General features: G+C 46.5%; 2 protein-coding genes across 8 annotated transcripts in view; both read right to left on the bottom strand.

Annotated features, from left to right (window-relative positions):
* The window catches only part of FA2H (fatty acid 2-hydroxylase), a 48,869-nt gene extending 42,217 nt beyond the window's left edge, over window positions 1-6,652 (bottom strand). Inside the window, exon 1 of the mRNA XM_084755253.1 lies at window positions 6,302-6,652. Coding sequence (XP_084611379.1) covers window positions 6,302-6,571 — 270 coding nt within the window. The 5' untranslated portion in view covers window positions 6,572-6,652. The remainder of the gene's footprint in view (window positions 1-6,301) is intronic.
* A 58,203-nt stretch (window positions 6,653-64,855) lies between these two features.
* WDR59 (WD repeat domain 59) lies at window positions 64,856-137,674 on the bottom strand. Of its 7 annotated transcripts, XR_014774442.1 has the most exons (28): window positions 137,446-137,674; window positions 125,256-125,305; window positions 121,232-121,367; window positions 118,903-118,988; window positions 117,105-117,185; window positions 115,586-115,623; window positions 113,672-113,760; window positions 110,982-111,098; window positions 109,070-109,147; window positions 105,565-105,721; window positions 102,568-102,647; window positions 101,074-101,227; window positions 100,855-100,979; window positions 98,919-99,083; window positions 96,934-97,029; window positions 96,627-96,783; window positions 95,663-95,732; window positions 91,992-92,145; window positions 88,255-88,311; window positions 82,289-82,422; window positions 81,264-81,345; window positions 77,375-77,487; window positions 76,057-76,207; window positions 75,874-75,946; window positions 74,683-74,809; window positions 74,369-74,511; window positions 66,469-69,889; window positions 65,856-65,990 (listed from the first exon to the last, which is right to left on the bottom strand). XR_014774442.1 is itself a non-coding variant. In XM_084756649.1 (27 exons), the coding sequence occupies exons 1-27, from the start codon at window positions 137,497-137,499 to the stop codon at window positions 65,755-65,757; spliced, it is 2,982 nt and encodes a 993-aa protein (XP_084612775.1). In that variant the 5' UTR covers window positions 137,500-137,668; the 3' UTR covers window positions 64,856-65,754. The 7 variants fall into 7 exon arrangements, 6 of the variants coding, with proteins under 6 accessions (XP_084612775.1, XP_084612774.1, XP_084612778.1 ...); XM_084756649.1 differs by lacking the exon at window positions 66,469-69,889 and having other exon boundaries at window positions 64,856-65,990; window positions 101,095-101,227; window positions 137,446-137,668; XM_084756648.1 differs by lacking the exon at window positions 66,469-69,889 and having other exon boundaries at window positions 64,856-65,990; window positions 137,446-137,662.
* Window positions 137,675-141,032: the final 3,358 nt, after the last annotated feature.

Raw genomic sequence — 141,032 nt, 5'->3', positions numbered from 1 at the left:
AAGGTGGTATCCCTTGCCTTGAACTTGTGGCAAGCTCTGCCTCTCTGCCTCTCAAGCTCAATTGATTATTGTTGTTGTTCTTCCTTTGAGCTAGGGCCAATCTAAACATCCAATGCTGACCTTGAACTCCCGGGTTAGTTTTCCAAGCACCAAGATTGCAGGTGTGTACCCACTGGCTCTACCACTATTTCCTATGGTCAACTTCACTTTTATTCCTTGCAAAAAGTCAGAGGAGAAGTGAACATCAGTGCCCAGGCCTCAGAGAGTTTGCAGTTCCGTGGAGAAGACAAGAGACAAGATAAGGACCGGTGTGACACCCCCAGGCGGGATAAGGGGTGAAGGAAGCCATCCTGCAGAGAGCATGATTCCTTTTAGGGGAAGCTGGGGGGCAGGAAAGGAAGCATGTTGTAGTGACAGAGGTTAGGACAGAGAGGCCTCTGGGGGCGCTGCTGGCTGGGAGGAGGCAGCAGCTCCTTGCAGGGTTGGGGAGAGTCCTATGCCTTCCTCTGAGTCTTAGCAATACAAGGGTTTGTCTGGGCACTTGCAGGAAGTGCCTTGAAGGAAGGCACTTGGGGTCCCCTGCCTGTTGTAAACTCCTGGAACGTGGAGGTCCGAGCTGAAACCTTGAGAGCTCCTAACCTGCCTCCACTCCGCCTGCCAGGAGTGGAGGTGAGAAGTCGGCTCCCTGAGATCCACTGGGTTGAAGACCTGGGCTGCCTTACGCCTTTTCCATTTCCCTGGCAGAGGGTAAGCAGGAGAACGCAGCGACAGAGACTGAGAGGTGGTGACCAAGAGCGCAGACGGCACGGTAGGCAGCATGATGCCCTCTCCTCCCGGCCGGTCCGTGTTGCTTCACTTGTCAAAAGGACTGAGCTGGTGTGAGTTAAGGACTTGAGTTGGGAGGGTTACCAGGATTATACAGCTGTAAGTGGTAGATTGTGACAGAAGAGTCAGAGCTGGGGCAGTGATGATGGGAGCTGACGCTAGAGAGGTGAGACATGGGCTGGTGGCCACTCAGAGAACACAGGCTGCCCCTGGAAGGCTGAAAAGGCAAGACAGGAAGCTTAGAGCCAATGCTGCACTGTCTCTCATGTGCCACCTCTGACCTCCAGAATGGTAAGAGGTTACACCTGTGTTGCTTTAAATCTCAGCCTGTGGCATTTTGTTACAGTAGCAATAGAAGATGAATTCAGACAGAAAACCAAAAAGTATCCAAGTGAGGGAAAACAGTAGTCAAGCGACAGCAGGGGGCGACCTCGAGACTGCTGCCAGGCCAGGAAAGAGCAGGCGAGAGCCAAGTACTGGATTTGGGGAAGGGGGAAGGCTCAGAAGACCCTGGCAAAGGCAGCTTCAGTAGCAAGGTAGGTTTTCAAGACAGGGGTGTACATGTTAATTGTCTAAAGAAACAAAAACTACACGTGGAGTGACAATGTGTGTCATACTGGGGAAGCCACCAAACAGCAAGGCTAGCAAGGATGGCAGGTGCCACTTAGGCATGGGTTTAAGGTATTTCCAAAGAAAATAGCTCTCATGTGCTTCTGGGATTCTCAAGACCCCTATTTCTAGCTGGGTGGTGGCGGTGCATGCCTTTAATCCCAGCACTTGGGAGGCAGAGGCAGGCAGATCGTTGTGAATTCGAGGCCAACCTGGTCTACAAAGCAAGTCCAGGACAGCCAAGGCTACACAGAGAAACCCTCCACATAAAACTTACTGGCGTTACAGCAGGCCAGAACAGTTAGAAAGGATGATGACCTTCAATGGGCCAGACAGGCCCTCCTGGGAAGCCTGGACAGTGGGTTTCAGGGAGTCACTCTGCAGTGGAGGTGGAGTCAGGTCACCCCCTCTCCAAGGTTTCAGCTCAGATCTGCAAGTAGAGCTGTACTGGAGATGTTCCAAGGCTCTCCAGAAGGGTGGGGACCACACGGCTCCCTTCATTTGATTCCCTCCCCATTTAGTCACTCAAGCCTTGGAGCTCTGAACCTCTATCGGAAAGCCTGACGAAACCACAGGTGGCAGGAGCTGTGGACTTCTTAGCCACTCAAAGACACATCCTATGTGACTAGGGTAGGGGCCCCAGGTCCATCAGACATATGCTGACTCAGGGCTACAGTCTGGAGGGTTGAACTTTATACCCTACCTAGAGTATTCTCAGGTACATGTTTCATATCTCCCCAGCCCCCAAACAAGGATCCCCCAAGTCTGTGATACATGTGTGAAAAACACAGGTCTCTTTCTGACAGTTATTATCTCCTTGGTAGCAGACTTGGGGGTCACAGAGGACCTAGTTTGGGATGTGATGAAAGCTATAACTCTCACTAGGGGAAAAAAACCACATTTTTCCATATACAATTCCATCTCTTTCTTTAGTCCCAGAAGATGACGCACAGAACACTAGATTTTAGCAGTCTTGCTTCAATGTTTCCCATAATATGGTCCACATTGTACCCATGGTGGTTTTTAAGAGATACAAGAGGAAATTTTTCTCATTTTAAGTTTGGGGCTGGGAATGTAATTCAGTTAGTGGACTGCTTGCCTAGCACGCACAGGGCTAGTTTGGTCCCCAGCACCACCTGAACTGAGCATGGTGGCGTATGCCTATAATTTCAGCACTTGGATGGTAGAGGCAGGAAGATTAATCAAAAGTTCAAGGTCATCCTCTGATAAAAATGAATTTGAGGCCAGTCTGGGCCACATGATATGTGTCTCCCTGCCCCCCAAATTTATATTCATTTAAAAGTATATATAAGTCTCGGTATGGTGGAGTACACCTTTAATCCAAGAACCTGGGAGGCAGAAGCAAGCGACTTCTGTGAATTTGATGCTGGACTGGTCTACACAGTGAGTTCCAAGACAGCCAGGACTACATAAAAAGACCTATTATTAAAAGAAACAAACAAGCATCCATGCTAAAATAAAAAGTAAGTCTATATAGAGGTGAATATCAAACATAACTCAAGTGGTGTGCCAATTTGTGACTCATGGACGACCAAAGTCTAGGGAACATAAAATCTATGGCCTTGGAAGGAGGTTTAGACTAAAAGTACCTTCCTTGCTCTTCTTGCCTTAGTTTCTGATTTATTTTGTTGTGTGCATGTGCAGAGTTCACAGTGGGTGGGTCAGAGGACAAGTGGCAGGGGTCAGTTTTTTCCTTCCACTGTATGGCTTCTAGGGATCCAACTCAGGTCATTATGCTTGGTGGCAAGCACCCTACCCACTGAGCCATCTCACCAGCTCTGCTGCTTCTCCTCCTCCTCCCTCCTCCTCCCTCCTCCTCCTCCTCCTTCTTCTTCCTCTCCTCCCCCTCCCTCTCCTCCTCATTTTCTTCTTTTTAAGTGGCAGTCACATAGGGCTTCATGTCCACAGGTTGGAGAGCACTGCTATCTGTGCTTAGAGTAAGGAGCTGGGTTCCCGCTGGCCTCTGGCAGCCAGGGATAGTGACACAGCTCCCCAGAACAGCCTTGGCTCTTTTTGCTTTCAAGGTGAGCAGCTCATATCCCCCTACCCCACAGTATGTCAGCCCAAACAAGTCTGACTCGTTCTCTTTGTGTGCTTTTGTGTAAGTGTGAAAGTGTGTGTGCATGTGTATACATAGGGGGGTGCGGCAAAGTGGGGCACAGGGCAAAAAGGTGTGCCTTCTCCACAGAAGAAGAAGATATAGTGCTCCCACTTAACTAGGTCAGAGGGGGGCCCTGGAGGGGGCGACAACAGAGCTAGTTCATAGCATTTCCTTCCTGCTCCTCACACGACAGGAGAGGGCTCTTACTTCCAGAGGTATCAGCAGCCCTGATCCAGCAGGAGAGCAGTGAGGTAGAGAAAGCACTGTGGGGGTTATGAGAAGGACTTACCTAGTCATCTCTTTTATATTTTTGGTTGTGAGCCTAGCCTTTAAGGGCTGAGCCATCTCTTCAGGCCCCTAGTCATCTCTTTTAATGTACACCTCCACCCACCCACTTTCTCCTTTGACTACCTGTCTCCTTTAATTTAAAGAGAACCTTGTCTGGTATAGTAATACATGCCTGTAATCCCACTGCTTGTGAGACCCAGGCAGAGGGATCCAAAGTGTGAGACCAGACTGACCTATATAGCAAAATACCTCATAAAACAAAACAAAAAACAAAACAAAAACCCTCAAAAAAAAAACCATAAGCTAAAATAAGGAGAATTTTATACTAGTTTCTACATTAGAATTCTGCCAACAAAGTGACAGGGAACTGTAGCTGCTGCTCAAATCTGATCTGTGGGCTTGAATGTGTACTGTTAGACTCTCGTTCTCAGAAAGCTGGATGTTCACAATGTGGCCACGCTGGGACTCTTAGGATAACAGGAGTAGGAAGCAAAGGTAAACTGGGTTTTGTCTCTGAGTTCTCTCTAGGGGTCAGGCAGAGAAGGCAAAGCAAAACCAAACTCTAATGTTGAGTGGTTGGCAAAGCAGGGAGGCGGGGCCGTCCAGAGCAGGGGAGGGGGGAAGGGCGTGGCATGCAGAATGACACTGAGTGGAGGCCACACCCTCCGGCTCCTTCTGCAGGACACAGTCACAGTACAGGGCAGGCCAGGCAGTCTCCAGTGTTCTGATCCCAAGCCCTTGCCAATTTCTGTGCTCAACTTTTCTTGTATTTGCAACTAAGCTTTCTGTTCCCTCGGCAAGACCGGACACTAACCACGAGCTTCCTGTACCATACTGGGATCCCGCTGTGGAATGCCAAGTCTGGACACTTTATGAGATTGCTCAAATCTGCTGCCCACTGCTCTCCTTGCTTCCACCAGAGTTCCCTCCTCTCCTTCTTGTCACTGGAGCAAGGATACTCATCCAAAGATGCAAATCTTTCCATGCCACTCCCCTGCTTAAGTCCCCTGGCTTTCATAGCTCCACAAGTCAAGCCACCAACCACAGGTTTGAGGCCCATGTGATCAAGCCTCAGTGATCTGGCCCCTACCGCTTCCCTTTGCATGCCAGCCCGTGCTCACCTTGGTCCTATTGCTGTCTCTTTACTGTGCCTTACTTTTTTTTTTTTCCATACATGCTGTCCCTCTGTCTGGGATGTCCTTCCTACCATTTTGTCTGGTTAAAGCTCTTGGTGAAAAAATGTCGCTTTCCCAAGATAGCTCTTCCTGGAACCTGTACCCAGAAATCTTCATCCAGACTCAATGTGCAAATATTCTAAATATTAATAAAAAATGTAATTAAACATGTCAGCAGTATGGTCCCTCCCCTCCCTTTTAGTATGTTGACTCCGTGAAGACGGGACCATGTTGGGGTTGTCTGTTGGTGCCTAGCACACTGTCACCCCATTTAAGAACCACCTAAGTGACTAGATAAAAGATAAAGATTAGGCAAGATGGCCAAGAGGAGTCTCCTGGAACAGAGAATGGCACGTCCTTTCACCCAAAGATCTAAAAGCACTTGAACACAAGTGAGCAACAGGGGCAACCATTGCTTCACACGTAGTCTCGATGGCCTCACCGTGACCAGTTCTACTGCCAAGCCTGGGAGCAAGGAGTTAGCCTGGCTCCCACACGAGTCTATCAAGAGCTCTGTAGATAAGGACTGTGTCCTCAGCCCTACGACCCTTGGGATGGAGGTGACTTTGAGTCTGGAATAAAACAAACAAACAAACAAACAAACAAACAAACTACCTAGTTGTTTGACTTCAGACATTTATAGAACCTCACCAAAGCTCTGTTTTCACATCCTAAAATGAGGATAACAAAACCCAGGGTGGTTTCACTCTTTCACACTCACAGCACAGTCTAGGATGGAAATAAAACGAGGAGCTGGAGGGTATAATCTACAGAACGCTGTCCAGGTCCTCCACCCACCCACAGAAGCCCTGGGAGCTAGCCTAACAGAGCTTTCGGATTTGTGCTTCCTTGAACCAGAAGATCGGTAGGCTGGGGACCTGAGGTCAGGTGAGCCTGGCAACCTATTACTGAAACAAGAAAGGAGACCAGAAAGACTAATAAGAAAAAGGGGGTAAGCAGTGACTGGGGCCAGAAACTGGAAAGGAAGCGGTCAGGAGGCAGAGGCTGCTGATGGGATATGTAGAAAGGAGGACGCAGCCAGGTCAGGGCGGGGTGGGGTGGGGTGGGGGTACCGCTGGAAAAAGGAAGGGCAGGCTCCTGGCGTTAGGAACAGGGGCATTGACCTGTTACCTGGAGAGAAACTGGGAAAGCGGAGGGAAGGGAAGGCGGCGGCTGTCACCTTGCGTTCTCCTAGAGGCCAGGTGATCGGGGCTGTCTGGGGTGGCGGGCTGGGGGAGGGATGGGAGGCAGAGAGCGGGGTATGCCCCGGGTCGCCTGGTACCTGCGGGTCCCCTCGCAGTTCGCCCACGTAGTACTGCTCCAGCCAGCGGCGGGCGTTGTCCGAGTGTCTGTGAGGTGGCCCATCCAGGTCGGCACTGATGTCCTGGCCAGCCCGCGCCAGCAGCAGCTGTTCGCCCCCCGGATGTTGCCGCACGAAGCCGGTGAGGTCGTAGAGGCTGGCCCCTCGGCGGACCCAGCAGGCGCCGGCCGCCAGGCGCCGCTGGACCTCGGCAGGCGAGAAGGAGGCGGCGGGGGGCGGAGCGGGGGCCATGGCGGGACAGCGGAGCTCGGATCTCGGAGCCCGGCAGTCTGCTCAGCGGCCGCCCAGCGCGCCTCTAACATCTCGGGAGCCGGGGCCGCCGCAACGGGCCGGCCGCCACCGCACCTGCTCATTTGCATGCCGCGCTCTCATTGGCCACTCGGTGGGATGCGACTGATGCTCGGAGCCGCCTCCCCCATTGGCCCGCTGGGACCGGAGCCCCGAGCGCTGAGCGCTGAGCGCGGCCCGCCAGGTGTCCTCCGGCGCTTAGAGGGCGTGGCGCCAGGTGTGTCGAGCCGCAGGTGGATGCGAGCGGACTGAAGGGATGACATCCTAGGTGGGGGTAAAACTTGTACTTCTTCTTCAAGGGAGAAACTTATCGTATCGAATTCCACAGTTTCAAGAGGCGCCAAAGGCAAGAAGCACCAGGGCAGAGGTCTGGTCTAATGCCGGAGGCGAAAAATGTAGTCACCCTAAACTCAGCCACAATATACAATACTGTAATATTTAAGAACTTATATCGTTAGGGCTGGAGAGATGGCTCAGCAGTAAAGAGCACTGGCTGCTCTTCAAGAGGAGCCGGGTTCACTTCCCAGCACCCACATGGCCGCTCACAAACGTCCGTAACTCAAGTTCCATGGGATCCTACACCCTCACACAGACACACATATAGGCAAAACACCAAAGCACATAAGATAAAAATAAATCATTAAAAAATTATATCGTTGTATTACGTGGATGCGCATCTAGATGCTGAATGTTTATCGTTGAAATGTTATAAATTTATGTTATACACATTTTACTACAATTTTAAATAAAAATGAAAAAAAAACCCACTTTGCTGGGTGGACTGGGTGAATGGACAGCTTTAAAAAGGATTTATTTTACTTTATGTGTGAGTGTGTGCATGTATATGCACCGTGTGCATACAATGCCTGTGTAAACCAGAAAAGGGTGGTGAGCTCCTGGACCTGTTTGTGAGCAGCCATCTGGCAACTGAACCCTGGCCCTCTGCAAGAGCTACCCATACTCTTAGCCACTCAGCGAGCTTCACGGTTGTTTTTGTAAATTATGTTTTATCAAAATAAAAGTCATTATTACCAAGACAGCATTGGGAAGGTGCACAGCCAGATTATTTAAAGGTTTTCTATTTTGTTCATTATGGGCATTTTGCATTAGTTCTGACTTGTCAAAGACTATTAAAGTATCTTGGGAATTACTGTTTGCCTTATTGACTTCTGAATTTATTATATATCTATCCATCAGCGTATCTCTGTCACCTCTCAATCTTGTACTAAAGACATAGCTGATACAATGCCCTTCCAAGCTTCCTCCTGACTTTCCTCTTGTTTGGGAAGGAAAGGGCCTTTGGAGACCTCCTGAGGGATAGGTGGGCTGCTGGCCTGCCTGGCAATTGATGGGTTTGTGCCCACTTCATCTCTTTCATGAGATCTTTTATTCTAACTGATAATTTTATTCTTGATTTCTGAATAAGCTTCCATCTGGTGCATGGAGAATAAAATTTGAAATATTTTCAAGAAGGAAAAATTATTTATGCTGAGTTTGGAGAGATAGTTGATAAGACCAGAGTTCCCAGCAGGCAGCTTGCACCACCTATAACTAACTCCAACTCCAAGGCATCCTGTACCCTCTCTGGCCTCTGTGAGAACACACACATTTCCCCTCCCCCTCCCCTTCCCCCTCTTCCCTCTACCTCCCCCCACCCCCCTCCCAAGATAGAGTCTCACTATATAGCTCCAGCTGATATACAGCTCACTTTGCACACCAGGCTGGCCTTAAATTCATAGATTTGCCTGCCTCTTCCTTCTGTGTACTAAAATCAAAGGTGTGCACCACCACACCCAGCAACATACATACTTTTTTAAAAGTTCAAAAAAAATTTAAAACATGTATCTTGAGATTTGAAGTTATCTTGAATTTTTTGGCAGGCTTTTAATTTTTGTCCCCTCATAACTCCTGGAAGAGAACTCTGGAGGGGGAACAGGGAATTGTGCTTGTTTTGTTTTGTTTTTTGTTTTGTTTTGTTTTGCTTTTTGATACAGGGTTTCCCTATGTAGCCTTGGCTGTCTCGACTTGCTTTGTAAACCAGGCTGGCCTTGAACTCACAGCAATCTGCCTGCCTCTGCCTCTCAAGTGCTGGGATTAAAGGTGAGCGCTACCACTTCTGGCAGTGCCTCTTTTATATAAGGAAAAATTGGGGCCTTATAGGCAAAGCCTATGGGCTGGGTGTGTTATCAGAACTGTGCTAATAACAAGGAAAGCAACACACAGTTTCTGCCTGCTTAGCCATGGGCCCTGATTTATAATCATCCGGTTCTGAGGCTGCCCCATCCAGCTGGCTTTTGTCCTGTGTGTGTGTGTGTGTGTGTGTGTGTGTGTGTGTGTTCATGTGAATATGTGCATATGTATGCAGGTGCCCACAAAGGTCACACACACACACACCACCAAAAAGGTTTTCCAGGTTGTCTCTGCTTGTTGGCCAGACAAGGATAGCATTGTGTGGTAAGCCTGTCTCTGATGCCTCAGGGCCACCACAACTTGGAAGTCAGGCTAGCTGGTCTCACCCTCCAGGGTTAGGTAAGAGTTCTACTGTGACTTTGTGTCTGTTAAGGGACAGCTAGCCATCAGGCCTGGGCAACAAGACCTGAATGGTCACCCTAAGCCTATTTCACACCTCCTGGGTTCCAAGTGTGTAGCATGACAAAAGCAGACAAGCACAGGCATCTAAGTATGCTGGCTGATATCATGTGTTTACTATTACTGTTTCTCGCTACTGCCTTAAACACTCATCATCTGAAGCTGAAAAAAAAATCAGCCATCTATTCAGAATCATGGCACTCACATTTTTGCCCTAGTAATTCCATGTCTAGAAATGTGATCTTGAAGATATACTATATCAAGATGTATAATTAATTATTAATAGCAGTAATTACAACACTGATTATAGAGTAGAAACAGCACAAATATCCATCACGAGGGAAGAACGACAGCAAAATACCATGTAGCCAACTACAAAGAATTAGGTAGGTGCATGTCTGATAGATGGAATAATCTCCAGGACGATGTAGTGGGAAACGAGAACATGCTAACAGCTGGTATTCTCTGTCTGTCGGTTTGCTTGCTTTGCTTTGAGATGGTATCTCACATGTCATTCTGGCTGGCCCTGAACTCACTCTCTAGACCAGGCTGGCTTCAGACTCACAGAGATCAACCTGATTCTGCCACCATGCCTTGGCCTTGTTATTTTTACTTATTTGGTTTGAAAATATTTTATATAGCACATGCCCATAATCCCAGCACTCAGGAGGGAGAGGAAGGTGGATCACCGTGAGTTCGAGGCCAGCCTGGTCTACAGAGTGCGTTTAGGACAGCCAAGGCTACACAGAGAAACCCTATCTCAAAAAAACCAACAAAAATTTTTTAATACAAACAGAGGGATATGTGTAAATTTTAAACAGACAGTATAATTTAGACAGAAACGTGAACATACTTTTTTATTCCAAACTGTCTAAATTCTGTCTGCTGGTTATCAATTGATAGTCCCTAATCATGGCTTCTGCTTTGTTTGTTTGTTTGTTTGTTTGTTTGTTTGTTTTTTCTGTGCTGGGAGTTGATCTCAGGTACATGCCAATAAGCTATACTCTCAGCCTATTGTCACCTTTTATCTTTTTTTTTTTAGATTTAGTGTGTGTGTGTGTGTGTGTGTGTGTGTGCTTCATGTGTGCAAGCATGCATTCTTTCATGTGAATATATGCATATGTATGAGGGTGCCCACAAAGGCCAGAAAAGGGCACTGGATTTCTGGGATTGAGTTATAGGTGGTTGTGAGCCACCTAGTGGGGTGCTGGGAAACAAACTCGGGTCCTCTGGAAGAGCAGCAGGCACTCTTAACTGCTGAGCCCATCTCTCCAGCATCAGTTTTTAAAAATTAAATTAATCTCTGCATCTCATCTCATCATAGAAATGCTGGGACTGTAGAATCAGACCGTGTCGCCTCATCTAGCTTTGCACACTTGTAGATATTCAAACTCACGTCCCCACGCTTGCACGACAAGCAATTCTACCTTCTGCACCACCTCCCAGCCTCTTTATCTTTTATGTTAACCATCTGTGTGTTCCTACAAGATATATGGCTTGAATTAAATTGGTTTTGTGTTCTGTGAAAAGAACATGCTATTTACTTGTCATTGTGTAGCTTTTAAGTATTTCGGTTGATAATGTTTTACGTTTCATCCGTGTTGCCGAGCATCACCGCAGTCTACCACTTGGCGTGTGCTAGGACACGGTATAAACGTATCCATTTTTCTTCCCCTTTACACAGGAAGCAATGCCCGCCCTCTCTCTCCTCCCTCATCTCTGTCTCGCTCATTACAGGGGTTTCACTCTGTAGCCCTGGCTGACCTGGAACTTGCTTTGTAGACCAGGCTGTTCTGGAGCTCACAGAGAGCTGATGGCTCCTGATCCTGAGTGCTGAGATTAAAGGTGTGCTCCACCTTACTCGGCTATTTTTTTCCTATTATAAGCATCCTTGTGCACTCGGGTAGGAATTTCTATAGCTTATATGTCTAGAGATGTAAATTACTGTATCCTAGGGTATACAAGTGTTAAATTTACAAGATAATATAAATTAGCTTCTAAGTAACTATACTGTTTTACATTCCCATGAGTACTGCATAAAAATCCCCACCTCCTGGATAGTAGAATATCTACATGAACTACACAGTATTTTTTCCATATATCAGATTTACATATTCTCTTTCATATGCTTTCGCATTCAACATTCATTTTATACTTCGAGTAATAATACAATTCTAATATAGAGCTCAACATTATTCTAACCCCCCCAAACCAGATTAAAACATTAATAAAGCTATAGACCTCTGCCACTCACCAACATCACTAGAAAGTTTATTTAGAGTTTGTGTATTTGTGTGTAAGTGAATGAGGGCCACAGGTACCATCTCACACATGTGGAGGTCAGAGGGCGAGCTCAGATGTCAGTCCTTGCCCTCCACTTGGTTTGAGGCCGGTCTCTTGTTCACTGTTGCATATGCCAGGCTGGTTGGCTCACAAGCTTCCAGAGAATCTCCTGTCTTTGAGCTCTATGTTGCCATGGTGTAATGTCACTACAGATGCACGCTACCGCATCTGGCTTTACACGGCTTCAGGAGATCTGAACTCAGGTAGTGCTTTTTACACTGAGTCATCTCCCTAGCCCCACACGAGTTCCTGACAAAACTTTAGCCATACAACAATATATAAAACAGGGTCTATTTCAAGTAGTGAAGTTTAGTTTAACAATTGGGGCTAAGTACCATTTGCTACATAAACTAAAAAAGTCAAAGCCATGGGATCATCAAATGAATGCCAAACAAACAAACAAACAAAGAAAAACCCGATTTGTCATAATCTAGTCAAACATCATCTCTCTGCCATCCACGTCTCCTCTCATCCCAGTGGGGCAGAAAGCACATCTTCAACTTGATCAAGATTATCTACAAAAACCCAGCAACAATTACCAAACTTGGTGGCTAAACACAGTATTTTCCCATTTATATCAGGGAGAGTGTAAAGATTCCATTCTTACCATGTTTATTTAGCATGATATTAAAGTTTTTTTAAAAAAAAAGATTTATTTATTTACACAGTATTTTGCCTGCATGTGAGCAGGCAGGCCAGAAGAGGGCACCAGGTCACATTATAGATGGTTGTGAGCCACCATGTGGTTGCTGGGCATTGAACTCAGGACCATTGGAAGAACAGCCAGTGCTCTTGACCTCTTGACCTCTGAGCCCCTAAAAGATTTTTTTTTTTTTGAGACAGGGTTTCTCTGCGTAGCCTTGGCTATCCTAGAATTGCTTTGTAGACCAGGCTGGCCTTGAACTCACAGCTATACGCCTGTCTCTGCCTCCTGAATGCTGGGATTAAAAGCGTGGGCCACTAAACCCAGCAAAGATTTTTTTTTTTTAAAGGCAGGGTCTCTCTCTATAGCCCTGGTTGTCCTGGAACTACTATTTAGATGTGGCTGGCCTCAAACTCACAAAACCCACCTGCTTCTGCCTCCTGAGTGCTGGGATAAAGGTGTGAGCCACCATACTTGACTTTTGTTTTGTTTTGTTTTGGGGGTCAGGATCTCAAGTGTCTGCCTCATGTTCCTGAGGACTGCCTTGAACTCCTGATCTTTCTGCTTCCACTCCCACAGACTGGGATTACAGGTATGGGATGTTGTAGTGAAGGCATGACCTTGTAATAAATGAGGCCAGCAAGCATATAGATTAAAGGTCAATTTCCATAAATCAATTATATGAGGTGAGAGAGGACAATGGATGGCAGAAATATGTCTTACTAGGTTGTGAAATTTTTGTGTGTGTGTGACATTCATTTGATGATCACATGGCTGTGAATTTTTTAGTTTGTTTATGTGGTGAACTGTACTTAGCTCCTAATGCTAAACTAAACTTCACTACCTGAAATAGACCCTGTTTGTTTATTTATTTATTGACCCTGTTTATTCATGACATATCATTACTATTTTGCTGTTTTAGATTGTTGTATCACTAAAGTTTTGTTAAATCCATATACTAGAAACAAATGTTGTTGAAAGTTTCAAGAACCCATTTAATATACCATTAAAAATGTGAAATAGAGGGGCCGCGTAGATGGCTTAGTGGGTAAAGTGCTGGGTATACACGCATGAAAACTAGGGTTAAGATTCCCCATCATACACATGAAGTTGTACCTGGTAGGCTTGGTAGCTGCTTGTTATCCCAGCCCTCAGGGGGCAGAGGTAGGAGCCCCAAAGCAGGCTGGATAACTTGGCTAGCTAAATTGGTGACGAGAGACCCTGCCTCAATGTACAAGGTAGAGATGGATTGAGGAAGATGTCATGTGCATGTGCATGCACACCTGCCACCCACCATGTCGAAAAAAGAAAAAAAATATGAAGTGGGAATATAGCTGGGGAAAAAAAGGAATATAGCTGGAAAAAGTCACTGAGCAATTATATATTCATAACACAAGACATCGCTGAGAAATTTAGGAAGAGTTCTTAGTACTGATACGTACTCTGTTCAAGGTCATCCTTGACTACATAATGAGATTGAGGCTACCCTGGGCTACATGAGAGCTTGCTTTAAAAAAAAAATAATAAACTGGAATACTTAATAGTGTTAAGACATCAGTTCTCCCTAATCTGTTTTTTTTTTTAGATTTAAGGCAGTTATGTTCTGAGAGTTCCATGGCTCTCACGATACACAGGCACACACAGACCTCAATTCACTCTCAGCTCCTTTGTATCTGCTCAGTTCTTTCACTCTCTCCTCCTTTGGAAATACTGTGGGTAAATACTGAGTGGAGCAATGAGTCCTGGCACAAACCCCAGGCCACGAACTTGCTGAGGGAGTATATTGGCCACAAGTGAGGTTGTGAGCCATCTGCCCACAGCCTGGCTACTCCTACTCGCTTACACACTCATGTCTTGCTACCCAGAAAATCTGCCCCACGTGCAAGTAATGAATGTATCTTGTGGCTTCCTGGCTGAAACCCAAGAATGGGTCTCTTCAGATCTACCAAGAGTAAAGCAAGTCTTCCACAGCGCCCATCTATGGTAGAGCCTTCCAGGGAATGACACACGCCTGTTCCTTGTACTCAGGAGAAGAGATAGGAGGGTTAGTGCACCAGGCCTGCCTGCTCGACATAATGAGTTCCAGACCAGCCAGAGCCACAGAGGGAGACTCTGTCTTAATAAAGACAAAAATTTTAAATTGAAAGAAAGAAGAAGAAGAAAAAAAAGGTCCTAGAATAATCCAGAACCCTTAATTCAGGACTTATGCAGCTCTTACTTTTCAGAGTGTTGAGTGCTGAGGGGCCCAGAGCCTTGCCTCCCTCAGTGTCCCCCAAGGGTGGAATGCTCTGACAGTAGTGGGACTGCATGCCATGCAGTAAGAAAGCTATTTATTTTGCTCTGCACCCTCATCCCCAGTCTTCCTGATTATGCCAAAGAGAAAGCCTTTGTTTGATGCTGCTCTCTCAGTCTTTGCTTAAGATTAGAGCTTTTGCTATTCAGCCAAAGCCTAGTGAGAATTCATTAGCAATTAGCAATAATGTAATAGTGTCTTCTTTGTTCTATTTATCCTTATAGCTACCTTAGACATGTGGCAAATTGTTTTGATACGTTTTGATTCATTTGTATCAAATAATAACGATTTGTTTTGATACATGTCTCACTATGTTGCCCTAGCCAGCCTTGAATTTGAGGTTCCCCCAAACCTCAGCTTCCAGAACAACTAGGATTACAGGTCGGAGCCACAGTGACACCCAGCTTGCTTTTCTTTTAATGTATTTATTTGGTCTTTAAAAAGTGAGTCACAGGGCCGGGCGTGGAGGCACATGCCTGTAATCCCAGCACTCGGGAGGCAGGGGCAGGCTGATCGCTGTGAGTGCGAAGCCAGCCTGGTCTACAAAGTGAGTCCAGGACAGCCAAGGCTACACAGAGAAACCCTGGCTCAAAACACCAAAAAAAAAAAAAAAAAAAAAAAAAAAAAAAAAAAAAGTGAGTCACAGAAAGAAAACGACAGATAATTCAGCAGGTAAAGGTGCTGGGCACGGCTGGGCGTGGTGTCACAGGCCTTTTAATCCCAGCACTCAGGAGGCAGAGGCAGGTGGATCGCTGTGAGTCTAGGACAGCCAGGGCATCACAGAGAAACCCTGTTTCAAAAAACAAAAAAGAAAGAAAGATAGAAAAAGAAAAGTGCTGGGCATATAATCAATCCTGAGGGCCTGAGTTTGATCCCTTGAAATCCACCTACAAAAAAAATGGGATAAGTTGGGTGGTGTGGAAAATCAGTAGGAAGTTTGCATCCACATAGCAGCACCAGAAATAAGAGAGACTTTGCCTAAAAAAAAAAAAAAGGTAGAAGGAGAGACGTAACTCCCTAAAAGTTGTCCTCTGACCTCCACATGTGTGTCATCACACACATAATTAATGATTAATTTTAAAAATCTTTAAAGAAAACTATAACAAATTTAAAAGCATTGGGATGGCAGGATTCAAGAGGCTGTGCTTAGTAATCAAAAAGGACTGTATGTCTGGGATAGTACCATGCTGACTGGGTCATGCCTTTGGCAGCCCATAGGCCAGTACCTGGAGAATATGCAAACTAGGAGTCCTGCCAGGAAGAGAGGCTAAAAACATCTGCCCCAGTCTGGGATTCGGGTTCAGACAGTCAAGTGAAATCAGGCAGAGACTGTGGTGTTAAGAGCCACACCCTACCATCTGGGCTTTGCTGGGGACCCATGACACTGAGCTGATTCTCCACTAGGTGGTGGAGTTATGCTTGCTCCCAGAGGAAACAGTGCAGTGCCCATGCACAGCAAGGTTCCTCATTGTGAGGCTCTTACCAAACAAGTCTGGGGCTCTCCTCACCCTCTACAGAGAGCCCATAAAACAGGGAGGAGCCAGGCTCACTATGTCAAACTCAGCCCCCTCCAATCCAAATCCCAGGGACACCAGAGCCACAAGGAAATGAAATAACTGTCACTGTGCATTCTGTTCTGTAGGTTCATGTGCAGATGTGTATGTGCACGTGGGTCTAGAGGCCCCAGGTCAACATTAGGCGTTGTGGTGGTTTGAATGAAAATGGCACCAATAAACTCATAGAGAGTGGCACTATTGGGAGGCGTGGCCTTGTTGGAGTAGGTGTGGCCTTGTTGGGGGAAGAACATCATTGGGGGTTAATTTTGGGGATTTTAGAAGCCCAAGCCAAGCCCAGTGGCTCACTCACTCTTCCTGCTGCCTGCCCATTCAGATGTAGCTACCTCTCCAGCACCATGTCTGCCTGTGCAGTGCCCTGCTTCCCGCCATGACAATGGTGGACTAAACCTCAGAACTGTAAGCCAGCCCCATTAAATGTTTTCCTTTATGGGAGTTGCCATGATTATGGTGTCTCTTCGCAGCAATAAAACACTAAGACAGGTGTCTTCTTCAGTCATTCTCCAAGTTATTGTTATTGTATGTTGTTATTATCAGTGTGTGCATGTATGTGTGTGTGTGTGTGTGTACACATCTGAGAGCATGTGCCTTTATGTGTGTGATAAACAGAGGTTGATTTATGGGGTTTTCCTCCACTGCTCTCTACTTAAATATTAAATTTTTTGAGACAAGGTCTCTCACTGAGCCTGTATCTCATCCACTGACTGAATTAGCTTCTACATGGGCGCTTGAGTGTTCAGATTTAGATCCTTTGATTTTCCTAACAAGCGCTTTACCAATTGACCCAGCTCCTCTGACTTTTTTTTTTTAAGAAAGGATCTCTCACTGAACATAAAGCTCATCAATTTGTTTAGAGCTCCATGAAGTCTGCCCCCTACACACACACACACACACACACACACACACACACACACACACACACACCTAAATGTAATCTAAAAATTATTTTAAAATCAGGCTTCGGGGCTGGAGCAATGGCTCAGAGGTTAAGAGCACTGGCTGCTCTTCCAGAGGTCCTGAGTTCAATTCCCAGGAACCACATGGTGGCTCACAACCATCTATAATGAGATCTAATGCCCTCTTCTGTACATGCAGACAGAGCACTCATATACATAAAATAAATAAATAAATATATATATATATCTATATATATAGATATATATATTTAAATCGGGCATGGAAGATTCACTAGACAAACACAGAGGGAGAAACAGTGCGGGGACTAAGATTATGAAGCAACAGGTCACGTGGCAGAATGTAGATTAGTATAAATGGGACAATTTAAGATGACAACCAGTTGGGGACAAACCTAAGCTAAAGCAAAACTTTCATAATAAAAGGCCTGTGCATCATCACTTGGGAAGCGGGTTGTCCAGAGAAAGTCTGGTTATATTTGGCACCCAACAGCTAAGGTGTCGTGCAGGATGATTAACCGTTCATTTTGCAGGCGTTACTCTCAGCTTCTCTTGACTTAGATTAGAACCAGTGGTGCCGCCATCCATACCCACTTTCCCGGGTTGAGTCTAAGGGCCAAGTGGGAGGTAAGGGACACCTCTCCCAAGCAGTTGAGGGAAGTCTTCAGAGTCTCACCAAGATGTTCAAGAGAGAAAGAATATACTGTGGGGAGTTCTGGGGAAAGAGCTGCTAGAGGGAACAGCACGGACGCATCCAACAGCTCCTTACCACGCGCTCAGTGAGCAGCAGATCGTCAGAGCAACACGGAGCCTGGAGAGACAGCTGGAAACCAAACAGCAGCCCGCCTCCTACCAGGACTTTGGTTTATCTGCATGTGAAATGGGTTTTGAGCAAGGAACACTCTCATTTAGGTTTTAACCAAGGGACCCACACACTCTGACAAGCAGGAACTAACACTCTTGCTGTTGTTACAATGAAGTGTCATTACAACTCCTGTGTGCTCCAAGAGAGTGGCAACTTACAGTCTCTTAACAACATCACTTGCCTGCTGAGAACAGATTGAGGAGGGCAAAACTTAGGAAAAAGGAAGTGACCCCAGACAGGTGGCTGCCAACAACCCAGACAGGAACCAGCGGTGGCCTTGGCCAGTGTTTGTTCCAGTGCCAAGGACTGAAGGTATTGGATTGAATACATGTGTCCGGCAAGCACTGCAGCACTAAGCTACAGTCTCGGGCTCAGAATTCAGGGTTTTTTTTTTGATATGTTTGAGATGTCTATTAGACTTGTAATGAACCACTGGCCAGGAGACGCTATCCCATGACAAGCTCTAGTCCCTCTTCCCTTTCCCTTCTGCCCAACACTGAGTGGGTCACACAGACTTGCTGAGGAGACATTAGATAAAGAAGACAAATGGGGCTACAATGGGGAGTGGTGGGTCCAGCCTGGTCAGACAGTCTCATCTCTAATAGGAACCAGAGCCAAGGAAGTGTACACTTCTAGCCTCTTCATAGCCTAGTCAGCTGCTCAGGGTTTAACTGTTCTATTTCTTTTCTTTTCCTTTTTTTTGTTTTGTTTTGTTTGGTTTGGTTTTTCAAGATCGTTTCTCTGTGTAGCCTTGGCTGTCCTGGACTAGCTCTGTGGACCAGGCTGGCCTCAAACTCACAGCGATCCGCCTACCTCTGCCTCCCGATTGCTGGGATTAAAGGCGTGCGCCACCACGCCCAGCTAGCTGTTTTATTTCATTGAAGTGGGGGTGGGGCCAAAGCTTTAGAAGGGAGAGTACACCTGACCTACATTTTGAGTTCCAGGTCAGCCGGGGCTACGTGAACACCCCAGTTCTGTTCCCAGCACCTACATTGGGTTGCTCACAACTGCATGTAACGCTTGCTTCAGGGGCTCTGACATCCTCTTCTGGCCTCCACTTTCATGCCTGTGGTGCACATACATACATACATGCAAGGAGAGAGAGAGAGAGAGAGAGAGAGAGAGAGAGAGAGAGAGACAGAGACAGAGACAGAGACAGAGAGACAGAGACAGAGAGACAGAGACAGAGACAGAGAGACAGAGAGACAGAGACAGAGACAGAGACAGAGAGACAGGGAGTGTGTGGAGTACACAGGTGAGGTGTGTTCAGGGTGGGCTCAACTCGTACAGAGCAGAGATGGCTACAGACACGCGGCCGGCTGGAGAGGCAGAAGCAGGAGGCTGCTAGTTTTCTAAACTAGCCGAGGGAATGGAGTTAATTGTCTAGAACTTAGAATTTTTTTCTTGTTTCCCCGATTAGTTTTTGCTTGAGATTTCTAAAGATTTGACTGGAGTTGAAATGAAAGAACAGGGTGTGGCGGCACACACCTTTACTCTCAGCACTTGGGGATTAAGTCACGAGTCCAACCTGGTCTTCACAGGGCAGGAGCTCCTGCTGATGAGCTAAGTTACTTGCAGAGATGTAAGTTCCTTTTCTTTTTTCTTTTCTCTCTTTCTTTTCCGAGACAAGGTTTCTCTGTGCTATCTTCGCTGTCCTGGACTCACTTTGTAGACCAGGCTGGCCTCAAACTCACAGTGATCCACCTGCCTCTGCCTCCTGAGTGCTGGGATTAAAGGCGTGCGCCACCACGCCTGGCACAAGTTCCTTTTTCTTCGGAGCTGTGGCAAGCTCACCTAAATTTAAAAGGTTAAAATGTGCTCATGTTTCCGTGGGATGGTGGAGTCAGCACACTCTACCATAAAAACCTAATACACAAAAAGTAAAGAAGGGGGAGCTGTATCCCCAATCATCTAAAAATGCTTTAATACTCAAGTCATCCTTCGCTAGAGTGACATGGAAGGATCCTTTAACTGGACAGTGGAACGGACCCAACCCTGTATCAATATGGGGTCGAGGCTCTGTTTGTGTTTTCTCACGGGAACATGATGCTGCACGCTGGCTGCCCGAGAGGTTTGTGTGTGAGGTGGATGCTGGCATGGATGAGTCCGCTGATGATCCCAAAGTCGGAGGTGAAGCTTCCCTGGACACACATTCCTGATCCTCCTTTTCTTCAACCTGTTTCTTGGGATAACGTATGTCAACCACACTCAATGGCTTGGTTTGCCTGTGTATGAAGGGAGAGGAGAATTCAAGTGTTCCAGCACCCATGAGACATCCTTCTTGAGGACCTCCAGAGTGTGCTGACCTGACTGAACTTGGGAAACTTTGCAGAGACTCCTCCGGAATATTTTCCTTCCAGAAGCTCAGATTTTAACCTTTACAAGTACTTTTCCACCCTAATTGTTAGGGTCAGTTTTATCTGCAGGACTGTGGAGAACTGAAAAGGGATTTGTGGCATACTTGTTGAGTGGTAAAATCTCTGTTATTATTCTTGTATCTACTATTGTTTTTGCTATTGCTTTACTAATATTTTTCATGCCTCAACTAAGAGGTTAGCGACTTGAGATGACTGAGCAAGTTCCAATGTCATGCTAGACTTCCCTAGACTCCTTATGAGTAGGATGCAACTAGATTTGCATTCGATATAATCTCTTTAGAATTAACAGTATTCCACAGCATGGATATTCCTTGGCGGGGATGGCAGGGCTCCAAATTATAGCCTGTGCCTTCCTTCCTTGCCTAACACAGATCATGTCTCAGCAATTGCAACCAATACAAGCACAAGTGCATGGTACATAGCTGAAGCACTCCCTTAACCCTGTGCGACATGAAGGCAGCCAGTGATGGGTAAGAGTGATTCTAAATCCCTATCAACCTAAGACAGAGGTCTGTGAAAATTATATCCAGGACCTTGATGACTGGTAAGAAGGGTTTTTAGTTCACCAACCTAAGACAGTTGCTTCATAAATTTATAAAGAAGGGTGAGATGAGGGGAGCCATGCTAGAAAATCAGCCGTGCTAGAAATCCTGTGCTTAAGGTGCATGCTGTGACCTTCGAGTTGTTGACCTTTGCTGAAGCTGGTCTTGTGTTTAGGCTACCTTTGGCTTGTTTACCTTTGAAAGGCATAAGGAAGTTCTTACAGGGAACTACTCGGAGGATTATATTCTTGCCTGGGAGGTAGGGGGAGGTGAGATTGTAATAGAGCTTGTGGCCCACCCTTGCTATATAAACCATACTCACTTTTAATAAAGTGGGCCTTGACTGGAATCCGTCTTGGCCTCATATCCCATGTGTCTCTGTCTCTTGCAATTCGCACCCACTTTTTCAGGTCAACCCTGGTTTGATATGTCTCGCAGACTGGGAGGGGAGGGAGAGAGAGGGAGAGAGAAAGAGAGAGAGAGAGAGAGAGAGAGAGAGAGAGAGAGAGAGAGACAGACAGACAGACAGACAGACAGACAGACAGACAGGGGCTGGAGAGATGCCTCAGTCGTTGTTGCATGTGCTGTACTTGCTGCAGACATGTGTTTGGTTCCCAGCACCCACACTGGGTAGTTTACAACTGCTGATAAGTCTCGTTCCAGGTGGTCATCTGGTCCAAGGGGTGCTTTCTCCTCCAGGATAGTTGCAACATTATTTTTGTTTTGTTTTGTTTTGTTTTTCAAGACAGGGTTTCTCTCTGTAGCCCAGGCTGTCCTGAAACTCATGCTGTAGATCAGGCTGTCCTTAAACTCAGAGATCTGCCTGCCCCTGCTTCCCAAGGGTTGTTGTTCCTTAATTCCCACATCACCTGAACCAGGTCTCCAAGATTGAGCAGTGCAGGATGCAGCACGGGTGGGGATGTAAAAATCAATATAGAAACTATTTTTGAGACTTATTAGAATGACTTACAGGCTGTGGTTTAGCTAATCCAACAATGGCTGTCTACCATTGGAAGGTCCAAGAATCTAGTAGCTCTTCAGCCCACAAGGTTGGATGTCTTGGCAGATCTTTTAGTATGTGATGAAATCCCAAAGACGTTGGCTCTACTGGCAGTGAGGAATGGGCTTGCTAGTGAGGTGAAAGCAAACAGGCAAAGAAGAAAAAGTTCTTTTAAGTCCTAGGATTCCAGCAGAAGCTGTAACTCGGGTTAGAGGTGGTCCTCCCACCACAAAAGATCTGGATTAAGGGTGTATCTTCTCACCTCAAAGATCAAGATTAGAAGTGGATTTCAGCTGGGTGGTAGTAGTGCATGCCTATAATCTCAGGGCTCAGGAGGCAGAGACAGGAGGCCAGCCTGGTCTACAGGTCAAGTTCCAGGACATAGCGAAACCCTTCTCAAAAATGAAGGAGAAAGAGAAGGAAGAGGAAGAGGAGATAGAGGAGGAGGAGGAAGAGGATCTTCCCACTTCAAACTAAGCAATAGTCCCTCAGAGGTATGCCCATTCATTTAGGTTTTAGTTAATTCCAGATGTAGGAAGTTGACAACCAAAAAGAACCATCACATATCCACCCCTTGTCAACTTGACACACAGTCATATCTCTTTATGCCATGGTTAACACCCACATGAAACCAATAACCAGGTCATAATTATGCCTGAACATGATATGACTACCCCAGACACAATCACAAACACATTATAAATTTAGAATAGCCTTTAGAATTGCCTCTGCCAAGGAAAATAGTGAATAAAAAACAGTACTGCACCCCTGGAGGAACTTGGGAAAGGAGCGCCACCATCAGGGACTTGAAAGGTGCGGGGGTGGGGGGTGGGGGGTTCCCATCACATCTCCTTTATCTCTCCTATCTGTCCGGTGAAGATGACAGAGGGATCGTGGAGAACAACAGCTGACTATCGAAAACGCAATCAAGTAGAGGTTCCACTGCAGCTGCTGTACCAGATGTGCTGTCCTGACTTGAGCAGATTAACACATCTCCTTGCTTTGTTCGTGTGTGTCCTAACTGACCATGATAGTCCCCCCACCCCCACCAAATTTACTCCTGGGTCAGGACTTTGCACTTTATGGGGACTGATGTTCCCCATAGAGGACCTATGTTCCTTCAGATGCACCTGTGTGTGCCTCAAACGGTCCTCAAATCTGTAAAGCAGTCAGAAGTTAGCATGACGTCATCTATAGAGAAGACCCTTGTCATGGTGTGGGTAGCTTTATGGGCCCCCACCTGTCCCCTCAGCCACTCTGTACAGTTGCCTTCGCTGTCCGCAGCCTTGGCTGGGACTCCTCAATAGCTGTCTGCAGGGTATATCCTAGTAAGGCATTCACTCCCAGAATGTTCTTTCATACAAGAGATGTACACGTCATACTCCTGGGGAAGGGAGGGGTGCCATTATCCACCTTCAGAATTTTAGTCCGCTTCGCTTGTATAGTTTTGTCCCCAGATCCATACACCACCACCCACTGGCCCTGTTGCTTTTGGGTGTTACCTCACATCAATATGTACATTCCATCCCAGTATTCACTAGGGCCCAGTATTCTGCACTATTGGTGAGTTTCTAGTAACTTCTCAGTTCAATAGGAGGCCTCTGCTCACGCTGAATGGCCTTCACCTGTAGGCAACCTTGGCTGCCCCTTCAGGTGATTGGCTAAGGAGGCTCTCGTCCTGAGAGATTTCCTCTGTAGCAGAGCAGTGGGAATCACCTGTAACTCCTGGCTGCCCATTTCCCCTTATTCCTGTGGGGTGAACTGCTGGTCTGGCCCTGAGGGCCCTCCAAAAGCTCCAAAAAACCAGTGTTTGTTTGCCCATCAATTTTGTCCCTAGGGACTCCAGGTTTGTGCAGGTCCAACCACATGTGTGTTCTTGCCTAGCTCACTCCTCCCCCTCGTCCCTGCTGGCTTTAGCACCTTTCCTGGTTTAGGATCCAAATCCTTCAGGGCATCCAAAGCCTCTCCTGCTTTATTCAGGTCCCTCCCTACCGTGGGGCTCAGCACTGCCACCAATGCTCCACACCAGTCTTGTTGGCCTTCCTGAGTCAGCTTCTTTCTTGGGTCTCCCAAAGCACAAGCCTGTCTGGGCCTGTGAGGTAGGCATCCAATACCGCTTCTGCATCCCCAATTCCCTCATTAGGGCCTACCCATCTTCTGTCGTTTTCTGGTTCCGAATATTCACGGGAACCTCAGCTGGAGTTAACCACATGTTCTTAGTGGCTCCTGTGAGCCAATCTATCAGGGCCTGATTATTTAGATCATAGAAGACTGATTACTTAGATCACAGAAGACAGCATTGGACTGTTAAGGCTTTTTTCTCAAGGGCTGATGGGTGGCTGCCTTGCTCAGCTTGTCTGCGTTGGCAGCACTCAGGCTGATCTGTCTCTGCCCTGTGTCCCACAACCTCACCAGCCTCATGCTGAGGGGCTCCTTCATTGCTTGTTTGAAAGTCTTCCCTGGTTCCTATGACTCTGGTGCTAAACATTCTCCGATTGCCATAGTCTCTGGCGTTGGGCCATTGTTAAGGCTTTCCCATCAATGTTCTGGACCGCAGAGTTCCTCTTTCTTTGTATTAAAGATTGAACCTAAGGGTCTTCTGTAACAGCTACATTGTCCCTTCATTGCCACCCAACTCCTTTCATGGTTCCATGTTTGGGGGTGGGGGGGTCCCAAGACAGGCTCTGTGTTAGCAATCTAACCTAACCTGGACTTTCTTCCTCTTTTGGCTCCTAGCCATAAAAACTGACGTGCCAAGATCTCTATGTCTTCCTCTTTTGTATAATTTATTAAGTCAGAGACCAAGACCAAAGCCTCATATCTATTTCTCTGCACTTTCACCCTTAATACCAGCGACCTCCCTCCAAGCTGCGCCCCTCAGCTTCAAATAGATCTTTTCTTACCCATAGCAGTGGCCAGGCTGCCTCTGCAGCTGCTTGCTGATACCTCCGCCCATGACCTGATAGTCCCAGGGCTTGTCTGCTTTAAACCTTCAGCTGTTCTCAAAGCATCTCCACACTTCCAGAGGGGACCCCACCCATCAAACAGGCGTACCATTGCACACCACCTAGAAGTCTGCCATCCTGGGATTCATGCACAGACATTCCCCACCCAAGTGACCTCACCTTAGTTACCCGCCTTGCCGTTATCCCCATAAGCCCTATGGGGACAAACCACTGTGTGACTAGTTCCCCTGCAACCCCACATAGCTTGGAGTCAATTGTTTGCCTCCTCCCTCATGTCAGAGACAACATTGTCCCCACCCCTCCGCCAACTCATCAACACTTTTGCTGTTGAATTCTTCCAATATGCCAAGTGTTGATAGAATTTCTCCCAACAGCAAACCACGGTACAATGCCACCGAAGTTCACCCTGGGGCACCAGTAAGTTTACCGGGCTCACTTACAGAGCAGAGGTGAGGGGTTACAAGATACAAGAGTATGGGTGGTCATCCCAGAAAAGGACACACTATTAAGTCTTTACTCATGATGCACAGACAGGAGCCACCTCTATTCTTTCCCTGCCTATATACGCTAGCTCAGTGCTGCTCAGCCTTCCTAAGGCGATGACCCCTTCACACAGTTTTTCACGATGTGGTGACTTCCCAGCCATAAAATTATTTTTGTTGCCACTTCATAACTGTGGTTTTGCTACTGTTATGAATCGTAATGTAAATTTCTGATATGCAGATGGTCTTAGGCAAAGGGACCACAACTGAAAGGATAAAGAACTGCAGCTCCAGCCCTGCCCTGAGACCACATGCCCAGGTGAGGGTTCCATGACTCTTCCCGCCCTTCCTTCCATGAGCAGATGGCAACCCCTGTAAGGCAGCTGGCTTGATCTTTTTGCAGGGGCCACAACTGAACTCAGGAGGCTTGGGGACTGTTTGGCCCAGAGGACAGCCCTGTACAACAAGCAGCCACTAGCCTCAACTCCCCACACTGCTCTAGTGGTCTACATTGGGTGCTTTGTGTTCATACGACATCAGGTGATACACTTTATTTGATTGCCGCACTTGCTTCTCTCAACAGCCCTGTGGATATGGCACCATTATTATGCTAACTCTCCCCACGAGGCAACCGAGGATTAGAAATCTCAGGAAACTAGCCAACAGTCGCACAACTGCTAAGCGAAGGGGCCAATCCAGGGAGCCTTAGATGGAAGCTGCTTTTCCAAACAGCCTCCCACAGCCACAGCCACAGCCACAGCCACCTCCCTTGTTGCAAAAGAGGTTCTCTTTTAAAAGTTCTAATATATTTATTATTTATTACGGGAGAACTTCTTACACACATACAAAACATTTTGATCCTACCCGTCCTTCTCCCAGACCTACCCCCCACTTTACAACTTTGGCATATATATATGTAAAATTATAAGCTGCTGAGTTAAATTTGTGCTGTGGGGTCATCCACTGGTCTACCTTCCAGGGACCACACACCTAAAGAACACGGACTCTTCTTCTCTTAGCCTTTATTGGCTGGCTTGATCTTGTGCGGACAGCCACAGGCACTCTGAGCTCATCCATCCTTCTATATCCAGAAGACACTGTCTCACCCCTGTCTTCCTCAGCATCACGGTCTTAATAATATTTCTAGTCCCTCTTCCACAATGCTCTCTGCATCTTGAGGGGAGGGGGTAAGCTATAGATGTCCCCTTTATGGCTGAACAGTCCACAAACACTTAACCCCTGCACTGTGCCCAGTTGTGACATGCTGCATTAACTGCTGCCCACTACACAAAGAGGCTTCTCTGACAAGCCTGAGAGCATTGTGTTCTCTGGGCATTGTGCTGGTTTGGATGAGAGAGTCCCAAAAGGCTTGTGTATTACAACAGTTGATCCTCAGTTTGTAGACTGTTTGGGAAAGTTCAGGAATGCAGTCTTACTACAAGCATGCCACTTGGGGGTGGGCTTTGAGAGCGTAAAGCCTTTTCCCCACTTTCAGTTTACATTTTCAGTTTTCTGTTTGTGGTTGAAGATGTGGTCTCTCAGCTTCCTGCTCCAGCTACCTTCCTCTATACCTCACCTGCCATAACAGACTCTCCTTCTGAAACTGTAAGCCCAAGGAAACTCTTCCATAAGTTGGTTTTGGTCACGGTGTTCCATCAGCGCAACAGAAACGTTACTACTGCAGGTGGAGTAAGATGATTTGGTCAGTGGGTAAAAGCGCTTGCTGTCCAAACCTGACAACCCGAGTTCAATCCCAGAACTTGCATAAAAAGCTAGACGCATAAATATATATGTAAAAAATAAAAAATGTTTAATTAATAAAACAAACAAACAAACAAAACCCAAAAAGCTAGATGCTGAGGTTTGTATCTTTAATATTTGCATTCCTACCCAGAGACACAAGATGGAGGCAGGAGAATCAGCCAGAAGGATGCGGGCCGGCTAGTCCTGAAGTATGTTGTGAAGAAACAAAAACAACAACAGACCCTGCCCCAACCAGATAGAAAGCAAGAACTGACCTCCACACATGCGCACACACTTTTCCCTCCAGAGACAGGGTTTCTCTGTGTAACAGCTCTGGCTGTCCTGGAACTCGATCTGTAGTCCAGGCTGGCCTCGAACTCACGGAGACCCGCCTGCCTCTGCCTCCTGAGTGCTGGGATTAAAGGAGTGCGCCACCACTGCTGGGCCACACACACACTTTAAAATGATAAAAATGTTTAAGAACAGGCAGAAAAAGAAGTCTGTCTGTACATGCTAATGTTTCATGCTTAATGTGTGCTCACTGAGGCCATTTGAATTCTCACTACCATAACACCACTGACTGCTTCAAAGGTTGTTACTTTCAAGGTCTGATCACCTATTTATTAGTCTTTTTGTTTTTCCAAGACAGGGTTTCTCTGTGTAGCCTTGGCTGTCCTGGACTTGCTTTGTAGATCAGGCTGGCCTCGAACTCGAACTCACAGAGATCCTCCTGCCTCTGCCTCCTGAGTGCTGGGATTAAAAGGCCTGTGCCACCACACCCGGCCTTTATTTTTTTTATTCTTAAAGACTTTTTTTTTAAAAACTGGACTCAGACCTAAAAGTAGAGGCTCTAAATGAAGACAGCCTACATCTCTTGGTGGTCTGTTTCTAGCATTTTGCTTTTACTTCCTTTGTTCTTTTCACAGTCTGCAGCCTCCTTGTTTTTATTTAGTGCATTATTCCTTCAGAGCAATGTGTCAGCATTTGTACTACAGGACAGGTGATGTAACAGTATATTTAATCTTGGGAACTTTGGTCCTGGGCTTCTTACCTTCTTTGTTTAAGGACTTTCTAAGAACGTCTTGACAGATTTTTTTTTTAACTTCTCATTGATTCTTTATGAATTTCACATTATGCACCCCAGTCCCACTCATCTCACTGTCCCTCCATATCTGACCTCTGCCCTTGCAAACCACCCTGCCCAAAGAAAATATCTTGCTGTGGAAGCTCCGGTGTCACAGTGTGTCACACAGTATACCCCTTTGTCCACATATTTTTACTTGCAATGTATCATTGGTCTGGTTCAAGGCCTCTGGCTTCTGCTACACCATCAATACTGGGTCCTCCCCAGGACTCCTCTTGGATGTCCTGTTGTTGCCCTGTGTCGTGGAGATCCTGCAGCTTTGGTTCTATAGGACCAGTCCCTTCAAGTGTTTCAGCAGTTCATAGCTGAGGTAAATGTTGGGGTGGGCCAACCCAAAGCCCTGGGTCTGGGGCTAGGTGGTAGCTGAGTTGGTCAGCCTGCCAGCTCCCGTGTGCCTGAGTCACCAAGGTCAGATCTCCTGCTTTTTCCAGGCAAGAGGTAGGGCCAGATCTCCTGCCTGCAGCTGCTGGTAAGGGGGAGGGACCAGCTCTCCTGATCTCATACCACCAGGGCCAACTCTACTGTGTTGCCGAGGCAAGGTGTGGGCACACTCTCCTGAGTGCTGCAGTTAGAGAGGGGTGGGGCCATCTCTCCTGTACCTATACCCTCAGGGTCAGCTCTACCATGCTGCCTGGGTGAAGGGGAGGAACAGCTCTCCCTCTCTCATGCCCTCAAGGCAGGCTCACCTACATCACGCAACCAGGGCCAGGTTAGGTGCAGCCCACTCTTCCAAGTGCTGAAGCTAGCAAGGGCCAGCCAGGGTCAGTGCTCTCATCTCATGCCCTCAGGTCCATCTCTCCCATGCCACCCCATTGAGGAGTAGGGACAGCTCTTCCATAACCATAACACCAAAGCCAGCTCTACTGCGCTTCCCAGGCAAGGGGTGGGGCTGGCTCTGGGCAACATTAAAATGGCCCCAGTTGGCATCCCAGAACAGGGATTCCGTATGACCATTGGTGATAACATGGGTCATGGACAGTGACATAGACGCCCCTCCCTACTGCTGCAGGGCCATGGTCCCAGGCATGACCCTTGGCGGAAGCCTGAGCCTGGACATCACCACGGCCTCAAGTGGCAGCACAGGCCACTCACATCAGGCTGTTCCTCATCGCCCTTGAGTCTCAGTTCCACCTCAGTTCCACAAACATTTCTGCTTTCCCCGCCCCGCTCTCTCCCACCTCTCCACCACATACTTGCTCACTGTAGTGGCAGCACCCCGCTCTGTGTGGTGGCTGGTGGCACTCTGGGGCTGTTCCGTTCTACCTACCCATGTGGCCCTCTGGCTGGATATCATCTTTAGGGTAATGAAAAAGCTTGTAGATTCTGCTAGCTCTTTGGGGGCACCACCTGCCAAGACACAGTAGTATTTGTCAGTCCAGGAATACCCTTCTGTGTTGTTGAAAAACAAATAAACAACCAAGTTGAGAACACTCAAGCTGATATCCATAATGCTTCGCTGAACATACTGTGTTCTCTCTGGCCTATAACAAGAAGGCCCCTTACTCAGTATCAGGTGCACCCTGCCATGTGCATCTCACAGAATGTACAAAGCTTGCCTTCACTGTCCCCATCAATGAGTTTTAGACAGCAGTGCCTGGGAACCAGATCTTCAGCTTCACTTTAACTCAAGCAGTCACCTACGAGGTGCCACATAAAAACAGCTGCTTTGAATATCAAGCGACAGGGTGGTAGCGCGCCTCCATCCATTACTCTAACGTTGCTCAGAAGTAAGAGGCCATAACTTACTTCATCATTGACTGTTACTTATGATTTCTGGTTATGCAGGTTATTAATTTCCAGGCAGAGATCAAGCAGGACAAGAAATGGCTGTTGTGACTTCTATCCACATTTTTGCAATCTGATTTAAATAGTTCACCCAAAGGCTAATATCTGCCACAGCACATTACCCTGGCCTTTTAGCCTTCTCCGGTAGCATGTAGGGCTATAGGCTGCAAGTACCATTCAGAAGTGTGTTCAGGAAGTCAAGGACCTCAATTTCTACACTTTGCCTCAGGGTGTGGGGGAGGGAGTGGTTGGAAGAACTGCTATCATGCTTGATTACATGCACATAAAAGCTCAAGTTTCACAGAAATCCCATTGGTTTGGCTGCCCAGTAAGGTTGATTTTAAAAATGGGATGGACGGAGGCCGGAGAGATGGCTCAGCAGTTAAGAGCATTGACTGCTCTTCTGGAGGTCTTGAATTCAGTTCCCAGCACCAACATGGTGGCTCACAACCATCTATAATGTGATCTGATGCCCTCTCCTGGTCTGCAGGTGTACATGCAGACAGATCATTGTATGCATAATAATAAACCAATCTTTTAAAAAATATTTTTAAAATGGGATGGGCAAGAAATCATTTTGCAGTTCTTCAGATCTGGGTAAGAATTGCCTATGACACTTATAAAAGTATAATTTTATTCTAGTTCTTTGAGACGATGCCTTAGAACTACTGGGGTAAGTCCCAGAAATCTATAGGAACTAAACAACAACAACAAAACACACACACACACAAAGAAAGAAAGAAAGAAAGAAAGAAAGAAAGAAAGAAAGAAAGAAAAATAAATAAAAGAAAGAAAGAAAAAGAAAAAAATTAAAAATAAGCTGGGTGTGGTGGTGCATGCATTAATCCTAGCACTTTGGAGAGAGAGAGAGGCAGGTGGATCTCTATGAGTCTGAGGACAGCCTGATTTACATTGTGAGCTCGAGGACAGCCAGATCTACATAGTGAGACTCAATTTCAGAAACGAAACATACAAAGAAAAACCACACAAAAAACCAAAGCAAAAACAAACAAACAAACAAAAAAAAAACACCCTCAAAATCATCAGAATAATTTTTCCCCCAGAATTCTAGAAATTAACCAGTTGATACAATCCAGGAAGCATTTATTCAAGAAAAGTCACCACATCTTGGTAACAAAAACTACCATCATGGTTTTCCCCTAAGGTTTATTTTTATTTTTAAGTGTGTGTGTGCACGTACGTGTTACCTAAGGAGGCCAGAAGAGGACATCATATTCCCTGGAGCTGGAGCTACAGGCATTTGTGAGCTGCCCTTATGAGAACACAATTTCAATCTCTGCAAAATCAGTATGCACTCAAAACTTTGAGCCATCTCTCCAGTCCTGGCATCCTGATGTTTTAAATTTGCTCTAGACACCAAACACCCCACCACCTCCAGCTCTTAGTATGCTTAAAAGCCAACAGGCAATATTGACAGGAAATCTGGTTATCTGGCAGCCACCAGAAAAGGGATAGATAGTGCAGGCGCTCTTGTAAAGTCTACCACCCCGAGAATTCTCATCTCTTGACCTGTCTGGTGATTCCTTGAAAACCCACTTGCAAGCTTGTCTCAGCTTACCTGATGTGGGGCCCTGTGAAACCTTTCCCAGGAGCATTTGTCAAAACCACTGGCAGGTGATTATTTGATGCCACAGATACCTGAGATGGTGAATAATCGCTGAGGCAAGAACTAGATTTTAAAAAAGAAAAGGCTTAAAATGAAAAGCTGGGCAATAGGACTGTCCTAGAGTTCTGACAAGCTCTGACACGTTCTAGAAATCTGGATGACTACTTGCATGTGGAACTGCACATATGCTGAAGAGCAGTGAAAAGGCCTCAGGGTTTCTCCTCTGCTTAACTTCTGGGCTCTGAACAAGCAAAAACTGTAAGCAAGGTCAAGTTCTTGACTGTCTTGCTGAATGCTAAAGGCATGCCTCAATACGTGCATGGGACCCTTTGACAAATAGTTACTGGTCCTAGTCATTTAATCTCCAGTTGGAAACTCCACAAACCAGACCAATACAACCCAAAAATACAGATGTTAGCAGAATTACTCCATAAGGTTCACTAAGCCAGCAGTGATCATAAACAGCAGCAGCAACAGAATCTGGTGGGAGGATGGACAAGGATCTTCTTTGTAAGTGCCATATTACTTAAAATGCCCAGTTATACGACTGGGGGTAAAACTCCATGGTCAAACATTTACCTAACATTAATTAGTTAGGCAGCACAGTAGAGTTCACCCTGATGGTAGGAGCAAGGGTGAGCAGACCCTGAGGGTGTGAGCCTTGGACAGCTGGCTCCACCACTTGTCTGCCCTGAGCTGACATGGGTGAGGAAGAAATGCCCCCCCTTGCCCCAGATGGCATGCAGGAGAGCTGGTCCCAAGGTCATCAAAGCAGGAGAGCTGTCCCTTCCCCTCACCTACTGTGGCACTTGGGAGAATCTCACTTATCTGGGAATCACAGTAGCGACAGTCCTGATGACATTTGTGTGGCTAAGCCAGCCCAAAGGGCATGAGAGCAGGAAGGCTGGCTCTGCTTCTTGTTGGTTGTGGCATTGAATGAGCCAGGTGGGGCAGGGCAGGACAGCTTGCCCAAGTGGTGTGGATGCAGGAGAGTTGCAGGGTCACCAGTTCAGATACCTCTCGTTGGCTCACTCCAACATCTACCCCATTGATAAACTACTGGAGTGTGTGAAGGGGCCAAAACTACAGGATCTCCATGACACAGGGCAACAATATGATAGCCAAGAGGAGGCTCAGTGAGGTTCTAGTATTGATAGTATAACAGAAGACAGAGGCCTTGAACCAGACCAATGAGTCATTGCAATGAGTATTTGTAAGCAAAGGAGTGTGGACAAAAGGGTATATTATGGGACGCACTACAAGTTTCACAGCAAGATTTTATTTCTCTGTTGGGGGAGGTTGCAAGGGTGGAGGGCAAGCACGAGAGGAGGAGGAGGAGATGAATGGGACTCAGGTGCATGGTGTGAAATTCACAAAGAACCAACAAAAAGTTCTAAAAGAATCAGGTGCGGTACCTCCCCAGCACTCGGGGAGGCAGAGGCAGGCAGATCTCCGTGAGTTCAAGGACAGCCTGGTCTACAAAGTGAGCCCAAGGCTACAGAGGGAAACTCTGTCTCAAGACAATTTATGAGCTGAGACTGGGGAGATGGTCCAGTGCATACAGGCACTTGCAGCTGAGTCTGTTGTCTGGAGGTTAATATTCCAGAGCCCACATGACAGAGACGAGAGAAGTAACTCCTGCAGGCCGTCTTCTGACCTTCACTCGTAAGCTGTGGCACCCATATGTGTGGTGTGTGAATGTGTGAGTGGGCACATACATATCCACACATACATACAGATACACGTGATGAATAAATGAATGTAGCAATCACACATGGGGTAACATGAACAGAAGCCATCTTTGAGGAGGCTGAGATGTTTCTCTTGAGGCAGGACATTCATGAGGCTGAGGCTGGCTTCAACTTCACTAAGTAGCTGAGGCTGACCTTAAACTCCTGGTGATCCTCCTGTCTCCACCTCTCTAGTCCTGGGATCCAAATCCAGTACCACCATATTGAGCTTAAGAGATAGAATTGCTTGAAACAGAAGTACGAACTTTGGGATTCAAAAGCCCAATTAATGATAAATGAAAATTTTTAATTTACTAGAAGGACTCAACAGATTTGACCACACAGGAAAAATTCAAAGAACTTAAAAACATATTAACTGAGATTTCCTAGTCTGAGGAAAAGAAAGAAAAATGAGCAGATAAAAATAAACCTAGCCAGCCAGGCGTGATGGTGCATGCTTTTAATCCCTGCCCAGCCAGGCAGATCTCTGTGAGTTCGAGGCCAGCCTGGTCTACAAAGTAAGTCCAAGATGGCCATGATAAAATAGAGAAACCCTGACTTGAAAAACAAAACAAAAAGTAAATAAGTAAATAAAAATAAAAATAATAAAACCTAGCCTAAGGAATATCAAGTGGCTGAGAAATACTTAAAGAAATGCTCAACATCCTTAGTAATCAGAGAAATGCAAATCAAAACCACACTGAGATACCATCTTAGACACTCAGAATAGCTAAGATCAAAAACTCAAGAGACAGCATCTGTTGTCAAGGATGTGGAGAAAGGGGAACACTCCTACATTGTTTGTGGGAGTGCGAACTTGTACAACCACTTTGGAAATCAATCTGGCCCTTTCTCAGAAAATTGGGAATAGTTCTACCTCAAGACCCAGCTACACCACTCCTGGGCATATACCCAAAAGATGCTCACCATACGACAAGGACATTTGTTCAACTATGTTCATAGCAGCCTGATTCATAATAGCCAGAATCTGGGAAAAAACCTAGATGTCCCTCAATCAAAGAATGGATAAAGAAACGGTGGTACATTTACACAATAGAATACTACGCAGCTATTAAAAAAAAAAGGAAACCTTGAAATTTTCAGGCAAATGGATGGAATTTGAAATGATTATCCTGAGTAAGGTAACCCAGACCCAGAAAGACACGCGTGTTATATAGTCACTTATAGGTGGATATAGATGTCCTCTGAGAGTCTCCACTCAGCATGGGATCGGGACAGATGCTGGGACTCGCTGCTGGACTCCAGGTGAGAGTGGTATGAAAGAATGGGGGGATAGAAGGACCCAGAGGGTTCAGGAGCCCCACAAGAAGCCCACCAAGGCTGGTGGCTCTGGAACCCTGGGGGGTGGGCTGCACAAACTGATACACCGACCAAGAACAATGCATGCAGTAAACCTAGACCCCCTGTTCAGATCTAGCTAATGGACAGCTCATTCTACATGGTTGGGGAGAGTGGGGACTGTCCGTGACATGAACTCTGGTGCCCCCAATTTGATCGCTGGTGATGAGGCCTAGTGCCACACAGAGGAAAAGGAAGCAGGCTGTCCGGATGAGACCTGATAGGCTGTGGTCTATGCTGGGGGAGGAGGTCCCCTTCTTCAGAGGTCTAGGGGAGGGGCATAGGACAAAAGAGGGACAGGGAGGGGACAGGAGATACACAAATGAGGGGACAACAATCGGGATGTAATCTGAATAAATTATAATAAAAATTATACAATAAAATAAACCTAGCCTTAGAGATCTTCAGGACACCACCAAATAAGCTGACATATACATCATGGATGTTTCAGAAGAGAGGGAGAAAGAAAGGACAGAAAACACACTTGAAAGATAGCTGAAAGCTCCTCAAATTTATTTTTAATTGATTAATTTACACACTCAAGAATGCCAAGAAGGGGCCAGCTATGGTGGTACATGCCTTTAATCTCATAATCTGAGGATTTGGGAAGCAGAGATAAGTGGATCTCTGTTGAGGTTAGCCTGGTCTACACTGGGAGTTCAAGGACAGGCAGGGTTACAAACAAACAAGGCCAACAGGGCTGGGAGGTTGACTCTGTGGGAAAACATTTGCTGCATAAGCTAGATGACCCAAGACCCAAAATTCTCTCTCTGTCTCTCTCTGTCTCTGTCTCTGTCTCTGTCTCTGTCTCTGTCTCTCTCCCTCCCTCCCTCCCTTTCTCCCTCCCTCCCTCCCTGTGTGTGTGTGTGTTTGTGTGTGTATGTGTGTGTGTGTGTGTGTGTGTGTATGTGTGTGTGTGTGTGTGTGTGTGTGTGTGTGTGTGTGTGTGTAGGGCAGAAACTGGCTCTCCCCTTTCACCACATAGATTCTAGGGAAAGAATAGAATTTAGGTCATATGGTTTAGCAGCAAGTGCCACAAGAATGTTACTTTGCTTTTAGGAAAATGTTGCAATAAATACTGGAAAAGAAAATTAGGCTAGGCAGGAGGCTGGGGAAGAAGGATCCTACGTTCCAGGCCAGCCTGGGCTGTGTGACAAGTACTATTTCAGCTCAAGATGCATAGCAGAACACCGGTTCAGAATAAGGAAATGAGAGAGAAGAGGAAAGGAAAGAAGGGGAAGAGAGGGGAAGAAGAGAGGAGAAGAGAGGGAAAGCGAGGGGAGGGGAGGAAAGGCGAGGGAAAGACGACCAAGAATATGTTGAGAGGTGGAGTGTTTGCTCAGCATGGGCGGTGCCCTAGCTTCATTCCTAGGTTCAAAAAGAAGAGAAAAAGGAGAGAAGAAAAAGAAATTTGATGTTCTCAGAGAAACAAAACTTGAGCACTATAGCAAGCAAGCTGACGGTGACAAGAACTACAGACAGTGCTTCAGCCTAAAATGAAAATACATTGTAACCTGAGTCTTCATGAAGAGATAAAGAGCATTTATAAAAAGTAAGCATACAGGTTATCATAAAAGACAGGCCTGATGGTTATTTTGTAACTCTCTTCTATGTCTCATATGATTTAAAAGACAAGTGCATGGTGATGAATCAATGCTAATGTGTCAGGGACATATACAGATACAATCTATGAACGATAGCAGAAAGGGAGGGCGGAGTTATATAGGAGAAAGTTCCTGCACAATCCTGACACTGGGCTACAGTCATCATCAGATCTAAATCTTATAAGACATGTATATTCTTGTGACAACCTATAAAACAACTAAAAGTTACAGTCAAGATGACAAAAGGATTAAAAGAACACTTAGAAAATATTTACCTAACAGATAGGAAGTCATCAATGGAGGGAGGTGTGTCTGAAAAAAATTAAAAAAATAAGCTGAGGTGAGCTTGAGGCAAACGGTGGTGTAATCTGAAAAGACGAAGTGGGAGACGATGGGTGGAACCCTAATGCTTACACAAAGCCCGGGAGCTATCGTAGGGAGTTCAAAATCTAGTTCAAAGGTACAAAAGGTCCTCCCTCCGTCTCTCCCTCTCTCTCATGGCCCAAAGAAGACTGGATGTCACCTAAGGCTCTCACATCACCCACAAGAGCTGTGGTTGTAAAGTGTACTCCTACTGTGTTTACCCTTAACCATGTTTAGAGTTGAATGTCCACCTGGAAAGCTATTATAGTTGCGTGTTGTAGAGCTAAATCTACGAGGCTTAACTTTATAAAATGCTTCTTGCTGACAGCCCTGGACCAAGTCGGACACTTGTTCTGATGTCACAAAAGATGGAGCCACTTAAATCCTTGGCTCCCAGCAAAGCTTCTACTGCAGGGCAAGTCCCTATAAGCACATTGCCTTGCAAGCTGGATAATTGGAGGCCTGGGGGGCAGCAGGGTTACCATCCTTGTTGGTTGGGAAGAGATCCCCTAGAGGAGATGGAAGTAAGCTCCAAAAATGTCTCCAAAGAAGCTCAGAAGCTCCCATGTCCTGGGAACATGGACACGCACCACCACACCTGGGGTCTTTCTTCCCTGCTCTCAGGTCATCAAGCTCAGTGGCCAGCACCTTTACCTCTGAGCCATCTAACTGGCCAAATCTTTCTCTGTAGAAGTGACTTTCTAGAGGTGTACATTTGTTGCACATAGTCTTGGTTTCACAAGAACGTTTTCGTACATGTATATAATAAACGCTGACCGCATTCCCTACTCCACCCCGACCCCCGTCCTTTCCCTACCTTCATCACTCGACTTATTTATTTCTTCCTTCAGATGAGGTTGAGCGGGAACTGGCTCCTGTAGGCTGTCCTCTGGCCTCCACTCATGTGCCCCAGTGTAGTGACAATTTGGGGATTTTGGTTTCTTTAAAAACACAGAAATATTATAAGAATGCGTTTTCATTTGGGGCTACGGAGCCGCTTTGGACGACAGCTGACTAGGATTTACCTTGTGCACTAGCAGAGGCTTCCTCTCGCCAGCTGCAGAGAGTTTCTGTGATTGTGTGATGTTTGGAATTCTGGGAACTTTTGAGAGGGTCGGTAGTTGTTGACCATTTAGGGAGGTTCGTTGTGGTTTGCTTGTAGCCATGGTCAAAGAAAAAAACAAAACAAAACAAAACAAAAGGGAAAAAATAGATTCAGGGATTTTTCCTAATTCCCTCTCCCTTTCTTCTCTGCTATCTAGTGCTAAGGGGTCAAATGGTGGGGGGGGGGGGGGAGGGGGGCAGGGATAAAAGGTGGGAAAAAGAAGAGCACGGAAAGTAGTAAAGACTGCTCCACCCTGTGCAGCAGCCTTGGGCTGCAAATTCTATATTTTAACTGGAAACAATAAAGTTAAAGTTGGAGGTCAATTTATATGCCGGAAAATACGGAACTAAAAAAAATTAAAACAAGAATACATCTAAACAGGTACAGCCTAACAAAGTGGTTAATTTGAATTATCCCCATGAAGCCTTTTGTTTCCACATTGAGAATGGTGACATGGTTTGTTCTTAGTTACACAGGATTATATATTCTCACTTATGTTTTTTTTTTTTTTTTTTTTTTTTTTTTTTTTTTTTTTTTTGTCTTTTGAGACAGGGTTTCTCTGCGTAGCCTTGGCTGTCCTGGACTCGCTTTGTAGACCAGGCTGGCCTCGAACTCACAGCGATCCGCCTGCCTCTGCCTCCCGAGTGCTGGGACTAAAGGCGTGCGCCACCACGCCCGGCCCCTCACTTATGTTTTATACAGTAGACTGACTTGATTTTTTTTGTACTTAGATCAACTGTTGACTTCAAAAAGCATTTGAGGGTACCATAGAGAAAACCAGAAAGAGCTGGCAAGATGGTTCAGTGGGTAAAGGTGCTTGCTGCCAAGTCTGGGCACCTAAAGGTGATCCCAGGACACACATGGTGAAAGGAGAAAACAAATTCCTCCAAGTTCTAACCTCCACACATTACTCTTCCCACAGTGAAAGGAGGGAGGGAGGGAGGGAGGGAAGGAGAGAGGAAGGGTGGGGGGAGAGGATTGCCAAGGCCTTACTTGACCCACAAGAAAGGACACCTTGTGTGACATTGCCACTGTTTCCCTCGGGACACTCACCTTCCATAGTGACACCCACTTTGCCAATACCCAGAATCTGCCGGGAGTGTCCGTTAATGATGGTGCACTTGCCTAGCGTGCCCAAGGCCCTGGGTCTGATGCCCAGCACCGAGAAAACAAAAGAGACCCTATGTGCTCAGTGATTCTGGGTAAGGCTGAGTCCCTGGCTCTGTGGGACCATAGCCTGCGGTCAGATGAAGCAGAGTCGGTGCTCTTGTCTTTGGGAGACACACTGCTACATCCTTGCAATCCCAGTCCTGGGGTGGTGGGGGCAAAGAGGATCTAGGGTTCAAGGTCTCCCTCTGTTTCATACAAAGCTTGAGGCTAACCTGGGGTCTGAAAACAAATAAGACAGGGCTGCAAAGACCAATCAGCAGTTAAGAGCGTTTGCTGCTCTTCTAAGGACCCAGGTTCAGTTCTCGTCAGGTGGTTTATGACTTCCCTGCAACTCCAGTTCCCGGGGATCTAGGGTTCTCTCCTGACCTCCGTAAACACCCACACACATGACACGCGTACACACAAACACAAATAAAATCAACCCTTATAATGATGTCAGTACTTGTTTGTTTTGCCTGACTTAAGTGTATTAACTCACACTTCTGTAAGTTAGCAATCCAAAAATGAGTATTTTGGACTAGAAGCAGGAGGGCTGGAGGAAGAGCTGTGTTTCCGCTGGAGGCTCCAGAGGAAATTCTAGCTTCTAGAAATTTCCCACAATTCTTGCCTTATGGCCCCTTTGTCCATCTTTTTTTTTTCCCTCTGTCCATCTCTTTTCTGCTTTAGACCTCCCTGTTTCTCTCATTTTCGGAAGGGGCCGGGCATTGTTATATGCAGCTCAGTCTGGCCTTGACTTGAACATAGCTGGATCCTTCTCCTACGGCCACCTAAGTATTAGCACGCCAAGCCCAGCTTCTGTTTCACTCCCAAAAGGATTTCCAGGCAGGCTACCTGCTTCATCTTCAACACCGGCCCCCGGACAGGGTCTCATTATGTAGCTTTGGCCATCCTGGAACGCACTACCTATGTAGAGCAGGCTGGCCTCAGACTCACAGAGATCCACCAACCTCTGCCTCTCGAGTGCTGGGATTAAAGTCTTGCACCACTAAGCCCAGCTCAGCTACCTTCTTAACTCAATCACACCTGCAGCGTCTGTCTATCCTTTCGTATAAGGTAACACAAGCGCTGAGTTACGGAATTCAAATGTGCTCATCTTTGGGGAGTGAAGAGTATGTGACGGTTCTGTGGGTGGCCTGGACAGACCTTAGGTCGAGAGGAACTGAACTGAACAGCCCGGGTTCTGTTCTTGTACCTTTTGGAAGCTCCAGGGTGTAAAGCCAAGGATCAGCTGCTCTTCAAGGCCTCAGCTGTGGTGCAAAGGGAGTACGTGCAGGCAAGATTCCACCTGTCCTAGGCAGCCTGCCTGAGCCCTGAGGCTTTGGCGGGCCTTGAACTTCTGTTCTCACTTCCCGCTGATCTGTAAGCAATAAAGTTGCTTCACCCAACTTGTAGACCAACCATCTCCTTTCAATTGGTTTGTGCAAGCAGTAGAGATTGCAGCATGGGACGCAGTGGTAACCAGAGCCTACTGGGTTTGCTTCATGAGGAATATTACTATGTCCATTACATCAACATTTGATAGTCTAAGCCACTTGAAATGATACTTCTAATAGTGGGTAGAAAACAGAATTTCAAGCCAGATGTGGTGGTGTGTGTTTGTAATCCCAGGAGTGGGGAACGGAAGATCAGGAGTTCAAGGCCAGCCTCTGTTACATGAGGTCTTGCTTCAAAAAACAAAACAAAGCATTTTTTAAAAAAATCCCTTTCTCCCAACATTCAAGGATCATTGCTGGAAGGGGAGCAGAAAGAGTGTAAGAGCCGGGGGGGGGGGGTGACCACAAGGAAAAAGCATCTTCCGGATACAGCGGGCAGCTGTGCGGAGGAACTGAACTCACGCGCACAAAACCTGTGCAGGCTCAAGCCAGATCCCATCACAGAGAAAGAGGTGAACATGAAATCTCACTCCTAGCCAAGGAGTTATTGGCAATTGTTAGCAATGGGGGGGGGGGGGGGGAGAATGAGAGAGAGGGAGAGAGAGAGAGAGAGAGAGAGAGAGAGAGAGAGAGAGAGAGAGAGAGAGAGAGAGAAGCAGCATTGTTCTCTAAGGCTGTAGCCCCTGATAAGACCATCACACTCCAGTGGAAGGCCATATATCTAAAAATATTTGAGCAGCACAAATTGGGCTCTATGGGTTTAAAAACAACAACAACAACAACAACACAAAATTGGGATGGGGGTGGCCCTGGGAGGACTTGGGAGAAGGGGTGCATGTGATCAAAACATCGTGTGAAAGTATCAAAGATCTAAATGAGCTGCACAAACACCATTCAAATTGCCTGGAGATGCTCATGATTCCTGATCAATGCCGGCCAAGGACAGCAGGTTTTACTTGGTGGGGACAGGTCTGATTGCAAAGTGCTTTACAGACCCAACAGTACAGCAAGTAACGAAAGCCTTTATTTTATTTTTTTTTCAAGACAGGGTCTCACTGTGTAGCTCTGGCTGTCCTGGAACTTGCTCTGTAAACCAGGCTGGCCTTGAATTCACAGAGATCTACCTCCCTCTGCCTCCCAAGTTCTGGGGCTAAAGGTGCCACCACCACCCTGCTAAAAGCCATTTTTAAATAAATACCCATCTGAAAATATTAACTAAATATATGTCCTAAGCTAGAACATTACTGTGTAGACTCAACCATGCGGTTTTGGTTTTGTTTTGTTTTGGTTTTTTTGGGTTTTTTTTTTTTTTTTGCGTTTTGTTTTTAAACTGTATTTTAAAACTCTTACACTATTGTATAAGTTGTGTCTAGACTACTCTATGGAATTGGGCAAGTTTTAATTGGAGGTGTAGAAATCTCACAAGGCTGAACTAACAACAGAAATGGGCTAAATAAAACAAGAGCCATTAGTAATGGAAGTGAGTTGCTTAGTTCCAATGTGGACAGGTCAGGTATCCTTAAACAGTATCTTTGCCTAAACCCTCAAGACCTCCTCTAATACCTCAGTGGCCGTCAGCATCTCACCGAGTGTGAAGACCTGAGAATGACCTTGTTACATCACAGCACCTTTGTAAATGAGCTCACTGTTGTCCCAATGGTCTCTTACCTATACATATGAAGAAATGGAGACAGCAGAGAGATAAGGAGTGGATGAGGCTACTAAAAGGAAAGCACATTCGCAGTGAAGCAGCCAAGTCACACTCTGCCTACTGTTGACCTACTAAGATGGTGATAATCCGAGACATTGCTTTCATTTTTGTTGGCTATTTCTTTATCTTACAAATATCCATAAAGATGAGACAGCTGGACTAATGAAACGGCTCAGCAGGCAAAGGCAATTGCCTTCAAGCTGTAGAACCTACATGGTAGAAGAACAGAACCAACTCCCACAGGTTTTCCTCTGGCATCCGCATGCACACCCTACCCACCATAATAAAGTAAAATAGGTATAGATGTTTTAAATGTTCAAGATGAAGAACTTAAACTAGAAGACACAGGTCTCATTTTGCTGGCCAATTAATCAATTACTTGGAGACAGGGGGTCTCGAGTAGCCCAGGATGCCCTTAAGCTTACCAATGCCAAAGATGACATTGAACTTCGTCCTCTTCTATATCCCAAGGAGTAGGGTGGCAAGCACATGCCACAGTTCCTGGTTTATGTGGTGCTAGAGATCAAACCAAGGCAGCATTCATGCTGGGCAAACATTCTATTGGCTCGTGTATATGCCAAGACTGGCATTTTTCTAGCTCTAAGTTAGAATAGTCGCAATCAGCCACAGAACGGGGCTCAGCGCTATCCTAAACATAGAGAGAATGTATACACACATCTGGGAGCAAAGTCTTAGTAGGAACAGGCAACTCTGGGTTGCTTGTTCCAGTGAAGGGGCCAGTCCCCCACCTCTTGGCTGACCCTCATGGCTGTACCACCCAGTTCCATATCTCTCCAGATACGTAGGTCACAGCAGTCAGGGTGAGTCAGGATGCAGAAGGTGAAAGCTCCCTGGCAGAGTGGTACGGGGTGAAAGGGTCCTTCAGTTAATCCACGCCGTGACACTGAGAGTCTCAGCATGAATTAACTTTATTCCATACAAGACCCACTCCCTCCACCCCAATTCTGTCTGTGTAGCATCTTAAAAAGAAATGAAAAGTCAAATATGGCTAGGATTCAGCCATGTGGTGGTGTTGGCTTTGTCTCTACTCTTAGCAGCTGGGAGCCTAAACAGGAGGATGGTGAGTTCAAGGCCAGTCTGGACTACTCGGCAATGACTTGACAAAAGAAAAGAAGGGAAAAGAATAACATCAAAGAATACGAAATTCAGTGAGTCACTCATAGGAATCGGGAAGGCTGGCTGAATTTAAAGTAGGTGCAGAGAGAGTCGCTGGGTTCTACCTATGGAAATCAGAACGTAGATTTTGGTGGAGATAACATTTGAAAGATGAGACCATGTAAGTCCGTGGATTGAGAAGTTAATTCTTGTACGAAGCTGTGGCTTTGAGAGTCAAACGCCGAGCGCAGCCTGTGCTGGTTCACCTACAGTTTGACAGACTCAAGTTCCCGTGGGCTGGCTGCCTTGGGCTGGCTGCCTGAATTACACACGAGGTGCCAAGTCTGAGACAGTCATCTGGCTTAGAAGGGCATGGAGAACAGGTAGGTGAGGTGAAGAAAGAGCATTTTGAAAGAGTGCGTGCTGTGGAATCTCCCTGTTCCTTCCTGTTCAGTGTGTGCGTCTTTCTGCTGTTCAGGACACCCAACAGCCCCAGAATTGCGCAGGAAGATCTATTTATTCAAGTGTGCCATCAATGGCTCTACTGAGGATGGACGCAGCCCCTTTTAAGACTTGGTTTCACTGGGAAGGAAGAAAGGTTCCACTTTAGAACCAGGGTGATGGATAAGTGGAAAGGGCCCTTCAGAGGAACTCAGGAGCACGATGGGAAAGACCAAGCTGAACTTAGGCATGAGCTTTGGAGGCTGCTGCAAGGGTCTGGCCCTAGCACATAGTGGGTCTAACAAAATATGTTACTAAGCACATGATGAAGGAGAAGAAGAAGAAGAAGAAGAAGAAGAAGAAGAAGAAGAAGAAGAAGAAGAAGAAGAAGAAGAAGAAGAAGATAACCAATTCTCTGATTGGTTCTGGAAGTTCTGATTTTCTCAATGTCTAAGTTTGGTTTTAACACACAGAAATGCTTGAACCTCTGATGCCATTCGGTCATGATGCACACAATGGCACTTCTGGTCAACAATGGACATTTGACCCTAGTCCCGTGAGATTCTAATCAAGTTAAAGAATGGCAATTGCTGGTGACGTCATAGTCACCAGAACATCACAGGGCCAATGAAATGGCTCAGTGGGTAAAGAGGCTTACTGTCAAGCCTGACAGCCTGACTCCCATCCCTGGAACCCACACGGTGAAAGGAGAGAACCAACTCCTGAGAGTGTCCTCTGGCCTCCACGGGCTCACTGTGGCACACACATGAATAAGCAAACCAGTAAATGTGATAAAGTAGACAAGTAAATATGGCAATTAAAAAAAAGAACATCACAGTACAGCATAATACATATGTAGTACATACAGCATCGTACATGCAGGTCTGTGACAATGTTGATACAAACAGACCCAGGCTAATGTGTGGGCTTGAATCCTGGTTTTTAACAAATGTTTAAAAAGACTGGGGAGACGGCTCAGTGCGTAAGAACACTTGCCAGGAAAGAAAGAGGACCCAAGTTCAAGTCCTCAGCAACCACATTAAAAAGAAAAGCATGGCTGCACACACATCTGCAACCCCAGTGCTGCACAGGGCAGAGACAAGGGGATCGATGGGGCTCGCTGGCTGCCGGCCTCGCTCCAGGTTCTGTGAGAGGCCCTGTCTCAAGAGAATAAGGTGGAATGTGACAGAGCAGAATGCCTGATGGCCTCTCTGGCCTTTCTATACACACTTGGACACATGTACCTGCACATACACCACACACACCCACACACACAAAATAAAGACAGATTTTTTTAAAGTAAAAAAAATTAAACACCAAAGAAATAAATTTTTAAAAGATTATAGAACAAAGACATACAGAAAACATATTGTATAGCTGTGTAGTGTGTTTTAGGTGAAGAGCTTTCACCAAGAGTCTGAGTTTTTTTTTTTTAAGGTGTATAAAGTAAAAAGGTTATAGTAAGCTAAGTTTGGTTTGTCATCAAAAAATAAATTTAAGTTATACTCATGCTAAGTACCTTTTAAGGTTTATATTTTTTTAAGAAGTGTGTGTGTGAGCTGGGGTTACAGACAGTTATGAGCTGCTCTGTGGGTGTTGGGACCTGAACTCTGGTCTTCTTGCAAGAGCCGACAGTGCCCTTAGCCAAGAAGCCATCTCTTTAACCCCAGGTAAATCTTTCTCATCTGTTATTACTGTGTCTTGCCACACTCGCTGGGTTAAAACATTTGCATGCAAACCTTTGTTTTAATTTTCATTTGGGGCTTTTGTTTTTGTGTGTTTGTTTACATGGCCCTGGCTGTCCTGGAACTCACAGAGATCACCTGCCTCGGCCTCCTGAATGCTAGGCTCAGCTTCATTACTTTTAATTTTTAAAACGATTATGTGTATTGATGTGTGGCTTTGTACACACGAGTGCAGGTGCTCTCTGAGGCCAAGACAGACCATGTGGAGCTGGAGGTCCAGGCTCAAGCTGCCTGATGTGACTGACGGCAATTGACCTTGAGACCTTGCTCCCAACCGCTCAACCATCTTTCCATCCCCAAATGTGTAATTTCACAAATAGATTTTTAATGTCGTTGTTGTCTTGGAGACAGGGTTCTATGTGTCCTGGCTGAGCTTGAACTCCCTACGTAGCTGAGGATGACTGTGAACTCCTGACCCCCTTACCTCTGCTTCCCAAGTGCTGGGATTAGAAGAGCGTGCCACCATCCCCAGCCGGGAGTGACATTTGTAAACAAATACATAGCAGAAAACATATGTTCACTCGAAGGCATGAACTTTTGCATGCAGGATTGCTTTTTACAACATTTCTGACTCTCTAGCTGTCGATGGACAGACATTATTTAAGTTGTCTTGTTCTTAGACTAATGATGCTCATTTTCTATTGCCAGGCAGTGCAGGCTTTGTCGATTACTACATAAACACTTACGCCCCCCTGGGTGTCACATTTGAAGCCAGACTAACCCTGAACATCACTCAAGGCAAAAACACTACTAACCATTCTCCAAGCCGATATGAGTGGCTGCTGCTGCTGCTTTGCCAACCTCACTTGGAGCTGTGCTTCCTAAGATCTCTGGGTTGTCCTTGCTTCCAACAACAGTGGACTTGGGCACTGACTAGTTACAGAACTGCCAAAGTGTTTTCTAAGGGACTGGCTTTCCACCACTACATTATACATGCCAGCATATCCAATATGCACCCATGTTTTCCCCTGTCTCCTTTCTGGCATATGAACTTATAAACTAAATAACCTCCTCAACGTTTTTTGAGATAGGCTCTCATGATGTAGCCTAGGCTGGCCTCAAATTCACTATGTAGCTTAGGTTGGCTTTGAACCCAGGGCCTCACACCAGTTAGGGAGGCATTATCACTAAGCTGCATGCTAGCCCTACTCAAGTCCTTAATCGCATATGTAAATGTGTTGTCTCTTTGTCACCATTCATGGGCCAAAACAGCTACACTGTGATGACCTAAGGCCATTTTTTTTTTTTAATTCGGACAACGTTTAGTTGTCAAACCTCTTCTGATTTTTCGAACGCAGCAGTTTTGCAGCTCTCTCTTGGTTCTGCTGACTGGTTTGCTTGCTTTGGTTTCTAGAGACACAGTCTTGCTCTGTAGCCCAGACTGCCCTCGAACTCACAATCCATCGCTCAGCCTCATCTCCAGACAGCAAAACCATAGTCTGTGTTTTTGTAGACCTGACAGTTTTACCCAAGGATTTTATAGAGTGTCCCTTACTTGGGATTTTTCTGATTATTTATCTAGTGACAATCTGGGGTCCTATGTTTAGGGGAGGCTGTGCTGAGAGGGTCAAATGCTCTCTTCACATCACATCAATGTCCCTATCTCACAGGCCCTACTTTATGCTAACCTTTATACTAATGATTCTCTCTCATGATTGACATGAGCCACTGTTGGTGTTAATCTTTATATCAACTGTCTATCTCGTGGCTGACAAGAGTCGCTGTTGATGTTAACCTGATGACCTGAGTGAATTACATTTACAAAATTCTTGACATAAACAAGAACACAGGCAGTAGCAGAGTCTCAGTGGACCCCCCCCCCAAGGAAATTGAGGTAATAAGACTGAGCATTGGGGGTTCAGGGAGACCCTGCTAAGACAGCATAAAGAACTCAAAGCCAGACCACAAAGAACTTGGAAACATATTGGCGACTTGGAACATTTTTGGTCTCCACTGAGATCAGTAGCCATATCCATACTCCACAGTGGAAGAAACCCAGGTACAGAGCCCAAGACGCAGACAGGAAGACTGAGGCGCAAGTGCAGGTGGAGCCCCATAGTCTTACTAATGGTGCACACTGCTTCCCCAAGACCTTAGTCCCAACACCTGAGAAGCAGAAGCAGGAGCATACAGAGTACAAGGACAGCGTGTGCCACATTGTCTCAAGAAACAACCAACAGAAAGATGCTATATCGGGCTGGAGAGATGGCTCAGTGGTTAAGAGCACTGACTGCTCCTCCAGAGGTCCTGAGTTCGATTCCCAGCAACCACATGGTGGCTCACAACCATCCATAATGAGATCTGATGCCTTCTTCCGGTATTCAGGTGTGCATGCAGGCAGAGCACTGTATACATAATAATAAATTAATTATTTTTTTTATGCTGTATCAAGATGTTATTGATTATGCACAGTGCCTCTTTGGTGTTCTTTTGTCCTCATTTCCCTGGTGTCTTTCTTAGGGTTACTATTGCTGTGATAAAACACCGTGAACAAGCAAGCTGGAGAGGAAAGGGTTTATTTGGCTTACACTTTCGTATCACTGTCCATCATTGAAGGAACCCAGGGCAGAAAATCAAACAGGGCAGAAACATAGAGGCAGCAGCTGGTGCAGAGGCCATGGAGGGGTACTGCTTATCAGCTTGCTCCCCATGGCTTGCTCAGCCTGCTTCTTATAGAACCCAGGACCACAAGCCCAGGCACGTTACCACCCATGATGGGCTGGGCTCTCCATCATCAATCAATAACTAAGAAAATGCTCTACAGCTTAATCCCGTGTAAGCATTTTCTCAAATGAAGTTCCCTTCCTTCAGATGACTCTAGCTTGTGACAAGTTGACATAAAGCCAGCACACCTGGTCCTAGTAAGATAAGCATCTTTCCTTAGATAAATTAGCTACTGGATCGCTTTCCCTTAAAAAAAAAATGTTTACATGTAATATTAGGGGAGAGGCATGTATCATGATGAGTGTGCAGAGGTCCAAAAGAGGTTTTCTCCTTCTACAAGGGAACCCAGACATCAAACCCAGGTGCTTTTGACCCCCGAGCCACCTAGCCAGCCCTGGGCTTCTTTGCAAGACCTCAGTTTTGACAGATGATACAAACCAGCCACAGAGAACACTCTCAGGTTTTCAGAGTCAGAGTTGGCCCACGGCTGGCAAGGTGGCATCTACGCTCAGAGAGACTGGACCAACACCCACCGGAGTTGGGCTATAGAGCCGGGTTGTCTGTGGGTTGCTGTTCTATTGACTCCATTACCCAAAGTCATCCTGGGTTAGCAATTTCCAGAAACAAAGCATCAGTTTTTTACTTTGGATTTGGAATGACTCCTAAAGGCTCCTGTGTTGAAAGTTTGATCCCGGCGCAGCAGGGTTCAGAGGTCAGGCTTTTGTAAGATGACTGAATCACGGGGCTCTGACCTCATCAATGGATTAGCTCATCAGAGGAGTCATAACTCAATGACATTATTGGGAAATGGTAGAGACTGTGGGGGCTAAGTCCTACTTGGAGGAGGCAGACCACCAGGAGAATGTCCTAGGAGGGTGCATCTTGTCCCAATGGACCCTCTTTCCATTTGTCACTCCCCTCACCCCCCTCCAAATGCCCTCTGAGCAGTTTCGGTCCTCCTTATGTTCCCTGCCACAGTGTTCTGCTTTGTTTCAGGCTGAAAGCAATGGGAGCCAATAGACCATGGGATGAACACTCTGAGAACGTGAGCCAAGATAATGCATTCCTCCTTTAAGGCACGTACCAAGTGTTTTGTCATGGAGACGGAGAACTCACACAAATGTAAACAGTGTGCCCTTCTGAGTAGCACTAGTCTCCTGCTGTCCTGCTCCATCTTGCTTGGACTAGGGTCACCCCTGGTACAGTGTATCCACACTTGATAACTATCTCAGCTATCAGACGTCTGCCATGGTATAATCCTTACTTTATTTAAGGCCCCCAAAGCACAAAAGTGCTGTTGTTGGTCATTTGAATATGCTGGAGAAATGCCATAACAATGCCTTAGTGAAAGATAATGTTATTTTACTTATTTATGCTTGTGTGTTATGTATGTGCATGTGGGGGCCAGAAGAGGGCGCTGTCCACCCTCCTCAATCACTCTCCATTAATTCCTTTGAGGCGGGGTCTCTCCCTCAACCTAGGCCTTGAGCCTTTTCAGTTGAGCCGGAAGTCAGAAACTCCAGGCAGTCCTCTTGTGTCCTTCCCTTCCTCCCGCCCCAGAGCTGGGGTTACAGGCATTTACAGGGAGGCCTGATTTGCCATGTGGGGTCTGAACTCCAGGTCCACACGACTGTGAAGCAAGGTCCCCACTATCTGATCCATTTCTCCACCCCTATACATTCTTGGCAATACGGAAAGAAAAAAAATTACACATACTAACATATTGAAGGTGATAGGATCTATGTAAAAACAAAGCCTCTACTTGTGAAACTATGAAGGTACAGAAATTCATGCCAGTCCCTTTCTTTAATCTTTTGGGAAAAAAGGCTTTCTGTGTGGTCCAGGGTGATCTCGAACTCATTTTGATTCTTCTGCCTCAGCTTCCCAAGTGCTAACGTTACAAACACACAGCGCCACACTTGGTGTCGTGCCAGCTTTCTACAGCGCCTCGGTATTCACCTGTCTGTGCAGGGTGTCGCTCCCTTGCCAGCCATGCTTGGCCTCGGTTCAAAATTAGCACCTACACTTGCTAATTTCTCTTGCTGACTCCTTCACCCTGTCCTGACCTCTAGCCCTCTCCACTCTCTTCAAACAGCAGACAGCAAGGTCGTTGTGGGTGGCATACTTTTCTAAGGGTTGGTGGTAAAGGGTAGAAAGAGGGGGGAAGGGAGCGGGGAGCATTTCACATTTAATGTGAAGGACCGCTCTTTAAGAAAGCAGTCAGGCCAGGCATGGTGGCGCAGGCCTTTTAATCCTAGCACTCAGGGAGGCAGAGGCAGGGGGATCACTGTGTGTTCCAGGCCAGCCTGGTCTACAAAGCAGGTCCAGGACAACCAAGGCTACACAAAGAAACCCTGTTTCAAAAAAAAAAATGTAGTCAGGCACTGGTAAATTTCTCCTCATTGTGTCCCTCTAAGGGACTAGGTCTTCCCATGCCCTTCACATTTTTTTTTTATTTTATTTTTGAGGTTATAATATCATCACAACATTTCTCCCTTCCCCTTCCTCCAACCCCTCCAAATCCTTATGGCTACCTTCCTGCCTCCTTCAAATTCATGGCTTCCCCCCCACACACACACACTAGTTGTTACTGCATGCATAATTGGATATATACATATATATATATATATATATACATATTTCCTAAATACAACCTGCTCCATTCATATGATATCCACATTTCTTTTTATCTCTTTTTTCCTATAGATTCCCCACTAAACATGAAAACTCTCATCGTCTTAGTAGTCAGGGGAACAAAACAGAGCTTTTGTTTCGTACTTTCTGCCTTCTGCGTACATAGCAGCTCTGTGCATAACACAGGCTGGCTCGGGTTTTTCCCTAGACAGACACTCCAAGGCAGTGCCCACTCCTGTAGTGTGTGTCTCTCCCTGCCACCAGCTGCTACCCTTTAACTGAGCTGAAATCAGGGTCCTTGTAACTTGGATTCATTACTCCTATTTTTCATTGTAAAAAATATAGAATAAATTAATTTACTGTTAGTCATTGAAAGTCAGGGGGTTTTTGTTTTTTCATCTTGTGTCTAAATCTACTCTTTACCAAATCAAAGATATCCTAATTTTTGCTATAATTCTTTTTTTTCCCCCTCTGAGACAGGTTCTCATGTAGCCCAGGCTAGCTTTGACCTAGAAGTGTGACTGAGGATAACCCTAAACAGATCTTTCTGCTCTACTTCCCAAGTGCTGGGATTGTAGGCTTGTACCACAACATCTAGATGCATCAACCACTGGTTTTGTTGTTTTGAAACAAGTTCTCTCTATGTAACCTGGCTTTCTTGGAACTCTCTATGTGTGGCCTTGGTTGTCCTGGACTTGCTTTGTAGACTAGGCTAGCCTGGAACACACAGCGATCCTCCTGCCTATGCCTCCCGAGTGCTAGGATTAAAGATGTCTGCCACCACTGCCAGGCCAAAATTTTTATAAATGTAAAATGCAGCTAAAAATGTCCAGTGATTTAATTTAAACACTAATGTGAGGGGCATGCTCATTCCTAACGAAGGGGCAGGATTTCACTCGGCTTTTCCTTGCTGGGGGCCAGATTTGTTCAGTCACTGAATTGATTGGACGGCTTATAGAAAACATTTCAAAATCTGATTTACTGGATAGGAGGATAGGATGAAGGATCAACAAAAAGACAAGGCCCTGGTCTGTGGTTGAGAGGGGGGGGCACAGAAGACAGACAGACAGACAGACAGACAGACAGACAGACAGACAGACAGACTAGCTGAGCACTGCAGGCCAGCATCCCTGTGTCTCCTGCCTCAGGCACACTGAGTCCAGCAGCCTAAAGCTTCTCTACCCCGGCTCTCTCGCTGTGGCGGACTCTACCCGCCAACAAACCCTTCCCTGTTTGGAGAATTTTGTCACAGCAAGGAGGAAAGTGACTGGAACACAAAGCTTTTATTTTACAGCCAGAGAAACAGGTATAGGCTTTTGGATTAATTTTGCACTTCCATCCTTAGTTCAGCTGGAACTGCTCAAATTTGTGAGAACTCTGCTGCCCCCTGGTGTTAAATATCAGCTTGAAAGACATAAACGTTCCCTGCCTGGAGCGAAGGCTAGGTTACTCTTACAGAGGACCAACTTCGGTTCCATTCCTAGCATCCACATAGCCGTAACTTCAGTCCCAAGGGATCCAACACCCTCTTCTGGCCTCCAAGGCACCAGGCACATATGTGGTGCATGTATATACACGCAGGCAAAACACACACACATGAATGTTCAGAAGGCCTAGACCTGAAAGCCCTATGTTGTTACCTGCTCCCAGGATCTCGAGTGTGGCAGCTTATCCTGTGATCCCAGCCAGCATTGGGGGAGGGCTTCCATGGAGGGATCTGAGCCCAGATATCATCTTAGAAACAATTTTTTTTCAAAAGCTTTAAAGTAGGAAACGGGTGGGTGCCATTTAAATGTCATCACAGATCGCAAGGCAAACGCCTTGTTTCAGGTGTTTTGGAACTTTCCCAGAGGCGGGGTGGGGGTGGGGGAGTCGAATTTCTTCAATATGATTGTGCTATGCCCCCTACAGGAGCCAAAAAGAATGTTAGCTGTTGAGGTATCTTCCTGATAAGAAAGAAGTCTCCTTATTCTGGCCACCGCTACAGGTCTTTTCATGTGTCCTTCTGCTTCGGATCTCCATTAGTGAAACACGGGAGGGTATGCAGATGGCCTTGGGTTCTAGCCATCAACAGTTCTCTCTAAATTAAGAAGGTGCCATTGGCCAGGCCCTGGGCCTTTAACCTAGTGATGTTCCCAGTGTGGGTTCAAAGGCCGCTTGCAGCTCAGAGCAGTTCTTGCTGGGAGGGGCTGGCGTGGGAAGCAGTGTTCCTGAATGAACGCTGCTGCCAAAGCAGACAAACCAAACCAAACCAAAAATCCGAGCAAAGATCTGTCATTTCCACACCACTGATTTCTTGTGCTCTCTATCCGGTCTTAGTTAATCACAGCAGAGTGAAGGCAGGAGGAACCGGAGGAACCGGAGGCCGCTGCTGCTGTAGGAGGAAGATGTAAACGCTGGCTTGGCCCTGCGGTCTGGTGCACGTGGAGATGTGATGCTGGGTGCCTTTTTTTGTTTGTTTGTTTTGTTTTGTTTTCCGAGACAGGGTCTCTCTGTGTAGCCTTGACTGTCCTGGACTCACTTTGTAGACAGGTTAGTCTCGAACTCACAGTGATCCGCTTGCCTCTGCCTCCCGAGTGCTGGGATTAAAGGTGCGTGCCACCACGCCCGACTTGCTGGGTGCCTTTTTCTGTTGCTCTCCACCTTGTTACTTTAAGACAGGGATTGTCTTTGAGCCGGGAGTGCTAATTTGTCGGGTTTGGCAGCAATCTCCTTAACCCACTGAGCCAGTGTTCCTTATATAGGTTTTGGTTAGCTCGGTGTGACGAGAGCTTATTCTCCACAGGCCTTCTGGGGGAAGGAATGGTCAGTCCCTATCCTGGATCCCGAGTAGGACTGCAATACCTCAGAGGGCATCCTTGCTAGGGATCAATTTGTGACTTACCTCCTGGCTGGCCTCCGAAAGGCCACCCTTAAAGCAATTAGGAAAAAAAAAAATCCAAAGTCAGGCCATTCAGGACAAACTTGAAAACCTATCTCAAATAGGTAGGCCCTCCTACAACAAACCTATCTGGATCCCAAGACCCCAGACGGAAACCACCTCCTTATGACCTACTTCTTCTCCCAGAGCTTTCTTGACATTAGGGCCAAACTTAAACATCTAGAGAAAGGACCCCTGACTCTACAGGCGGAAGTCTTAGCCATGGCCTTCAAGGTGTACCATGGGAGAAATGGGAAAAGCCTGAAAACAAAAGTACCTGGTGTTGCCAAGGCCTTTCGACTGGCCATAGCAGCTGCCGGGCTCCCTGCCCTCCTGAAGCCTGAGAACCTCTGGCTCCCCGCTTCAAATGCAGTCGGGAGGGCCACTGGGCCTGGGTCTGTCTGAACCCCTGCAAACTGTCATTTCCATCCCACTCCCCAACCCATAGCTGTGTGATCACCCACAATCATGACCTGAGAGGGAAGCTGATGGAGGAACAGCCAGGGGATGGAGATTGCAGATGGCAGCGAATGCCATTCTCTCCAGAAGCAGGCTTCTGTGAGACAGCTCATTTAATGGGGGGGGGAGGGGGAAGAGGGGATCAAAGGCTATTTAAACCTTTGGGGAGTGGGTAGAGGCTTTTGGGGGGAGCCAAGGTGTTTGGAATGCCTTATTTGCATGAGGAAGAATTCCAGATGCTTATTGGTCATGACCTTATAAGGAGAGAGAAAGTTTAACCTGTACAGGTGATGTGACCACCTCCAAGATGGCAGAAGTGGGGGCCGTGAGGCTATGTACACTGAGACACACAGGCCCAGAGCAGGGAGGGAGCAGCTCTATTCCTGCCAATTTCAGGATGAGACTTCTGGGGTTTGGACACGTCTCAACCCCACTCTTGCCCCCAAACAGGCTCCCCGGATCCCACAGTAAACCATTCCAACCATGCCCACAGCGCCACATTAGGCTGCTGACTGTCGTGATCCCTGTGACATGGAGGGCATCAAGCCCAGCTCACCCTCTAGCCAACCTCTTAGGTCGGCCATGGACAACTGAGGGGGCCCAGGCTCTCTTGACATGGCCACAGCCATCTCTGACAGAGAGCCTTGGGTAGTCATTAAAGTATCAGGACAGCCCATCTCCAGAAGGAAGGTCCTGACGGAGTTCTAGGGACCCACATGTCCTTCTCATTCCTCTGTTGTTGGAGTGGGGAGACAGCCTTACCAGCCTCACCCAACCCTACCACTTGGCTGTATCTTTAGGGGTGTAGTAGTATGAGTAGGAATGGCCCCACAGACTCGTGCCTTTGAATGCTTGGCCCACAGGGTGTGGTACTATTAGGAGGCGTGACCTTGCTAGACTAGGTGTGGCTTTGTTGGAGGAAGTGTGTCACTAGTGGGGGGTGGGCTCTGAGGCCTCAGAAGCGCAAGCCCAGACTCAGTGGCTCACTGTCTTTTCCTGCTGCCTGCAGATCAAGATGTAGAACTCTTTGCTTCTTTACCAAATACGTCACCCAGACTCAATGCTCACTTTCTCTCCAAAGCCGCGGGGGGGGGGGGGGGGGGGGCCGGGAACTGAAGCCTCTCATCTTTGACCTTTGAAGAAAAGAAATCTTCCACACCCCATGTCTTTCCCCAACCCCCATCTCTTCCCCCCATTTAACATTCTCGCACTCTCAGTTAAAAACAAACAAACAAACAAACAAACAAACAAACAAACCAATGGACCCTACCATTCAGTTGAGGATCTTCAACTTAGCAACTCAGTAGTGGCTCCTCTTCACCCTGTAGGACCCAAGCCCTGTACTCTCCTCTCCACCGCCTCCTCAGGGACCTCCTATTTCTTTGTCCTAGACCTCGAGGCTGCCTCCTTTCCCATTGCTCTCAATCTCCAGTTGCAAAACCTCTTTGCCTTTACTTGGGATGACCCAGATACTCATCTTTCTAGCCAGCTCACTTGGACCATCCTAGCCCAGGGTTCCCGGAACAGCTCGCATCTATTTGGCCAGGCTCTAGCCTCTGGTGTGCTCTCTTTGCCTCTTCCAAAAACCCAGGCTCATATAATACGGAGTCAATCTTCCCCTTTGTAATCTGTCCCTGTAAATTGGCCAGAATAGACGGTCTCACCCTCCAAGGTGCAGCTGTCCACCCCTCAGGTTACTTACCTGAGATTCCACTCACGAGGCCATTACCCTAGACAGAAAACACTTGATTCAGCCACTCACGGTCCCCACCACCAAGGGGGAAATTCAATCCTTCCTAGAGAGGTCTGGTTTCTCACACTCTTGGACTCCGCTCTCTTTTTTTTTTCTGCCTGCCCCTTACATGAGGCAGCTCTGGGCACCGCATGCAAACCCCTCCTTGTACCCAAGCCCTTTCCTAAGCTTCAACAGCCCCTCCTCCAGAGCTGGCCCTACATCTTGTGAACTGAGCTCGCCCCTTCTCTTTCCATGTTACAGAAAAGGAGGTATATGCCCTCAGAGTCCTGGGTCACCAGCTGGGACCTTCCTTTATGCCTGTTGCATACTTATTGAAAAAAAATTGGACCACACTGTCCAAGGATGGGCACCTGGCCTGCACGCTCTGGTGGCAGCTGAGCTTCTTACATGCAAATCAAGGAAGCTGCCCTTCGGGCCCTCCATTACTGTCTTGTCTCCTCACCGCCTGCCCACCGTCTAACATGCAGAGGGCTCCAAACACGACTCCCTTTCCCAAGTCTCTTTCAAGTGGTTTGGTAGAAGGTGCCACAATCATCGTTCACCCGTGCCCATGTGCCACCATTTCCAACGGACTCGGGCCGTTGATCTGACTCTCATAAGGGGTGTACAGGTCATTTGTTTCTGCTGGCTTCTGCCACCCATCGTATTTGGTTCCAAATTCCAGAGTCCACCTCTTCAGCTGCTTCCTCCCTCTAACCGTCCTCTCCTCACCTCCTCAGTAAGTGTCTTCTCTCTGGCTCCTGGAGGGCTGAACCCAAGGGCAACTCTCCAGCTATTAAGACACTTGTTTCTCTCCTTCTGTTGGAGTCCTTCCTGTTTCTGTGCCTCCTCCCCTTAGAAGCTGCCTGCTAGGTCCCTTAGCTTCCTTTAGCCCTTCTGGGCCTCTGCAACCTCGTCTCTCCTGTCTCTCAGCTCTATCCTGGGAATCTCACTTGCCTCTATGTCCTCCTGGGCTTCTCTCTTGCCTCTCAGCTCCCACCTGGAGCTTGTAGAAACTCCCTCCGTCAGTTCATTTTTCAACTCTTCCTCTCTTCCTCCACGGACTCAGATTTTATAAAAGCCTCACTCTGCTACCACAAACAGCTTGGCTACAAGACAGTCCAACGGTGGCAACTTCTGTCACTGCACAAACAAATGATCCAAAAATGATTCAAAAAGTCTTTTATATCAGACTGGAGAGATGGCTCAGAGGTTAAGAGCACTGGTTGCTCTTCCAGAGGGCCCAAGTTCAATTCCCAGCAACCACATGGTGGCTCACAATCATCTATAATGAGATCTGGTGCCCTCTTCTGGTATGCAGATGTACATGCAAGCAAAACACTGTATACATAATAAATAAATCTTTTTAAAAATATTTTTTCTAGGGCTGGAGGGATGGCTCAGTGGTTAAGAGCACTGGCTGTTCTTCCAGAAGTCCTGAGTTCAATTCCCAGCAACCACATGGTGGCTCACAACCATCTGTAATATGACCTGACTGGCCTCTTCTGGCATACAGGGGTACATGCAAATGGAGCACTCATATACAATAAATAAAGTAAAATCTTTTTTTTTTTGAGACAGAGTTTCTCTGTGTAGCTTTGGCTGTCCTAGACTCGCTTTGTAGACCAGGCTGGCCTCGAACTCACAGCGATCCACCTACCTCTGCCTCCCAAGTACTGGGATTAAAGGTGTGCGCCACCACACCTGGCTGTGGTGTGGACTCTTAACCACCGAGCCATCTCTCCAGCCCACAGTTTTGTTTTTGAATAGGAGATTAGCAAAGCAGTCCACACAGCTCTAGTGGATATCCCTATGTAGCAAAGCAACAAAACAAAGGGACTTGCTCTGGATGGAAAAAGTCAATCTTAAAAAGTTACACTACCATTCAGGGGAATTTCATTCCTTCCCACTCCCCCCCCTCCAACTCTCAGCAGGGCCTCCTACAACCAGACTGGCTTTAAATATATCTCCAAGGATGAACTTGAGCTCCTGGCCCTCTTTTACCTCCCAATCCTGGGTTTTAAAGAGTGTGTTACCATGCTCGAGCCATTTTAGAACATTCCTGAAATAACATTATCATTGCTCTATTAAAGAAATTACTGTCCAGGAAGTGGTGGTGCAGGCCTTCAATCCCAGCACTTGGGAGGCAGAGGCAGGCGGATTGCTCTGAGTTTGAGGCCAGCCTGGTTTACAGAGTGAGTTCCAGGATAGCCAAGGCCACACAGAGAAACTCTGTCTCAGTGGAAAGCAAAAAGCAGAAAGCAAAAGAGGAAGATAACCAGGGTTGGCTTCTGGCTCCCACTCATGAAGGTGCAGGCAAGCACACATGCAAACACACATGCATTACACACAATTTTTTAAAAACTAAGTCTGTGGCTCAAAACCAGCCTTGAGTATGAGTGGAAATACTTTTTCCTTCCATGGTTATTTAAATTAGCTGTGTACATTTGGTCTCTGCTCTGGTTCCTGACATAGGACTCCTAAAGTCGCAGTAGGGCTACCACGAGACTATTTTCAGTATTTGGTCCCGGCTGGCGTTGCTGACATTGAGCTCCTGTGACCTCTGTCATTTCCTGAAATGACAGCAGTATCTTTTATTCTAATCCTATGACTCTTAAGGCACCTCGAGATATGGACTGGCTGCCAAGGAAACTGGCTGTACCCTGAGAGGCCTTACCCTTGACCTTGGGAGGAGAAGGGCTTACAGTAGAATGTTTAACCAGGGGCTGACAATTTTATCAACCATATGAGTCATACCTACTTAAACCTCCCCCCGCCCCCCCCCACACACAAAAATGGGTTTGGGGACCGTCTGGGTTGCTGAAGATGTGGAGGTGTCTGAAGGGCGGTGTCCAGGTGAGCGCTGGGAAATTCCTTGTCCCTCCCCGTGTACTGTGCCTTAAGCATCCCTTCATCTAGACAGTTGTAACTTTTATACCATCCTTATAATAAATGCCACGTGTAAGGAAAGCACTTCCCTGAGACCTGTGTGTGTGTGCATACATGTATCTGGGTGTGCATACAAGTTGTCTGTGTGTGCATATGTGTACACGAGCAGATGGAGGAGGCTTGTGGTCAATGCCAGCTGTCTTCCTTTATTGATTTCCTCCTCGTAATTTTGAGACAGGATTTCTCCCTAATCCCAGAGCTCACAGGTTGGCTATACAGGCAGGCCAATGAGCTCTGGGGACCCACTTTGTCTCCACATACATGTGCCTCCAGAGTTGGGTTATAGACACATCTCACCACACCCCGAGTTTTTAGTGCGGGTCCTGTGAATCCAAACTCAGGTCCTTGTGTTTGTGAAGGAGGCTCTTGACCAACCGAACCATCTTCCCAGGTCCCTGGCTCCCACGTCCTGCAACTAGGTTTCATGTAGCCAAGCCTGACCTCAAACTCTCTGTTGACAAGGATGACCTTAAGATCCTGATCCTCTTGCCTCAGTTCCCTAAGTGTTGGGATTATAGGTGTGTATTGCTGTTTTAAGTGACGCTGGGACATCAAAGCCAAGGCCTCATGCATATGAGGTAAACATGCTGCCGACTGAACTACATCCCCAGTGCCTGTTTCTCTGGCCTCGGAATGCCTTATTCTATCCAAGGAGGCAGTCAGTGGCCAGAAGAGCATCACACCTGGAGTGGAGTGGTCCTGTATCTTTAACATCTAAAGTGAACCAAATGATGCTGTTAGGGAGTCCAAATGGGCATTAGCTAGCTGCTCGTCCTGGGCAAGTAAAGGATGAAGCAACGGCGAGGGCTGGATGCTGACACCACTCCGCATAGGCAGGGTGGGCAGGAGAGTCCCATACACGAAGCTCAAAGTGGGGGCTATGGGGGAGACATCCAGTGGCAGGTTCTGAGTCCAGCAAAGACGGAGACTCCGGGCTACAGATAAAGCCCAGACTCCCTGGCGCAGCATTACGTCTCTACCTCTCCCCGGCCCTGCTTAACAGCTTCCGTCTGTGTTCCAATGATAAGCAACTGCACGTGCCTTCAATGCTGACCGTTCTCTGGGTCCTTGGCAAAGCCCTTCGTGTGCCCTTCCACTCTTTCTTACTGAAAACACTCAGCCATGTTGTCGTTCTCCACCCCTGCCCCGCCCCACCGGGATGTCCTCAAGTCTTAGTTATTCCTTTTTTCCCCCCTTGGAGGCCAGAGCACAAGCTATAGACACATAAACACACTGCCCACTAGACTCCCCTCTGGCAGAGTCCACAGTGTGCCACTCACCTCTTTTGCAGTGCCCACCTCACACTAAATGCTTGATAAATAAAACGAGACCTTTTGAAAAGAAAACTAACAACTCAGTAATGGGCCAACACAAACTTGCCAATATATAGGGTATCAATAGGTTTACTTCTTTTCTTTTTCCAAGACAGGGTCTCTGTGTAGCCTTGGCTGTCCTACACTCACTCTGTAGACCAGGCTGGCCTCGAACTCACAATGATCCACCGGCCTCTGCCTCCTGAGTGCTGGGATTAAAGGCGTGCGCCACCACGCCCTGCCTTAGGTTTACTTCTGATTCTAACAGGAACACTGGATCCTAAGAATGAGGAAAACTGTGTGTTTTATACCCCTTTACCCTTTGAGTGTGTGTTTAACACCTGCTGCTTCTGGCCTTGAGGATGGAATGAAAACATAGTGGGCACGTGGTTTGTAGGCCCATGCCTTAAACTATTGCTCCAGCTAATGAAACTGAGTCTAAATTTATTCTGTTGCTTAGGTGACTTCCCGAGCCCCTCACCCATGGGTGTCCACCACATCTATTTTCCTGACAATGAGAGGCCATTGTCTCCTTAGCTGCCGCTGCATTAAACCTCCAAAAAAACCTGAATTTCTCCCCTCGATCCTGCCAGCCCCTCAGGAGGCACTGGGAAGAGCTGGCACACTCACTGTCGATCCAGAAGATGCAGACTGTGTGTGCCCATATAGTAAACACTTTTAAAAACTAAACACAACTGATTCCATGTGGCATTCTCGAGGAAAGCGTTACAGCCTTGTGTTCTGGATGGCTTGAGGTGGGGCGCACACACAAAATCAAGCTGACAGTCACCTATAAAACATGGCCTGTTCTGGTCACCTACAAAACATGGCTAAAAAACCTGTGGTACACTAGATATTGCTTTCCTTGGCAAATGTTTCATTTGGTTTTTCTGTTTTGTTTGTTTGTTTGTTTGTTTGTTTTTGAGACAGGGTTTCTCTGTGTAGCCTTGGCTATCCTAGACTCGCTTTGTAGGCCAGGCTGGCCTCAGACTTAAAAAGATCTGCCTGCCTCTGCCTCCCAAGTGCTGGGATTAAAGGTGTGGCCACCAACGCCCGGCTTTCCTTTGGTTTTGGTTTTGTTTTTTGGTAAAGATTTATTTATTATTATTTATACAGTAGTCTACCTGAACACCAGAAGAGGACCCAGATTACATTATAGACGGTTGTGAGCCACCATGTGATTGCTGGGAATTGAACTCAGGACCTTAGGAAGAACAGACTGCGATCTTAACCTCTGAGCCATCTTTCCAGCCCCCTTTGGTATTTCAAGACAGGGTTTCTATGTGTAACAGCTCTGGCTGCCCTGGAACTCACTGTGTAGACCAGGCTGGCCTCAAAGTTCAGAAATTCTCCTGCCTCTGCTTCCCAAATGCTGGGAGTAAAGATTTGCATATAATATTTTAAATATTAAAAAACAAAACCCAGATGTGGTGTTCGCCTGGAATCCTAGCACTCTGGAGGTAAGAGGTCTCAAATTTAAGGCTAGGCGGGTGATAAAATGAAACCCAATAACAACAAAAAAGCATAAATAAACAATAAACAAACACAATAAACAAAACAAGGACTTAGCTACTTATAACAAGCCATTGTAAGGTAGAGAGGATATTATCCCAGCCAGCATCCAGACCAACATGTTTTTAAACACAGATTCTTTACAAAATATGAAAATTTTGTTCTGGTAACTTGAAAATGCAAAAAGAACTGACATATTGAAAGATGTTATATAATGTTCTATATTTGTTTTATGCATAATGAATGTTTTGTCTGCATAAATGTCTACACACCATGTGCATGCCTGGTGCTGGTAGAGGCCAGGAAAAGGCATCAGATCCCCCAGAATGAGAGTTACAGATGGTTATGGACTTGCATATGAGTGCTGGGAACTGAGCTGCAAGAGCAGCCAGTGCTCTTAATCGCTGAGCCATCTCTCAGCCCCCTATATAACATCCTAAACCTGAAATGACATCATAGTCACTAAGAAGGCTTTTTTGTTTTGGAAGTCAGTGCTTCTATGAAAAATAATGCACACAAGAAAACCATCTTAAGCCAGACACGGTGGCGCAGGCTAATCCCTGCACTCAGGGAGACCGAGGCAGGCAGACTGCTGTGAGTTCAAGGCTAGCCTGGTCTACAAAGCAAGTCTAGGACAGCCAAGACTACAACAGAGAAACCCTATCTTGACAAAACAAACAAAAGACTAAGAATCTCACTCAGCCTTTTGGGAAGAAAACCATCTCATTCTCAACAGGGGCAGGTTTTCCATCAGCTTCACAGTGGGGCAGAGGAAGAGACCGTTCTCTGCAAATGGTGTGAATTCACCAAGGACCCAAGAAACCTGTATGTGTGCACATCAGTCCTCCTGTATCTGTGCACATCAGTCCTCCTGTATGTATGTACATCAGTCCTCCTGTATGTATGTACATCAGTCCTCCTGTATCTGTGCACATCAGTCCTCCTGTATGTGTGCACATCAGTCCTCCTGTATGTGTGCACATCAGTCCTCCTGTATGTGTGTACATCAGTCCTCCTGTATGTGTGTACATCAGTCCTCCTGTATGTGTGTACATCAGTCCTCCTGTATGTGTGTACATCAGTCCTCCTGTATCTGTGTACATCAGTCCTCCTGTATCTGTGTACATCAGTCCTCCTGTATCTGTGTACATCAGTCCTCCTGTATCTGTGCACATCAGTCCTCCTGTATCTGTGCACATCAGTCCTCCTGTATGTGTGTACATCAGTCCTCCTGTATGTGTGTACATCAGTCCTCCTGTATCTGTGCACATCAGTCCTCCTCCTGTATGTGTGCACATCAGTCCTCCTCCTGTATCTGTGCACATCAGTCCTCCTGTATGTGTGTATATCAGTCCTCCTGTATGTGTGTACATCAGTCCTCCTGTATGTGTGTACATCAGTCCTCCTGTATGTGTGTACATCAGTCCTCCTGTATGTGTGCACATCAGTCCTCCTGTATCTGTGCACATCAGTCCTCCTGTATGTGTGTATATCAGTCCTCCTGTATGTGTGCACATCAGTCCTCCTGTATGTGTGCACATCAGTCCTCCTGTATGTGTGCACATCAGTCCTCCTGTATCTGTGTACATCAGTCCTCCTGTATCTGTGCACATCAGTCCTCCTGTATGTGTGTATATCAGTCCTCCTGTATGTGTGTACATCAGTCCTCCTGTATGTGTGCACATCAGTCCTCCTGTATGTGTGCACATCAGTCCTCCTGTATGTGTGTACATCAGTCCTCCTGTATGTGTGTACATCAGTCCTCCTGTATGTGTGTACATCAGTCCTCCTGTATGTGTGTACATCAGTCCTCCTGTATGTGTGTACATCAGTCCTCCTGTATGTGTGCACATCAGTCCTCCTGTTCTGGGACCACCATCATGGCAGCATCAGCACACACAAGGCCGGAAGAGTAAAGCACTAATAAGCCTAGATGTCCTGGCCCTTCCTCCCTCATCCTAAGCACACCTGTCCACACATGCCGTTGAGACATAGTTCAAGATAAAGCTTAGGTCATGGAGTCTCTTGGCCAATCAGTAATGCAGGGGACAGGTGAACCCCAACTTTCATCATATGACTGCAAATGAGTGTGTACATACTGGTAAACAAATTACGCAAAACTGAATGCGTGTGTGTTAATACATGATCATTTCTCTCCCACATTATTTCACTTCCTTCAAATGACAATTTGAGAGCTGGAGAGCTGGCTCAACAGCTAGGAGTCTTTGCTCTGCAATCATGAAGAGCCACGTTAGGATCCCTGAACACACGTCTAACAATCAAGCTGTCCTACAGACACCTGTACTTCCAGCACCAAGGGACCAGGTGCCCTCTTCTGCCCCACACAGCATACACTCGCACAACACACAGAGATACACACACACACACACACACACACACACACACACACACACGTAAATCCTTAGAAATGTAAAAGCCAGCTCTTATTTACAAGACTGCTCTCCTAATCCATATCTTAAATCATAGTTCCAGTGTGATACACAACACTCTTATTGTGAGACATGTAGAGGTTTTGGGGTGTGTGTGTGTGTGTGTGTGTGTGTGTGTGTGTGTGTGTGTGTGTGTGACTGAGGATGGAACTTAGGCCTTTTATGCTAGGCACGCATTCAATCACGAAGCTGCATGGCCAGATCCTGTTTTTATTGTGTTTGTTTGTAAGAAAGTGTATAAATCATACAATATTTATATAAATTAGGCTGACCTTCAGCTCACTATGTAGGCCAGGGTGGTCTCAAGCTTGCAACCCTCTCAGCTTAGCCTCATGAATGAAGGGATTAGACATGTGCAACCATACTCCCATGATACAAATTACTTATCTCTCTCAGGTTCATCAATTTGGAATCATAAAAATGTTACATTTTGGGGGGGGGTCCATTCACACACCACAGCACACAAGCGGAAGTCAGGGGACTACTTTGTGAGCGAGTTCTCCCTTCTATCACCTGGGTCCGGGGAACAAGCTTAGGTTATTAAGGTTGGCAGCAGGCACCTTTCCCCGCTGAGCCACATCGCTGGCCCAAGTAATTTAAATTTCCAAGAGACGGGAATTTCAGTATAGTGTTATTTTGTGTTTAGTTCTCTTCCCTGGTGTAAAAACAGTGAAAATCCTGAAGGAGAGGATACAGATGGACTTTTCAAGGGAGTTGGAGTAGAAGGCCCAGGCAGCCTGTCCAGACGCAGAGAGACCTCAGCGTCAATGCTGAAATGCCATCTCATTTCCCTTTTGCTAGAAGAAAATAATTATGAGACTCTTGCGGCTAGAAAGAATCTTACTGTCAGATCCTATTTCCTCCTGTCAGATGATCAAAGTCAAACGGCATTTCCTTTAGAAATCAGGGGACTAATTCTAGTCCTGTCCAAAACGGTTAACTTCAATCCAAAGGACAATGCAAAATCAATCACCGAGACAGTTGGGTTCCTGTTTGTCTCTCTCAAACAAGTATAAAGTTTTATTGGTCAAGCAAAAGCAGATGGAGGAGAAACTTAAAAATATATACATCTTAAGAATTCCTTTTTTTTTTTTTTTTTTTTGGTTTTCCAAGACAGGGTTTCTCTGTGTAGCCCCAGCAGTCCTGGACTTGCTTTACAGACCTGCCTGCCTCCGCCTCACACAGTGCTGGGATTACAGGCGTATGTGCTGGGATTACAGGCATGTGCCACCACTGCCAGGCTTCACCCTAAGAACTCTTAAGGGGTTGGGAATGTAAGCCAGTGGTATGGCTGCTCATTAACGTGTGCCACATCGTGAGTTCAAGTCCTGCACCAGGAAAAAGGATGCTGAATATCTGTACAGCATATATTACACTTTAGTATTGTATTTTTATAAGGCCATCATCAAAGGTACCGACTTCCAGAGTCCCAGGTACCATAGGCTCACTTACAGACGAGAGTACTAGCCAGTGTCTTTTGACTCAGGAGACTGTCTTTTGCAGCTGGCATATCTTTGAACTGGCATCTGGAGAGAGAGTCCAGGGCTCACGAACATCTTGAAGGCTGACCCTGGCTCTGAAAACAGGTGCTTTTCCTCATGAAAATATTCACTGTGTACTCAGCAGACAGGGCAGGAGGACCAGTTCTGTGCATCTTCCTCCCTTCTTCCAGCACCATCCAAACAGCCAAAGAGAAGGGACAGCCAAGGCTCTTGAGAAGCAGATGCTATGACAGTCTGTGAGGGGCTATCCTCTGCTCCTCAATCACTGGGGATAACTCAGGTTCTGGACCTTTCCACCACCACCAGCAGCAGCAGCAGCAGAGCCTTCTCCAGCGTTTACAGAGTCCCATGGGATTTCTGACAGAACCACCACCCCCTTGAGTTCAGAAGGTGCTCTCCAGCAGGCAGTGGCAGCCACACCCAGTGGGACACACCTCCTGGGTCCGGAACCATTCCATCATGTGGCTTGTGTGGCCACCATGCCCACAGGTCAGGCAGAAGTTGGATGACCCCCGCACAGCCACATGGCAGATGGCACACTGGAACGTGAAGCCTTTGCAGATGGCACACTGCGTGCCTCGCACCTCACTCCGACAGTGGCTGCAGTACACGCCGAATTCTGGAAATGAGTGGAGACAGGCAAAGCAAGAGGCAGCATTAGTTTGGTTCTAATAAGAGAACCTGGGTATTGTTGGGTAAAAGACCATTCCTTCCTCTCGGGATTCTGTCAGGGTCTAGCAGACCGGTGGTTTGTCTTTTCTTTTGAGGTGGGGTCTTGTGTGGCCCAGGCTGACCTTGAGCTCACTGTGTAGCTGAGGAGGATCTTGAGTTCTTGATCCTCTTGCCTCTATCTCACGAGTGCTGGGATTGCAAGCATAAAGCACCACGCCCAGTTTTATGTGGTGCCAGGGATCAGGCCTGGCGCTTAGTGCACAATAGCCAAACACTCCACCAACCGAGTGACCACCCAGCTGTGTGTGCGTGAGTGTGAATATATGGGTGTGAGTGCAGGAGATGTGCACTTGTATATGTTGAGGGCAGATGTCAACGTCGGGTGTCTGTCTTTCTTTACTGTTTGTCTCTATTTCTTAACTTACCGGCTAGACTGGCCAGCTAGCGAGCAGAGATCTCTGTCTCCCGTGGCCCAGCACTAGGATTGCAGATGTGTGTCATCACACTGGATTTTTACTTTGGTGTTCCGGATGCCAACTTGTTTATGTGGCAGGCATTTCACTGACTGCAACATCTCTTCATCCTCGCTTTCTTTCCTTTCTTCCTTTTTCTGCCTAATAGCCCTGACTAGCCTGGACTCACTTTGTAGACCAGGCTGGCCTCGAACTCACATTGATCCACTTCCATCTGACTCCCAAGTGCTGGGATTAAAGGCATGCGCCACCATGCCTGGCTCAGTGTCTACTTGGTATGCTAGCCTACATGTTCCCAGCTCTCACTCTTGCTGCTCTGGGGCCGTGCAGACTGCCAACCTGTCTGTGTGCCCTGTCTATTCTTCTCAGAACCATGCCCTCGCCACCTGACTCTACCCAAATCCTGGCTGTCTATGTTGGCCTCAAATGAAAGGCCATTCTTAAGTTCCATGGCAACAGGAAAAATGGGTATCATGTCCCATTACTGCTTTCAGACTATGATGCACTGAGGCTGAGGCCATTTGGTTTCACCAATCTTTTCCCCTTTTCTCTTCTGTCATCTCTCAACTTTCTACAGACACGCATGTGCGCGTGCCACACACACACACACACACACACACACACACACACACACACACACACACACACGAAAGACCGGTAGTCTTGGTCATCAGCTTCTCTCTACTCTATTTTTTTAAAGATTATTTATTTCTTTATTTACTTATCATGTATACCGTGTTCAGCCTGCATGTACACCTGCAGGCCAGAAGAGGGCACCAGATCTCATTATAGGTGGTTGTGAGCCACCATGTGGTTGCTGGGAATTGAACTCAGGACTTCTAGATCAGCCAGCCAGCCAGTGCTCTTACCCTCTGAGCCATCTCTCCAGCCCCTCCACTCCATTTCTCAACAGGATTCTTGGTGTCTCTGAAATCCGCCTCTTTGCCTGCCACACAACTGTCCTTTCAGCTTCCTCGTGTCCTTTGCCCTCCTTAGTCCACGGCTCTGCCTCTTCTGTCTGTCTGCCCTTTTGGGCTGCACTTTCCTCTTCAGCCAGCCTGGAGCACCTGGACTAATTTCATAACCCTGTTATTGCAAGTATCTTCAGCTCCTTTTCCCTTGGGGGTACCACCTGCCAAATTGCAACCCTGAATTAGCCACATCGCCTGCCCACGGCACATCAGCCCTTGGGAGCCAAGCCATGCTGAAGGCTCAGCATCAAAAAGTGTGTGTGACTTTACACTCAGTGGCAGAGAAGGGCTCAGGCACGGAGTAACTCTGCTCTTCCTCCTTCCTTATGCCACAACCTTGGATCTCTGCCACATTCTGCAAACTTCTCCCATGTGCCTTTGCTGCTGCCTCTGGCCTGCTGTCCTCTCTTCTCATTTCCCTGAGAAAATGGAAACCTTTAAATGGGGACTGGGAGACGCCTTCATCTTCAGTACCACCTCGCACAGCTCTGGAGATGGCAGCTGCTCTCCTTCCTTCTGACAGCAGGAGAGATGGATCCACGGTGACGAGCCCTTGCTGTTTTCCTAAGGACCTGGGTTTGGTCCCCAGCACCCACATCATGGCTAAAACTGCATATACACATGTAGGCAAAACACTCATGCACATAAAAGGAAATAAATATTTATAAAATTAAAACTATAAAAAAGAGACTCTTATTTCCTTTCTCCATCTCTTTCCTTCATCTTTTTGTTTTGTTTTGTTTTTGTTTTTTGAGACAGGGTTTCTCTGTATAGCCTTGGCTGTCCTGGACTCACTTTGTAGACCAGGCTGGCCTCGAACTCACAGCGATCTGCCTGCCTCTGCCTCCCAAGTGCTGGTATTAAAGGCGTGCGCCACCACGCCTAGTTCTATCCTTCATCTTAAGTTATACTCATATAAATTGAAATAAAACATCCTTTAATGTTATCTTATTACAGTTAGCCCTCCAGAACTCAAGAAGAAAAAATATCCAATAATAGCTCTTAGTATAGAGTATAAGATGCACATTACAGGGATAGGAAATCATACACAGAGAGGCCTCATCTATAAGCTGCCCCAGATGATGCTCACATGCCATGCAAACTGCCTTTTACTGTCTTAAAATAGCTATGGTTTCCCTATTACATGTATTCTATTGGGGCATGTGTGCATGGGTGCACAGCACGTGCAGGAAGGTCAGAGGACAACTTGTGGTTTGGTTCGCTTTCCACCGTGTAGGTCCAGGGAGGGAACTGAACTCAGGTTGTCAAGCTTGATGGCATGTACCTTGCTTGACTCACTAAGCCATCGTGCCTTTTCTTTTAATGAAAAAGTATGTATTTAGGGGGGTGCTGGAAAGATGGTTCAGTGGCTAAGAGTACATGGTGCTCTTCCGGAGGACCTGAGTTTGGCTCTCAGCATCCACATGGAGGCTCACAACCATCTATAACTCCAGTTTTAGGGGATCCAATGCTGTCTTCTGGCCTTCATGGGCCCCTGCATGTGGGGTACATAAACTCAAGAAGCATATTCACGTAATTTTTTAATCTTAAAAAAGAACCATAATTTTTAAATATAATTAAAATTTATTTCTTTTAAATTAAAGAAACATATGTGGGCAGATCTGAATCTTTAGGGAGGAACTGTCCCTAAGGAAACAAGCTCGTCTTAGATCCTGAACACCTCCCTCCTTTCCTGTCCTATTGGCTTCTGAAACTGACCCTGGACCTGTTACAGCGCACAGGCTGCCTCAGACTCCTCATGGTCCCAGACGCCAAGGTGCTACAATTACAGGTGTATGCAACCACACTTGGCTGAGTTATTGGATTTTTTTTAATGTCTGTAGATCTGGTGATTAATATTAAAGACAAAATAGAGAAGAAACTGTTGCTTTCCACCACAGGAGGCCTAGAGGGTATTTTTCTCCCAGCATTTGCTGCACCCTGTACTTGGGCAGCTAGCCTCCAAATTCAGATGGACAATCCCTCTTTTAAGGTTTTACAGTCAGGTAACTATGCAGCCGAGGCCGGCCTTGAGCTCCTCATCCTTCTGCCTCTATCTCCCAAGTTCTAGGATTACAGATGTGCATTCCCATACCTAGCAATAATAATTTGTGACTATCGTTTATCAGGCTGTCTGAATTACACACACACACACACACACACACACACACACACACACACACACACACCACGCCCCACATATATTTCTTTGTGTCGCCTGTAGAGTCCTGCACGGGGCTTTAGAGCAGGAGATGTCAACAAGGGTTTGGCTGACTAACAGGCCATACGTCAGTCCTGTATCTCCATGCTTCATATGTTTTCCTAAAAACTAATTTTAAAAGACAAATTGTTCCAGGCAATCATTAATCTCTTCCTGGTACACTCTCTTGTACTTAGATGCTCTAAAAAAAAATTAATGCAGTATCAAAATAGAATAGTGTATCTTTGTATTTCTTCACACATGCATACCTAGGTACAACTTATTAAAACAAGCTTGTTGCCGGGTGTGGTGGCACACACCTTTAATCCCAGCACTCAGGAGGCAGAGGCAGGCGGATCGCTGTGAGTTCGAGGCCAGCCTGGACTACAAAGTGAGTCCAGGGCAGTCAAGGCTACACAGAGAAACCCTGTCTCGAAAAACCAACCAACCAACCAACCAAACAAACAAATAAATAATAAAAAAAATAAAACAAGCTTGTTATTTGTTGTTGACTCTTGTAAATGTTGCTCTATTTTGTCTGTCCAAATAGAAACTAGAGACACATATGACATACGGAGCCAAACAATTGTATGCTTCTTACCAAAACCTAGCACTTCCTGCCGTCGATAGTGGAACTCTTACCTGCTCATTGCCCTGTTCCCTTTCACCGTCTCATCTCTACAGACTAGTTTACCTCACACCCCCATATTCACTCCACGAGGTCATGTAAACACAGAATGCTCTTCTGAGCTTATTCTACCCCATACCCCATCCCTCTCCCTCATCCCTAAGGTAGTTTCATGTCTACTATCATGGCATGGTATTATGCATATTAAAATCTAGAATTCACAAGTCAGACAGCATGTGATACTTGTTTTTTGAGATGGAATTAGTTCACCTAACAGGATAATCTCCAGGTGCATCAATTTTCTTTATTCACTCCTCTGTTGATGGACACATAGGTTGGTTCCATAACGTAGCTATTGTAAATCATGCTGCAGTAATCATTGATGTGCAAGTACCTCCATGATATACTGACTGAAAACAGGAAATGTAGCCAGGTATGGTGGTACATGCCTTAATCTGAGCACTCAGAAAGCAGAGACAGGTAGATCTCTGCGAGTCTGAGGCCAGCCTGGTCTGCATTGGACAGCCAGGCTCTGTACAGAAACACTGCCTTACTCCGTCCAATCACCCCCAAATGGAATGACCACACACACACACACACACACACACACACACACACACACACACACACAGAAAACAGTAAATGCTTGATGAACTCATGTCTTCCTTGGGCAGGGGCCATGTTAAACCTTACCTATAGATCTTCCAATTTTATTGTATATGTGTTTCCACACAAAGCACAAAGCTTTTTTTTTTAAAAAACAGAATCTCCCTATGTAGCTCTGGCTGACTTGTAGTCCCACTTGCCTCTGCATCCCAAGTGCTAGGAGTAAAGATTTGTACCAGACACAAAGCAAATTCTTTTTGTTTGTTTGTGTGTTTGTTGAGACAAGATTTCTCTGTGTAGCCTTGGCTGTCCTGGAGTTGCTTTGTAGACCAGGCTGGCCTCAAACACAGAGATCTGCCTGCCTCTGCTTCCTGAGTGCTGGGATCACAAGCATGCACCACAATGCCCAGCATCTTTTTTTTTTTTTTAATGTATATACTGATCTGTCTGCATATACACCTGCAGGCCAGAAGAGGGCACCAGATCATATTATAGATGACTGTGAGCCACCCTATGGTTGCTGGGAATTGAACTCACAACTTTTGGAAGAGAAGCCAGTGCTTTTAACCTGTGAGCCATCTCTCCAGCCCCGACAAAATGAATTTTATTTATTTATTTTGGTTTTTTGAGACAGGGTCTCTCGGTGTAACCTTGGCTGTCATGGAACTCGCTCTGTAGACCAGGCTGGCCTCAAACTCAGGGAGATCCGCCTGCCCCTGCCTCCCAAGTGCTGAGATTAAAGATGTGCACCACCACCCGGCTACAAAACAAATTCTTAAGTACCATATCGAAGCATTGTCTACTGGCTCCCCAGAGGGAAGGACTTCCCAGGCTTCTCTCTTCCAGCCTTCGCCACCATACCCAGCGCCTGGCTGTCTCCCCAGCGCTGCCCTGGCTGGACCACATTTGTCTCATACATTATTTACCTGAGCAAACATTATTCAAGTCATGTTCTATGACACTTTTCCTTTCTTGCACATTTTGTTTTTCCCAGAATTAGTAAATACCTCATTCTTTCATTTGCTTAGTTTGCTATGTACTTATCAATAATTCATTGCCAAACTCTCCCTTAAGTGTCTGTCTTCTATAAATATGCCCAGCAGTGGAAAACATTCGATTATTTTTTCAGCTTCTCTCCCTGGAGCCAGTCTCTCTCTAGGTGTGTCGCAGTGCACGCTCTCCATCAACTCTCTGGTCCCGTCAGGTCCTGGGCTGGATCTAGCCCTGCTTCTTAGGGACATGTTTGCTTTGTACACGGCTGATAACTGCTTCTAGGTTAGAAATCCTATTCCTGAGCATTCTGAAGAGTCTGCTGCCTGGTCATCCAGTTACCATGGCCAGTCCTTAGAGTTGATGCTCTTCACCTCCCTCATCCTTCATATCTGAACCTCTTTCTCTTTCTGGAAGCTTCTAGGCCTCCTCTGGGTCCCCAGTCTTTCTCCATTCATTATGGTAGATGGAGCCAACCAATCTGCAAATGTGCTTCGTTTCTCTGCAGAACAAGCTTATAGTTTGCTGTTGGGTTCATGACCTGCTCTACAGGCGGGAAGGAAACTTGAGCATCCTCCAAGGGCCATCAAGCAAGACCAGCTTTTGCATTTCATCTTTGAGCCCGTCTCGGAGGACCAGGTACCCCTGAGTCCTAAGCGATGGCAGTGTTTCGACTGCAAGTTTGGCTTGCTTGGGCCTCCTAAGTCAGCTACCAATAACTCATCCATTTCACAGCTCTTGGCTTATTGCCAATGTTACTTCTCCTTATGCAGTTAACACCTTTTCAAAACAAATCTGTGCAGATGCTTGCCAGGGTGTGAGGGAGGAAGGGAAACAATGGTCAGGCCGTTGGCTCCTCACCAAACTCACGGTGTCTCATCCCAGTGCTCATCGTCCTCTTGGGCACAACACTAAGTGCTCATTTCTCTCAAGGTCCAGGCTGGGAAGCCCCTCAATTGTGCTCCCTGCACTCTCTCCCTTTCCATCCTTAGCACCCACGTAAATACACTGCGTGTGTGTGTGTGTGTGTGTGTGTGTGTGTGTGTGTGAGAGAGAGAGAGAGAGAGAGAGGGAGAGAGAGAGAGAGAGAGAGAGGGAGAGAGAGAGAGAGAGAGAGAGAGGAGAGAGAGAGAGAGAGAGAGAGAGAGAGAGAGAGAGAGAGAGAGAGAGAGAGAGAGGGAGTCTTACTATGTATTCCCTACCCTAGCCGGCCTCAAACTCAAAGATCCCCTTGCTTCTTCCTTCTGAGGCTTAAAAAAAAGGTGTGTGCCGCTATGCCTGGATAAGGCACACACTCTAATAGGCTTACATACCAACTGTACAGTGAAGATACCCAATCACCAGCTCCTGAGACCCAGATCACATCTGACTGAGCATGTGACTTCTCTAGACCCCTACCTCCTGACACTCGGTATCCTTCCGTTACTTTCTGTCTTAATGTTGCTATGAGCTCAGTGCATTAGCTGGAAACCCAGAAATCACCAAAGCTTTGTCTCCTCCTCAGTCCACATCCAATTTGTCAGCAAATCACGATAAGTCTACTCCTCTTTTGTTGTTGGTTTTGTCTTGTTGTTGTTTGTTTTTTGAGACAGGGTTTCTCTGCATTGCTCTGACTGTCTTGGAACTCACTTTATACACAAGGCTGGCCTCAAACTTACAGAGATTCAGCTGTTTCCCATAAATGCTGAGATTAAAGGCATGCTCCACCACTGCCCAGTTGAGTCTACTCCTTTTTAAAATAGATATTTTATTTCATGTGTATGGGTGTTCTGCGGCCTGCATGTGTATGTGTGCACCATAGGTGTGCAGTGAGTGCCCTCAGAGGCTTAAGAGAGCTTTGGATCCTCTGGGTGTAGTCACAGACCAGTGTGAGCCACTGTGTGCATGATGGGAACTGGACCCAGTTCCTCTAGTGCCCTTCAGCCCTGAGCCATCTCTCCTGCCAAAGTATAGTTATCACAATTTTTTGTTTTTGTATTTTGTTTTTTGAGACAGGATTTCTCTGTGTAGCCTTGGCTGTCCCGGACTTGCTTCATAGACCAGGCTGGCTTTGGAACTCACAGAGATCCGCCTGCCTCTGCCTCCTGAGTGCTGGAATTAAAGACCTGCACAACCATGCCCGGCCAGTTACCACAATTTTTAATTGCTTACTCTTCCCCTCTGCTCTGCCATGGGTACCACTGTGCTTACCATGGGCTTGATATACAGTAGCTGAATATATTACTAATCATGTCTATTTCTTGTCTACATTGAGTACCACGTCTAAGACACCGCTGTCAGAACAGAAGGTGAATCTTGTTATGAAATACAAGGTTTCCAGAAGCTTAAAGAGACTCAAACACTTCAGAATCTTCTGCCTATAAGTGAGAAGTTCAACCTTCCAAACCTAAGGTTATGGGCAAATTAGAGTATAAGGCCTTCCAGGCAGTGACAGGAAAAAAAAAAATTCATATTCACCGATCCCTTTGTGAGGGTCAGGAGGGCAGGACACAAACTTCAGCACTTCTGCTCGCTTCTCTCTCAGGCCCCAGCGGTAGAGGATCTCTCCGTAGCACTTCTTAAAGTCATCAAACTGCTGGGTATTGGCGGGGTCCAGGAGCCTGGATAAACACGGAAGGTTCCCTGTCAGTTCTTTAAGAGAAAAGCAAGCCCAATAGCTGATGGCATTTGATCTTAAACGCCACGTTCTGGAGGCCAGAGTTTGATTCTGAAGCCGTGGGTTCTGCAGCTGCCACTGGGGAAGGTGGCTACCCTCTGCGGGAGACGGCTACCTCTTGTTTTTGTCATGCTGGTCGCGTTCCCGCTCTCGGGGGTCATTGTAGGTTAGGCTCCCAAAGCGGAGCTCTTCTGGTGAAGACTCTCCCCAAGGAGAAGATATGTGTTCTGTCTCTCTTCCCACTAAAGAAAAGCAAAAGGGAGGATGGCAGTCAGGAGAGGCACGGAAAACAGGAAGCCTCTCCCACCCTCCACACCGCGGTGTGCCCCCCACTTCATTCTCTGGAATCAAAATACTCCAAACTAAGAACTCGGAGGAACAGCATCCTGCAGTACTTTTCCTAGCCATACCTCTTTCCGGTATTTATCACCAAGAGGACCTGGTAATTAAGCGCACATGATAGCTAAGCAAATTATGGCATAACGATCTAGTAGAATGCTGTGCAACGGGGCATCACAGAAACTTGTTAAACGACATGAGAAAATGCTCACAATAAAATTAAAAGCGGAACACAGAACGGCATAAATGAAATGACTAGCCCATGCACACACACATAAGGGAGGAGGGCATGCAATGTTCTGGGATATTAATACACGTTATTAAGTGAGAGAGACTGAGCTATCAACCATTACAATTTTTTCTCTGACACTTTTTCTTTGTTCTTCATGTCATGTTCATGGACATGAAGTATATATGCGTGTTTGTGGGCGTGGGCGTGTGTGTGTGTGTGTGTGTGTGTGTGTGTGTGTGTATACACAGATCTTTCTGTGTCACTCAGGCTAGCCTTACACTCCCCTTGCCCAAGGTCTTGCTATGTTGCCCAAGATGGCCTCAGACTCCTGGGCTGTGTAATCCTGTTGTCTCAGCCTCCTGAGAAGCTGGGATTACAGGTATATATCACTACACCTGGCTCAGGTTCTATTTTTTTTTGTTTGTTTGTTTTTCAAGACAGGGTTTCTCTGTGTAGCCTTGGCTGTCCTGGACTTGCTTTGTAGACCAGGCTAGCCTCAAACTCACAGCAACCCACCTGCCTCTGCCTCCTGAATGCTGGGATTAAAGGCATGCACCGTCATCGCCTGGCTCATGTTCTATTTTTATAATCAAGAAAATTAAGATCATTTCTGGGGGGGGGTGCGGATTTGCAAATAAGGCATGCGGAAGGATAAGAGGTGGATTACTGTGGTGAACAAAGCAAGCCTCAGGGATAGCCAAAGTCCAGTGCCGGCTGTGCCGTTCCCTCACCAACCTATGTTCCAGCCACCGGTGTTGCAGCCTGGGTCTGACATGCTGGAGCAGGACCCCGAGGAGGTGAAGCTGGGCTACAAGGGAGGAGGAACACACACTGCCATCAGAACACCGGCCACTGCCAAGCTACACTTTGGGGGCAGGGGAACAGACCTCAAGGGAAGCCAGAAAGCCACGAACTCACATATCGACTGTGGGACACCACGAGATTAGAAGATCGATTAGGGAAAGGCCCGAAGGGGTTTGGGAGCCCCTGAGGCCGGGACTGGGCTTCAAACACGCTGCACAGCATAGCCAGGGTCTGCACATCTCGGAGTTGGCAATAGTGAGCCAATCTGTGAAATATGGAGGAGAAAAAGCAGGCCAAGAGGAGGGGTGGAGGAGGGGCTATTACCAGCTGTAAAGCTACCACTACTATGGGCTGGGCTGGAGGATGTTCCACCCTTCCCTGACCTTGTCAGGAACAGGCCTCACCTACTATGAGATGGGTCTCATTTGTTTTAGCATAAAACTTCCAGAATGTCAGTGACAACCTACATATGAACCTGAAAGCTTCAAGTGACAGTCAGGTATGGGCTCTGACACAGCACAGCTCCAGAGCCGAGCAGACTGGCCTAGCATCTGAGAGAGGTGGGCCACACCCTCTCGGGCCCTTTCACACTCCCCAGCTCCAGGAAGAATCCCCCTGCTTCACAGTAAGTTTCTATATGTGTCCTTCATTTGACTGATACTCCAAGGAGGTGCTCAGAGAATACTCTATCACTATGGGTTGGCGGGCCACCGACTCTGCTTTCTGGACTAAATAAGAATGACAAGAAATACCTTAGTTTTTCATCCCCTTTATTGTTCAGGACCACCATAACACACACACACACACACACACACACACACACACACACCTCTTAAGGACGAGGCGGCAATGAGGGCATGATCAGTTTCCCGGTCTGCCCTCAACTAGCAGAAAAGGGAGCCTCAGCTTGAAACAGTGCATTTTCTCTGCCCAGTCCCTGAGCCTCACTGTGAGGAATAATACTTGAGTGTCTTACTTAATGGAACATTATTTTCTATTGTCTGACTCACTGTATTTCAGAGTAGTAAGTTGGACATAAATCCAAGGTCCTAGTATTGGGAGAACATGGACACCACCACACAGTTCTGTCCTGTTCCCAGCGGCCAAACCACACAGCACCATGAAGGAACGTATCATCCCCAGAGCCCAGAGGGCCGTGCGCCCAGTGGTGCGAGTGAAGGACTAACGCACTCTAATGCACCACGGGACTCTTAGTGGTTTCCAACCCTTGTGAGTGACAACTGTTATTTAACGCCTCGTGCTGCCACAAGTTTGTTCTGCACAGAGGCTACTTCCATGCTAAAAGCAAAGAGCCTTCTTCCCTTTACGCCTCTGGCCTCTGCGCCCCTCACTGCGGCAGTAACATTTAATGTGTTTACAGATCTACGATGCACTTTACTCATTTTCCTCACTTTTAGCTCTCAGAACCTACAGGGACTCCAGCAGCTGTCGCCCAAATGGATGTCGAGCCCAAGGTGTTTCCAAATCTGGGTCAGACTTCGGACCAAGGCAAAGATCTGTAGCTACTGTAGCAAGCGACCAAACCTGGAGAGACCAAAGGAAGATGCTCAGACTCAAATCACTGATGAGATGAACAGAAAATGTAAGAGAGCCCCGTGTATTATCCCCTCCTACAGCCTGAAACCACACCACAGGGCGGCAAAAGCCAGGGCTGGCTGATTTGCAGATTCTCTTAATGGGTCAGAGATGACATTTTAGCAGGATCCTCAGTGGTGTGATGTACAATGAAGCTGAAAAGCACTAGCCTTAACACTTCCATTAAAGGCCAAACATAGTGGCTCCTGCTTGCAACCTCAGACTTGGAAGGCTGAGGCTGCAGAGGGTTGGAGGAGGCAAGGCTCCACAGTGAGGTCTACACCAGCATGTAGACTACCTCATCTCCTTAAGGAAAACCTATTAAGCAACGTTAGGAGAAATAACACAGCATAACAATTTTAAGGGGCCAGCATCTTTATCACTCCCGGCCTCTTCTGACGCTTCACTGGTGAACTGGATCGGCAGAGAGCAAGCAAGAGCAGGGTGTGCCCTTCTGGAGACCTAGTCTTTACATAACAAATGGAAAACTTCGTTGCCTCCATCACAAAAGTTTTAGTGCACACTTTTTGTTTGTTTGTTTGTTTGTTTTTCGAGACAGGGTTTCTCTGTGTAGCCTTGGCTGTCCTAGACTCACTTATAGACCAGGCTGGCCTCGAACTCACAGTGATCCACCTGCCTCTGCCTCCCGAATGCTGGGGTGAAAGGAGTGTGCCACCACGCCTGGCATTTTAGTGCACTCTTGAGCTAAAGAACAGGCCAAGATGGAACACAACCTTGGCTTTCTTTATATTGACATGAAGTCTGATGACCACTCCAGACTCAAAACTGGGGCTTAGAATTGCCAAACAAATGCCAGAAGAGTTAATTAAGTCCAAGGCCTTCACTGACCATCAGAAAGAGCCCCAACCCTTCGAAACCTTCAAACACCTGAAGGCTAATCTTGGAAAAATCTCTGTTTTCTTTGGTTTTGGAAAGGTGATCCAATCATGGTACCCGCTAACTGGAACACACTATCCTAATCCCAAAAGGAAGAAGATACAAATTTTGAGTCAAGTCTGTAATTTGAGACGAGCAAGGAAATAAAAATGGTGAAAAGAGAACATTAGGTATGTAAAACCAATAGCATGAGAGCAGCACACTGAAAGTGACATACAAGCATTGCTCCAAGGAGGAACAAGCAGCTTACACCCATCGCCATGACAACCAACCCACCCGCATCAACAGTTGCTCAAAGAAGCTAATGACTTTCTGGGGCAGGCCAGGCCTTCTAGCTCGGCTGACAGATAGTTGTGTTCGTTTCCTCTCTGTAACACACATCTCCTAAAGGCCTTCCACAGAATGTAAACAGGAGGGACACAAAACAGGGCATGAAGAAAACCAGCAACAAAACTCTTCAAGCACTCACTGTCACTCGTCATTTTCTGTCTTTAAACGGTGTCACAAATGACAGCCACAGAACAGCAACGGAAATGTACTAGGCATTTCCAGTGACCAGACACCTAAGAGAATTCACAAGTTTCACTTCACTGACTTCCTAATGAATTCAAGAGTATTGTTCCATTTGACAGCAAGGAGCCTGAGGTTTAGAAAGACGGGGTGGCTTGCCTGGGGACACACACAGGGCCAGGGCCGAGTCAAGAGTCTGCCCATCTCACTCAGACTGGGCTAGCCTTCCATACCAATCCTGCCAGAAAAGCACCAGGGGAGGGGAAAGAGAAGGAGGAGTTGGGGAGAGGAGAAAGAAAAAGGAGAAAGGAAGGGGAGAGAGGAGAGAAGTGAGGAAAAGAGGGCGGCACGAAAGAGAAGAGGGTGAAGAAGAGGGAGCGAGAGCACACAGGGAACGTCAGAAGGAAACTTTGCCGACAGAATGTGCTCTGGGAGCCGTGGGCTAGCCTTTGCCAGTCTCACCAACCCCACGGGGGAACTCTTCAGGTTCTCACTTCAGAAACACCCTCAAAGGGCACTGGAGAGTTCAATTCCCAGCAACTACATGGTGGCTCACAGCCATCTATGATGTGATCTGATGCCCTCTTCTGGCCTGCAGGGGTATATGCAGAGAAAGCACCGTATACATAATAATAAATAAATAAATCTTAAAAAAACAAAAAACAAAAAAACAAAAAACCTCAAAGGCTGGGTTGTTCTCAAGGACTCCGAGCTGGACTCGGTCCCCACTGTAATCCCATGCTCTTCCTATCACATCATTTGCCTTCTTAGAGTCTGGGTGGGCGGGGGTGACGGAAGTAGACTAAATCCACGAGGAGGTTCTTTTTTAAAGGGCTTCGGGAGAGACGCGGTGATGCTCACTACTAGATGAATGGAAATCTCAGGGGTGATTTTAATCAAGAGAAGGCCTAAGTGTTGGTTCATTTAGTTGTAAGGTTAAACACTGAGCTGCTGGGACAACTGCTAGTCATTTCCAAATCTTGGTCTAACTGTCACCTAAAGAACAGAGTGAGATGAAGACAGTACGTGACTGGCGGTTGCCCGGGGCTGATGGGAAGGACTGAAAGGCAAGAGTTTCTCTCTGGGTGATAAGAATGTTCTGACGGTTTCTGATGACAAGTGCACAACTGATGACACTACAGCACAGTAACTAGCACATTTTATTTTTTATTTTTGGTTTTTTGAGACAGGGTTTCTCTGTGTAACCTTGGCTGTCCTTGTACTCACAGAGATCCACCTGCCTCTGCCTCCCGAGTGCTGGGATTAAAGGTGTGTGCACCACCACACCCAGCAAACTAGCACATTTTAAACGGGCAGACTCATGATACGCCAGCTGTATCTCAATAAAAGAGTTCAGATAGCAATGCCGGGGAAGCTACAAAAATGAAGAGAATTTACATTTTATAAGTCCTGCCACATTTTATTTTTTAAATTTTATTACTATTTTATGTATATGAGTGCTTTGCCTGCATGTATGTGCATGTATCATGGTATCCATGGTACCAAGGAAGTCAGAAGACGGAGCTGGATTCCCTGGGACTGGAGCTACAGATATGAGCCGCCTCGAGGGTGCTGGGATCAAGCTGGGGCCCTCTATAAGGGCAGCCACTGCTCTTCACCACTAAGCCATCTCTCCAGCCCCATAACATCAGATTTTAAAACTGTTTACCTCTACCTAGAAGAACACTCTGGTAAACTTTTGAAATATTTTAAAAAATAACTGAGGTAAAAGGACAAAGACACAGACACTCAAATTTAGGCATACAACAATCACTGTGGTACTGAAATAGAAACACTCATAGTTTAAGGCAGAGGCAGGCAGATCTCTGTGAGTTTGAGGCCAGCCTGATCTACAGAGTGGGTTCCAGGACAGGCAAGGCTACATAGGGAAACCCTATCTCCAAAAACCGTAAGAAAAAAGAAAAGAAACATACATAGTTTAAGACAAGCAAACAACAAACAAATAAGGATCTCCCCACTTAGCACTAAGAATAAAAATCTCCAGGGTAAAGACTTAGGAAGCTGCTCCAGCCCTACTGACTGGCAAAGGAAATCTAAAGAGAAACTTCAAGCCAGGAGGTGGTGGCACACACCTTTAATCCCAGCCCATGCCATCAGGCAGAGGTAGGCGGATCTCTGTGAGTTCAAGGCCAGCCTGGTCTACAGAGCTAGTCCCAGGACAGCCAAGACTACACAGAGAAACCCTGTCTTGAAAAACAAAACAAAACAAAAGAAACTTCAAAATGGGGGCACACGCTGTAAATGTCATTAAGGTACCAGTGTCATGGCTAGAGCCTGACCACCAGGGACTGCACTACCTGGACCAGGTCCTTCCTCCCAACAAGCATGGCAGAGGTGGCATTCTTCTGACACGTCTCCTGGGTATCGTTCACATTCAATCTGAAATTAAAACAGAGAAGGATTAAGAAGGTTTCCACTCTAATTTCCCAAGAATTCCTCCTGATTTAACAGACTAGAAAAGTTCCTCTTTGGTTGTCACTCAAAATGTTGCCTTCTATCTGACAGGGACAGAAGGGATAACTAGAGCTGGTGCTACAGGGCTGTGGTTCCTACCTTGGGGACAGGAAATCACTCTCCCCTTTCAGATAAGGAGGAGGCAGTGATTAGCCACCAGCTTTTCTGTTGAGTTCCCAAGGTCTGGGATTTAAATATGTGCGAACTACCTGTGATTTCCACATAACAAGTACCGAGCTGTGAGTGTACTACAAAAGAAAACACTTGGCTACATGGTCAAGTTCAGGAGGACTTAGGGATCCTATAGGCCAGCCTCTGCTCCTATTCCCTTCAACCAGAACAACTCGGCTTTGATCTGCTCTACACATTGGGTGTGGGAGGCAGAATTCCCAGATGGGCCCTCCAGCATTCCTGGGAGATCACGTTCATGGTTATATTACTAAGCCCTTGACCTGGAGTCTGTTGAAAGGCACAATAGTCCATGCGGCCTAAGTCAGGCAGGACCTTCAAAAAACAGCGGTTCTGTCGGCCACTGCTGGTCTCAAAGATGAAATATGCCAAGTGCTCTACAGCTGTGAGGGTCTGAATTCGCTAACTAAACTGGCTTGCCGGACTCTGAGCACTGGAAGAGACCACAGTGGGGCCAAGCTCACACTTTCAGCTAGGCAGGGAGGGCGCACTGAAGCTAGGTGCCTGTCCCACAGAAACAGCAAGGTGATAAGTGGACACCCTCAGATGCTGCAGTTTGTGGCCATTCGTTAGGCACCAAAAAAAAGCTAACACACCAAGTTTCCTCAAAGCACCCCAAGCTTTAAGAAGGTCTGCAGATGCGAAGTGACAGGCTCGGGGTCTGTAGTCTCAGACTTACATGTACAGCTCTCCCAGGGCCTTATGAACAGGAAGGAGGCAGGACACATCCTGGATGATGACCTTGCCAGCAGCCTTAATGGGTCGATTGCCGGAGTCTGGTCCTTCCCGCTTACTCTTCCACCTCCTTGATTTCTAGGGGAGACGACAAGAGGTGAGCAATGCGGACTCTGGGGAGTGGGGACCCACAGTTGCAGAGTAAATCATATTCGGGTCATTGGCAATTGGCAGACTTTAAATTACATTGTGCCCACAATTACATGAATCAGCATCTGTAGGAAATAAAAGGGTAACGAGTGGCCGAGCTCTTGATCCAAGACCCTAACAGGAAAACAAGCACCTGCTGCAGGGCCAGTTACGTTCTGCAGGTGCTCAAAACAGACACTAGGAAGCCAGAATTAATTAATTAATTAAGTTTTAAAACAGCAGGTGTAAGAAGTTAGTAAAGACCCCCCCAAAAAAATTTGGGGTGGGTACTTGAAGGTGTTCAGTACTAGGTTCAAAGTTCTTGCCTGAAATGATTCAAAGTTTTTTTCTTCTTAGACAGTTTCAGTGGGGTTTGTTGCTATTTTAAGTCAGACAGGACAGTGTGGGCTCTGCAAACATTAATGCATGGAAACAGAGAAACTTGGCAGCACAAGAATTGCCTTGGATTTTTAGCAGGCCTGAATCATTTCTGAACGTCGAAGATACTTGGTTGGGAAAACTGGGTCCAGAGGTGGGAGACCACAGACATGTGTTTCAGCTCCCAGAGCTGTCTCAGGAAGTGGCTGTGAGGAGTCTGTTCATGTGGAATGACAAATGTCCTGGGAAACAAAAAGTCACACAGTGTAGCCCCATCTGGTATCTTCAAAATGACAACCAGTCATGGGAGCAAACTCCTATTTTATTTCCAAAAGTTAAAAAAGAGGTCGCCAAAGTCATTCAACTAAGCAAGGGAGCAACCCATTTATTAACAAGGGAGGCATAAGGAGCAACTAAAAGGGGCGTGCAATTTGACATCAGAAAACTAAGGTACTGTGTGTTCTGGCTCAATATGGCCCCAGGCAATTTAATCCTAGTTAATCATTCACTGTGGATTTAGTCTCACGCACGCCGATCTTTCTTTGCTTATTGGTGACCCGTGGCTTGTGCTGAGTTGTTATCCAATCTTGTGGCATTGTACCAAAGGGTACAATGACAAGACATGGATGCAAACTATATAAATTTAAAACTGCAGCTGTCACCACTCCTGTTACCCACACAGTCACTTTCCCACTAGTGATTTTTGTAGAATCACTCTTGCATCAATCTATGTCTAAAGCCAGGCACTTCTGGTTACTGATGTCCCAACCAGTCTCTCAAGTGTCCACTGTATTGACTTCCCATACCAATCAATATGGGCCCACCTCATAAATGTGGGCCACCTGGGTTCCAGGCAGGTAAGAGGGGTGGGCTAGCGGAACCATCTGTAAGTTGTTTATCATAATTTATCACTATCAATTTGGAGCCATGATCCATTTGATCGTAGCAGTTCTGTTACTATTTGTTACTTATACACACCTCTTGATTCTTCAACTCAAGGAGTGAGGGGGTGGGGGTGGGGTTAACCTATTACTATGGGGTACGCCTTCAATCTTCTACACACCCTGATTTCTTGAAGAACTACTATGTTCACGTTCCAGAACTACTATCTTTCTATCCGGCTGGGGTCCCATATGTGAAGGGCATGTCAGAGCGGCTGGAAGCAGGCAGAGTTGACAGGGCTCTCACTGCATGGCCGGTTGCAGGGTAACGTAGTGCACAGCTATCCTGCAGAGCAGCACAAATGTGTAGCCAGAAACTATACGCTCACAGGTCTCGACAACTGACCATTTCACATGAAATTTAGAAGCCAGATTTTTCAAAATCTGAGTATTATTGCCAAGACTGACAACTTGAGTTTGACCCCAGAACCTGTTTAGTGGGTTGTCCTCTGACCTTGGCATGTGACCCGTTCACACAAGTGCACACATGTGCACATACACACACAAATGTAAAAAGCTTTCCTTTTAATTTCTATGCCAAAAAGATTCCATTTGAAAGGGAATATGATCCATCTAGTGTATCTTCGGAGTTGGACAGAAGGCTTCTAAAACACTGTAAATATGAAGTCACTGTGGCTCCCTAGTACAAAAAAAAACCCAAAGCCCAAAGCCCAAAAACTGAACAAACAAACAAACAAAAAACCCAGTAAGAGCTGCTTGAATAGTTTAGCAACCCACAAAAGCTCATTTAATTATACAGCTGAAACAAACGGAGGCCTCGGGAAGAGTGGACAGAGCCTGCTAGCTTTTAGAGGACACTGAAAATAGCCACGCTTCCTGACTTTGAAAGCAAACCTAACAAAAGCATATTACTGATTATATAAGGCTCGCGTGCCAGGAGTAGCTCATTTGCAAGGAGATTAGCTCACTTGGCAACAGATAATGGAACAAGTCCAAGTATCTTGATATCTGACTTAGGATTTAAAGACTTTCCTGTTGTTCTTGCTTCTGGACGGTTGGTGCTGAGCTGGGAGGCGCCTTGCCGCAGCTCCATGGTACAGCGCTGTAAGTGTCATTTTGTAAATGGAGATGGGAACCTTATACAAGGTCACAGCTTTGGAGCTGAAACTTGACTAGGCCTACCACCTGCAACATTCATGTGTGTATATGTGTGTATGTGTGTGTGTGTGTGTGTGTGTGTGTGTGTGTGTGTGTGTGTATGTGTATATGTGTGTGTGTGTGTGTGCGCGCGTGCGCGCGCACGTTCACATGTAGTATACATGTGTGTGAAGGTCAGAGGTCAACAGACATCTGGTATCTTCCTTAATTATACCTTTTGGGGATGGGGAGGAGACAGAGTCTCTCACTGAACCTGGAGCTCACAGACTGGGCTAGACTGGCTGGCTATAGCCTGACTCTGCCTACTCCCAGTGCTAGGGCTACAGATCCGGGCCTGGTCACTGTGCCTGGCTTTTATATTGGTGCTAGCAATCTGAATACAGGTCCTTTTGCTTCTGTGGCAGGCACTTTACCATCTAAGCCACATATCCAGCCCCAGCTAAGCCCATTTTTGCTAGATTGCTTTTCAGTACTGGAGAAATGGCTCAGAGGTTAAGAGCACCATCTGCTCTTCCGAAGGTCCCGAGTTCAATTCCCAGCAACCACATGGTGGCTCACAACCACCTGTAATGAGATTTGGTGCCTTCCTGCGGTGGGCAGGCACATGTGTGGGCAGAATACTGTATAAATAATAAATAAATCTAAAAAAAAATCAACCAAGGGAAAAAACTTAAGTCCTAAGTCATTTGGTCTGTCTTTAAGCAGATCAGTTTCTGTACATAAAGAGATTGGCATTTGATTCTAATGATGCTGACCCTAAAACATCCTTCTGTAGTTACTTTTCCTATACTTTCAAGTGTCATGAGTGCATTCTGCTAACCCAGGATAGTTTGCTGAAGGCCTGGCTTTGTCCTTAACATCTTGCAGGTACTTCAGGGGCCTCTGCTGTTTGCACAGCTGTTAAGTAACAGCACTAGATTTCTCTTGGGAGCCTCTAGTCTTAAGAGAATAGTGGCACACAGTTTTCCCTGGGGCAAGCCAGATTCAGACAAGGACGTTGGGTTTCAAGGTAAGCTTGAGAATGTGCCGTGTGTGTGTGTGTGTGTGTGTGTGTGTGTGTGTGTGCGCGCGCGCGTGCGCGCGCGCATATGTGAGTACACTCTTTTGTGAGTTAATTAAGATTAGGCAGATAGAGTCCAGAGATGTCTTAAGACTCTTCTCCCATTTTCAGGTTACAGAGGATCAGGAGAGATAAACAAATTTGAGCTGTCAATTCCTTGAAAACAGAGAGGCAGTGGTCTTCAGTAACCTTTGCAATTATCTATCCCTCATTGAATTATGGAAATTGGCCTGCATTTCCTGGGACTGCATGAGACAACAAGCTTCTAGCAGTTTCCAACTGCTATGTATTGGGTGTCTACAAAATGCCTGTGGAACCTCACACAGCTATACCAGCGTACTATAAAAGAAGGTTCCCCCACATAAGGTCACCCTATTTTAGCTGCCATCAGGGATAAAATACAAAGGGCAGTTTTGGGACAGCACTAGTGCTTTTGTTTCTGTGGGGTTTTAATTGTTTGTTTGTTTTAATTTAGCAAAGAATAACTGTAAAACGCTCCTCAAAATCCTGCAGGTGCAAAACAGTGGTGTCTGTTCTTTTGTTTGTTTATTTTTCATTGTATAGGGTAGCAGTTCTCCTGTCTCCCCTTCAGCTTCACGGATCACTCACTGAGCCATTGGACGGCCAATTATAGAAACTCAAACATAACAAAGGTGCCCAGATGAAGACATGATAAATCTCTAAACGGATGGTAGCTGAGGCCTTAGGTCCCTGGTAAGAAGATAAATAAGGAACATTCCTACCTCATCAGTTTTCCTGAAACCTAACTTTCTCCTTAATACTCTCTGCTGTCTGCACACCTGTCAAGTAACATCGCTGGGCTTCTCTTTGGAGTCTCTGCTTATAACGAACACGGACATACAAGGCCGAGGTGCAGTTACTCTGTGCAGGTAAGGGAAGGGCACCACGGTCTAACACTTTGCCCTCCTACACTGCTCCAGCCCCATCCAGATAGGACTAAAGGTGGACTCCTTTCTGTATGGCAAAATGGTACCTCTGAGAGGCAAATACTCTCTGCTTTTCTGGTCTTTCCTGTGCTCCATCAACAGAAAATGCCCTTTCTCACAGGAGTATGAGAAGAGACTGAGGGGAGAGAGACAAAGCAAGGCAGACAGGTTATTGCACGGTGAGCTCTGGGATGCCCTTTGAACACCCTGGCGAGGCAGCCGTGGGGGATGGCAGAGGACAGGAGAGGAAGGAAGGGCTGGGGGAGGGGAGCCACTAAATGACAACCACTAGCCAGCTCGTGACTGCACCACTACTGTTACTGCTACAACAGGAGGCAACATCGATGCCAGTAAATGGGTTAAATGTCAGAATAGCCCAAGAATAAGCCACCAACTGCTTCGCAGCAACCCCATCAACAATGCGCAATCAGCAAAGTGGGCAGGGAGCTCCTATTTAAAGAGCACTGGAAACCAGTGAGACTCAGCAAGAGAGCTGGCTGAAGCAGCTCTCTGCGGGAAAGAGGCCACGCTGGTGGCTCCTTCTGCAAGCTGGTGAGCAGTGGCTCCTGCTACTCCAGGCTCCTGGTTTCAACTGGTTTTTATAGGAAATGGGTATTGGTCAGTTGTTCTAAACGTTCTTTATAGCAAACAAAATTGACACAAGGTCTCAAGGCTGCCTTGAGGATGCCTTGTCACTACTGAAACATGAAGGGGGCGGGAGAGGAAGACAGAAGAGGGAGGTGGCCAATAGGAGTGAGTAGGGAAGGGAGGAAAGGAACACAGGATGTCCGTAGCAACTTTTATTATGGATGGAAAATACCAATAGGAAGAAGAAAAATTTGTTCCAGAAAATACCCAAAGGATGAAACCAGCTCATGGAGCATGCCAATGAAGCAAGCAGGTTTTTCTTTCTCTGAATCAGACCAAGACTATAAAAACTAAATGGCAAAGTCTCTTCTATCTTCCTCTGCTCCCCCCACCCCATGCTAAAGGTGGGCTTTTGAAAGCTCTATGCAATTTGCAGAAGTGCCCCAAGTGGTGTCAGGTGAGCTGAAGCCATTTGATCAGGGTCCCATCCAACATCCGGTGAGTGAGTTTCATTTGCAAAGAAGCCCGTTAGTGAACCTTAAGTGTTTACCCATTTGAAATACCATGACCGGCAAGGAGGCAGTCCTTAGTGCCTGCCTCCCCAGGGCAAAAAATTTATTGTTGCTGGTCTTGAACACCAGCTAGCCTGTCATTCAGGTTCCTCAAAGCCAGGCAGGTGGCATTTTATTCTTGGGCCTTTGGTAGAGACAGGATTAGTCAAGGAGAGCATTTGCACAGCGCACAGTACCGGGAAGTCGTTAATTGCTTGTATGGACCAACGTCGCCGGGCAGAGCGAGGAGACATCTGTGCGTGAAAACGTTACACCCAGGAAGAGGAAGAAAAACACCAAGAAAATTAAAAGGGAAAAATATAGAATAAAATGAAAGTTTCCCCCACACCTGATGGATTTATAGGTATATATGCTGCAAAATGGGAAACTGGGGCAGTGTCTGTGCCCCTGCCCTCCCCCAACCCACCTGCCTCAAGTTCTGTTGCTCTTTAGTCTTTAGTCACTGTGTGGGGATATTAGCAGACTGACGTCAACTGATGAAGGTATGAGGGACTCTTAAAAGGCCTGAGGTCCCACTACAAGTGGAGAAACAAGCAAAGAGGTCCCCTTCACCTCACAGGGGTGAAGAACACAGTCTTGCTCTTACTAGGCTCAGTCCCCAGTGTGGCTGGGGAGCAATGAGCCAAGGCTGCAAAGCTAAGTTCTGAACAATGCTGGGGAAATGAGGCGGGAAGCTGAGGAGGGTGCTCTCTGGGTAGTCCAGCTGGCCTGGGGGCTCTGGTATGGGGTGGGCTATATACCATACTGACCATGGAAATCGGATGCTACTCTGTTAATTTAAAGGCCTCTCCAGTTACTTGCATCGGAACTATTTTAATAATATAAACTGAAACAGAGATGAGAGGCTGCAAATCTGGAAAATGTCTGGAGGTCAATGCTCAGTATTTATTAGGAGTTCCAGGATAAACACTATTTCTTGGGCTGGTAATCATTGGCCTATTTGCCAAATGTGCCCTTGTGAGTATCTGTGCTTTCTGATCTATGAGAGACTTGACAGATTTTTTTTTCCCCAGGGAGGTTTGGGGGGTTCAAGATAGTGTCTCCCTGTGGAGCCTTGGCTGTCCTGGACTCACTTTGTAGACCAGGCTGGCCTTGAACTCACAGAGATCTGCTTGCCTCTGCCTCCAAGTGCTGGGATTCTAGGCGTGCGCCACCACACCTGGCTCCACAGGTCTTTAGGTCACTCACACTTAAGTTTTTAGTGACAAACCTTGTCATTTCATCTAGAGAACACTGGGTGAGTATAAATTCAACCTAAGCCAGGCAGATTAAAAACACAAGAGGCAGAAAGCACAGTTGTCAGTCGGCTGCGTGAGACTGCAACCTCCTCCTTACTAGGCCTTAGTCCTTCCGCCTCCCTCACGTAATGGTCTCGGGGGCTGAGATCTAAAAGGATAGAAAAGTACACAGGAGAAAAATGTGGACACACAAAATTTCAGTTAGCTGGAAACATTTCTAGACTGAATGTAATAAAATGACAGCATTTCTCCCTGAGGAGAAAACAGTCCTCGAGAATTTCTGACGTCTGTGTGGAGGACCATGCCCGCGATGGAAGAGAGCACGGGGGCATCTTTGCTTTAGATGCCCGCTCTACTTAAACAGGATAAAGCATGAACAAGCCTCGGGGAGAGATGAGGCTTTTTCAAATTAAGCACAAAACAATTGACATTCGTTTTTTGGCATCTTTAAATACATTAAACCACATGAGACTTTTAGATCAAAGGTGGTCAAATTTAACCAAGTGCCCACAGTTTACCTCCGAGATTATTATATGCCACTATTTAAAGGGTCCCCTCCCCCACTCCAGGGCTCCTGAAGGTCTTACAGTATTCTGCTTCTTGACTTGGCTGTATGTTAATTCTCTAAACTACGTCACTATGCATATGGTATAGATCAGCACAAAGGTTCCATGCTACACTGCGATTAAAAAAGAAGTGCTCCCCATTTTATTTGGATGTTGTGTAAAATAAACCTTAAAGGCAAGTTCCTACATCAAGGCAGACTACTAGAACAGCCCATTTCCTGTGGAGGAAACAGCACTCTAGCAAGTGCCCCACACTGAAATCTCACGGTCCTCCCTAGCTGCTAGGATAACCAGCCCATGCTCCCTTGGTGCCTCTTCATGAACATAGTGTTGGTGGTGAGAAAGGCCAGAGCACTGTGGCCATGAATGGGGGCATCACTGATGTCGCTGTCCTGGAACCACAGACACTCGGACTGCGGTGGGCTTTCCATGAGCACAAGGTCAAATACGGGGGCCAGTCTATTCCAGCCACTCAAATACATGCATGGGTGGCAGCAAGTGACATGATTAAAAGAGCATTCAGACTTGTCTCTGGCTCAAGGATCTCTTCAAACTGGCCCTGATACTAAATAAAACCCTCATTTACCTAACCATAAGGTGTTTTTTTGTTTTGTTTTTTGTTTTGGTTTGGTTTTTCCAAGACAGGGTCTCTCTGTGTAGCCTTGGCTGTCCTGGACTTGCTTTGTAGATCAGGCTGGCCTTGAACTCGCAGCAATCCACCTGCCTCTGCCTCCCGAGTGCTGGGATTAAAGGCATGCGCCACCACCGCCCAGCTACCTAACCATAAGTTACATGGCTTTTATGCCAACTAAGTGTTCCAACTATCAAATCTTCTACCTGTTAACAGCTGTCTTGCAGAAAAAGGGAGACAGAAACTATTTTTTATTCTGTTTTGTTTTGTCTTTCAAGACAGGGTTTCTCTGTGTATCCTTGGCTGTCCTGGAACTCATTCTGTAGACCAGGTAGCCTTGAACTCACAGAGATCCACCTGCCTCTACTTCTACTCTGTGCTGGGATTAAAGGCGTGAGCCACTGCCACCACAGCCCCTCTAGAAACTAATTTTTTAATGTAAATGACTTGGGGGAGACAGAGTTTAGTGGGTGCTTGATGGAGGTCTGTGACAGCCAGAGGAACAGAATTCCTTCCGGGAAGTGGGGAGGGAGCGTGGAAAGCTGAAGGCAGGCGTGAAGACAGAAGCCATGTTCCTGTTTGGCTAGATGGCTTTGCCCACATCTGTGTCACCCCAAATATCAGCTGCTGCCCCTGACTGCAGCCACATAAGCCCTGAGACTATGGGACACAGGGAAGAATCCTTAAGGAGTTTGCACAGCAGGTCAGCAGCAGCACCAACTGTTCAAGACTATCCCTGTTGGTGGCAGGTTTTCGCCTGACAACACAGAAGGCCCTCAGCTCTGTGCGCTCCTGGGAGCTCAAGAACAAGTACTTTAGGGTCACTGCATTCCTTAAGAGCCCCAGAAAAGCTGGGTGTGCTGAGACACGCCTTTAATCCCAGCGTTTGGGAGGCAGGGGCAGGTGGAGCTCTGTGAGTTCCAAGCCAACCAAGATTACATAGTGAGACCCTATCTTTAAAAAATATATATATTAAGGGCAAGTTCAGCTAAGTTTTGTATTAGGTGCTCCACTCAAATGGGACCTTAGGGTAGACTTAAGGAGAAGTGAAAAGCCTTCCAGGGATCAACATTACACCTTACAACCACAAAGTTCCAACTCCATCATGATCTCCAGCTTGCAGAAGCAACTTTCAGTGTGCTGACAGGTATCGGGCATCATGGAGGCCCAAGGTTAAACTATTCTACCGGAAATATGGGAACCAATTCAATGCACAGGGACTGCCAAGACATGTTTTAAAGGGGGAGTAAAGTGTACTCTTTATAGCAGAATCTAAGAACTAAGCACTTCTCTTTCCACCCCATGGTTTACAGCAGCTTAAACCAACTGCAAGCAAGAGAGCCATGGCCTTTCTTGCATAAGCTAATTGTGAAAGACTGCAAAGGGATGACTAGCTGAACTACTGTGCATGGCACACAGGGCACAGGAAACAAGAGCCCAGAAGGGTAAGAATCAACAGCAACGGCTCAGACACTTACCCGTTCCTTGTAGTAGAAGGAGCTGATGGAGACCTGCTCTTTCTCACTGCGAGTTGGGCTCCCGCTGTACAAACGCAGGTTCCCAGGTGCCTCGGTGCGGATCTTCATCGGAGCGATCAAGCCAGTATGGTAAGCAGATAGGGCTGAGAGAGACCTGTGGTTGAATTGGGAAGCATCCTTACTGGATGTACCATCTATGCCGAGTATATTCTTACTCCTTGATGAAACCAGAACACGGACATGGGAAAGAAAGAGGAATTCTGACAAAGAAACAAAAACAACAAAGCTGGAAAGTGCAGTCTGCAGAAGCACAGACTCTTTTATGATTGTATACACAGAAAATTCAGAGGACTTTTCAAACTACTAAACCTAATTATTGGCTTTAGGTACAAGGCTCATCTACAAAACTCTAATGTGTTCTCAGATACAAGAATTAATCACTTGAAGATCACAAGATGACACAGCTGGTAAAGACATGCACGCACACACATATGTACATACACACATGCACACGCATGCATACATAAATGTAAAAATCACTGAAAAAAAATCAGGGAAGTCTGAGCAATTGAGGGAAGCCCTGTCTAGGGCAGCCAAGGCTACACAGAGAAACCCTGCCTCGAAAAACAAAACAAAACAAACAAACAAAAAAAGAAAGAAAGAAAGAACACAGAAAATACTTCTAAGAGTCATTAAAGAAGATTCATAAAAATGAAAAGACGCAGGGCTGGAGAGACGGCTCAGAGGCTAAGAGCACACTGTTCTTCCAAAGGTCCTGAGCTCAGTTCCCAGCAACCACATGGTGGTTCACAGCCATCTATAATGAGATCTGGTGCCCTCTTCTGGCCTGCAGGCACAGACGCAGGCAGATGCTGTATAATAAATAAATAAATAAATAAATAAATAAATAAATAAATCTTAAAAAAAAAAAGGAAAGACACACCATACCAGGAAATGACAAAATTCTCCACCGTTAAAACATCAGATTTTGGGGCTGGAGAGATGGCTCAGTGGTTAAGAGCACTGTCTGCTCTTCCAAAGGACGCAGGTTCAATTCCCAGTACCCTCATGGCAGCCCCATCATTTTATGGAGGGGCAAAGGCCTAGAATAGCCAACAAAAACTCCAAAGAAAACCTCTGAGAAGCTAACACCACCAGCTTCATCACTTACCACAGAAGTCACACTCTGAGGGATGAGACCTGGGGGAGACGACTAGACCAAAAGAATAACTAAGGTGCAGAAAAAGACGCCCCACGTTCATCCACAAAGCGAGGCAGGCTGCATAACCGGTGCTAGAACAAGTGTTCATTGCTATTAAGTAAAACAAATGTTCACCCTTACCTCACACCATAAACACCAAAGAGACTGAAATGGACCAACGACCTTAAGCAAGGAATTTACCAGCTCTCAGGAGCAGATACAGAGTGGCATTTTTGTGACCTTGATGTAAATTGAGGGTTTTCTTTTTCTTTTTCTTTTTGATACAATGCAAAAACCACTAACCATAAAATTAAAAAGTGATGAATTAGACAGCATCAAAATTGAAAACTATGTTCACTGAATATTATTAAGGAGGGAGAAAAACCAGCCATAGATTAGGAGCGAAAAGATCTGCAATCAAGATAGATAGCTCCCACAAGTAAGTAACACAAAAGACTTGAACGGGCACATCACAAAACAGAGACACCCAAATGGTCACTAAGCACACAAAGCTGCTCACATCATTAGTCATCACTGTTGGAATGCAAATTAAAGCAACAAGATAATCTTTCCCACCCACTATGGTGACAGACTTCGAGCAGAGTGGTAATACAGAGAGATGTGCAGCAAGCAGTGTCCTGAGCCTGTGCAGAGGACGACAAAATGCCCTCACCACTGAGCACAAAAGGTCTCAAAGCTAAACACATGCCTGTCCTGTGACTTGGCAGTGCTACTCTTTGGGCTAAGAAATTAGTATGTCTATTTTTAAAAAAAAGAGGAAGAGGAAGAAAAGAAAAAAAAGTGTATATTTTGTTTTCTTAACAGCCCCAAACAGGAAATGAGCCAAGAATGAATTACCCTGAGTTATGGTCATACAGTGCAATTATTGATCCATGGAGCCACTCATATCAAGTTCAATAACGTTAAGTTGAACAAAGTAAGCCAGGCGTACAACAGTTCATGCTGCGTGATTCTAATTCAATGAAGTTTAAAAATAGACCAAACTAAACAAGGGTGGCAGACGTCAGGACACCGGTCTCCTCTGGGGCTTGGCAAAGAGACCAGGAGCTTTTATGGGTGAGGACAGTGCTTTGGATCTTGCTCCAAGTGCTGGTCACTGAGCAGTAGAGTTCAGTGAAAGACCGCTGGCTGGAAAATGGCCCCATAGAACATGTGCTGTCAAGTCAAGGTTTCCCTTGGCGAGCAGGTGTCAGCCCTCGGTATTTAACCTCAGTTCTTATGCATCAAGGTTTCGTCTGCTTGGACTAGTACAGAACCCAGCGACCTCCCTCTCAAGCAAAGGCGCCTACTCACCCGTGGGATTCAATCCTCTCTTTTAAAAACATTGATTATATTTTCTGGGAGGAGGGACATAAGCCGTGTGTGTGTGTGTGTGTGTGTGTGTGTGTGTGTGTGTGTGTGTGTGTGTGTCTCTGTGTGTGTAGGTCAGAAGACACCTTGAGGGAATGAGTACTCTCCTCCCGCCCTGTGGGTGTCCCTGCATCACACTCAGGTCGCCACTAGCAAGTGCCTTTACCCACTGAGCCATCCTGCCAGCCTGGTGCGCAGTCTTCTCAGCACAGTGCACGCAGCACTGTGTTTCTAGCAGGATGGTTTCCAAGTTACCTTGGTCACCAGAGACCCAGAAGTCTACTGTACAGTGTCAACATTTAGGATGCCAGAGAGAAGTCTTCACAACATGCAGCCTGCACACTTCTCATTGTCTTTTCAGGGACCAGTGATTTAACTCACCTGGCAACTAAAGATATTCCCATGTGACTCCTAAAAAGACTACAGGGGTTTAGAGAAATTGTCCAGTCAAAGAACCATTGGGCCAAAATGCAGACCCAGCTAATGTGGCTGTAAAGTTTCCACCCTTCTGTCCACTAGCTTGTCCATTAGAGAAGCAGCACAAACAAACAGTGTCCAGGGCAGGACCCTGCTCTGGTGCAGCTGTGGCTCTCCCAGCACACGGAGAAAGAGAAAGGGTACTTGCATTTTAATTTAAAACTTTAGTGCAGTTTAGGTTTTTCCAACACAAAATTGGAAAAATTACACATCCTGATTTTAGAAGTGGCCTGCTAGTGTTGTTTGACTATAGATGATATTTCTACTTTCAGAATAATATTAAATAATAAAATTAAGTAGAAGTTTAGTAATAGGAGTAAAATACACTTTTAAAAAATTCCCTCTTCCCCTCCTAGTCCAGGGATGGGACGGAGGCCCCGTGCATGTTCTGTACAAGCACAGGCACCAGGCTTACATCCCAGCCCAAACTTGCCTCCACAGCCACCTTTGTTAAGCTGTCTTCCAGGGACTTTGAGATTAACCATACAGTAGAAATGAGTTAAGGAAACTTGGTCTTTGAAGAAGGAATCTTAATACGAAAAATCTCACTGAAGAACTAAAATGAACTTTGCAGAGAGAAACCCGGAACGCTGCAGCCCCCTGCTGTGTCTCCCAGACTCACCTGGGAGTGGGCTCTGCTGGAGACACCGCTCGATGCATCGTCATGGGCCTTGTGAAGTACACCAGGTAACCTGACAGAGGAGACACGTGAGCACGGGGCTGGCAGTGAGTTTGACACGAGAACGCCTACAGCAGGGCCCGGAGGTCTTTTGTTCTTTGAGGGTAAGCTGGACCAGAACTCAGAAAGCCGCCAGTTCAGCACGCTAAGTACTGGGATTAAGGCACGAGCCTCAGTGTCTGAATTAGCAACCGTACTTTAAGAATATATATTTTCTGGTGGCACCAGTCACCAGGTTGAATTGGGCACAAGCTAAGCATTACCACCAGTCAGGCAGGGTTTTTTCTCTATTTCAGTAAACCTGAGGCACATCTCCATAGGTTCCCAAGGCTTCTGACTATACCGACCCTTAAAGTGAACAAAGGTGAGCGTTGACAAGACCCAGGGGAGGTGAAAGAATCGGGGATCTAAGTAGATGCAAATTCAGGATCATCAGAACTAAACAGTTAAGGCTTCAATTGTGGCAAACATTCGTTTTTACAGAGATTTAGTTTACTTATGTTTCTCTTTGTGTGTGTGTGTGTGTGTGTGTGTGTGTGTGTGTGTGTGTGTGTGTGTGTGTGTGTATGCTACTGTGTGTCCAGCTGCCGGTTGAGGCCCGAAGAGAATGCCAGATCTCCTGGAGCTGGAGGTTCAAGTGGCTGTGAGCTGCTGGACATGGGTGCTGGAACTGACCCTGAGTCCCCTGGAAGAGCAGCAAGTGCTCTGTACAGCTGCACCATCTCTCCAGGCCTCTGGTAAACATTCCTGGCTATGTTCACAGACACCAATTTAGCATTACACCGTATGTTGTTTTGAGTTCTTGAAAAGTTAAAAACTAACATTTCCTCATAATTATGCAGAACAGAAGCCTTTCTTAGCTACGCTCCATCAGAGTTAAGAGTCAAAGAACAACAAAGAGACCGACCTGCTCCACAGAACCTGGCCCCAGAGGTCCTAGGAAAGGGAACATTGGCATCCTGGTAGGAGCCGTAGGCAGTGGTCACCCGTGCAAATGTCGGTAAGGGTGGCGTGACAGAGTTTGGGAGTGCAAATGGGTTGCTAGAAGCGCTGTCCTCTTGGTTCTGAAATCAAAGAGAAGCACACTGGAACCCACGGCCTACAGTTAAGCTGGATTACAAAACAATGGGACAGAACCAAAGGGAGCCGGGGTCTGGGGATAAAGGACAAGGCACAAAAGCACGGGGCTGGCTCAACAAGTTCACGGTTCCCACCACGAAAGACTCAAGGCACGAGACGAGCTGGCGCAGGCAGGGCTCCAAACAGCTCTGGTTGCGTTTCACTTTCTGCAGCGAGGTGTCCTTTAGGATCTGGAAAAGACCCAACACTCCATCAGGAAGAGAATCACGTATCCGTATGTTTCTTGCTTGGCTTCATTCTGCAAAGTGCCTGGCACCAGGATGATACGGCCAGGCCTGACTGAGGCTTCTATTGGTCCCCATAGGGGCTCAAGGGAAGAACTTTCCTCAGCCTTAGACAGAATAGAATGGCTACTCTTTCTTTCTCGTTACTTCTACAACTTTGCTTCCACACATGAGAAATCTCACCATAACAGAAACATGATCACTGTGCTGGAGGGAAAACTGCTCAGAGTATATAAGCCAGGGCAAAAATTTCAGCAAAAGCTGTAACGTATCATTATATTTTTATCCACTAAAACTCCTGCCATTTAAGGCACTCCTGCCATTTAAGGTACATGCTGGATATATGAACTGACACCCACGTTAAGACAGGCCCATGAGCTGGACCACTGCTGTCACCACCTGCGTGGAGCACGGGAAATGTGCTCCCTCCAAACTCACAGCTGCAGCAAGTATAGAATTCACAGCAGTGCCGGGCGGTAGTGGCACACGCCTTTAATCCCAGCCCTTGGGAGGCAGAGGCAGGTATATCTCCATGAGTTCAAGACCAGCCTGGACTACAGAGCGAGTTCCAGGACAGCCAAGGCTACACTGCACCCTCCCCCCAAAAAAATTCACAGCTGTATAAAAGGCTTGATATAAAAAATGAAAAGTGTAAAAATAACTCATTTTGGGGGTTGACTCAGGGTCTCATGTATCCCAGGCTGGCCTCAAACCTATGTAGCCTTAAGATGACCTTGAACTCCTGGCTCCCACTCCAGGTGCCTGGATTACAGGACTGTACTGTCTGGCTCATTTTCACTAATTATTGACATGATAATATTTCAGATGGGCTGGGCTAAATAAAAGTACTATTAAAATTAATTTATCTTAAAATTATTTTACACATAGTTTCTGAGCCCATAGGGTTCCTTTTCTGAGATTTTAAAATCACTATACATATATTTTTTTTCTAATTATCAAACATAATTCAAAATACATCTTGCCTGGAAGCAGGATATATTCTTTCTAGATAACGAAACTACCTTGCAGAGTTCTTTTTGGTTTGTTTGGTTGGTTGGTTTTTGGTTTTTTGTTTGTTTTTTTCCGAGACAGGGTTTCTCTGTGTAGCCTTGGCTGTCCTGGATTCGCTCTGTAGTCCAGGCTAGCTTCACACTCACAGTGATCCACCTGCCTCTGCCTCCCAAGTGCTGGGATTGAAGGCGTGTACCACCATGCCCAGCTCCTTGCAGAGTTCTTAATCTCAGACTAAGGCAAAGCTCTAAATTGGCAAGCATATTACTCATAGTTCATTTTCATACATATTTATGAAATACTTCATATCCAATATTTGTAAACATTTTCTGAAAAAAGGTCAACGGATGTTATTGTATTTTCTTCTTTTTTTTCCCCCCTGGGTTACATAGAGCCTTGGCTGTCCTAGACTCTCTTTGTAGACCAGGCGGGCCTTGAACTCACAGAGATCCACCTGCCTCTGCCTCCCGAGTGCTGGCATGCCCCATTACGCACGGAGGGTTATTAGATTTTCAAAGGACATTCATACCCACTCCTTATAAAAAGCAGGTTAAGAACCCCTCCCTATAGTTGAATCTCTGAGGTCAAGGCCAGCCTGGTCTACAGATCAAGTTCCAGGATGGCCAGGGCTACACAAGAAGCCCTGTCGCAGAAAACAAAAGAAAAAAAGAAAAAGGAGAAAGAACCGCTAGCCTACTGCTGCCTGCACCAAGTGGGAGGCCTGGACAGCAGTGGTGCAGCAGATACTGCAGCGTTCGGGAAACTTTTAAATCCAACTGATCCAGGCGTGTATTCGACCTCACCAAGCCTCTGTACAGCCATACCTTCAGCAGCTTGGCCTTCACGGCAGACGTGATAGTGGTAGGGTTAATGAACTGGAAAGAGGGAGCAGCGTTGTTGGGGTACTGTGCTGGGAAGGTCACCAGCATCTTGACTCGGTGGTTGCTACAGTGCACAGACACGGTGCAGCTCCGGTCTGCAGCGTCCATCTGCAAGGCACAAGTGCAAGGTACTTTGGAGACAAACAGCAAAGGGTCTCAGAAGCAAAGCGTTTACCTTATTGTATTGTGCTGTGTTTTATTTGTAGTGCTGAGCCTTGACCCCAGAGCCTTGAACATGAAAGACAAGTACTCTGCCCCCAAGTCACGCCCTCAGCAAGATACAGCTAGAGTTTAACAGTGAATACAAATGCTCATGGTCCTAGTAAGCAAGGAAAGGGAAGGTGCCCATAAAAACAAGTGAATGTAAAGGAGAATTCATTTTGAAAATGGACTTTTAAGTTTTAGTACTGGTTTAAAATTTTCATATATATATATATATATTTTTTTTTTTAATTTTATACATATAGGTATGTTGGTATACCACCTATGTGCCTGGTACCTTCAAAGGGCAGAAGAGGGCATTGGATTCCCTGGAACTGGAGTTACAAAAGGTTGTGAGCCAATTTGTGGGTGCTGAAACAGAACCCAGAACCTCTGGAAGAACAGTGAGTGCTCTTAACCAGAGATCTTTCTCTCTGGCCCCAAACTCAAAATAGTTTACCTTTAAAAAAGCAACTCAAGCCGAATGTGGTAGCGCACGCCTTTAATCCCAGCACTCGGGAGGCAGAGGCAGGCGGATCGCTGTGAGTTCGAGGCCAGCCTGGTCTACAAAGTGAGTTCAGGACAGCCAAGGCTACACAGAGAAACCCTGATAAAAAACTAAAAAGAAATAAAGAAACTCAAGGGGCTACAGTCAGTTAAGAGCACTGACTGCTCTTCCAGAGTTCCCAGCACCCACATAGCAGCTCACAACTGTCTGTAACTCTAAGAGATGACACTCTCACACAGACATACATGCAGGCAAAATACTAATGCACATAAAATAAAAATAAAAATAAATTATTTTTAAAAAGCAACTCAAAACTGCAATGTTGACTAAAAACTTGCATGCTTACTTTGCGACAACAAAAAATAAAGCGAGAAGTTTAAAGATGTAACCTGAGTCAATAACAACTCTGGGTGGTCAGCCTGTGATGTACTTGTGATGTACTTGTGATGCCCTGTGTCCCTTTATGCAACTCTGCTTGCTTAGCGTCTTGCTGACTTTGTCCCATGGTAGGACAGCTTCTCCTGACTTCGTCCCATGTCTCCTTTATATAAGATGCTCTACTTCTTAATAAGTTTGCTTGGCATAAGGCACAGCTCCTTATGCAAAACCTCCCGCTCCCAGATGTATGTCTCCCTTAGCTCTCCTCTGCAGGCCCACATCCTCCTGAGGACCCTGTCACAGAAGAACAGCCTGCGGGTCCAGCCATGTCCAAGCACTAAGTGAAGCAAGAGGCTTCGTCACCATCTTAGTCTGAATTTGCCTCAGAGGAAACTAGATCGCAAAGGAAGGTGGACGTGCACAATAGAGTAACGTGGGGATTTAGGCGCCTCCAGATTCAGCTTTGCCATTCACCTCCCCCGTGATCCTGTCACACAGTGAAAAAAGGGGCTTAAGAAGATCTAGCCTGCATGAGCTTCACAAAATGTCTGCATTTGTGAGATATCTATTTCTTTCGAAAACTTAGTAATTAAAAAAGAAGCCTGGAGCCAGAGAGATGGCGCAGCAGTTAAACATGCTTCCTGTCTTCCCATGGGGTCAAAGTTCAGCTCCCAGCATCTGTGTTAGGCGGCTCACAACTGCCTCTCACTGCAGCCCCCACAGACATATCGCCATCCTGCCGCACATTGCATCGCAAGCATGAAGGCCGAGTGGCGCATCACTCTGACTGACCTCCACATTGACATTCCGGATTTGCACGTTGATCAAGGAGAACTCCTGCTGAAGAGTCTGAGGCAGGCCTAGTTGATCTGACTTCCTCTCTTCCAGCAAACTGCTGGGAGGATCCTCCCTTATGGCTGCCAGGAGAGACAATATTGGGCATGTTTTAGGAAATGTGTCAGTTCCGAGGAATCTGCCACGTACCTCTGGAATGCACAGTAAGCCCCTCACCTAGGACATCAGTAACATTACCATCTTCCTCTCCGTGGCTTGAGTTGGGCTGGTGATCTGTGTCTTGAGTGTGTAGGGTCTTCTCTGGTTCCGGAAGAAGAGAAATGCTCTCGATGAACTCATCAACACCGTCCAGTATGTCATTGGCACAGAGCTGGAAGCAAAGGCGGGGGATGGTGCAGAGAATGCTGCTCAGTGTTAAAGCGCTTGCCTAGCATGCCTAAGGCCCTGGGTCTGATTGACAGCAGCACCAAAACCCAAACCAAGCATAAGGATAAAGGCTTAGGGCTAGAGAAGCAACAGAAACGGTCACTGTGGCTGGCTAAAGAGTTCTGTCTTGGGCTGGAGAGTTGGCTCAGTGGTTAAGAGCACTGTCTGCTCTTCCAAAGGTCCCTGGTTCAATTCCCAGCACCCACATGGCAGCTCACAACTGTCTGTAACTCCAAGATCTGACACCCTCACACCAATGCACATAAATTAAAATTAAATAAAAAATTAAAAAAAAAAAGAGTTCTGTCTTAAAAATGGGAGTCATAAAGGTCAGAGATGTATCAGCTAAGAACTGGTATCAAAATAGGTTTTACCCATCACCAACATTTCTTGGGTAATTAAAAAGGATAACAGACTCTATTGCCGCATTTTAGACATGGAAACATCATAATCAGAGTAAAAATGCTGAGAGGAAAATCAACTTAAATTCCAAGTCTTTATAGAATTATGCAACTAACTCACAAACAAAATTACCATCATAACCTCAAGCATTTGGATCAAATGGTACATTCTAGAAAAAAAACACATTTAAAAGGTGATAAGATAATAGGACTTAAGGAAAATGTTCAGATGACTTTAGACCAAGCAGTGCTTTGAATTTCACCCAGCACTTCCCATCAGTCCTGGGGCAGCTGCTGTGAGAAACTCTGTTGGGTATGAAACACCAGTGAGCCATGGTTCTCACCATCAGACGACTCAGCCACTGGATGAGAAGGAGACTGTCCCATGATAGTTCAGAGCGACACACCAGGTGTAAGAAACAAATGCTCGTATATAAAAGCCCTGGAAGGAGCTTCGTAGGGAAGGTGGTGCTGATGGCTGACGGGCTCTGAACATCTGCAGAGCAAAGGGCCGGCTTCTCAACCCATTGCATTGAGAAGAGAAAGAAACGGAAGGCTGAGCCGCAGGGGGGTGGTAGCGCACGCCTTTAATCCCAGCACTGGGGAGGCAGAGGCAGGTGGACTGCTGAGTTCAAGGCCAGCCTGGTCTACAAAGTGAGTCCGGGCTCACTATGGCAGCCATCCTGTCTCATACTAAGAGGGGAAAATGGTCTTTAGCCTTAAAGCGCAGAATACTTTGGCTCTTAATAACCTCTAAGCCAGTGTGGCTTACACAGGACATCAGGGCTAAATGTCAGCATATGTTCTCTAATTTCTTGTAGCTTTTGGTTAAATTTCTAGTGCATCCACTTAATATTGCTCTACGATAGCACTGAATACATACCCTTTGCATTTGGTAATCCACTCGCCACATTCTCAACGTCTGATCCCGGGACCATGTGACCAGCTGGTAGTCCTTGGACCCTAGAGATCATCAAAGAAAAATCTTAAAGAAAACACTTAGCTAATATTGGTGTCGCAGACACCAGACACCTTGATCCAGACCAATGACTTGTTGCAATGGACATTTGCAAGTGAAGATGTGTGGACAGAGGAGTATACTGTGGGGCACAGCGAGACACACGACAGCTTCCATGAGGAGATGTTTTCTAGGCTTTGTTTTGTTTTGTCTGTGGGTTTTTTATTTTGGACAGGAGGTTGCAAGGGCAGAGAGCAGATATGAAAAGATGGGGAAATGAGTAGGGCTGGGATGCATGATGTGAAACTCACAAAGAATCAATAATTTTTTTTTAATCTTCTGGATTTGACATCTATTTTGTTATAGGCAGCAATGGAAGTACAATTCACTCACTCCCTCACTCCCTCACTCATATGTATACACATCCAACAAATAGTTATTGAACATCCGATTCTACAGCAGGTACCCACTAAGGCCCCAGAACAGTAGCACGAATAGAATTGCCTATCTTTATGAAGCTCACATTCCAATGGTGGAAAAAGACAAGAAATATGGAATAAAATACTGGTGATAGCCAGGTGTGGTGGCGCATTCCTTTAATCCTAGCACCCAGGAGGCAGAAGCAGGCGGATCACTGTGAGTTCAAGGCCAGCCTGGTCTACAAAGTGAGTCCAGGACAGCCAAGGCTACACAGAGAAACCGTGTCTCAAAATAATAATAATAATAATAAATTAAATAAATAAATAAAGTAAAATACTGGTGATAAGTAGCATGAAAAAATAACACCAGAGACTAATGAGAGAGCTGTTTTTGGCTTTGACTCCCTGGAGAAGTCCCATGAGAGCAGAAACGTAAATGAAGTAAAATAATAATTGGCAAATTAGCAGATAGAGAGTGATGCTAAGACTCGAGTGTCACCTAAATATTCGCCTCCGCAAACATGCTCCCAAGAAACTGGTATGAACGTAATTTTTCTGTAAGAATAAATTGTTTTCTATGCATCATGGCATCTCACTATTCAAAACTTTATTTTGATAAAGGGCCTTTATAAAGTCAATAATCAACCTTTTAGTCCTCTGAATTATCTGAATCATATTTTTTTAGATATTGGATTTAGTCCAAGGAAGCTTAGGGTGCTTCATGAAACAGCTTATAAAAAATGAGGGTATCTACAGAGCATGTAGACTCTCCTCCGTGGCCATCTTCGGACAACAAAGAATTTAGAGTAAATTTCACCTAATTCCCTCATTTTGTGTGTGGGGAAACTGAGACAACAGACAACATGATAGCAAGGTAAGTGGGCTTGGGCCAAGGGCGAGTTCTCTTCTTTACAGGTCCCTTCTCTGTCACCTCCACCCAGCAGTTTTCTCCCGGTGTTTTAATAGCTCCTGAGGCACAGCTAACCAGAGGGCAACCTTCTGAATCGCTACTGAGTTCCACGATCAGTCTCAGGTTCCTGGTCATCAAAGCTTTGACCCTGTATCTATCCTCACTGCCACTGGCTTTGAGGAAAACGGATGGGTACCTAAGGGCCTCCACCTGCAGCTTCCATGCCATCCGCACTCATTCCTGAGGGCCTTGCTCTCCAACTGACTTCCTTTCTAGCCTCTTCTTCCTGCCGTCACAACTGCCCATCCCACTCCTTGTCCTGGAAGCAGCAAGCCCAGTTCCTGCTGCCTCACTTTTACTACCTAGGTATCTGGCTTCTAGCCTCAGTCTGCTTTAGAATTTTTCTCTTAATGATCAAACAGCTTCCTTTTTGTTCAATTAAATTTTTTAAAATTATGTTCTTTTATGTGTATTGGTGTGAGGTTGTCAGATCCCTTGAAATTGGAGTTACAGACAGTTGTAAGCTGTAAACTGCCATGTGGGTGCTGGGAATTGAGCCTGGGTCCTTTGGAAGAGCAGACAGTGCTCTTAACCACTGAGCCATCTCTCCAGCCCTTCAATTAACTTTTTTTTCTCCTTGCTCTGCATTGTGATCTTTCAGCAACATCTACCCTTTTAACCCTTTTGACCCCTCTGGCTCCTTCCACAGGTATCCTTTACCCTTAGCTACCACATGCTGATCCTTTCCCACAGTGAAAACCAAAGCCAAAGCCGAAGCCTAAGGCAGTCCAATGAGAGCTGACTTGAGGAGACATGGCAGTGCCACTGCACCAGAGCAACCGTAGGTCAGGAAGAAGGTCAAATTTAAAAATACATCCAGAAGAATTAAATTTATGGAAGGTTCAAAAACAAGGCAAATCTACACTAGCTTTAAGAATTCACAAACTGGGGCACACACAGTTCAGCAGCAAGTATAAGGTCCTAGATTTGATCTCCAGCACCAATCAATCAATAAACAGACAGAGAAGTAAGAGAGGAAGAGATTTGTTATTGGTTTGTTAGGGCTTCTTGGGGGTTTTATTTTTGTTTGGTTTGGTTTTTTTTTTTTTTTTTAACTATTTTAGAGGGGATTGTTGGGTGTTTTTTGGTTGTTGTTTGTTTTTGAGACAGGGTTTCTCTGTGTAGCCCTAGATGTCCTGAGACTGGCTCTGTAGATCAGGCTAGCCTGGAACAACTCTTGTCTCTGCTTCCTGAGTGCTGGGATTAAAGGTGTGCCTCACTCACGTGATGAAAACTGCTATTGTCATAGCTTGACTCTAGAAGCTTCTAGAGTCTTTGGCCCTTGAAATGATTCAACAACAACAACAAAACCAAAAAAACCCTCACTCTCTTACTGGAACAGATCTCTTCCATGCAGGAGACATTACAATGGACACTGGAGAAGAGATCTGGGGAGAGGGAAACACTGCACACTGCCTTTATCCATGTGTGACCAAACATAGCCCTCTGGTTCCGCTACCTCCTCACCAGATGACTGGTACAGCTGTCCACCAGAGCGCAGAAGAAAACCAGACAGCCACCTTCCTCACTCACCTTCCTTCTGTCTCCTCCACTGGAACTCCAGGACCACGTCGTCATGGCCCACAAAGGTGTGAACGGGAGTGTTCAAGTCAAACACGTTCCACAGGAGCAGGCTGTTTTCCCTCCGCAGCTGAGGGACCATCACAGTCACTAAGCCGTTGCTGAACGGCTACAGGCAAGAAGGAGAGAACCGTGATTATTCCATGGAGCATCAGCCAAAACCAAAGCTGAACTGTTCATTAAATAAATGACATGATGGGCGCCAAGCGTGGTGGCTCGGGCCTGCAATGCTGTTTTTGCTGTTGTTTTGTTTGTTTGTTTGAGACGAAATTTCTCTGGGTAAGGAATATCAAATGGCTGAGAAACACTTAAAGAAATGCTCAACCTCCTTAGTCATCAGAGAAATGCAAATCAAAACGACACTGAGATTCCATCTTACACCCATCAGAACAGCTAAGATCAATAACTCAACTGACACCGCATGCTGGCGAGGGTGTGGAGAAAGAGGAACACTCCTGCATTGCTGGTGGGAATGCAAACTAGTACAACTACTTTGGAAAGCTATCTGGTGCTTTCTCAGAAAAATGGGAATAGGGCTTCCTCAAGACCCAGCTATTCCACTCCTTGGAATATACCCAGAGGATGCACTACCACACAACAGGGATATATGTTCAACCATGTTCACAGCTGCCTTATTCATAATAGCCAGAACTTGGAAACAACCTACGTGTCTCTCAATAGAAGAATGGATAAAGAAACTGTGGTACATTTACACTATGGAATACTACTCAGCTATTAAAAACAAGGAATTTCCAAAATTTGTGGACAAATGGATTGAACTAGAAATTGTCATAATGAGTGAGTTCACACAGAAGCAAAAAGAGCTAAATGGTATATACTCACTTATATCGAGACACTAGCCCAAGGTGTACATCCCCATGAAAAACTGTACCTACCAGGATAGTGGGTAAGAGGGGAGGTCATCCTATTGAGACTTTAGGCATGAGAAGCCTGGGAGAAAGAGGAAATAGAAGGATCCAGCGGGTCCTGGAAAACTACAGGCGAGTCTAGGCCCTGGGGTCCTCCGCAAACTATGGCAACAGCCAAGGAAAAAATAGGCAGTAAACCTCGAACCCCTACCCAGACAAGCCGATGGACAGGACATTCTCCACTGGTGAGTGGAGAAGGAGATCTAACTTTCACACAAACTCTGGTGCTCCATATTTGAACATGTCCCTTGGATGGAGATGCCTGGTGGCACTCAGAAGAAAGATAATAGGTCACCAAGGAGAGACTTGATACCCTATGAGCATATACAGGGGGAGGAGGTCCCCCTCAGACACAGACATAGGGGAGGGGAGGGGAGTAGGGGGAAAGTGGGAGGAAGGGAGGAATGGGAGGATACAAGGGATGGGCTAACAACTGAGATGTAATATGAATAAATTAAAAAAAAATTTCTCTGGGTAGCCCTGGCTGTTCTGGAACTTACTCTGTAGACCAGGCTAGCCTTGAACTCAAAGATCCACCTCCCAAGTGCTGGGATTAAAGGTATGGCCACCACCACCTTGCTAAGAACCTATCTTTAAAAAAATAAAAATAAAACACACACACACACACACACACACACACACACCACACACAGACATGCCACACACACACACTCGGAAGGCTCAGACTCCTCATCTGGAGAAATTTTTCTCAGATACCATAAGCTGTCTACCACATATAGCCTTCTCTATGCTAATGGAATGGAACACACCAATTGAAAAATAAGGCTGGGCCAAATGCTTGGATAATTCTGAAGACTTTACAGCATGCAAATGGCTCTTTCTAGTCCACGTCCTACCTACTCTCCATGAGTTCCCACTCAGGAATGAGTATGCAAGGGTCACTGAGGAAAATCTGCACGTAGAAAGGCCAGGCAAGGCTGGAGAGATGGCTCAGTGGTTAAGAGCACTTGACTGCTCTTCCAGAGGTCCTGAGTTCAATTCCCATCAACCACATGGTGGCTCACAACCATCTGCAATGGGATCTGATCAACTCTTCTGGTATGGATGAAGACAGACAGAGCACTCATACATAAAATGCATGAATAAATAAATCTTTAAAAAAAAAAAAAAAAGGCCAACCAAATGCCATCCACCCAAAGCATTACGTTCTCACTGCCTCAAAGGAAACTTAGTAACCCTGGGACTGCTGTTTGACTTAGCAAAACCCAGTGTTCAGGGGAGCTGAGGGGCGCATTTGGTTTATAGCTAGACTCTGTTGTTTAAAACCATAATTAGGCAAGAGCTCACTTATTTATCCTCTCCTTTCCTCCCCCCATGTTCATGTTTATTTTTTAAGGCAAACATGAATCCAGAGATGTCAGCCCCTAAGAACAGTGTCTCATTTCTTGGCAAGTGATCCCAGATGCAAAACAACATAGCGCCCAGTTATCTTCTTTGCTCCACAGTGTCCCAGGGTGACAGCACGATGCATAAACATAGCGTTGGTCATCACTGTGCTTGCTTTCAAAGTGACATTAAAGGAGATGCACTTATCTCTGACTCACAGCTATCAATGTGGACATGGAAAAATGGTTGGAGGTGGATGAGAGGCTATTTGTAGCACTCTGTGATTTATAAAGCACATTCATATACATTACTTCAAGTGGAAGGCAGACTGTGATATTCCAAATGCCACAGAAGTGTCCACTTTAGCATGGTGATTATTGTCACAATAAAAAAAAAAGTGAGGGGCAGGGCTGGAGAGGACAGCAGCAATTAAGAATTCCTGCAGCAAGCCAGGTGTGGGTGGCACATGCCGTTAACCCCAGCACTTGGGAGGCAGAGGCAGGCGGATTGCTGTGAATTTGAGGCCAGCCTGGTCTACAAAGCAAGCTCAGGACAGTCAAGGCTACACAGAGAAACCCTGTCTCGAAAAACCAAAAAAAAAAAAAAAAAAAAAAAAAAGAATTCCTGCAGCTCTTCCAGAGAAGCCAAGTTCCATTGCCAGCAGCCATGTTGCCAGGGTCACAGCTGTAAGTAACTCCAGCACAAGGCTCCAACACTCTCTTCTGGCCTCTATGGGCACCTACACGCACATGGTACACACTCACACAGACATAGGCAGACATGCACACAAAAACACACATCCTTTAAAAAAAATATTTAAAGGACAGAATGAAAAGTACCCTTCAACTCTGCAAATGAAGAAATTACTGCTTAAAACAAAGCATCTACTCCAAGGCCACAAAAACATTAAATAGTAGAGTTGGGCCCTGAACCAGGTCCTCTGACTCTCAAGCCAGACTTCTTTCTACTAGAGCTCGCTAGCTTCCCTGGCCCCTCTTCTCCAGTACCTTGGTGAGCTGTCTTGGTGAGCAAGTATCTCCACAAGCCTGCTTCCCTAAAGGTAAGGACCTAAGGTCATTACTGCATTCGCCATACTCCAAACCAAGACAAAAGGAGAAACAGCCTTAACAAGCAAACGAGCCAACACACACTCCAGACAAGATGTGGGGCAGCTCACTTACTGTGTATCTGGCTTTCCAGACAGGCACCTGGCAAGGGAGAATGCTGAGGTATTTCCGAGGCTGGCGGTAATCCCAGAACTACAAGAAAGAAAGTTTGTGAAACAAATGCCATTTAAAAAACACACACAAAAACCTTCACCTATTGCAATAAGCATGGCCTTCAAGCTCATTTCTTTTTGTCCTCCAAAGAGATATTTCAATACTGTATTTTTAGTTGCACCCCTATAACTATGTCCTGTCAGGCACACAAAGAACCCTTCCTTTTACATCTATCAACATGACAGGACTTCTAGACGTCACCAGGACCACACGGGGCAAATCAACTGCCTATCCGATAACCAGTGTAGTTACAAGGTAAAAATGACAGGCTTTGATCCTGCATTATTTTTATATGTAAAAGTAATTTAACAACAGGCAACGTGCCCTGTCAACGTACTGCTTTCAGACAGACATTTAAAACATTGCCTTTTGATCTTACCCAGTCTTTACAACAAACATTGCAGGATGTTACTAATCTCTTTTTCAAATGCAGAATGGGATGAATTTCTGTTTCCTGAACTTGGGACAGAAATCCAAATGAAACAAACAAGTTACTTGTAGCACAATGCCAGGGGGTTTACAAACCTCAGGAAAAAAGCACTTTCAGTCTTTTACATAGAAGAGTGTGGACTGTATCAGAAAGATTACAGCTATGCAAGTCCAATAAAACATAGTAGTAGTAGCAGTAATAAAAAAATAATAATAATAGTGTTACAAAATTGCTAAACCAACTTCTGTGGCCTGAGGGGCTAGAGACTTGAACACAGAAGGATGTCGGAGCAGAGATGTCCCTGCCCTGCCCTGCTGTGATCAAGGGTGCACAGCTGATGCCACAGCTGAAGAAAACAAAGAAAGGAAAAACACTGTCTCTAAGACAAATATAAAATGACAGGGCTCCTGAACACAAACCTTGAGCAGGTCGTAAGTTAGAGAACACTGTAGGCTCAGTTTTCTTAACCAGCATATTTAATTACAATTTATTAACCGAGCGTACATCACTTATAACCTGACTAACCAAAGCAACAGGAAATGAGGATTAAGGAACACAATAACAAAATCGTTAGGATATCAGTTCTGAGGAACGGTTCTCTTGGTGTAATCAGCAGGATTTCTTCTTCTGGAACCTGGAGTAACCAGAACCCAGAACCTCAGTAGGAGCCGGAGCCCCGAAGCCTTCCCTCAAGTGGTTTTCTCCAGGAGCGATGAACAGCCAAAACTATCTGAAGCCTCCAAAGGCCCCGCCTCCAGTTCCGGGCTCATTTATATGTCTCCTCCCAGAGTCTGTTCACGGGATCTTTCCAGCTGGCAACAATCAAGCTCCCGCACGAGGTGGTTGGTCGTCTAGTGGATTAACCTCACCTGTTCTCTCACAAGACCATCCCGATCCCACTCTTGGGATCATAAAAAACCCAAGGTTTACCTCTCCTTCAGAACACTAGCAAAAACTGTCCCGGCAGAGCTGACGTCTGAAGGCCTAACTGTTACAGATATGAGTCAGATGAGGAACTGCTGGCTTGCCCCCACAAACAGACAAAGCATAATCTTGGTGGCTTTAACAATCGTGTGGGATTCTCTTTGACTTTATCTCTGTGTACATATCTGGCTTCTTTACAGCAGGTTTTTAGGTAAGCTTTTCTTTCCTAAATGCTTTCTGTGTCTGAAATTCTGAACCAATTCAGAGGCTTATGAGCTGCCACAGCATCCCTTCCACTGGTCGGTAGAGCTAGGCTGACTTAGGCCCCCAGGGAGCACATGTACTCATGAAGCACGGGAACACAGCGGCAAACTGCATGTTTCCTTCCAAGACGCTATCACCTACCCCTGACGCCTCCCACACACAGCTCCTCCAATGGCCCTAGTGGGGACCACTCACCTTGACAGAGTTATCTTGACTGGAGGTGGCAAGAATATGCTCACTGTCTGGGTGCCAGTCCAGGCCGTGGATTTTGGAGAGGTGGGCTGCGAGATATTCCACTGCTGTGCTGGGTTTCTGCAACACAACTGACACTGAGTCTGTTGCTTTTCAAAGAACTCAATGGATGTCTACTGTAGAAGAGCCTGCTGGGTGCTGAGGGGACACTAGACACTGCCAGCAGTGTCATGGCCTCTACTCTTCATAAGCTCTCTGTGTTTAAACCAAACAAAGCCAACAACAGAAGACAGCCCAGATCTCTTTCCTGCCCTGTGGGTAAGCCTCTCGGTCTCACTTCCACCCACTCCGGCCTGGTGCACAACTTTAATGGCTATTTCTTTTTTTTTTTCTTTTCTTTTCTTTTCTTTTTTTTTTTAATGGCTGTTTCTTATCCTTTCAGAAGGGAGCATTTCTCTTCCCCTTCCTGACACAAGAAGAGAGACTGTGACAGTCAAAAGAATCCCACCTCAACCACGAGGGTAAAGGCATGTGTCTTCTAGTGACTGAGTACTAAGATCCCCAAAATACCCTGCATGCGTGTAAACACGCACGTGCACATGAACACACCCACCCTCCCACCCCTGACATGTAATTTAAAATGTTAAAAAAGAAACTTATTAAAAATTTCATTTTTAAAGGAAGTAATTTCAAATTCAATAGAAGCTTTAAATTCACATCGATGCTATGTGGAATTCTAGATTGCCAGAAGCAACATCCACAGCGAGTAAAAAGGAAGTGATTAAATTGAACAAATTATGCTGTAGCTATGAGAACGCACAATCTTACTCCCCGCAACCTGTGAGTGCTGGGGTTATAGACATTGGACCAAACCCGGTCCACAGGTTAAGAACATTTACTTACACTGAAGTGTGTGACAAATTCAATAAAAGCAACCACAAATTGAAAGAAGGAAGGAAGGAAAGAAGGAGAAAGAAAGAGAGAAGGGAAGGCGGCTATTGCAGATTGGACCAAAGATACAGAAAACAAAAACGGACGTTGCTATGCCATTCCTATTCTGTGAAATCACCTTCTCCCCCGGGGGCCCCAGGAGGCAGCAACTTCAGCCCGTGTCCTGCACAACGCACCCCCAACAGGCCCTGCAGCCTAAGCCAGCAGACAGGATGAGCCACCCCCAATGCCTGCTTCATTCCCTCTTCTCTCGCAAATGTATACAGTGATCTTTGTACAGCTAGAACTTTCCTGTCGGCAGCTGGGTTAGGAGAGCCATGAAGAAGCCCTCCCTGCCAAGGCTGAGGATCTCCAGCCACAGATTTCACAAAGCATGCTACACTAATTACACCCATGTTGTACGGAGCTGACTTCTCTACCTACCCAGTGAACTAGCAGGCAGCAGGGTGCAAGGGAAAGCCTCACCCACCTCACTTTCTCACTAATGCCAAGACAATTGCCTCCCAACTGATGGTCCATTATACACAGGACTTGGCAACTTCTGCATGCATACTGGTACATGGGCTGCTGCCGTAAAAATATACTGAAGCACCAGGCATGGTAGCACATGCCTTTAATCCCAGCACTTGGGAGCAGAGGCAAGTGTATCTCTGGGAGTTCGAGGCCAGCCTGGTCTACAAAGCGAGTCCAGGACGGCCAAGGCTACACAGAGAGACCCTGTCTTGGGAGAAAAAAAAAAAAAGAATATACTGAAGCTATTTTGAGGCTGACAAAATATTCAAAGGAGGAGGTGAGCAACAGGGCAGGGATAAGAGGCATGTTGGACATTCTGTAGACGCAGCAGGATCTAAAGGCTTAGAAGCTTGACCTCAGTGATACACTCACTGTTATCATCTTTGTTTTGAAAACAAGGATTCTGCGGCCAGGTGTGGTGGTGACACACCTGTAATCCCGGTACTCAGGAGGCAGGTGACTTCAAGGTTCTCTTTCTTTATCTTTATTTTTTGTGTATGGGTGTCTTGCCTACATGGAAGTGCACCGCATGAGAGCCTAGTGCCCAAGAAGGCCAGTGGAGAGTGTCAGGTCCCTTGGAACTGGAGTTACAGACGGCTGGGAGCTGCCATGTGGATCCTGGGAATGAAGGAATGAACCTGGGTCCCCTATAAAGAGTAGCCAGTGGTGTTCTTAACTCCCGAGGCATCTCTCCAACGGAAGATTCTCTCAAGAGGGAAGGGGTAGGAAGGAGGACACCTTGCCTGGGCAAGGCAACACATGTGTTTAATCTCAGGACTCTGTGGGCAGAGGCAGGTGGCTGGGAGTTCTAGGCCAGCCTGGTCTATACCAGGCTGTAAGTTCCAAGCCTGGCAGAGATACACAGGGAGACCAGGTCTCAAAACACACACACACACACACACACACACACACACACACACACACACACAAATGGACAAAGGCAGGAAAGCCGTTACAGTGACTTCCCTGATGTCCTAACAGGGAGCAACAAAATGGGGCTCTATCTCAGGTCATGTCACATCCACTAACTTGCTGACAAGGCCTGACTTTCTACCCTCCTTCTACAGCAACTCAGATGAGAAGCAAACGTCATCTGGTCACAGCGACAACGTGCCATGCCCCATGGGATTCTTCACTCTATTCCAGGACTCAACAATATCCTCTGCACATCCTCTGTGGGGAACTGAACACCCACTACAGGGAAAGATCACAAGGGACAGGTCACTCACCCGCTTATCCCATATCCGTACGTCACCGTCATGGCTAGTGGCAAGGTAGTTAGCGTTTTTTTTATTCCATTTGACCTGGGAGGCACCAGCTACAAAGGGAAAAATAAAAAAACTAAAAACCATGGGAAGAGTGCCGCTGGCCGCCCTCAACCCTTCCCGAGGCGGAGGGACGCACGTCCAGGGAGCTGTGGTCTGGGAAGCACCTCTAGCTTTATGCCCGCACTGGCTCCCCCCGGGCAGGTAAAGAGAAGCTGCAAGTAAGTGAGTTAACACACAGGAACAAGATCACAGTCGCCTCTGGGGGAAAGAGTCTCTGAGGGAAAATCCACAGGTGGCTGTGCACACTCAGCGGGAACGCAGAGCCTCTCACAGGAGCAGGAGTGGAGTAGTCTGTTGGTAGAGGAGTTGTCACAAAAATGTGACTCCTGGGTGACAACAGGAAATCCTCATCTCTCACTCTGACCCATTCCTAACTCTATTTTGTCATTGTTATTTTGCATAATAGTTTTGGGGAAACATGGACTCAAGCTTCGGAATCAGGTCCAGTTTGGGCAATTCTGTCCTCAAAGGTTCTCTAAAACACCCCCATTCAGTCCTTTTTTATTTTAATATTTATTTATTGGGCTGGAGAGATGGTTCATAGGTTAAAAGCACTGGCTGCTCTTCCAGAGGTCCTGAGTTCAATTCCCAGCAACCACATAGTGGCTTATAACCATCTATAATGAGATCTGATGCCCTCTTCTGGCCTGCAGGTGTACATGCAGGCAGAACACTGTATATGTAATAAATAAATAAATAAACATTTATTTATTTATTCTGTGCATTGGTGTTTTGACTGCATGTATGTCTGTGTGAGGGTGTCACGTCCCCTGGAATTGGAATTACAAACAGTTGTAAGCTGCCATGTGGTTCCTGGGAATTGAACCCTGGTCCTTTGGAAGAGCAGCCAGTGCTCTTAACCGCGGAGCCATCTCTCCAGCCCCCATGTCCTTTTCTTGAGTCAAGATCTCACTATGGAGGGAAGATATGGCTCCGAGGTTCAGAGCTCTGTCTGCTCCTCCAGAGGTCCTGAGTTCAATTCCCAGCAACCACATGGTGGCTCACAACCATCTATAATGTGATCTGATGCCCTCTTCTGGCATGCAGACACACATGCAAGCAAAACACTGTATACATAATAATAGATAAATAAATCTTTAAAAAAAAAAATCTCACTCTGTAGCCTTGGCTGACCGGGAACTTGTTGTGCAGAAGGCTAGCTTGACCTCAGAGCTATGCCCGCCTGAGCGTCACCCCAGCTCCACACGACCCTGGTGACTCTCATCTCTCATCAGCACAGCTAGCTTTGGTCACTGGCACTGTGCACATAAAATCAAGATGACACAAATTGGCCTGGAGCTCACCAACTCCGCTGGGCTTGCTGGCCAGGGAGCTGCCTGTCTCTGTCTGCTTACCTAGATGTGGGATTATAAGCACACACCACTACACCAGGCTTATTTTATATGAGTTCTGGGGATCAAACTGAGGTGTTTATGCTTAGAAGACAAACACTTTGCCAATTGAGCCACCTAGTCCTCAGAAATTGTGTGTGTGTGCACGCGCGCGCGTGTGTGTGTGTGTGTTTGTTTGTGTGTACATGCGTGAATATTTTAAGAAGTAATACCCAGATTTTGCTTCAAAATAATCACAAAGGGGGTGAGGTTAAGACATGATTGGATCCGTGATGACAATCATTTCGAAGGTAATAGTAAGAACAAGATAGCTGATAAGCCAGGATCAGGGTTAGGGTTAGGCCAGCCTGAAGCAAGCATCTTGCTCCCTGGGACTTAGAATTCCATCCAGCCTTGATGGAGCACAGACTGTGAATAGAAAGGAACCGAGGAAGACAAGCCAGGGATAGACACACTCACTCACCTACAGCCGACAGCGCAACAGTAGGCTTCCTTGTGTCTCTGAAACAGAAATCAGAGGTCAAACACCTGTCTCCTTGCACCAATAGTCAGCGAGCTTCACCCTCGGCTCATGCTTCTGTACTCTCTTTCATTTGTTTTGTTTGGCTGGCTGGTTGGTTTGGTTTAGTTTTGGTTTTTCAAGACAGGGTTTCTCTGCATAGCCCTGGCTGTCCTGGAACTCACTCTGTCAGGCTGGCCACAAACTCAGAGATCCACAACTCGGATCCACCCGCCTCTGCTTCCCAAGTGTTGGGTAAAAGGTGTGCACCAAGCTGGAGGGACGGCTCAGCAGTTAAGAGCACTGACTGGTCCTCCAAAGGACTGGGGTTCAATTCCTAGCACCTCACAACTGTCTGTAACTCCAAGATCTGACACCTCACACAAATGTACATGCAGGCAAAACACCAATGCACATAAAATAAAAGTAAATAAATTATTTTTTAAAAAAGGTGTGCACCAGCATACCCGGCTAATTCCCTATCTTTAAATGGTAAAAATACTTGCTGTATGCAAATCAGGGGCACTCCCTAACCCTGCTCCTCAGCTCCCTGAGGACTTTTTATTTCCTGAAGAGTTCTCTTCTGAGTCCCATGCTTCTCCTCAGGTGTTGTCCTTAGGCCCACAGGCTCTAAAGGCTGGTCTGCAGGTATGGTGGCCATATTTGGCCAGGCCTAATACACACACCTTACTGCCTCAGACTGCTTTTGCAGGTAGGACTAGTGTGTCCCCCTCCATCTCTGTCTTATCTACTCTCCTAGATGATAGGGTAAAATAACCAGTTACTGCCATGAGGGAAGCAGTGACCTGGCAGCAAGGGCGCCTCCAGCACGGCAGTGTCTACAGACGGCGCCCTCAGAATGGCCAGCTCTTACCATCAGCTAGAGAAACGCTGTTCCCAGACAAGCCAGACCTCAGGCTGGGTGCTCCTTCAACTTTACTTTCTGAGGTGCCACCACGTGAGGAAGCCACCTAGTACCCCCTTCCCACACCCCCCCGCCACAGCAGGGAAACAGAAGCCTCATAAAGAGCCACTAAGAGCTAAGCAGCTGTCTTAGCAACTCATTACCTGCGACTTCAGCAGTTCAGCTCAACTAGCCAAGGCCAGCATGTGCACTGCTCTGCCAGAGGGATTTGCCTGGCCTCGGAGGACTGCTTTGCAGAACCCTGACAAGCCTGTGGAGCAAGTGAATTCCGGCTTCTGGGGCCAGCCATCAGCTCCGACTGCAGTGCTCTGCTTCTCAGGCCCTCGGTGGGAGTATTGCCCAGGAAGATTAAACTCTAGAGTGGCACCAGAGAGGACGCGCCTGCTCCTCACAGCCTTCTAAATCTGCCTGTCTTCTTCATCCCTGACAGCTCTTCTCTTACCTCACAATATACCTGCTTTCACATCCTGCTCTAGGGATCCGAGTCCACAGGAATCAAACTGTGACACCTAATCTCTACCTGGCCACCAAGTGGCCATGCCGCTTCGCTGCTCTTACTTGATGTCCCAGATGTAGATGTAGGTGTCCACAGAGCTGGTGACCAGGAGATCCGGCTCGAACACTGCCCAGTCCAAGTCGCTGGCAGAGACAAAACAGAACAACAGAAAGACAAAGCTTTAACATCTGGTTCAGAAGCACCAACGAATCCAGCTTCTAGCGGCTTCATAATGTCATGGTGTGCATGTGCACACGGCTCAGGGGAAGGCACTACAGACAGTTACTTCTTTGTAGATGAGCAAGAGTTTGAGTTAACTCTTGTCCTCCCTAGAATTGCCTCCCTAGAATATCCCTGCCTGCTCCTGAAAAGAAACGGGGCACATCTTCCGCACACCCCCCCCTTCCCCAGACAAGGTTTCTCTGTGTAGCCTTGGCTATGCTGCACCAGGCTGGCCCCAAACTCAAGAGATCCACCTGCCTCTGCCTCCTGAGTGCTGGGATTGCAGGCGTGTGCCACCATGCCTGGCTAAAATGTGGCATTTCAACTTAAGACATGCACAGACGGAGATGCCCAAGAGCCATAGCAAAGTTCTGTAGAGCCTGGCCTTTTTCTGAGTCCAGAGTTGGAAAAGCGTTATCTTTTCCTTTTTCTTTGTATCTCTTTGTTTTGTTTTGTTTGAGACAGTGTTTCTCTGTGTAGCCTTGGCTGTCCTGGACTCACTTTGTAGACCAGGCTGGCCTCGAACTTACAGCGATCCGCCTGCCTCTGTCTTTGTATCTCTTTCTAAGCACACTTGCTCCAACACCTATTCTCTGTGTTCCCCTCCCCACTGCATGTGGCTGGAATCCGTGCAGCTCTTTCTCTTTCTCTTCTCCATCTTCTTCCTCCAGGCAGCTGTGAGATCCACAGCTTACCCAACCATGGAGTTTTTCTTTTTTTCTTTTCTTTTCTTTTCTCACATCAATTTGCCTGCCTCTGCCTCCTGAGTGCTAGGATTAAAGGCATGCGCGCCACCACACCCAGCTGAGTTTTTCTTTTGAATTCTAATAAATTAAATTGTCCGTAAGCTTTAAAAACAACAAACAACATAAGCCCCTCTCCCAACAAACAAAATCTACAGGACCCTGGCTCTCTTCCTCTCCCTCCTCTCTCTCCCTCTCTGCCCTCTCTGAATAAACAGACAAAACAAAGAGGAAACATAGAGAGCCATCTTGGAATTATCAACCACAGGAGCCTTGAGTAAATCCTCTTAGGCAGTGACAAATTTGTTACTGCCTGCTTGTTGCCCTCAGTCCTAGGAAAGGCAGTGTTCCACAGACATTCTGCACACGGAAGTAGCTAACATTTCCTATCACTTCTGGGTCATCTTCCCCAGTCCTACACTCCCTGCTACTACTCACCAGAAAAAGGCAATAGTGGCCCAGAGGAAAAGAGGATCACGGAACACCTGGGAAGCCCCGTGTGGGAAGCAGCTGTGTGATGCAGGCGCTGCCTGCGGCAATCCACAGCTGCTGCCTGGTGCATCCTTGTACTCCTAGACACTAAGGACCCTGAATGAGGAGATTCTGTTTTATAACACTTCTCCTTCCTGCAGCAGAAATAAGCCCTGACCCTGTACTTTGGTCTGGGCTATAGCTTCATGTTCTGGGATGCAGGTTGTATTCCCTACACGTTAACCAGCGGTGTTCTGGACTATTTGTCAACACTTCGCCTGGAAGACTGAGGCCCTGATGGCTACTCAGGGCAAATGTAATTCCACAGGTCAAGAGTGTAACGAGGGTGGCATCTTCATTTCACTCATCAAAGGATTGTGACAAAGTGAGACAGGCCCAGGAGCTACCCGGGGGCAATGCCTACCTGATAACTCGAGTGTGGCCTTGTAAGGTTGTGCCAACTTCCCCGCTGCCATCTTTCCACTTATAAAGGTCAACCCGTTGATTACTCTGAAAGGAAGCAAGGATGGAAAGACAGTGAGTGGTCCAGCACACACTGGCAGAGAAGTCTTACCAACTTGCTGGCACACAGCTCAGTCAGTAAAGTGGCTCCACACAGGCAGCAGGACCTGAATTTGACGTCCAGCACCCACATAAAAAGCGGGGTGCAGAATCTCTGCACTAGGGAAGTGGAGAGGGGCGAAGCCCCGGGGGGGCGGGGTCACTGGCCAAATTAGTGAGCTCCAGGTTAAGTAAGAGACGCTGTTTCAAAAACTAAGGAGGAGAATGACCGAGGAAGATGTCTCACACTGACCTCTGGCCTCCACACATGTACACACATACACACACACACACACACACACACGCACGCACGCACGCACGGAACACATATCCACATATGCATACACAAATAATAATATACCATAGAGGGCCAGGCATAGAAATCTAGAGTTGCTCTAGAGCAGTGATTCTCAACCTGTGGGGAGCGAGCCTTTTAGGGTTCAAATGCCTCCTCCTTCGCAGGGGTCGCCTAAGACCATCTGCACATTACATATTTACATTACAGTTCATAAAAGTAGCAAAATTACAGCTATGAAGTAGCAACTATATTTTATGGTAGGGGAGTCACTACAACATGAGGAACTGTTTTAAAGGGTCCCAGCATTAGGAAGGTTGAGAACCATTGCTCTAGAGGAAAAATGATAACAAAAAAATCCGGAGAAAAGCCAGGCACGGTGGCACACACCTGTAACCCCAGCACTCGGGAAGGCAGGGACAGGCGGATTTCTGAGTTTGAAGCCAGCTTGGTCTACAAAGTGAGTCCAGGACAGCCAAGGCTACACAGAGAAACCCTGCCACGAAGGAAAAAAACAAAAAACCAAAAAAAAAAACAAAAAAAACCGCCAGGCGTGTGGTGCATACCTTTAATCCCAGCACTCAGGAGGCAGAGGCAGGCAGATCGCTGTGAGTTCGAGGCCAGCTTGATCTACAAAGTGAGTTCAGGACACCCAAGGCTACACAGAGAAACCCTGTCTCAAAAAAACAAAAAGGAAAGGAAAAAAAATCTGGAGAGAGATGCCAGAGATGACACAGCCAAAATTTTGGGGGAAGTGGTAAGTTTCTCAGAAAACAAAAAGGAGCTAGGTATAAACCCTAGGGGAATTCACATATAAATAGGCACCCAAAATAGGCTGGTGTTAACCAAGCAAATGAATTCCAATGAGGAAAGAATTCTCTCCTTGGAATCGATGAGATATTTTTGTTTTACTTTATTTTATTTTAAGTATCTGTATGTAGTGGAGGGGATATGCGCATGTGAGTGCACACAGACCAGGAGAGGCCGGAGGTCCCCGGAGCTAGAGTTACAGGCAGCTGTGAGCCACCCAAGGTAAGGTAGCTGCCAGGAACTGAACTCAGGTCCTCTGAAAGGACAGTACTTGCTCTTAAACTGCTGGAGCATCTCTCTAGCTAAGGGATGAGGTGTTCAATCCTCTGAAAGCAAAGAGCAGCTTGCATTCCTCCTCCTCAGAGTACCGTTCCTCATCTGCCATGTGGCCCCTGGCTAGTTATACTGTCGCTCAGGAAGGTAACTCACTACAGACAGAAATCAAGCATCTACTTGCTTCCTGTTACAAATCTGGGTTCAGGCCGGGTATAATGGCACATGCCCGTAATCCCAGCACTCAGAGAGAAAGAGGCAGGCAGACCTCTGTGAGCTTGAGGCCATCCTGGTCTACAAAGGGAATCCAGGACAGCCAGGGCTACACAGAGAAACTTTGTCTTGGAGAAAAAAAAAAATTTGAGGCTCAGTCCCTAGAAATACAAAGCCTGACACAGACCAGGGGCCAGCAAATCATACACATACATATAAAACCTGTAAGACAACTTGCCTCTTCTTTCAGAAACAGACAAACCTCTCTTTTTTAAAATATTTATTTATTTTTATTATATGTGTATGGTGTTTTGCTCCCGAGTATATCTGTACAGCATATGCATGCTTGGTGCCCAGAGGTACTGGGGATTGAACCCAGGTCCTCTCTGGGAGCTCATCCATCTAGTGATTTTAACCACTGAGCCATCTCTCTAGGTCCACAAACCTGCCCTCCCTCCCGCCCCCCACCCTACCCCCCTGTTCTTCCCTCCCTCCCTCTCTCTCTGAGCAAGGACAACTACATTCGCTTCTCTGTACAGGACAAAGACTCGCCAGCCCTCAATGACACATTTAAAAGATGACACTCCTTAAATGAACTCACCGAAGCTGCAAAGTAGTGTGCGAAGCTGTCGTGAGGGTTCCACTGCACAGCTCCAATGTCCCATTTGCTCTGGCGGGAGATCTTCCGGTGACCTTCAAAAGGGGCATCTAGATTGACGATGTACAGGAATCTCCGGCTAGAACAACATCAACATTACAGCACTAGAACAACACAACAGCGCGCACCCTAAGCTACAAAAGCACATCCAGAGTCGCATGCAGTTGGCAAGCTGCGCTCCAGATCACTCTCAGATACACATGACAGTTCTCTACTCTGACAGGCACACAAGTGACAAGTGTAACCCAAGCTGACGGTTAAGCAAAGGGATACAGTGCCTCTGTGAGAGTGACTTTCAGAGTTGGCCTTCACTACCCACATCCACTCAGGACAGTGTCTGCTCCCTCTGTTTTCAGCTCCAACTCCTCTTTCTCCCAGCCTTTCCCAGTGCCCCAGCTGGGATGGATTTCCAGTTCCACAGTAACGCACAGCAGGATCCACACTTCAACTGTGTTTTCTCCACAAGAAAACTACCATATATTAAGGCTCTTGTCTCAGTTCACCTGCAGATCTGGAAACTACACCGTGTCTAGACTATCTTTGAAAGCCCAGTATCACCAAGCACAGGCTTTACACTCAATGATGTGTTAAAGGGCTGGAGAGATAGCTCAGCGGTTAAGAACATTGTCTACTTTTCCAGAGGTTCTGAGTTCAATTCCCAGCAACCACATGGTGGCTCACAATCATCTACAATGAGATCTAGTGCCCTCTTCTGGTGTGCAGGCAGAACACTGTATATGTAATAAAATAAAAACCTTAAATAAAAAATAATAGGGGCTGGAGAGATGGCTCAGTGGGTAAGAGCGCCGCCTGCTCTTCCAAAGGCCCTGAGTTCAATTCCCAGCAACCACATGGTGGCTCATAACCATCTGTAATGTGATATGGCGCCCTCTTCTGGCTTGCAGGAGAACATGCAAGCAGAGCACTGTATACATAATAAATAAATAAATTTTAAAATAATAATAATAATGTGTTAAACGCACTTATTACTGAGCCAAAATCCTACAGAAAATTTTCAAATTCCTCTGCAACTAATGACCCAAGAAAAAGTAACAAAGTAACATTGTAAGTACATCAATAGTAAGTTTAAAGTGCCAATCAATATAAAGAATCTGAAAAATAAATTTTTGGGTTTTTTTGTTTTGTTTTGTTTTTCAAGACAGGTTTCTCTGTGTAGCCTTGACTATCCTGGACTTACTTTGTAGATCAGGCTGGCCTCGAACTCACAGCAATCCACCTGCCTCTGCCTCCTGAGTGCTGGGATTAAAGGCATGCACCGCCACCGCCACCCAGCAAGAACTTTTTTTTTAAGAAAGAAAAAATGCCTGGTCTTTGGGTTAATGTCTCTGCAGTAATAGAGAACTGATTCTTAATTAGGGAACATGCTAAGCCTCTAGGTATCAGTGAGGACCAATAAGCTCAAGAAAAAAATGTTAACAGCCCCTGTTTAGAAAATACATGGAAAATTCTAGAGCATAGCAGAGACTCCAAAGAGGGATGATGGTTAAGAGAGAAGGGGAAGCACGACTCCACAAAGTTCCTGGCACTTCTAAGCAAGCCAACACTGAATGAAGACCTAGACGCCTAGAAGGGAAGGAAGCAGTAGGCAGGACGGGGCCTGCCCAGTGGAAGGGCAAACAGTACAGACTACAGGCTTTGTCCATGAGCTGTGCAACACAGTGAGCTCAGACGCAGTGCAGAGCAACGCAGAACAGCAGAAAGGGGCTCTTCAGACAGACACCAGGACGAAATACATGTATTTATCTTCATCCTCCCATCCCCAAAGCCCTACCACAATATAGTTTTGTAAAAATTGGAAGGGAAATGAAAAGCATATGGACAGACGGCAACTGCTAATGCGTAACAACAGGTAATAAGACAGGAAGTGTCTCAGAAGCAAGCTGATCTGAGGTGTAGGGCCTGGTTGCACCTTCTCAAGGCAGAGAGGAGGGGTGGGGCTAGAAGGTAAAAGCAGAAGGGAACAAAACAAAACAGGAATTGTCTGAACACATGTAAATTCCAACCATTCTTTACACTTTTGCTTTTTTAAGATTGTTTGGGGGGCGGGGCGGGGAGGCAGGCTGGGTATGTGCCACTGTGCCCACAACTGGAAGCTAAGGAACAGTGCCCTCCGTCACTCCCCGCCTAGCCCTTTGAGGCAGGGTCTCTCCTGAAATGATGCTTCACATTTTAAACAGCAATTCAAGTTTTTAAATGTTCTTGAAAATCAAAACAACAGTTGGAAATTAGGAAAATCTAACAGCTCAGTGGTAGCGGTGCACACCTTTAATCTCAGCGCTCGGGAGGCGCAGGCAGGCAGACCTCTGTGAGTTCAAGACCAGCTGGTCTACGGAACCAGTTCCAGGCCAGCCAGGGCTACTCTACTACCCAGTTTCTCCCCACCTCCCCTTGGATCCACTCCCTTTCTGTCTCTCATTAGAAAAGAACAGGCTTTTAAGAGATAACAAGCAAACATGACAAAATAGAATACAGGAAGATGAAGCAAAGCTATCATGTTGAAGTTGGCCATGGCAATCCAATAGAATGAGTCCCCAGAGCAGACGGAAGAGTCAGGGACCCACTCATCCTCACACTCAGGAGCCCCATCAACCCCCAGCTAGCAGCTGTCCTACATATGCAGAGGGCTGCTGCGGACCCGCGGAGCAGGCTCTGTGCTTGCTGTTTCAGTCTGTGTGAGTTCATGTGCTCCTTGCTTAGTGGATTCAGAGGGCCTTGTGTAAGAAAATGAAGTAGTTTGGCTGTGGTGGAGCACGCCTTTAATCCCAGCACTCGGGAGGCAGAGGCAGAGGCAGAGGCAGAGGCAGAGGCAGAGGCAGAGGCAGAGGCAGGCGGATCTCTGTGATTTTGAGGCCAGCCTGGTCTACAAAGTGAGTTCAGGACAGCCAGGGCTACACAGAGAAACCCTGCCTCAAAAAAAAAAAAAAAAAAAAAAAAGAGGGGCAAGGAAAGAAAATGAAATGGAGTCCTTAAAATTCGGGTTGGAAAAAAGTAAGTGTGTACATACCAAAGAACAGATTACAACATTAAGCACATCTATGATTTCCAGTCACACGATCCCATTCTCGAGAACACTAAGGATGACACTTTCCAGAGCAATGAATGCAGGGAAATCTAACATCCAGACTGCTAAGCGTATCCTATAGGTCATTAGTTCTGCTACAGGAGCCAAGGGTGCTCTTCCCCTCTGCTTACTTCGAACAATGTCAAAGGCTGCAGAACAGCTTAGAGGGTAAAGGGTTTGCTGTGTGAGCGTGAAGACCTGAGTTTTAGCCCCAGGTCTCATGTTCAAAAGCAGGGCATGGTGCAGACACTGCAGCCTCAGGCTGGGGAGGAGGAAACAGGTGGCTCTCAGAGCTAGCTGCCCAGCCAGCCTTGTGCACTTTCTCTGTGAGCTCCAGCCCAGCGAGAGCCCCTGCCTCAAAACTGACCAAACAAGGCAGACTGTGCCTGAGGGACGACACCTACAGTGCTTCTCCTGCCATACACACATGTGTAAAGATGCACACAAGCCAGGTGTGGTGGCGCACGCCTTTAATCCCAGCACTCACTCCGGAGGCAGAGGCAGGTGGATCACTGTGAGTTTGAGGCCTAGCCTGGTCTACAAGTTGAGTCCAGGACAGCCAAAGCTACACAGAGAAATGCTGTCTCAAATTAAAAAAAAAAAAAAGCAAACACACACACACACACACACACACACACACACACACTAATAAAAGGAGAGGACAGGCAGTCTTTTGAGTGCCCAGGCAGAGACCAAAGCAATCATGGTGAAAACTTCACAAATGTTAAAGGTTTTGATGAGACAAATTCAAGTTAAACGAAGAGCGGGTGGAGACTGTCTGCATAACTGTGACCAGGAGGCTGAGGCAGGAGGATGGCAAGTCCAAAGTCAGCCATGTAATGGTCCCCAGAAGTTGTGGCGGATGAACTCAGGAAGCTCACTTACCCAGAAAGCACTGCATGCTGCCCCAGACAGTCCACAGACATGGCAGTTGCCTGTGGGGAAAAAAATTTTTTTTCAGTTCTGTCAGCAAAACGTCCAGGGGAGAAGACAGACTGACCTTTGGCTCTCTCAGGAAGTCCCCAGATAGCAATAATCAATTATCGGGTATTAATGTTCTGCAGTGGATGCTTTCAGTGGTTCTCAACCTTCCTGATGCTGCGGCCCTCATGTTGTGGTGATCCACAACCACCAAAATTTTATATTTTTTTTTCTTTTTGGTTTATTTTTGGGTTTTTTTTTTCAAGACAGGTTACATAGGCTTGGGTCTTCTGGACTTGATTTGTAGACTAGGCTGGCCTCAAACTCAGAGATCCATCTGCCTCTGCCTCCCTGAGTACTGGGATTACAGGCATGCGCCACCACACCTGGCTCATAAAATTATTATATTGCTACTTCATAACTATAATTTTGCTGCTGATATGAATCCTAATATTAATATTTTTGGAGATAGAGGTTTGCCAGAGGGGTCGCCACACAGGTTGAGAATCAGTGTTTTAAAGCCTTTTAGTTTCCATCCAAATTTCACATGCACTTTGTCAGAACAACAGCTTCTATTTAACATGAGCATGCGCGTCCAAAAATGTGATGCCTTTTGTCTCAGGAGTTCTACCTCTAGTACCTACCACAAAATACAGCAAATGTCTTCTGAACAGAGATGTTTACTTACAACTATAGTATCATATGTAGGCAGCAGGAGAATTCTAGTAGCTCCCCTCCCTTGGTTGTTTTGGGGTTTTGTTTTGTTATGTTTTTTTTGGTTTTTCAAAACAGGTTTCTCTGTGTAGCCTTGGCCAACCTGAACTCCCTCTGTAGACCAGGTTGGTCTTGAACTCACAAAGATCCACCTGCCTGCCTCTGCCTCCCAAGTGCTGAGATTAAAGGCTTGCACCACCACCGCCCAGCTTCTAGTAGCATTCTTTAACGTGTGAAAATGCATCAAAACTGCAAATATAGGCCAGGCATGGTGGTGCATGCTTTTAATTCCAGCACTTGGGAGGCAGAGGCAGGCGGATCACTGTGTGTTTGAGGCCAGATTGGTCTACAAAGTGAATACAAGACAGCCAAGGCTACACAGAGAGACCCTGTCTCAAAAACAAAAAACAAAACAAAACACACAAAAAAATCCCTGTATGCCATAGTGTATGTGTGGAGGTCAGAGGGTAAGGGGCAGGGCTTAGTTTTCTCCTTCTACCACATGTGTCTCAGCGCTTAAACTCAGGTCATCAAGCTTGGTAGCAAGTGCCTTTATCCACTGAATAATCTCTCCAGCTCAGAAAGGTTGGCTTTTGTTTGGTTTGGTCAGGTTTTGGATTTTGTTTTAAGGAAGAAAAAAAAAAGCTACCACTGTGTTTGTAGGAACGTATAGGAAGATTATGCTGGGTTGCCCCTGTGAAGAACGGGACAGAGAGAAGTAGTCTCAGCAGAGCCTGAGGCAGCCTGCCGTCTGCAGGGACAAGGGGCAATGGCCCAAAGCCCGGTTGCTGATTTGCTGACAGGGCTCCAGAGGCAAATGAATGAAAGGTGCTAAGCAGTTAACAAGAATAGGCGTGGGTCTTATTTATTTTGTGTTTTGGTTTTTTGAGACAACGATTCTGTGTAGCCTTGGCTATTAGGACCTCACTCTGTAGACCAGGCTGGCCTCCAACTCAGAGATCCACTTGCCTCTGCATCCTAAGTGCTGGCATTAAAGACGTACACCACCACTGCCGGGCTGGGGTGTGGGGTTTTTAGCTGACCCCAATGCAAGGGAGGAGGGGAACACTTGCAGTAAGTATCTCAGGTAGGAGTTCCTATCCGCCTGAAGGAAGGGGCTTGCTGCAGATTATGAAGAGACCAGAGACATAGCTGACAACGGTATTTTATGCCCCATCTTAAAACTTACATTGGGGACCAGTGAGGTGGCTCAGCAGGTAGATGTGCTTGCCATGCAAACCTGACAGCCTAACCCACAGTAGAAGAAGAGAACCAACTCCACAAAGCTGTTCCCTGGCCTCCAGATGTGTGCTGTGACACTCATGCACTGCATGCACGCACACACACACACACACACGGGAATAAGTAAAAATTTTATAAGAATGGTATCTTTAAGCAATGCTCAGTGAGGAAAATAAAAGCACTTGCCATTCAATCCTGACAGCCTTGGTTTGATACCTAGAACCTAGGTGAAAAGCCAAATATGGTAGCACACATCTGTAATTCCAGCATTCCCATGGTGGTGGCAAAACCAGGAGAGACACTGCCTCAAAACAAGGTGGGAGAACCAACTCCTAAACAGTTCTCTGACCTTGATGCGCACACACGCACACACACACACACACACACACACACACACACACACACTCAGCAAGTTGGGCATAGTAATATAGGTAATCCTAACACTTAGATGGATATAACAGGAGGACCATAAGTGCAAAGCCAGCATGGGCTATATTTAGTCAAAGACATAAAAACAAACCAACAAAACCAAAGTGACCTAGCAAAGAAACTAAAACAGCATCAAAATCCATGATCATTCCTGCCCTAAAACACCTTGCTTCCCACATACAACTGTACTGAGAGTCTACTTAAGTTTAGACAAAGCTTCCTAGTCCTCTCGCTACTCAATTACTTGCTGCCATCCTCTGCCATGTCTGAGTTACCTCTCAGGCAGGAGCCTACCCCCAGCTGTGCTTCCTGTAATCTCAGAGCTGCTGCCAACGCTAAATCTGGTCATGGCTCTGCAGAGTCAGCAGGACTGAGCGCATCCTTAGCGGAGGGTAGCATTACAGACCATCACGGAGCTTCCTGCTCATTCCTATGGCCCATCTACGACTCTGCCTCTAAACCCTGCCCCAGTGCCCCAGCCTCAGGAATTCTTCCAAATGAATTCCAGCCCTCCAAGCTTAGGCTGTCTCCTCCTCTTTCACCTCAGGACCTTTATACCAATGGCTGTTTCTGCCTGGAAGACCCTTCTGTCCATTCTGTATCTGGCCTACTCTTTGTCTTGTCTTTGTGTGTGTGTGTGTGTGTGTGTGTGTGTGTGTGTAGTGTAGTGTGTAGTGTGTGTAGTGTGTGTAAGGTATAGTGCACATGCATGTTCCTGAGTGTGAAGGTCAGAGGTCAACAAGGTCAGCCTGGTCTACAAAGGGAGTCCAGGACAGCCAAGGCTACACAGAGAAACCCTGTCTCAAATAATAATAATAATAATAACAACAACAACAACAACAACAACAATAACAATAATGTAAAATATTAAAACAGCAACTGTTTTTTGTCAGGTTCTCACTGTGTAGCCTTGGCTGCTTTGAAATTCATTTTGAAGATCAAGCTGGCCTTGAACTCTCAGAGCTTCTCCTGCCTTTGCCCCCCCAAGGCTGAAGTTCTAAGTGTGTACCATTGTTCCCAGCTGCTTGAGGTTTCCTTGTTAAGAGATCTTTAAGCAGTAGTTAACTCACCTGTTGAAAGTGAACCTCTGAATGAGTATTGTGTACGCCTATCACCACCATTGTTTCTAGAACATTCATCCCAACTGGAATCTAGTTTTTGTTGTTGTTGTTTTTCTCTTTCTTTTATTTTTTTATTTTTTGTTTTTTTCGAGACAGGGTTTCTCTGTGTGTAGCCCTGACTGTCCTAGACTCACTTTGTAGATCAGGCTGGCCTGGAACTCACAGAGATCCACCTGCCTCTGCCTCCCAAGTGCTGGGATTAAAGGCGTGCGCCACCACACCCGGCCCAAGGCTCTTGTTTATCCACCCAGCAAGAGGGGTGTTGCTTGGGAAATGTCCCTCTTGGATATGGGAAATCTCAGTTCCCTGCAAACTCAAGTGCCACACAGAGAGTAGGATCCAGGTTCCTGATATGTAAAACACGAGAGCAGATGAGACATCACCTAAAGATCTTCTCAGCTCGGAACTCTACACTGTGAAGCCCATTTCTTACTTCCTTAAGCCAGACTTCCAATGCAATAGCAGCACGTATCAAGCACTTAGAAGATGCTGGTCATGTGCTAAGTGCTCTGCACAGCTGTCCTCGTTTAATCATCACAGCTACTCTACAAAGGAAGTGTGTGAGGACGAGGATGGCTGCAGGCCTGAGGCGAGCCTTCTGAAGGCTTCCTTGCAGTTGCAGTTGGCTACTGTCTGAGCCTTCAGCTAAGAGTGGTGCCCTGTGGCTACACCTGAGCATGCGATTCTCCTTAAGAGAGTCTTGGTACATGCTGTGGTCCCTAACTGACCAGGCTCCAAACCCCACTTCCGACATTGACACTGGAAGAATAAATAATGTCCTGTGTGACTCCATTATGAAAGGACCCCGGGGAGGCTGGAGCTCACTTTGTCCAGTCTCTGCTCCCCGTGACTTTGCACTTTGGTTCTGCTTTGTAGTCTTACATTGTGCTTACCATCCTAGGGTGCTCTGGGGGCCCCTGATACAGGTGCCTAGTATTTGCCTTGCTTTTTGGATAAGAAACTGAGGCTTAGGAAGGTAGTAAGTTAGCCAAGGTCACCAGGCCATGGGCAGCCTCACCTGGATCCTAGCGCAGCACTCACGTTTCTCACTACTTTCACTGTATTGTCATGTCAAACTTTTTACAAAACAAGTAATTCATATCTATCATGATGTGATTTAGTACTGTGATCTAACTTACCTTTTTGTTGTTGTGTTGTGTTGGTTTCAGGCTTTGGTTTTCGTTGTTGGGGTTTTGTTTTGCTTTTTTGAGATATGGTCTCCTTTAATCAAAGCTGGGCTCAAATTTGCTATGTAATGGAAGATGACCTTGAAATCCTGACCCTCCTGCCTCTACCTCCCAGGTGCTGGTGTTACAGACAGTATTCACATCTTAGTGAGTTGCTTCCATTAACAACAGCCCTACAACGGCTAGTTTTCAAAATGAACACCTTTTTTTCAAAAAATTTATTTTCCCGCCCAGCTTATTTTACTTTTAATTATGTGACTTTTGCCGGGCATGATGGTGGTGGTGGGGCGCATGCCTGTAACCCCAGGACTTGGGAGGCAGAGGAAGTTGGATCTCTGTGAGTTCAAAGCCAACCTGGTCTTCAAAGTGAGTCCAGGACAGCCAGGGCTCTGTTACACAGAGAAACCCTGTCTCAAAAAGTCAAAAAAGAAGTGATTTTTGGTGAGGAGAATGTGTACGTGAACACAGGAATCCATAAAAACCAACAGCCTTGGATCCCTGGGAGCTAGAGTTACCAGAGCAGCCCGTCCTGGGTGTCTGGACTAGAGTTTGACTCCCAGCACTCACATAAAAAGAGCCAGGTGTGGGGGGCTGGAGAGATGGCTCAGTGGATAAGAGGGTCCGCTGATCCCAGAGGGCCAGAGTTCAGTTCCCACATGGCTCACAACTTTTTGTACCCCTCTAGGTTCAGGGAATCTGATATCCTCTTCTGGTCTCTGCACTCACAAGCATGTGTGTTCAAGCACATGTGCACACACACAGAGACACACACACAATTGTTATTATTATTTTATGTGCATTTTGCCTGTGTGTATGCCTGTTCACCATATGTGCATACAGTGCTGGAGGAGGCCAGAAGTTGTTGGATTCCCTGAAAGTGTAGCTACAGACAATTGTGAGCTGCCATATGGGTGCTAGAAATCAAACCTGAATCCTTTGGGGTTTTTTTTTCTTTCCTTTTTTTTTTTTTAACAGCCAGGTATCATAGCATATGCTTGTAATTGCAGTGCTAAAGAGGTAAGGACTTGGGGCTGGAGAAATGGCTCAGCAGTTGGCAGCACTGACTGTTCTTCTGGAGGACCCAGGTTCAATTCCCGGCACCCACATGGCAGCTTACAACTGTCTGTAACTCCAAAATCTGACACCCGCAGACATACAATGCACATAAAATAAAAATAAATAAATAATTAAGACTTATTTATAAAAAATTAAAAAAGAAGAAGAAAATAAGGACTTAAAGACAAGTGGATGATTCCTGAAGTCCAAAACCCAAGGTTTAGGCCGGGCAGTGGTGGCGCATGCCTTTAATCCCATCACTTGGGAGGCAGAGGCAGGCAGACCTCCAGGTTTGAGGCCAGCCTGGACTACAAAGAGAGTTTCAGGACAGCCAGAGTTGTTACACAGAGAAACCCTGTCTCAAAAAACAAAAGAACAAAACTAACAAAAACCCAGGGTTTACTTCTGGCCTCTACATGCATGTGTAAAAATACCCACACACATACACATACAAAAAAAGCACTGTGTGTGTGTGTGTGTGTGTGTGTGTGTTTCCAGGGTCATCCCAAATCAACACCTAACTTATATATAAGCTGAACCAACGAGACAACACGTGAAAGGGCTGTGGCGGCCTGGCGTCGTGGTGGTGGTGCAAGCCTTTAATCCCAGCACTCAGGAGGCAGAAGCAGAGGCAGGCAGATCACGTGGAGTTGGAGGACAGCCTGGTCTACAGAGTCCACGACAGAAAAAAAAGGGGTGGGGGCTGTGGCAGAAACCCAGATGACAGCTCATCTTTGAGAGTCCTCCCTGTGCAGGGAGCTGTCACTCCACCTCTCAGGGAAACCTGGCTTGCTTGCCCTTCTGTGGTCCACATTCCTCACTCTGTGTGATTGTGAGACTGAAGGCCACTGGATTGCCAAGGTCCTAGTACCCACGCCAAGCTAAGTCCAAGCTAAGTCCGAGAAACCGAGAACCGAGAAACACTTCACTGAACTCAAAGAAACAACAGGGTTTGTGGGGCAAACCTGAAGACCTGGGTTAGTTCCCCAGATCTCACAGTCAAAGAACAGAACTGACTCCTAAAAGTTGTCATCTGACCACATATGTGCTATGGCAGGCACGCACCTGCACTCGTACAGACAGGTGTGAACTCCCATATGGGTGCTGGAAATCAGACCTGGCTCCTCTAGTCCTTTTATTATTATTATTATTATTTTTAGCACATGCTTGTAATCCCAGTTTTAAGGAGGTAAAGACAGATGAATTATAAATAATAATAACAATAATAACAACAACAACAATTACAGTCAGGCAAGTGGTGCACCCCTTTAATGGCAGCACTTAGGAGGCAGCGGCAGGCAGATCTCTGTGAGTTCGAGGCCAGCCTTGTCTACAAAGAGGGCCCAGGACACCCAGAAATATCACACAGAGAAACCCTGTCTCAAGAAACCAAAAAAATAAATAAATAAATAAACAAGCAAACAAACCTAGGGCCTCAAGCATGTTAGACAAGCACTCTCCCATTAGCTACATCCCCAGCCCTAAAATAATTTAAAAATTTCTAAAATTTACATGTATTTATTTGTATGTTGGGGACAGCAGAGCACATGCCATGGTGCCCATGTAGAAGTCAGAGGACAATTTTCAGGAGTCAGTTCTCCACTACGTCTAACATGTGGGCCCTCAGGGTCCAACTCAGGTCATCACAGCAGCACCTTGGCCTGTGCCTCAGTTACTTTTCAATTGCTGTGACAAACACCATGACCCAGGCAACATATAAACACAAGAGTTTAATCTGGGGCTCACAGTTTCAGAGGGGTCCACGGCCATTATGGCAGGGAGTGCAGCAGCAGGCAAGCAGGTGTGGTGCTACAGCAGCAGCTGAGACTTTCTCTCTTAGTCCATAAGCAGAACGAAGAGAAAGCTAACTGGAAAAGGCACGGCCCGGTGACACACCTCCTCCAACAAGGCCACACCTCCTAGTCCTTCCCAAACCGGTCCACCTACTGTGGGCCACACATTCAAATATGTCAGTCTACAGGAGCCATTCGCATTCAAACCACCTCAGCTGCTAGAATTATCCTTTAGAATATAAAATAAGAATCTGGAGCTGGGAGTGGTGGCGCACGCCTTTAATCCCAGCACTCGGGCAGAGGCAGGAGGATCTCTGTGAGTTCGAGGCCAGCCTGGTCTACAAAGAGAGTCCAGGACAGCCAGGGCTACACAGAGAAACCCTGTCTCTAAAAAACAAAACAAAACACAAGAATATGGAGTATTCTGAGGAGTTTACTGTTCTGGCCATCTTTTTCAGAGAGGCATCAGGAAGTACTGACTTCTTCTTTCTATGCAAGAGAAAATTAATAAAGCTAGTTCCTGCCTCTTGCCAATCAACATCAGACAAATTCACACTACAGATAAACCCTTTCAGCTAAATAGAAAAATCCGAAGGAAAAAACAGAAACTCCCACATGGCAGTTAAATTACCCAATTTACTTTCTTCTCCTGCTATGTCAACTGCTGTTTAGGCTTAATTATTTGCTCCTGTTTCATAGCACTTCAATATAGGTGCCAGCGCTCTCACTGCAGGTCTCTTCAGGGACCGAGACTGCCTGGGCTTCTGTGAGAATTAAAAGGTGTATAGATTAGCATCTTCCAAATTAGCAGGCGGAGGCACGTGGTGCATGTTCTGTTCTGTCCTGATCCCAGTGCAAGCAATTAGCAAGAAGGGTAACTGCAATATGGTGTACCCCCCCCCCTATGTAGGAGTCTGGCACCTCCCTTGGGAAAGCAGACCTCACACTGACAGTGCTGACAGCACCAAGTGTTTCAAGATCCCTTAATCCAAAAAGCTGCTGGTCAAAGGCTCCCTGGGGGACTACTTATCAGAGAGCACCGCAGAGCGGATTGGTGGGTAGCTCTTCCACATATTAGCCTTCATGGCAAAAGACAGGATGGGGTTTGAGAAGACTCACACTACCCACTAACTGGAGTCTAGATTTCCCTCAGTGTAAACCAACTGAATATGAACACTGCGCCGGATACAGTGTGCACCACTAGGAGCACAAGAAATTCTTATTTTTAAGTGTGGGTGGGGGCTGGAGAGATGGCTCAGCAGGTAAGAGCACTGGCTGATCTGCTCATCTAGAGGTCCTGAGTTCAATTCCCAGCACCCACATGGTGGCTCACAATCGTCTGTAATGAGATCTGATGCCCTCTTCTGTCTGATGCTCTCTTCTGTCATGTGGCACACATGCAAATAAGAGTGCTCATATACATAAATAAATAAATCTTAAAAAAAAAAAAAAAAGAGTGGGTGGGCTGGGGAAATGGCTCCCAGAAACCTACATAAATACTGAATGGGCGTGGTAGCCTGCCTGTAATTCTAGCCTTGGAAGGCTAAGATAGGGGAGTCCCCAGAGCAAGCTGGTTACCAAGACTACCCACATTGGCAAGCTCTGGGCTTCCCTGAGAGACACTGCCCCAAAGAATAAGGTGGAAAAGCAATCAGGATGATTCTCGACACCAACCAAGGGCCTCCACCTGCCTGTGCACCACACATGGAATGGCCCCATGGACTCACGGGTTTGAATGCTTGGCCCATAGGGACTGGCACTATTAGGAGGCGTGGCCCTGTTGGAGGAAGTACGTCACTGTAGGGGCGGGCTTTTGGGTCTCAGAAGCTCAAGCCTGCCTGGTGGCCCGCAGCTTTCTTCCTGTAGCCGGAGATCTGCATGTAGAACTCTCAGCTTCTTCTCCAGCACCATGCCAGCCTGCACGATGCCATGATGACAATGGACTAAAACCTCTCAACTGTAAGCCGGACGCAATTGAACGCTGACGTGTGTGTGTGTGTGTGTGTGTGCACACGCAAAAACATGCGTACACACACATACATGCACACCACACATGTAAAACCACCACAAAAAAATGGAAATAAGTAAATAAATCCTTACTAAATAAATAAATAAATAAATAAACAAACAAGTGGTCTACAAAGTGAGTCCAGGACAGGCAGGGATACACAGAGAAACCCTGTCTTGAAAAAACAAGAATAAATAAATAAACAGACAAGTGAATAAAAGGCTGACACACAGAAGTATTCAGGGCTGGAGAGAACGGCTCAGCTGTTAAAGGCTAGGCTCACAACCAAAGACATAAGAAAGCACTCAACAAATACAGAGATGTGGCTCGGTTACTATCATGCTTGCCTAGTACGCACAAAGCCCTGAGTGCTGCTTAAAACTATGATCTCAACACCCAGGAGGGAAAGGCAGGAGAATTTTAAGTTCAAGGTCTCCACAGCCTGAGGTACATGAAATTCTATCTCAAAAAGGGGGGAAGGGTGCGGGGAGGCAGTTCGGATGGGAGGAAGGCTGCAGAGATAAAGTAGTACAGTGAGATTAAAAGCACTGGTTCGGTGCTGGGCTGGTGGCGCATGCCTTTAAGCCCAGCACTCAGGAGGCAGAGGCTGGTGGATCTTGGTGAGTTCGAGGCCAACCTGGTCTACAATGTGAGTCCAGGACAGCCATGGCAACACAAAGAAACCCTGTCTCGAAAAACCAAAAGAAAGAAAGAAACAAAGCACTGGTTGCCCCTCTTCCAGAGGACACAGGTTAGATTCCCAGCACCTACATGGAGGCTCACAACTGTTTTAACTTTAGTTCCAAGATTTCATGCCCTCTTCTGGCCTCTGCCCTTACTAGACATACAAATGATTCACATATAAACGTTCAGGCAAATCAGGCATACATCTAAACTTAAAAAAATTTTTTGTTTGTTTGTTTTTTCATTTTCTGAGACAAGATTTCTCTGTGTAAGAAGCCCTGGCTGTTCTGGACTTACTTTGTAGACCAGGCTGGCCTAGAACTCACAGAGATCTGCCTGCCTCTGCCTCCTGAGTGCTGGGATTACAGGCATGCGCCTAACAAAGTTTAAATTTTCTTAAAATTTAAAACCTAGAATTTGGGCTGGAGAGATAGCTCAGAGAGGTTAAAAGCACCGCCTGCTCTTCCAGAGGTCCTGAGTTCAATTCCCAGCAATCACATGGTAGCTCACAACCATCTATAATGTGATCTGGTGCTCTCTTCTGGCCTTCAGGTATAAAACCTAGAATTTAAAAAAAAAAAAAAAGTGTGTCTTCAAGATGGCCTATAATGTAAAGACTCTTGCTAGACATGGCTGTTGACGTGAGCACAAATCCCACAGTAGAGGAGAATTCACTCCAAGAGCTGCTGTTTTTTGTTTGTTTTTTGGTTTCTCTGTGTAGCCCTGGCTGTCCTGGACTCACTTTGTAGACCAGGCTGGCCTCGAACTCACCAAGATCCACCTGCCTCTGCCTCCTGAGTGCTGGGATTAAGGGCATTCACCACCACATGAGGCCTTTTTCTTTAATTTTTGAATTAGACTGTTTTCATGTATTTTGTGTGTGAGTGTGAGCACACATGCCATGCCATATGTGGAAATAACTTGTGGGAGCTCTCTCTGCCCTTCCACTATGTGGGTACCAAAGATGGAACTCGGGTTTTCAGGCCTGGTGACAAGAGTTGCTACCTGAGACATTTCAAGGGCTTGATGCTAACAGTTTTTTAAGGATATATTTTATTATGCTGACTTCTTTACTGTGTATGTGTGTACCACAGCATGTATATGGAGGTGAAAGGACAATGTGTGGCAGCTGGTTCTTTCTGACATGTGGGTCCTGGGGACTGAACTCATGATGTCAAGCTTGGCAGCAAGTGCTTTTACCAGCCACCTTGCTAGCCCGGAATGTTAACAATCTTCAACGTTTGCCATGTGCCAGCCACTGTGTCACACATCTTAAACATGTGGCCTCATAAAATTCTAATGCCAGTCTTGTAATTATAATGACCTCCCTTCTACAGGTAAGAAAACTAATGTGTAAAAAGTCAGGGATGGGCTACATAGGTGTCCAATCTAAACAAGACATGTATTTTGTCAACGACTGAGTATTTCCCACATTAGCAACCACTTAGTAGGTCAGGGGGCTGAAACAGATACTCTGCAAAGCAGCATTTCGCAAATTTACCCCCCCCCAAATGTTACAAAGTAAGATTGGTCCAAGTAGCTGAGGCTCAGACAAGTTCTGCAACTTTCCCGAAGTCACCAAGAGCAGCCGACCACCTCAAGGAGTGGACACCTCCATCCCCCACCCCCACCCCCACCCCGCCTCACTTCCTTGAACAAGGATAGAATTCTCTTCAGCATTTACTATCGCTGTCTCGGTGTCCCAAGACCCGTAAGCTCGAGTGGAACCCTAAAACCCGTACACGCCTGTCCTAACTGCCCTGACCAATGATCAAAGCTCCCCTAGGCTTTCCTGACGCTGACAGCTCCAGATCCACCCCCCCCCCACACCGAGCAAGGGAATGATGGATGATGGGGGGAGAGGGGGTGTTAAGCCACGGTAAGCGCATGTCCAGACGGCTCCATTGAAGCACAGCTCACCTGAGAGTCCCGAAATTCCACCACCACGTTCTCGCTGCTCCAGCGCGCTGCCATCTCCCTAGTCGACCGTGGGGTGCCGGTCGGCGGCCCCCAACCCCCCACTCCAGGACCTGAGACTCCCCGGGATAGTAAACCCTACACAGCCACCAAATAAATCAGGCCACGCCCATTTCCCCCCGCCTTTCTCTTGGCCGCAACTCATTGGCTAAGCCAATGATAGACCCCGCCTCTTCTGCTTTCTCCCCCAACGGCGGACCTTGCATGCCCGCCAAATAGGGCCGGCCCCTTCATCCGTCATCAGTACGCGTCACCCGGACACCCCGCGGCTGCTGACACGCCCCCTCACCCTCGCCGAGAGTTCTGCCGGGAATTGTAGTCAGCGCAGAGGCAAGAGCAAACGCCCTGTATTCTCCTACACACTGCCTATGAACAAAACCGACATCCAAAGGAAAACACCTCTTCGGATGCCTGTCCCCAAGATTTTGAGAAATCTGTGTGCACAATGTATTTTCTTCCTGTGCAGCCGCGTCTCTTAAGTACTGAAGCTCCTCAGGGTCTCCGCGACACTTTGGGGAGGCTGGGGAGGCAGGGGTGGGAAGCAATTCCAGAATCCTACCAAGCCGTTACTTTCACTTTCTCTCACCAGTGTGTGGTAGACTACTCCCCACGAAATATACCCTGAGAGGTGGTTTACACCGAATGTTAAATGACTTGCCTTTAATCACAGCACTAGAGAGGCAGAGGCAGAAGCAGGCAGATCTCTGTGAATTCGAGGCCAGCCTGATCTACAAAGGGAGTCCAGGACAGCCAAGGCTACACAGAGAAACCCTGTCTTGAAAAACAAAAAATAGCCAGGCGGTGGTGGCACACGCCTTTAAATCCCAGCACTCGGGAGGCAGAGGCAGGCGGATCTCTGTGAGTTTGAGGCCAGCCTGGTCTACAAAGTTAGTCCAGGACAGCCAAGGCTACACAGAGAAACCCTGTCCGGAAAAAACCAAAACAACAACAAAAGTGACACACGCCTTTTATCCCAACACTCAGGAGGCTGAAGTAGGTGGATCTCCGAGAGTTTGAGCACAGCCTGGTCTACAAATTGAGTCCAGGACAAGCCAGCTCTTCAAAGAGAAACACTGTCTCAAAACAAATAAGCACACACACACACACACACACACACACACACACACACACACACACACGATGTGTAATTAATGTTAACAATAGTTGCTTTTTTCTCTTCTTTTTTTTTTGTCCTGAAACTCACTCTTCACTGGCCTCTGCCTCCCAAGTGCTGGGATTAAAAGGGTGGGTCACCACAGCTCAGCCCCATCATGGTGTTTTATTTTCTTTTGTTTTCTTAAACACTCGGGTTTTTAATATAATTTAATTTTTTAATTTTATGTGCATTGATGTTTTGCCTGTGTGTATGTCTGTGTGAGGATGTCAAATCTTGGAGGCACAGTTGTAAGCTGCCATGAGGGTGCTAGGAATAGAACTCAGGTCTCTCAATGAGCAGTCAGTGCTCTTACCCACTAAGCCATCTCTCCAACCCCATGCCTTTGATTTCTAATAGTTTCTATCAATACATTAATGTAGGCAAATGGGCTTTGGAGTCTTAGATAACTTTTGAGGGTGAAATAAAATACAATCAAGAAGTTTAGCGTATCCAGGACAGCCAAGGCTACTCAGAGAAACCCTGTCTCCATGGGGGTAGGGAGAAAGATGTTTAGTGTAGTAGATACTGGTTGAGTTCTCTTTAATCCTACCTTTTGAAATCCTGGGTTAATTGGCTTAGCATCACTTTCTCTGCAGAAGTGGAAATTGCTGGTCTTATTTAGCTGTTGTAAGGGGCCAAGAACTGAGCCTGACATATTGTAAAGGCTCAAATATAAACTATTATTCTTACTATTGCCAGTATTCCTATGTGCAAGCCATTGCATGAATGGAGAGAAGGTTTTGGCTCCTTTCCCCCTGGAGTGCTGGTTGTAAAGGGGAAGACAAACTTGTCTGTAGGTTAGGATGATCATCATCTCACTGTCGTCTGCCTGGAACGGTCCAGGGTTTTAGCACTATAACCAGCAAAAAGTCTTCCCTCCCAGAAAACCCTTCAGTACCAGAAAACTGGAACAGTTGGTTCCTTCACAGTAGAGAAATACTTGGCTGAATGAATTGCATATTATAATAGACTTGCAAGCAAGGTGTCAGGATCGAATAACCTAAATAGAGGGCCTGAAATGGCACCTTGAAGGTGACATTTGGGTGTTTCAGGATATTTTAAGATTTTGATAGGGTACACTATGAAAAGGAAAGGTACTTCATTAGGAATGTGAACAACGCTTTTAATCCCAGCACTCGGAAGGAGTTCGAGGACAGCCTGGTCTACAAAGCAAGTTCAGGACAGCCAGGGCTACACAGAGAAACCCTGTCTCGGTGGCACACGCCTTTAATCCCAGCACTTGAGAGACAGGGGCTAGTGGATCACTGTGTGTTTGAGGCAAGAATGTGAACAAAGAGCCCGGTGGTGGTGGCAGCACACACCTTTCATCCCATAATCCCAGAACTGAGGGGGCGGAGGCAGGTGGCTCTTTGAGTTCAGGGCCAGCCTGATGTACAGAGCAAGTTCTAGGACAGCCAGGGCTATACAGAGAAGTTCTGTCTCAAAAAATAAAAATAGCTGGGCATGGTGGCGCACACCTTTAATGCCAGCACTTGGGAGAGGCAGGTGGATTGCTGTGAGTTCGAGGGCAGCCTAGTCTATAAAGTGAGTCCAAGACAGCCAAGGCTACACAGAGAAACTCTGTCTAGAAATAATAATAATAATAATAATAATAATAATAATAATAATAATAATAATAATAATAATAACAAAACCAAAAGTGTGGGCAAAGATGTTGAAGTGTGAAGAGCAAGTTGTGTTCCCAAGCTATAAGGCCATTCCCTACCTTAACTCTCTTTTAAGGCACTATGCTTTTTTTTTTTTTAATTATGAGACAGGGTTTCTCTGTGTAGCCTTAGCTGTCCTGGACTCGCTTTGTAGACCAGGCTGGCTTCAAACTCCCAGTGATCTGCCTGCTCTGCTCCCAAGTGCTGGGATTTAAAGGCGTGAGCCACCATGCCCGGCCCTTTTTTTTTTTTTTCAGAAACCCTGTCTCAAAAAAAAAGAAAGAAAGAAAGAAAGAAAGAGACAAAAGAAAAAGAAAAGAAAAGAAAGAAAGAAAGAAAGGAAAAGAACAAGAACAAGACCGTGGTCCAGTTTGTTGGATCCCGCTTGTTCCTGCATATACAGCCTGCTCTGTGAATATTTGCCCTGAATGAATGAAAGCAGCAGATGGTCCTGATCGAAGAGAGCTTTGTAAGTCAAAAGGATAACCTTCAGTGCAACCAGAAGGAACTTCTAAACGTGTGTGTGTGTGTGTGTGTGTGTGTGTGTGTGTGTGTGCAGAAACGAGGGTATATGTGGGGCATGGGTATTGTACAAATGAGTGCAGTTGCCTTGGAAGGCTGAAGAGGGCATCAGATACTCTGGAGCTGGAGTTACATATGCTTGGTGATCTGGTGATCAGTTTGGTCAATGAGTGCTGGGAAATTGA

The sequence above is a fragment of the Acomys minous genome (assembly GCF_964271855.1).
Source record: "Acomys minous genome assembly, chromosome: 14".
NCBI classification, from domain to species: domain Eukaryota; kingdom Metazoa; phylum Chordata; class Mammalia; order Rodentia; family Muridae; genus Acomys; species Acomys minous.
The sequence above is the reverse complement of the archived record's forward strand: the minus strand, read 5'-3'. Positions and strand labels throughout refer to the sequence as shown.

What these genes read in the sequence shown, in the direction of transcription:
- WDR59 (XM_084756648.1), bottom strand. Translation starts at nt 137,499, where the DNA reads ATGGCAGCGCGCTGGAGCAGCGAGAACGTGGTGGTGGAATTTCGGGAC. An exon ending in CAGCATGCAGTGCTTTCTGG is followed by an intron (nt 121,368 to 125,255) that starts GTAAGTGAGCTT and finishes ATGTTGTTCTAG; the next exon opens with CCGGAGATTCCTGTACATCG. An exon ending in GCCCTGGGAGAGCTGTACAT is followed by an intron (nt 81,346 to 82,288) that starts GTAAGTCTGAGA and finishes TTTTAATTTCAG; the next exon opens with ATTGAATGTGAACGATACCC.